Genomic DNA, 118,763 nt, shown 5'->3' on the forward strand with positions numbered 1-118,763 from the left:
CACTGCAACCTAGCTGATACAGTCCACAGGGAAGACAATGTTAAGACCATATGACCTTGAGACTTTGCTTGGTTGCCAGCAGAAATTATAGCTGTGCCAAAAGTGCTCTGTTTTGGGCATCCTCCCAAGGAGATCCTTTTCCTTATCAGAAAATATATACCCTGGTCTCCTTGCTGGCCTTTGTCTCCAGTAGGTGAGACAAATGTTCTTCAACTCCTTATGCACAGAAGACAAGTGAAGAGTCTCTATCCGAGACTATGTATCTCCATATACCCTCTAAATTTTTACAGAGGTATCATACATCTCTAGACCCTGATACGTCTTACCTCTTCTGCTCAGAAATTTTCTCCCAGAGGCACAATTTTTAAACTCTTCCCTACAAATCAAGAAGCCACGAGAAAGACATTACTCTTGCTTTTGCCTGGTCTGCCCAAAGGTGTTCCCCCCCGCCCTTACCACCCTCTCTCACTGCTCTGTTCTTACCCTCTCACTCTTACACTGCTGTTAGTGATAGCAATGATTGGGGCTGGTTAGGAAGAGACAAGATGTTACTGTGTAATCCCAAATGCCCTAGAAAAGAGCCTATTTTGCCCTCAGTCATTATGGTGCAAATCCACACCAGTAGCACCAAGTGCTAAAATGAAAAGGCATAGAGCATGCTGCTTTACTCACCTGCTCCACTGCACAACTCTCTGCATACCTTTGGATTTATTTGCATTTTCAAATCCTGCAAAGCTCACAGTGACACAGTTTAAAGGCCATCTCACCATTTTAACAGTTCCTCCTTTCACCTTAAAAATGGAATTCCCTTTACTTATATTTCTTTTGCCTGATCAAAATTTTCAGCCTCGGCCACAGATTTTCTGAACATCAAAATGTTACAGGCTGAAATCTAGTAGCCTGTGCCAGCTAAGGAGCAGAAATGGCTGGTAAGAAACAGATTTTTTCTAAACTGCTGGGCTATTACCTTTTGTTATCCTTCAGTCAGGAGAGCAAGCACTCTCTTAGAAAAATTGCCCTTAATAGTAAGTGATGAGCTTTTGGAAACCATGACAGATTATAAGATTTCCTGTTTCTTGATGAGACTGGAACAAACTTCCAGACCCCAAAAGGTTGCACTTGATACCGCCCATCACCATGACTCAACTTGCCCATACGTTGACTGTGGGCAAGAAAAAAACCAAAATGGTAATGCAGATGACCCTCTGTGCTTAGGAACACAGATACACCATGAATCAACCCATGGGCACTCTGCAGAGAGATTAATTCAGTCATCACATATAGTGGGGCTATCACACCGTATTTACTATGTCTGCTATTAAACAGATTGAGTTCACATTTACAAGGCACACCAGATCTCAAGAAAAGACCTGTCAGTACCACTGAAGTACACACAACAAAGACTTGGTGCAAGTAAATGGTAATTTTAGTTTCAGTTACAGAAGACAAGAGTTAGACAAGTTTAACTAATTCTGTTGTAGGCAAATGAGTCTTCCCGACACCATACCTTTACCAGCTCTTTTACTCCTGATTTTAAGTGTTTCAAGGAGTTATATGTCAGAGTGGTACGTCACAAGGTTCCTTTCTTGAAAAGGAAAGGGAAGGAAAGGAAAAGCAGATATGAGACTGAAGCTACTGATCCCACACAGCCAATTTCCACCCTGCCTGCCCACAGCCACAGAATACAAAGTATTAGGACATTACTGAAAACATATGTTTATTTTACCTTTTTTTCCCAGCTGCTAAGGTCCTGATCATTCCTAATAAGAGACAGGAGCTTTCAAGACCATCACTGACCCTTCTGTGTCACGTGAAGTCCCGTAGATTGTTGCATTCCTAGGGAGATGCCTGCATCCCTTTACACTGGAAAAATACGGCTTTGAGTAGTTCAAAATTTAAATACATACTGGCCTCTTGTGGGCTGTGGTGTTACATCCTTTACACTGGCTTCAGCAGTTTCTCATTCTTGGAATAACAGGATGATAAAACTTCAAGTATGAGGCTAAAAGGAGTAAACCTTCTGTAGGCCAAAAACACCTTTTTATTTAAAAACAAACATTACCTCCCCAATCCCAGGTTTTCTTATAATTGTGACGCCATTTCAAAACTTTGATCAAAGCCAGACTATTAAACAATTTACCAGTCTTGTTTTTCATGTTAAAAACAAAATAATGTGGGTCCAGGTTTCAAACAGTTACAACATTCAACAAATGCTGCTTCGGTGTTTAGGTCAGGCTCCAGTGCTCCTTTCAGACCTCAGTGAAACAGCCAAGCTTTGGCTTTGGTTATTTTTAAGTTATACAGGCAGCACTTCCCACCATTTCCAAGTCCAGCCAGTTCATTACTCAAACAGGGACTAAGCTCATTAGAAAATCAGTTTTTCTAACTTTAGATTACAGAGGTCACTCTTTAACCAGTTTTCTACACCTTAGTAAGTCTGAGATTCTGTCACCCTTCTTCATACTGAGAAGGACTTCATTCCCAACGAGTAAGGTACTTTTCAAGAAGCGAATGAATTACAGATCTCAGCCTGTGTATTTAGCTCTCTTATTTTACTAGTGTTAACAGCATCAGTGCTGAAATAGTGCAGGTACAAGAAGCCATTTTACGTGTATATGGATCTATCCATTCTGAAGGACACAATCTTGCTTGCAACGACGGCTGAACTAGTGGCAATAAACTGCTTAATTGTTTAATGACCGCATTTGATTTCCATTTGGAACAGACCGCTGTTATCTATTCTGTATTTATGTTAAATTCAAATGAAAAGGAAGTCTAGTGCAGGAGGCACCTGGGTTATGCTTTGCAAAACACAGGAACTTAGAAAACCAAGAACATCAAAATCTAGCCAACTTCCAGAGACTGACATGAATAATTCTAGGCGTAAACTCTGGAAAAAGCAACGGCAAAACCTTGCAGGAATATGACACCTTTTCTGATGATTTTAAGATGATTTCTGCTAGTCTAGGAAAGAAAGAGGAAGGTAAAATTTTAACAAAAATCAAGAAAAACATGTGCAGAAGTTGAAACATTGTCAACTTTTCCAGTGAGCAAAAAACACCATATACAGACAGCCAAAATAAACACATGCTGTAGTTCGCAGGCTAAAGGATTCCAGCAAGTCAGAGGCTCTGTGCTCCCTTCTCTTGAAGTTAGTGTTCTTATTAACACAGATGCATTTATCAAATCAGAAGTGCATGGAAATGGGATCAGTCATGCTGTAGATAAAGTATTATTTATTGTTTGTCTAATAAATCTATCAAGGAACTAACCTCCACTTACCTCTTCAATATTCTAATTCAGGTACAAGAGCCCAAGACAGATACAGAGAAACCTAGTATCTGGGCTGGAAGTCACATTTTCCCCAACAAAACCAAAACACTGCCAACCCAATCCAACCCCTCCCACCTATCCAAACTGCCTCAAAAACCAGGCAGTCCCTTTCCATGTTCATTTCACAGTGCTTGTGAATCCTCCCTCATGCTTCTGTTCTTACACCAGCCACTGTGGCCCAAGTGGGCACCTGCGTATGCACACACACTGCTGTGGGGGAAAACCAATGCATGTGAATGAAAAGATCTTTCAGTGTGGATCGTTAAGTCTGGCCACCCTGCCAGGCATAGGCCTCAACAAGGAGGTGAGTGACTGAATGATCTCTTCATTACCCTGACCTTTGTGATGCTTGAGTGTTTGCTTGCCATATTCCTCTCAACAGCCTAAAGACCACAAAGACAGTGGATGTAGTGAAACCGATCACATCTGGTTTTCTTTTGAGACAAAAGAAGTGAAAGCTAATTTACAAGGGGAGGTTTGTGTTGTTCTGTTTATTTTTTATTGTTAGTTTTGACTTAATTCCTGACAGTCTTCCTTGCGTCCACTTCAGAGGCAAACAAGCAAAGGAGAAAGAGCAAAAGGATCTATGCAGGATTTTTTTCCCTGGAGACAAGTGTTGTCTTTGCCTTCTCAGAGGAAAGAAGACACCTTGCAGCTGCTACTGGGACTATGGGAGTTAAGGTCAGACATAATAAGAAGACTTTGACTCAGGCAAACACTACTGTTTCCCAAAGGAGAAATGCCTTTAGTAAGATGCACAGTACTGCAGACTACTCTGTCCCCAAAATTCTGAGATGTATTGAGATCAAAAGGTAGTCAGAAGAGTCTGATCCCTCTGAAGAGTGTTTAGCAAGACAGGCTCTCTCCAAGGGAAGAGATGATCCCTGGAAAACAGTGGCTGTCAACATACTGGGTTCAAACTAGTGCAATACAGTGACTCATTTAACTCTATTTTAAGCCTAAGAAGCAACAGGCAGATAAGAGATAAAGAAGCAATAGGAACACAGAAGTTGAGTAGCACGGTCCAGGGAAGAGAAAGGGCTGGGAATTGCAATACCCGAGTCCTTGGCAGACTTTATCTTCTTAAATGCTCTGAGCCATATTGCCAGCTCCAGTGCCAACATGGCTTTTAATTTTGAGTAAATAATTCAGCCTTTCTCTGCATTCAGCTTTGCTATCAACTGAATAAACCTGACACTGCTGCCCTGCTGGGGATTACATGGTGCACAAGCTTGGGCAGGTCTTCTGCACTGAAGTTAATCATACCCCCTTCTGTGACTTTCACACCATGCCATGAGAATGTGGCATCTGTTTTTATCCGGGTGCTGGAGCCTGATCTGTATCAGTACTCAGAGGAGAGTGGACTCTTCTCTTTCCTTGTGTCTAACAGAAGGAATTCATCTCTTTGTGAGTATGTGAAATTCACTCTGAGACATTAGAAATCAACGCTTGTGTTGAGAGCATGCAGTTCTTTGACTGCCTGTCCCTTATGCACAAAGCTGCAAATGCAGCTTTCATTCACATATTTCTGCTGTTGTTTTGAATGGAGCAGTATTTTTTCTTGCAGAACTTCTGAGCTGCCCTACATTATCATAAGTTGATAGTCACTCTTGCAGACATCGGCAAATAAACATCTACAGACTTAGGAGAAGAAACAAGGTTATCCCCAGTGTATCTCAGAAAAAGTGTTTTGTTTTTCTCTCCCTAGCAAATGTATAAAGCATGTTTCACGTCAAAAATAGAGACACACAGTTATGATTAACAAATCGTAAATTTACCACTTCCCTTTGTTTAAAATGGTTTCCAGGGATAAAGTAATATAAAATAAAATAAACACACCAAAAATAATAGCGCAGGTCCACCTCTAAAACCTGACAACTCACCAATCAACAGATATACACTTTCTAAGAGCACCTGTGTGCACGCTGCGTGGTTTCTCCACTACAGAGACAGCAGGGAAGTGACAGGAACCAAGATCCCCTTTAGTGATCTCTTCAGTCTCAAGCCCTTCTGCAACTGCAAATTCACAGGTTAAGATTTTCCGAAGTAAACTAATTGTAGAGGAAAAACCTTGAACTGTTAACTACTTTTGGAAGTCTTGCAAATAAATGTGACTACTGTACATGACCTGCTAGGTAGTTGATGTTTCAGAATAATTTGATCAAGTCATCTTTATCTCAAACCTTCAGAGAGTCAGACATGTGCTTTACCTGGGGACAGCTCTTGCTGTGAAGTGCAATCTTAGTTTTTGTTTTACGTAACTGTGTATCTGCTGATCTCAGAGTACCTACAAAAGGACAGACTGTGTCATTAATCTGTTACCACATAAACAGGATAACACTGCTTAAGTGTGATAGCCAATAACCAAATGACCAGCAAACAAGCGAGGCATTGAGCTAGGCCCTGCCCTGTTCACAAAGTGTGAAAAAACTTATGAAACAAAAAACATCACAGTTGGTTCTAAATAAAATAATCTCAAGTTTTTTATACACTAACCCACCTGGAGAGAGGGCTTCAGTCCTCTGGGAAACAACTGTGTTGTAGGTATCAATGCTGTAGTCTCCAGTACAGAGGTCTGGATGGTGAGCTGGACAGAGCAGGTAAGTGTGCCAGGAATTTTTTTTTAATAGAGTGCCCATTAAAAACAGAAGTCTAGTAGGTCACATAGCTGAGCTTAGTTCCTATTTTCAGCTCAGTTTCAAACCTACTGATTACAGAAGCAGCAGCCCCACTCATCTCAAGTGCTTCTGCATGGCCAGAGCTCGTTTCTGCTAATCCTAAATATTTCTTAAGATTACCTCTGCCATCAGAAGAGATCAGAACAGCTGATATAAGGTCCTTCAGACCTCAAATTCTATTTTTTAAAGAGAGAGAAAAAAAAAGTTAATTACAGTAAGGCCAAAGAGTAAATAGGAGGATTAGCTCCAAATCTCTTAGACAAAATAATGCTTCAAGAGGCATTTGAATATTTTGATCCTGACCAAGTGGTATGCTCTTGCCTGGTGTGAGATGGCAGCAGTGCAGCCCTCATAACCAGACTCTGCGACTAGGCTGATGTTTGCTTTGTACTTGTGAACTGATGCAAAGCAGCCTGATTTTATCAATGATCGCTCTCTCAGGATATTCCACAGATGTAGAATGAAAGTGCACAGGCACGCTAGATTTCCTTCATTCACTTCTACTAAAGTCAGTGAAGCATTGACAACTAGTACCTGCTGAGGGTCTGCACAAGGACCTTAAAGTCAGTATTTTAGAGCCCTTTATACCCTGTTTGCTGTAAAGCAAGTCCCCTCTAGAAAGTCTCCTTGTACAGGAAGCAACTTATACATTGAACTTCACTCCTATATGCGCACTCCTATCAATCAACAAATATTCTTTAGCAGATGCACAGAAAGCTGATCACAGAACAAGTAGTTTTATTCACTGAGTCAGTTTTGACACTGAAGGGCACCGAACAGCTGAAAACATTTAAAGGGAGTTCCACTTACAATGTTACTCAGATCAGTGGTGCTTTTGTTATTTCTAAGGAGTGCTTAGATGGAATAGTGTTACCCCTTTGAAAGAACCAGTAGCAGTGGGGAGAATACAGCTAGCAAGTTTACATAAAACTAACAGTCATGTTATGCTCAAAAGCTTAAGTTTATTGCTCTATTTAATGACTACCACCAGTATTTTTAAAAAGAATGCCAGTTCTTCCTGCTAGTTTCTCACTGAAGGAAATATTTTAAATACAGCAATAAAATCAAGTGGTTTAAAGATAACACATTTTGCCACACATTCATGCAAACCCTGCTGACAGGATTTTTTACAGGTTCATGGATACAGAATAAACACAAAGGATGTGTACTGAAATACTGGGAAACTCTCCCCACAGTGATGAAGTTGTAGGCATAACATTTCAGGCCCTACCCTGCACCTACTGACGTCAATGGCAAAACCTCAGTGGGAGCAGGATCAGCCCTTATTGTTCTGAGAGCTGCTTTACCTTCTCCTGATTAAGAAGTGCAGTAAATTCTCAGAATCTCCTGCACTAATAAAAGCAGTGGGTTTTGGTTATTGTTACAAATAAAGAGAAGCAAAAATATTTTTAGTAGATCATTACAGCCTCTATTCACAAAACGCTCATCTTTCAAGTTAAGGGTCCTGTGTACCTCCATTTTTCTCTACTCAATAAAGCACTTAAACATGTGCTTACCTCTAAGCATTAAACACAAACTACAGTCTTCATAGCCTGATTAAGGTCTAAAAAGAATAGCATTGGCAGCAGTCTGTATTATTGGAAAAGAAACACTGCTGCCTGGACTAGTGATTAGAATGGCTAATGATTGTCTAAATTTGATCTGAGGGCAAATTTATCAAAAAGCAGCGAACACATTCAGACTGATTTTTTTTTTTAAAGCTGCCTATAGGCTTTGTGTTAATTTTAACAAGCACTGGGCACCCAGTCCCCCTCAAAGCTTTGAAACAAGTTTAAATTCATAGAATACAAGTGATTTTATTATTACATTTTTAATAAAGATGAACTCAACTCACAGAATTCCTCACCTGGTTTCAAACCTCAAATTTCAGGGGAAATTGTGTCTGGATTGTGGTCTGACTACGTAAAAAGAGAAAAATCAAATCTGGTTGCAGACTGAGATGCCAAAATATTGACAAAGAAAAGGTAAAGCATGAAGAATCTGTGTTCAAATTAACTTCTACTATTTACCTCAGATTGACCCAGCTGTCATGATACTGGGATACATTGCTGGTAAGAACTGGAGGTATGAATTTGACTCACATCATTGAAATATTTTTTCCCCTTAGTTCTGGTAACACTGGTGGTGGACTGCTTTAGAAAAAATAAACAAGCAAACATGATGTGTGAAACATCATTTCAATGTGAATCTACTTGAATCTTTCAATGCAGAGGCTCAGAAGGTTTACGATATACACAGTATTCGGTAATTTTATATGTAAAAACAATCAGAAAGAGGCAAAAAGTTACTTTCAAGCTTAGTCAACATACGGCACATTTCAGCATGACAATTCAAAAAGTTTCACACTGTATTTGGATATATTAGCAATGATCTTTTAAAAATAGCAAACTGAAGACAGTGGATTTTTTTCTGATTTTTTTCTTGCTTTTGTAACAAATGAAGCTACTATTCTTATTTACAGTATAAATAAGCCTTTTTTGGTGAATATTATGTCCTGTCACGTATGTTTAAGACAAGGCGTACCTCAGCTCTTAAATGTCAATGCAAACAAGAGCATAAAAGCAATATCAAAGTAAAATAATATATCTTTCTTTCCAGCTAAGACAGCCAGGTTACCATGTGTGTCTTATCAGATCTGAAATATATCTGAATGCAGTCAGAAGTTCTCTTGGTTTTAGCCTTTAGGAATGTCATGAACACTTATTCTTCTGCTGCTCTAGAAAGCTGTTTTCCGTACAAGCTCATGACATGATGGACAAATTGATACTGTTCACAAGTCTGGATCATTCCTCCCCTGAAAAGGAAAGAAAAAGAGGGGAGGGAAACAGCAGCCTTATTACATGCAAACACATGAGGAAACGGCACAGCTAACATAAAGCTCGTGTTACACACAAAAGGTCTACTCAAAAGCTTCCTGAAATGAGTGAAAAGTGCTCAATGATTGCAACCAGCTCGCAGTCTGACCTCGAGCTCCATTCTGAAAGTCTCTACTAACTAAGGAACAGAGGTAGTCAGGACAGGCATGGGTCTTACCTTCATTTTTCTTGGCAGAGACCCTCATTCAGTAAGGCAACACCATCATCTACATTGATATTACTGGAGTACCTCTACTCCAAGCAGCATTTTAATCATCAATGAAAAGCAATCCCCACCCCAAAGCTCTAGACGGAGAGATGGGAACAGGGGGAATAAAAAGGGGAAGCAGATTATCCAAGATGTCAGAGCTCTCCTAGGGACTGCATTCAGGGCTACAGAGCGCCCGGCCAGCCCAGCCCAGACACCTGATGCAGCACACAACTTTCTCATCCTGGAACGCAGGTTCGTTCCTCTGTGCCATCCCATGCTGTGCTTTGGCAAGTTCACCATGGAACTAGGGGATGGCCAGTAGGATTTTGGAACAGACAATGGAACTTTAACAAAGACAACCCAGATTTGTAACTGCCATGCACACCTTGATCACTAAAAGACTCCCAGCACAGAAATCTGTTTTGATTCAGCTTTTATTTCAGCTTTTGCTGTTCTCTAAAACTGCAAACCTGAAAGGAAACGCAAGCAGGAGCAGAAACAGTTTGCTTTTCCATGTATCATTAGCTTGAGTATTTCTGCACGTAGCATATTAATCAACATGAGTACTACAACTGGAGACAGAAATTAACAAAAAGAACAAGGATGAAGTTGTCCATTTTAAGCACTTACTAACATTTAAAAGTCTGCTAAGAGTACTTCATCAACAGTGATTCTCTTGATAATCCATTACGAAAATAATTAAACCCCATGGCTCAAATTCACAGAAGGTGTATGCAGAATTGTGCCAGCACTGGTGCTGGTGCACAGATCCTGGGAACGCAGTGCCAAAAGGAGGCCAAAAGGAAATGACAAGGGGGGCTGAGGAACATGGGAACCTGCAGGTGGCCAGAGCCAACCACACTGTGTCAGTCTGAGGAAATGTGGTGCATTCCCTCAGAAACCTTCACCAGAGGAAACTAATGAGAAGTTGCTTTCTCTTAGATAAACTGGTAGCAGACTGCTAGCACCCTCTTTGGGGATTGCCCTCTTCTATGGGGTCCAGCTTAACAACTGTGGGTCACACAGTAACCATACCAGTAAGGGGTAGATGAGTGGGCAAGACTGCACTTGATTTCCATTTGGAACAGACCAGTGTTATCTATTCTGTATTTATGTTAAATTCAAATTAAAGGGGAGTCTAGTGCAGGAGGCACCAGGGCAAGACAACCTCCCCCTTCAGTCTCTTGCAGTTACTCTGTTAAGTGACTGCTAGAAATAACACTTAACAATGAGCAGAGAAGGGCAGGGACCCATGCTCCAACCTCTCATCAATAAGAAAAGGTGGGAAACACACTGTGTTTCTAAAGAACCTACTTCCTAGCTGAGCATCTCCTCCCCATCTGGTATACTTAATGCAGGCTCACAGTTGACCTGTTTCTGAGTCCTTCTGTGCTGCACATAGCATTGAAATGTATTTATGTCAGTCCATGACACACAAGGAACGTTAGTCATATCTGGCAATTACTCTCTGTGCAATTCCATTAACAGTGAGGTTGTTCCCTGAAGTTGTAGCAACAGAAGCACTAAGGTGGCCATCAAGTTTCTGACCACAGGAAATTATTTTCCTTTTTATCTGGTTCCCTGCTATGTGGTGGCTTCCTCCTCTTCCCACACACATGCACACCATGACATGTGCTTGCTGTCCAGGCTTTGGCATAGAATAGAGACATTATGTTTTCACCCCTATTTGCCACAGAAACCTTTCAAATCTGAGTTGCATTGTGGGAAAGGACAGCAAATGTCTCTCAGCACTGTGGGAAGGATGCAGGAATGATCACTTCCTCTCCTTAGTCATATGAGGTTATTTTAGGAACAACTTTTGGCCACTGGTGCAAAGCCCAGTGCATAGGTTTTTCCAAGGGAAAATGTTTCTTCCCAATGAAGGGGAAGAAACATTTGTTCCCTTCACCTCCACAGCAACCTCAAATGTGGTTCTCAGGGATAATGTCAACCTCTCTATGGCTGTGAAGCAGTGAGGTGCATTCATTTAAATGTCTGCTCTGGCTTGCACCCAACCCTCTTTCTCTAAGTGCCTGGTGACTCCTTCCTACCCGCCCTATTTTCTCTAGTCAGTAACCACCAGACAGAGAGGGTCTTCCTTCCTATAGCTGCTTGGACACTGTCTCATCCTCTCATGCTGCTTTTGAAGTCACTAAGAGCTCTTGTGGCAGTGTAGTGAAAATGACAGTGGATGGCAGCATGACTTCCAAGAGACTACAAGCCCCATTTTTCAGTCCTTGAAGAAACCATGCTCTTCTGTAGCAAGGATGTTGATTTGACTGCTTTCCATCTTGAGTATTTTCTCCCATGACATTTAAATGGCTTTTTCCTATCCCATCCCACTCCTAAGAGGTACATGGCAGCTACAGAAGTCCCTGCAGTCTTTCTTTCCCTCCATGACATCCTTGAAGTGTGATCTCCCTTCTTCAGCCTCTGCAAATGACTGCCAGTTCCCCCCTCCCTGCAAAGCTAGTATTTTTAATTGGCCTTCTGTACCACACACATTTGTAAGCAGGTGTCTTCAACCTTCTATTGGCTATCTTCCTGTGTAACATTAGTCACAGAGACAAGATATTTCTGATCCAGCCAGATATTTCATTGGGCCATGGATAATCAGCACTCACTATTCATATTCTGGTTCTCTTTTTCTCAACAAGCCTTTCCTTGTCTGGCCTGAAATCCACTGAAATAGCAAAACCTCCAAGCCCCTGCAGGTCCCTGTCTATCAGAGCCTCAGCAGGGCAGCAAGTATTTCATTTTCTGCCTCCCACTGAGCATAATTTCTCCTCTGAAATAAAGTTCAGCGTGGGGTTGAGGTTCTTTTTTTTTTCCTCAGAAAAATCTTTGGTATGTTTTTCGTGACATCTCTTCCCCCGACTACATTTATCATTATCATTAGAGAGAGCACTGAGACATGTTTTGATGGCACTTGAAACCAGTGGGAGAGGAAAAATAACATCTCTGGTGCAAAATTCAAGTCTGTTTACTTCATAATCAAACTCAAGGTGATGTGTTAAGAAATGCTTAACTGGAAACCATCGAATTTCTGGAGATTTTCACAGCTCCTTTTGTATGTCTGCAAACACTCCAGAGTGTGCATAGTCTCCCTCTCCCCTCAATGTCCCAAGCAGCCATGCCCTCCCAACAGTGCTCCCAGCTCCAAGTATGCAAGGCCAGTTTTCCTTACTCCTCCTGGAAGCAAAGTGCTGATCTGTGGCTCTGAATTTAAGTACAGCAGACCTTTAAGCCTTTGCTTCTGTATGAACATGGGGCCAACTCCTCCAGTGAAAGATCATCCCTGTGCAGCTATGCAGATTTTGATGCCAGACGTGAATCTAGCTCAGTTCTAGGGCTGTTCATTAAGGTTTACTGCTCATAAAATAGGCAAAGATTACAAGTCAGAACGACTTAGAACATGACAACTTCCTTCAAGGAATGTTCTCTCTTGGCCTTTGCCTTTGTTCATCCTCTCTTCCCATTTGTTTCTCCTTAAATAAAGGAAAATGTTATGATTTTTCTTTTTATTTTTCTGGAAAGGAAACAGGGTTTCTTACCTGTCTAACCGTAACTGGCAGGCTGTTCGCAATATGTCAACTATGCCCTCGCTCTTCAGCTGTTTACAGCAGACACTAGTTGCAATAAAGCAGCCAGTCCTCCCGATGCCTGCACTAAGGGAGGGAAAAGCAGAGAGAGGCAGTGGAGATGTTAGAATGGCTTTGGAACGTTCTTGTTAAACGAGCACCATTAAACCAGTAATCAAACCCCATTATCCCTTTCCTCCCTCCAACCCTTGCCAGGTGGGTGCTTCTGAATATAAAGCCATAACTAGGAAAAGATACTAACTTCAATGGGACAACACAATTAAGTGTGAGCTACTCACAGCAAAAGTGTGAACATTGCACATACAGTGCTAAAAATGGTACCGTTTGGCCCAATATGTCATTGAACCTGTCACTGAACCATCGAAAATAACCAGTTAAACAGTATTTCTTAGTTAGACTTGGTTTGAGGGCAACCCTTGCTTTGAAGGCAACCTTTGCTTTGAGATTCTTAGTCCTAATAGCTTCTTTGAATATTTTCATTCACAGGTACAGCAGAAATACACCCTTGCTTAAATAATTAAAGCTAACAGCAGTATGGTAAGTGTGATGCCATTTGCTGATCAGATCTACAATCTACTAATTCTCTGAATTAGTGTTGGATACAACAAATTCACTATTAAAGAAATTTCTTTGTCTTTCCTGAACACGTTTCTATCTGATTCAATCTTTGCTTCATGACCAGAATTGATTTTATTCTCAAAGGTACAGTGCAATCGAAGCTGTGAATTCATCTTATCACCTAATAAAAAACTAGTAGCAAAAGCTGACAGCCCTTCTTATGCGTTAAATAATTAAGTGAGCATACTCAGGAATAATTACTTGACAACTGCAAGAAATCCTGCTTCCATTTAGATTGCACCAAAGTCGTAATACAAAACCACTGGCAACAAACGTACAAGCAAGAATGGAGTTTGCAGTTAGCTGCTGCTTGCAAAGTCCAAATACTGTTTCTTTGACTAAACAGACAGGTTTTTTACTCTGAGTTTATGCTTGTTGAGGAAACAGCTACATTTGAATCATTTTAACTTCTATTATGGAATAATCAAGGCAATTCAGTAATTTGGGGGATGGTCTTACTCACTAAGAACTCATCTCAGTCTTCAAATAATTGTGATGGAGGTACCTACCTGACCTAAATTTTTTGTCCCTGAAGCTCTGTGTACCTCATTGTCCTGACTTCTCTTTTCTTGACTGTATCTAGTTTGTTCATCAAGACTTCAAATATTTCATGGTTTCAGAGGACTCTTTGCTGCATATGGATGGACATCAATGGTTAAAAAAAAGGCCCTTCGCCTTCCAACTGATGCCATAACCAAACAGGCCACAGTATACAGCTCTTGTATACTGTTTCCTATCCACAGACCTCAGTGTTTTACAAAGGGAGGGAACACCCATTTTTAGATAAAGCAAACAGCACCACTGAGACAGCACTCGTCCCAGGACAAGCTGCAAGTCTCTCAGTGGTTGAGAAAAAGTCATAATCCCTCCAAGACTGCCCAAGAGCGGCACATTATCCATAGGACCTTAACAGGACTGCTAGCCTGCCTCTAATACAAAGCTGCTTTTAAGAATAGCTTCATGATTAGCTTTGTATCTATTTTTTTCTTAAAGGAGCATTATTTTACGTCACTAGAGGCCAAAACCACAGTGATTATGTTCTACAGAGAATCTCCCATAAAGGTCAAAGGAGCTACAGTACTCAGAGTAACACAGGCCTTGGCTAATGGGTTGCTACATGTAACACTCTCAAATAGAGGCAAGGTATTAAATTCCTTCTTCAGATGAGGTGACTGCAACTGGGAATAATCTGAAAGGGCTCTGGTCCACAGTTATCACATAAAATACTTTATAATCCTATCACCATGTCTCTTAGTAGATATTTCAAATAAAAACGCCCCATTTCCCCCCCAGTTATTACCGTGTCATGGGGATGACACCATACAAGAGGACAAAACAAGTATGCAAAGCAAGAGTGACATGGTGACCAGAATCTTTACCTGCAGTAAATACCATAATACTTCAAGAAGCTCTTAGAGAGTCACAGATTTCCAAGGACAAAGGGGACCTTCTTACAAACCATTTCTTATTTTTCTCTGAACTCTCCCCAATTTGTCAAAATCTGTTTTAAAACACAGGCAGAAAAACTGGACATGTGGCATCACACGAACATTTCACTAGTGATTACTCCATATTAGCTTATAGGTGGATCTTTGATGACACCAGGCTACCAACCATTCATGCCAAGAGTCTCTTTAAAAAGATTCCCATTGTATGATAATAACCCATTTACTTCGACTTCTGGATAGCAACCATCTGCCATTTCCTAGAAAATGTTATGCAAAACTAAGTAAAATCCCTCAAAAAAACCCCAAAGATCAATTTGGCAAAATGTATTTTATTGAAATTATGGAAGATTAACCTGGCAAGATTACTGCATCACTTATCAGGCTTTCTGCTATTTACCTAGAATAATTGTTCTGAGAACTGACTTGTAATTTTCAGGTAACCACATTTAACCTTTCTAAATACTGGAAAAACAGGACTTGCTTTTAGACTTCTAGAATTTCTCCAAGTTTCCAAGAACTAGAATCCAGCTATACTAAACTTTAATGCTTTAGAGCCTATGGACCAATTTTTTTAAACACTCGTGGGTAAAAATTATCCAGTATAGCTGATTTAATAATGGTTAGTAGTTGTTGCTTGACATGCTCCCTAGTTAGCAGTGCAAAGGAATGTACTTCATCATGTCTACAAGTGATAAGTACATCATCCCACTTCTTTCTGAAGACAGAAGAGAAGTATCTACCTTTCACCTATTTATTCTGTTCTGTGATTGATAATTACAATTTTCTCATCAGGCTTCAAACCACTGTCAAGATTCTGATTCTTCCATATAAGAGTTTTCATCTTTGCCAGGGGCTTTTCACAGATACTTCAGGTTTATTATCAATTGTATACATTTCCTGTCTGTTAATTAGTACTTGCTGCAATCAGCTTTGCCACTGTTTCATTTGTTTTATGTATTAAACTTAAATTATTGTCTTTGGCCTAATGAGGATTTTTTAAAATCAAAGAAGGAATCTACAAAATGGGGGCTTTTGAGGCTTGAAGTTGAATGTTCTTGTTTTTCTGCTTGCATGTGCCTTCCTCCTCAATTTCATTCACAGTATGTTAATCTTTGGTAAACTGGACCTTTTAAGATCATTAAAGGCATATATTACTGGTAAGGCAAATGAAATGACTGTTCTTACAAGTAACTGAGCCACCACCAGCTTCTGTGTTCATCTCTGTATCTGAATGTAACACTTGGTAACAGAAAATTGTCATTAAAGTTCAGAAGTTCAAGCACATTTCAGAATCAGTTGGGCAAGATTTCCCACGTCTGACTGATAGCCAATACAACAGTACCTGCACTATGCCACTGTATGTGAAGAAGCCCTTAGAAGTCAGATATAACATTTATTTACCTGCAGTGAACAATCACTGGTGCATTCTTCTCTTCTGCACTCTGCATGGCCTCTTCCACTTCCAGTACAAGCTGTAACAGAGGTGGGGCTTGATCTGGTGTCTTCTGGTCTGGCCAAGACGTGTACCAGTAATGTTTCAGGTTTCTGACCTCTTCTCCTTTCTGCAATCCAGTTAAGACAAACACCACAGTTTTTAAAAGAACTTCTGGTTATAAACTGGTATTGAAACCTGGTCTTCCCTTTAAAAATGAGATGAGTAAATCAATGCTAAATGGAACAGGAGATCCAAATGGCAAGCCACACAACACAGAAGTCTGGATTTCAAATATCACATCTGCACTTCAGTAAACTGCCTTAAAAAAAAATATCCCCCCCAAGTATTCTGCTCTTTTAGTGCCAAGAGCTGTGTGCAAAACACTCCAGGCAGTCTGTTCCCTCTTGACAGATTCATTCAGCAAAGCCAGAACTGTGCTTGTGACATAATAGCTTTCATAATGTATTTGACAGACAGAGAGCCAGGAGCCATATCTCTGTCTCAGATAGATAGATAGATAGATGAGGGAGAGAGATAGAAGCTTATTTTTCTATCTCCTCTGACAGACAGACTGATATCAGTTTCCTGTCAATTCTACTTTTCTCTTAGACATGGTGAGAAATTCAGAGACACTGCGGAAGGTGGGAATTGTATCTAGACTCAGTCCAGGGCTTTTTAAGAGACACAAATTCCAATTCTCTGTCTCAGCATGGCTATGAATATAGCAAGTGTGCCGTTACCTTTTCTGAGTGCCAAGTAGCACTGTGTGCTTCTGATTTTGTGTGTTCAAAGTGACATCCTTCTGCTTGATTTCTAAAGGTGCCAAAGAGTAACATGGAGCTCAGGGAACTGGCCTTACCCTTTCAGCCATTACATAAGCCAGCTGGCAAGGGGCTAAGCAAACGTCTTCAAAAGGTCTGGGAACAGAAGTGTTAGCTTCCACAACCTTCCCTTAAACACATGCCTGTCTGAGTTTAAGAGGGGAGGAAAAAAAGAACAAATTTCTCTCCTTCCAAAGAACCAGGCACAAAAATCTGGAAATGGTTTCTAAACTCCTAAGTACCTATGACTGTCAGTCACTGGATGTTAAAAGTGCTCTGTGGTTGTGCCACTTTTCAACCTTCTCTTTGGTTGACAAAGCTTTTGCATAGCTTTACAGTGAACTAGACTGGGGAAGTGATCTAGTTAAATCTTTTTTCCTTCTCATGCTGGATTAACTTTCAGATGGGTTGATCAGTTTCCCCCTTTGGCTTACCACACAGTCACATAAACGCTTGTGTGGGCACATGGGAGATGGCACAAGGGTAGGAACAAGAGAGCTGGACAAAGGGAGGCTGGGCTTCACTGAGTTGCTTGTTCTAGCTTATACTGGGTTTAAAGTGCTCATTGAAGCACAGCCATAGGAACCTTAAGGGCATATGTCTAGCTCAGTTGAGGAAAAAAGTGTTGTCTTATACTAGCACAGAGCCTGGCCATAGTTATTTACCCTAGTGAGAAGATATTGTGGTTAAGAGAGCATAACTAGTTGTCATGAATAGTACTTGAGCTCACTACAGTAAATCTGATCACCACTGCTCTGAAACATGAACATACACAGTTGCTTTTGAATGTATGACTATGTGTGAGCCATAGAAGTTATGAACACGGGATTCTTAAGTGGGTTGTGAAAAATTAAAATAAAAATGTCAATAATACTGAGAGAAAAGCAAAAGATAAAGAGTCATCTGAAGAAAAACATGAATCACTCCATAAAGTCACTCATTTGACAGAAACAGAAAACAGCCAAAGTTCTAATTATGAACTTGGGTTGTCTTTAGTTTTGTCTATGCTGTTATCAGTTTTATGCTTCTGCTTAGAGAACGCTGACTTCTGCGGTTCTGTACACTTCTGCTTTGACTTTAACAAAATATTCTCTATTGGTGCTTCCTTGAGAGTGAGAAGACTTGGGAACACCTAGGAGGAAGCAAGATTTAACTGACGGTTTGAAGTCTACCATCAGGTATGCTGTAGCTGAGGCTGAGATCATGAATCAGTGGCTAGACACTGGCAAGTTCCTTTGAGAAAGGAAAACAAGCCTTGTCCTATTGCCTGAGTATCTTCTAAATTCCTAAAGCTTGCCAGATCCCCTGTTCTGAGAGAAGTATGACATGCAGTAATACTGCTGGTGGTGGTATCATATATTTCTGACCATTCCTGTTTAAGGGAAAATAGGAGTCAATTCACTGCTTCTCTACTTTTCACTACTGAGTCATTTAACATACATAAGGTCTGGAGCTGCTACTCCACTACTGCTATTAAATGACAAATGTACAGCTCTAGGCAATGGTAACTTAACAAATGGAATCTTTATTTCAGCTCTAGAACTCAGCAGTTCACCTCCTGACTTTGGGGGTGGGGGAAAGAGACACTGTCGCACTAGTACAGAAAACAAAGACATTGTTTAACTGAGAAACAAACTGGGATGAGCGTAAAGAAAATAACCAAAATGATAAGTCATTTGAGTAGCGAAGGAACTGCATCCTTGGAGATGTTTATATCCAATAAAGGCTTTTGCATCATTTGTGATAGGAAAGCACTTGTCTTTCTTGGCTATGATTGGGAAAAATGTGTGGTATCTATACTTCTTTACTTATAACTTTGCTGTACTCTGCTACCCTAGCTATTCTTTTTTCCTTTCTGTGAGTGCCTGAATATACAGGATACACCAGCCCTGACAAATAACTTTGCTTTCAGTTTGCTGCTGGTTGGGTTTTTTTTCCCTTGTGGGATCCACAGTTATATATACAGAAAAGATATATTCAAATCTGGCTCTGAATTCTGAAGCCCCTTCTCTAACACTCAGAGCTTCACCTAGGGAATACCTGAGCAGGGACAAGAGAACTTGGGAAAATACTGAGAGGGTGCTGTTGGAAGAAAACATTCTGCAGGGATGAGTATTAGCATGAAAGGTATTTGTGAGATAAGAGTATGGCCTATTATGCTTGAATTGTTGTATATAAGCTCTTCGGGACTGTTTCTTTGTTTTGTGCAACACCTGTTAGTGCAATGGGTTTTTGGATATGTGTAAGGAACTGAAGGAATGCCTCAAACATTCATCGACACAGAAAACCCCAAGGAGAAGCTGTAGCCTCTGTAGTTAGTCTAAGGAATGTCACCTAAGGAAGCACGGAGTGTATCAAAGGATGCACTCCCCACTCCCCTGCAGTTGCATTGACTAACTTCTTAGATAAACCTCAAAGGGGGGAAACATGGACTGAGTGAAACCAAATGTTTCTCATCAAACACAAGGACCACTAATCACTGGCTCCACTGCGTAAGTCCAATACTCTGTGGCTGTATTGTATAAGCCTAACACCATGCAGGCCTTGCTAACGACTTCGCCATTGAAGAGGTGATAAGGCCTGATAAGAGGTAAGCACTTCTGCCCCAGAAGCCGGATGACTGCTCAAGAAACAGGAAGTCAGCAAAAATCTGTGGGAACTGGGGTAGAAGTAAAGGTGGCAGGGCAAGCACAACCACTGACTCAATTGGACAAGGGCACTGGTGCACCCCATTCCCCCTCAATGCATGCACAGAACCCATGCTCCATGTTTTTTCTCGTCTCTTATGGAATCAAATTTGTGGAATACTTGCCTCTCCTCATCTAGCACGCTAATCAGCTGATAAAATGAATTTAAAAGGTGACAGAAAACTTTGCTGTGTGTTCACCCACCACCCGAGATTACTGGACCTCAGACAATGCTGGATCCAGGGGTGGTGACTGGATTTCTTTGACTCTCTCTCCTTTCTTTTTCTTTCCTTTTTTTTCTTTCTTATAGATGTATAAGAGACCACAGTGCTTATTATCCTTTCCGAAGTTTAAGTTGTTTCTACCACAAGTAAAACATTTTAACTGGTCGTTTGGTGTCGTTTCACCTTAATTTAATCCAAGGGGATCACAGAATCTTTATGACTCTCTGGGCTCCCAGTCCAGGTCGTGATAATATGCTACTCCAATATTGCTATTAAAAGCCACTCCCTTGTAATTCCCATCTGAAAATGGAACTGGCTATTACCTTCCGGAGAAGAATTTGAATAATCCTTCCCCAGGGAGAGAATCAAATTTCTTTCCATAAATACAGAGGGAAAGTGGTTTTTTATTGGGGGGTGGGCGAAAGAAAAAAAAGAACATTTCAACCTAAATGTCTAACGTTTATGTCAAGCCTAAAAAAAATGCAATATTCACTAATACTAAAATGCTGTATTTAACGATTTAAAACAATTATGAAAAACTCTTCTGGCAGACAGTATAGTTTTTTATTGAGAAAATTTTGTTTTGTCACCATAATAAAAAAAATGACTGGTTCTGTTAGATACCAGCATTCCAGCAGAATTAATCTGTGTATTATTCTTGCTGCTGCACTGTACTGTTTGGGATAAGTTGTACTTAAGACGTCTGCAAGTCTGCAACATACTTGTAAATATTCTTTACTTCCCACTTGTCAGGGAGTGTGATTTTCTCCTTGCTGCCTTTGCCAAAAGCATGAGTGACAGACTTTCCACACTCTCAATCCAGACATGGGATTTCATATGCTGGCTTTCTGCCTATTAGCATATGGCTGAAGAGACTTGAAACTGGTTGGATAAAAGGAGAGTTTTTTCAGCTTGGAAAGAAACTGTGGTGTTACACTGAGGTCAGGGGTAGATCTGGTAGATGAAAGATGTATGAAGTTTATGTAAATAGACTGTTCTTATTAAAACGTAGCTTGAGATTCTAGAGCCTAGCAATGAAAACAGTTGTAAAGTAGGACTCTGGTACTTTAGACTAAGTACTTAAAAAATTAAACCTGTGTTTAAGCTCTCTATCCACAAGATGATAGAATGGCTACTGGTATGTAAAACTACATATACAGTTAGTCAGAAAGATACCAATGTTTAGAAATGTAAGCATGGAGAACGCTGTGGTGAAAGTGTTTTTAAAGGTCATCCACAGTTTTAGTGTCTTGGAGTGGAATGATCCCTTAAAGCATCTCCAAAGTCAAGTCAGCCAAGTAGCTCAAAGAATAAATTAGCATGCTGCCTATTAAAAGGGGTTCAGCCATGGTGAACAGAAGTGGTGCTACCACACCACTGACAAGTGCCAAGCAGACCAGTATTCCCACTGCTGAGAGAAACTGAAAACAGGTTAAGAAGAATTAAAACGCCTTTTGTTCAGTTCTCAACTCCCCAACTTCTTGTTAGTAGCAAGCAGCTGGTGGGTATCCAGCAGTCTGACAGAATTCTAATAATGATCATAAAAAGACAAGAAGCACAATCTAAATATTTCCTAGAGGTCTCTGCATACTACAAAATTTGTAAGACGCCATGCAGGTAGAAGTGCCCTGTTAGTAATCAGTAACCCTTTGCCTAAGCCCATGGCCCAAAGAATAAAAAAGCCTTTGAATTTTACAGAATCACAGAGTCTAGTGGGTTATTCCACAAGTGCTGTCTGTAGTATGACTTACAAAGGCTGGTAAGAAGCTATCTGTGAGCTAACATGTCACTAAATGACCAGTGAACGCAGAGGACACAGGCACAGAATGAGTCACTGGTTTCTTCCACTGAGTGAACCCCGTACCACTACAACTGGCCTGGTAGCTTTCAGACTGTACATATGCAGTCTAAATCTCTGACTGCTTGTTTTACTGTAGGCTTTGTATGTTGATGAACTGGGCAAAGCTATAATGACTTCAGTAATGAAAAGTGATATTTGTACAGCAGTACAATGTGCAGAAGATTTTTTTTACACAGCTCTCCATGAACATCTCCATTTAAGGGTTTAGACAGCTGAACTACTGTAAGTACATTGGAATGATTTACCTTTAGGGTGATGAGCCTTAAACGGTAATCGTCTGCTTGTATGACTCGGTTAACTGTGATTTCTATTCCTTCGTAGGTGACCTGTTCCTCTGGCCAATATTCTGTGCATTTCTGTATGCAATATAAAATAAATCTAGTTAAGCAGGTATCAAGGGAGGTTCATTTTTACTCCTCTGAAACTGGATATAGCACATGCATAGATGAATATGAATAAACTTCGTTTCTATAATAAGTACAAGTTTTCACTTTCTAAACAGGGACCACATTTCAGGTGATTTTTGCTGCATTCGTAATAGCCTGATTGCGTGATTAAAAACGCACAAATCAAGTAATGACTAACCAATGCTTTTAAATACACACGTCCTTATTTATCTTTATGCAACTAATGCGCATTTTGAAGGTTCACTGGAAAGGCCAGTGGCAACGTGCTTGTGTTTTTAGATTAAGCCTTTTCTTAAGATAATAATGACTAGTATAATATACACTAGTAACCAATATCTCTGTGGTGTGTATACACTGATATGAAAACACAAAATATATCTTTATTTTTTTATAAAAGGTCAAGACTCTCCGAATGCAAGATAATAATTTGCATAGGCTTTTGTACAAAAGAACACGACTGGGGATGTTTTAGGAATTAGATTATGTACCAAAATCCACTTTAAATGGACACTGGGAATCTTTCAAAGCTAAGGAACCTAAAGGAAGCAATAGCTGTGAGAGCTATTAGACTACTACATTTGATTTTGCCAAAAAAACAGAAATGCAGCCAGCACAACCTGACAATTAGAGAAGCAGTAACTACAGTCCATTTGCAAATCTACATTGTGGTACTAATACACTAGAGATGAGTAGGCGAGATGAGAATTTGTAAGCGCTCCTATCTTGGAAGGAGGACTGAAAGAGACTGTTTTTTTGTATGTGGTGTCTCTTTAAACTAATCAATATGCAAAGGAAGACAGGCACTTCAACATGGTGCATGAACTAGTTCACGGACAAGGAATGACATGAACAAGGCAGGGTCTGAGAAGAAGGCTCCCTTGTGATCATGGAAGAAGCAATCTCATCACTGGAGAATAAGAATCTGCTATTGGACAAACCCAGTTAAAGATGATGCTTGTAAGCTTCCTCTTTTACATAGCTGTACACAATCTTGAAGGAAGCAAGTTAAATCATTTTGCTCTCCCCCACAAAAAGAACTCCACTTCAGGAGAAAGGCTAACAACAGAAAAGTATCTTGCAAAGTTTCCGAGTCAAAATTTTTGTGTGGGAGAATCAGTGTTGTTCCATCTGCGTAGTGCATCAGTTAATAACCCACTGGGAGTGTGGCCCACTGTGTCTCTAAAACTATTTACGCAGATTGCGTTTTTTCTTCCTCTACCCTTAAACTGCAGAATCCATTGTAAAAATTGTCAAGAGCGCTAGCAGCTATCAATAGCACAGACGTTGCTCTGCTTAAAGGAGTGGAGTAAGATTGCCCACTCATTTCTGTGGGCTGTCTGTCAGTTCAGATTAGATGTGACAGAGGGCTGAGATACAGAGCTTTTAATACTCACATTAGCAAAATCACTGCACTGAGGAGGAACACAAAGCCTCTGTTACTAGCATCATTGCTGAACAAAGGTTTTGGTTTTGAATCTATGTACTTCTGAGTCCTGTTATTCATATATTAATATATGTGTTATGGAAGAAAGGGAATGAATGTAGAAGACATTTACATGAAAGGACTTACCCTATATTTACGGCTGAGATTCCTGACACCGTTTAATTTTTGACACAAAAGGTATAGGAAAAGACTCAGCAGCTCTGTTATGATATATAGCCTGTGGCAAGCTCCAGTTATATAGTGTATCAGCACTGCAGTGCACTGCTTCCCAAGACTGGTATGATGGGTGAAATACTTGGTCAGCCAGGATAAGAGGAAGTTCAGATGTAATGGTTATTTTACATTCCTGTTATACAATCTTGCTAGGAAAATAACAGTGGAAGAACTTATCACCAGATATGTCATTCAGGACCAATATTTCCTCTGCATCTTCTTTAAACCTCAAAGTCCTTAAATGATTCTGGTACACTACGTCATGACATTTTAACATCTTATTTGCCATACACTGGCAACTCTGATCAACAAGCAAGTTATTACTTCAGTGGTGCCTCTCAGAGGCAGATGTGAGTTTAAAATGTTAGTGCAAATAAAGCATTTAGACCAGCAACATACTGTATTTTGCATCAGCAATGCCCTGACAGTATGTGTCCAATCAGTAGACTGACTATTTTTAACTTGCAAAGCATGATAATTATGTGTCTGTCTTGTTCATGCCTTTTTTCACTAAAGTTCAAGGTTAAATATATTTACTTCACAACTGGGGAAAGGTAAAGGTTTGTGCACATGCATAGTTATGGGCACAAAGCTTCCACAGCTAGCAGTTAGGCCATTATAACTCTGTGTGTATGATGGAGGTATGCCTATACTCTTGGGCTTCTAAGTGTCTAAAGCCTCTTCTCCAAAGGAAACTCACCTAAATTACTAATAAGTTCTCAGGGACAAGCTTTGACAAATACTGCTGCTGCAGCTTATGAAACACCAGTCGGATCTCTCCACTACATCTTGCTGCTAGTGGTGAGGGGGGAACGCAGAGCTCAACACATGCCCAGACAACTTTCTTACATCTTATACTGCCAATAAAGGCAGATGTAAGCTCAGCTACCTGTCTCTGAATTGAAGCCCAGGCACATGGTTCTTGCAACTCTGCTATGGGGCAAATATTTCAGCAGATAAGTAATGAACAGCTGGAGGGCAGCAGTATTTTAAACTGTAAACAAAAATCACATTAGGTGGATTAGCAGAAACACAGTGACAGTTTAATTTCTGAAAGTAGGTGGTGGGTAGTAAACTTCAGCATTTTGATTTCAGTATTTCAAAAGCATTTCCTAGATGCATTCAGGAAAAGGTACTCCATATCCAAGTCAGCTCTAGTTGTTGATTATTTTAACTACCATCTTTCATAAGCCAGGGACAGCCTCAATGAAATGTGGATATAGACACCGAATCATAATAAATGCAAAATGAAGCAGCACCAGTTCTGTTGACTAAAGATATTCAACCTTAGCAGTTATGGAATTGTTTTTGATTCTTTTAGAGAGAACTTGAAAAGAGAGAACTGCAAATGGAACTGGGTTTGGAGAGGTTTCAGGTCAGCTGGCAGAGGAAAAATGGCAAAACCAGCAGTAGGCTGTCAGACAGCAAAACAAGACTTTCAGTAAACTGAACTGAAAGAGAAGCCCACATCTTCTCCAAGCCTGAAGAATTTAATGCTGGCTCTGACTGCTCAGGCCACCAAGCTAACTTCTGTTCGCTGGCTTAGCATCTATGCTGAAAATATCTGCTAGAGTACAGATAAAAATACAGACTATATGTATCACCATTACCTCATTCATCTCTTCTATGTTGGTAATCATGACAATGATGGGAGAACGCTCCTGCCACACCATTCTCCAGAAATCACTGACAGTATTAACTATCGGTCCCTGAGTAGCAATATATACCTTTTCCTCTCCTCCATAGCCCTGCCAACAAAACAACAAGAGATCAATTTTAACAGGGATGTCCACCACAACCTTGAAGGTTCAGTCCTTAAAACAGAGAGCTACCACTGGTTGAAATGGTCATTCCATAGCATCACTTCTTCCCCGCTCTCTCCTGCACATATGTACATGGAGCAAAGGCACAGTATGGACTCATGTAATTCCAGCAATCAGTGTCCAACAACCTTGAGGTGACTCTGGCTACGTCAAGAGCCTTACTCAGGCTTACTATCCAGTGCCTGGGTCAGGCCAGCTGACAAGCAATTTGCATCAAGAAGTGCAGAAGTGTGGTTAAGGTCTGAACCTGTACAGTTGCTCTCAGATTTGGTTTTCAGTTAATGTAAGCAGGAGAGAAGAGCAATCAGTTCAGCTAGGATGCCTTTAAAAGCCAGTGGATGCTGCAATTCTGTTTACATTGACAGTGGCTGATAAAGGCTAGGCAGACACATTGGACTATTGAGCTCTTACCCTGATGTAATTAGCATTGATGTAAGAGCTGAGGGGGTCGTCCTGATCAGCTGAGGTAAGGCACACTCTGCTGTGAGGATCTGAAAGGTGTAAAGGGATAAGTAATAGTTTATGAGTTGCTCAGAGGAGAGAGACACAAGATTACTTTGTACAGCAAGACATTTACATGCATTCATGGCCATCACAACAGATGTGAGTGGCCTTGGAGAGCTCCCATGTTAAAATGTTATCATAAAAATGGGGCACAGATAGTTGGGGTAATTTGGCTTCTTCTGATAGTTTTACCCACTCTCTGAAGCCTGCTTAATTGTTCTTGTTGCAGTCAGTGTCCCAGAGTGATTCTGGAAAAGCAGTTTTCTGCTCTAGGAAATTATTTCTCAATTTGTTAGGTCAACAGACTCATTCTGGCTTGTAAGACATTAGAATATTGTTTGTGAAAGGACAACAAACAGCTTTTCTCCCAAACCATAAACACACATTTCTTCTACAAAGGCAAGCCAGATGACAATAACTCTTTCCCTGTTTTATCTTGCAGTGAACTAAACTCCAAGATGTGCTATTAACAAATATAATGGTTAAAAATAAATTAAAGAATATTAACAGTCTCTTGTACTTCGCATGAGTCTCTTCAGTACTTGAGTCTCCTTCATTGGGGCTGTTTATGAAGCATGATTCTTGTTTTAATAAGACGACAAATGAAAACATTATTCCACCTGAGAAGTTCAGTCCAATTCCCACTGAAGTCAATGGGAGCTGTTCCACTGATTTTGATGCGAGCTGACACAGGCCCGTGTTCATCCACTTTCACCAGTACTACACAGTTTGTTATCACTGACAAGAAACATTCTCCTGACAGAGGCCTCAGCAAACAGCAACAGCATGTATCACCAGGAGAGTATTAAAAACAAACCACAGATGACTTCTTCATAAAAAAATCCAGCCTGCTTAGAAACCAGAACAAAATAAAAAATATGCAAAAATAGTGTGATATTGGGTAAAGGACTAAGCACACAGTAATTTTTACAGTACTACAAACACAGACTTCGCATGAAACTCTGTCTGCAGACAGAACGGATTCATGTTATCTATTATGTGATAATATAATCAAAGCAAAGATATTAACAAAGGTACTGTTTTATAGCACAGAAGTACAGAAACCAGCGAGTTCCTCTCTAACAGTTCCCTCCTGCTCAACTTTGCTCATGTCTCTAGTACTGGGGAGATGGTGAGACAAGAGATAAAATCTGCATTTTAATCAGTAATTTTGACAGCCTGCAACATGTCACACCATTATAAAGGTGACATCGGTTGCCAGATATTTATTCAAAAGTCACTGGACTGGGTAGTTAGACCCCTTGCATGAAGTCCCTTTGCCTGGGTTTTATGCAGTCATCCATGGAGTCTACTGAAGTTTGAGTAATGATTACATGGCTTTTCCCTACTAATAACAGCGATAATACTACATTGTATGTCCAGCTCATGGTGGGCCTTTAGGGAGAAATAAAATGGATCTGAAGAACTCTATCAACGGGTGCCACAGACTTTTAAGCACAGGCTTCTTTTAGTATTCTTCAACTGCAGTAGAATTCGAGTTACTATTCACTGTGGACTTTTTTAGTGCTGTATCCACAAATATTAAAACATTACTCAAAATGTGCTTTTACTTTATAATACTTGTCCTGTGATTTTTCTGTTAATGTAGTATTTACATTTGTCAAGGTAGTACGTTAGTGAACAGTTTCAATCTTATTTCATATAAGGGAGGCCTATTAATGCATTGCTGATACAGAAACATGCACTGTTTTGCAGAATGCATAGCCGAAGCTGAATCGCATCTCTTAAAAATATACAAAACAGGAATAACTCCTCCTTAAAAAAAAAAAAATCCTAAAAAGACTGTATTTAATATAAGAGTTTGCCATGTGAATTTCAAATTTTCAATAGAGAGGCATTCAAGCAAACCCAAATCCTACTCTTAATGAAAACATTTCTCCCAGGACAAAACAAGTGCACAGGCCAGGTTCAAGACAACACCACGCCTTTAAAAAAGCAGCAGTAGTCTGTACCTCTAAGAAATCAAATGATATGTCAGCTATTTTTTCCACAGTCTCTTTGATGGCCATTTTCTGTTGACACTATGTCTGACATTTTACAGAAACTTGCTAAACTGAAGTGTTCTGCATAACTTAAAATGGTGTAAAGGCAATAGAGTATGTAGAAATTTAAAAAGTCTGTTGTCTAGACATTACTCTTGAGAAAAGGATTCTAAGAGATTGATATACAACATGCTTCAGTAAGTTCTTGCCACCTCTGGAATTCTATAACAAGAACATCCTTTTCTACGTATTCAAAAAGTGCCTCCAAACATCTTATAGAAAAGTTATCATTTTCCAGGAAATGCCATAGGAATCATCCCCAGAAGAGGACTGTCTGCAAACAAACAAATTCATAGTTAGGAAATATCCAAATCAACCTCCTTAGCTTGGCATTTTCCCAAAAACACCCTTCTGCCATCAAAAAGCCACCTTCTAAGCCATTTTACTACCAACAGCACAACTGGGAGAATCTGCAAGAAAAATTATTACAAAAGAAATATAAATGAAATTAATTACAGACTATTATCATGTCTCTCACTTACTACAATCAACTCTAGGGTTACAAGTAACTGATCATTATATTAAGTGCTTACCTTTTAATGATAACTGCCTAGACTGCTTCTGGCGATAGAGCTGGTAAGGGAATTTTAGTTACTTTTTTAAATTCAGATTTTGGGTTTGACTCTAGTTTGGTAATCAAGCATTTGATGTTCCCTATGATAATCAGTCATTTGAGTCTGCAGCACTGCAGCCTGTTCAGCGGTTCCTGCCATTACTGCTTTCTGCAGCTAGAACTTGGAGGAATGCTAGGGAGATACTCAAGGTAGCATAGACACCATTTGGTCAACTGAGAAACAAAAGTCAGTGGATGGTCATAGCCTGAAAAGCACTGGAATCTCCCTCATCTTGCCTCTGGTTCCCCCTCCTGTTTTGTGCATGAATAGTTTACTGGGATCCTCGGCTTTGGAGCACGAAGAGGATGTCTAGCTCTCCTTGCTAGCCTCTTTACTGTCAGCACCAAGCCCTTCAAAATGGAGGTAGTTGGATAAAAGTGAACAGTCAGCCCTCTTCTTTCCTCAGCACATCAAGCCATCCTTTGGTCACATCCAGGGACAAAGCTGCACAGAAGTTACTAGTTTTGGAATTCATTCAGAAAAAATATCCACATCACAATGAGCTTGGAATAAGCTTGGTAACCCTTGTAGGCATGGAAGGGTAGAACCTAGTTATCTTATCTGGAGAGGTCAAAGTGACAACAATGGCTGCCAGCAGATATCCATATGGCTGAAATGAAGTTTCCAGCAAATAATTAACCCACTGAGTGATCATTCTTAAAAATATAGGATAGTGGGCCAATTGGCATTTGTTAGAGTGTTCAAAATGGCAGCAACACTGATGTTTCAGTTTAAACATCCAATGTGAGATATTTAAAATTGATCCAGTTCTCAAAGTACACATTAGGTACCAAATTCAGAATATACAGATCACTTCAAAATCTAGCAGTTCGGGTATCTGAAATCACTAGCAACTTTTGCAATCTTCCCTTTCCAGCAAAAACAGTGAATTAAATTTTCCAGCAAAAACTTGAACGATTCACCTAGTCATTAGCACAGCAATAGTGAAACGTGGCTGAACATTTTTACACTTCTAGTCTAAGGTGGAATACAAAGTCATTAGAAGGGCAGTGCACATTGGATCATTGGCTGCAGCTGCCAGAGTTGTAAGCCTAGATAAAATAATCTCTTCTGGAACCATTTCCAACCCAGGTTCATTGACTAAAATGACAGGTATAACTGAGGACATTTCTGCACTTATCTTTGCTAACCTGACACTGAACCTTCTGGGCTTTGCAAACAGAGCTACTGTGGCTAGTGGTGGCATCTTCCAGCAATGGCTTAGAGCTAAAAAAAGAGGCATGACATCTAATCGTATCACTTTGCAAAGTAACTTTAGGTATGACAGAGGGGAAAATGATGACACGTGTAAAAATTTGTGCCAAAATGTTTCTCAAAACTCCTACTCCTGGCTACAAATAAAGTAGTGTAATAGAAAAGGATTTTGATTTTCTGTACCATCTTAATGCCATCAGGCCAGTTCCCAGTATTCTCAGTTTGCATCTAAGGCATGACTCTGAGAAAAACATTGCTCAGGAAAATAACATTGCTAGAATTTAGTCCTTCTAAAGGAGTTTAATCAAAGAAACCACTAAGTATTATCTGAATAAACACAACAAGTTCTTCAGTAGAATTTTTAAGCAGCACCAAATGATGCAAATTCTAATGACTTAAAAACCTAAGTGCTGCTGATGTTCAGTGAATCTCAGGTTCTTCATACTCTGTACCTCTTTTGAAATTTAATCTATGCTTTGAAGCCATGTTGGTGCTTCATCATATGGGCTTTGGACAATACACTGTAGTGACAGCACACTTCATGCATTCTGGAAAGGAAAGTGCAAAGCCCTTCAGCATGTGCAATAAACCACCCTGCCTCAGTGACTTAAAAAGCAGAAACTTACTTGGGAGAATTGTTTTGTAGCGATTCTTACGCACTAAGCCTGGAATATCATATTCCTTTGGGTCAACAAAGTTCATTGGAATTTCCTGTTAAAAAAACACAACCAAACACAAAACACAGTAGGTAGTATTATTAGATTCACGAAAGGAATAAAAATCCCAAGCCCATTACGTCCTGCCTGTGAGTGAGGCAAAGTGATGAAGTCACCTGAGACATATGGCACAGTACTTCTAGCAATTTACCACCAAAATATGATTGATGTTTCCTTTTACTGTCACTGGCTTTCTTTTCTGAAATTCTTAATATGAAAATGCTCGTAGTGACTAATTCGTTGAGTAATACACACGACGGTGTTGTGTTAGCTCCTAATATTATTAGAACTGAATTGCAAGTGTAGGCTCAGAACTAAGCAAAAGGTGGTACGTAAGATACTCTGCTCCAAAAGCAGTGGACCTCAGACACCATCCTTTCTGACTCACACTCTCTCTTCCTCTCTGAAGGCAGAAGGAAATAATTTGCTACTGACTCTCACCAAGCAACAAATTATGACACATGTTGTGACAGGCTGGCATGCTGACCTGCCTCTATGGAGCTGGGGAGTGTCACTCTCTTTGCTCACCACACTTCAAAGCTCCATGGGCAAGGATAGCAAAGAGGTGTTCAGGGATTACCTGCTCTCTACACTGCTGAGCCAAAGAACACAGAAAGATGGAGGGGCTTCTTCTCCACTACTCATCTCCTGCAAGTTAAGTGGCCAGGCAGGAACAAACAGGAACCTTTCACCAACTGGAGTCAGTGGGCATGCGATGAGATGGGATGTGTTCACCAGGCTCAGCAGAGAAAGGGCTCACAGCAGCTTGGGAGCATAGCTGGTCATCCCAGCAGCTGCACACTGGATTTGAGAGGCCAACACTGGACATACTGGTAACAGGAGTCAGGGTTGAGTAAGACAAGCCTCACTCGAGGAAGAAATTAAGATAAGCAGAGCTATGGACTATGTTAAATTCTGGAACTTTAGAAGACTGACTACCTGCGTTCTGTCTCTTACACAGCACTGTTGGGCTTAACCAGAGGCAATTAATAATAAAAACATTTTGTTGAAGTAGTTTCCTATCAGTCTGGGGAACGGCATGGGAACAAAACCTTCATGTTCTCCTCAACTGTTACTTGGTATTTAGTCAGCCAAAACTCCTTCTTGAGCCAAGCTCCCAGGTCTGTTTTTGGGACTTAGTCATTCACTGGTCAAGCAAATTCTTGGTGAAGTCAACAGGACTTCTGCCTGAGTGAAACCTCTGAATCTTGTAAGAATTTCAGGACTTAGCCCTGCAAGTGACATCCCCTCTGACTTTCCTTCCAAAATGAAACACATCATAGATCTGGACTTTGAAAACCAAGTAGGTTAGACAGACTGAAAAGACATGATGCAGAGCTAGTTGGTGATAACTGTTTCATAAAAAAAACAAACTAGTTTACAATTTTTAATTATGGAAATGACATTTTGATTACACAGCATTTTTATCTATGCTTTTTCAGTTTTCATTAAAGAATGAAAATGGCTTGGGATAGTTTGGCTGTAGAATGATCTTCTGAACACCAGGAAAACTAATTCAAAATCTCTCAGAGAAATGAAGTGTATTTTTTTCTTACTTCTAACATTATTTTCTTTGCTTGAAAGCTACAGTGCACCTCAGAGACTGATGAAACTGTATGTGGACTTGTTCATCAGTCAATTCAGACACTCAGTAAGTGAACATTTCCTCCCTAGAATGGCAACTGATGCTTTACTTTAAAAGAATCAGGGCTTGCCTACACAAAAGCTGCTTTTCTTCAACTTGCATAGCATTAAGTGAATTAAGGACCACAGATACCTAGCAGTCTGTTTTAAAACAGAAGTCCAGACTATCTCATCTCCCCCTGTGCTTGTAAACTGAAAAAACCCCTGAAATTGCACAAGGAGGGAGGACAGCAAGGGATAATCAAAGTGTTACTCCTGTCCTTTCAGACCCTTACAGGTCATAAAGAGGAGAGGCTGAAAGGCCTGTTATGTTGCAAAACATCATCATCTTCTTCCTCTGCTGAGATTCCATGCTTAAGAGAATATTTGACTTGGCAGCATTAACTTCATTATTAACTCTTGATCATGTGCTCTGAAATACCCCAGCATGCAAAGACTGTGTCCTGGTTACCTTCTGTCTCGTGCAGGAATTTACAACCCTGCCTAGCAGACGTAATACTCCTAGCCACTGCAGCATTTTGCATGTTTTTTTGTTAGGTATAATAAACATGACAATGCTTATCACATGGACACTCAAGCAATAAGGGAAGAGACTCATAAAATGCAAAGATCTAAAAAGTCAGTGTACTCAATACACTGAAACGCATCTGGCCTTTATCCTACTACTTAGAAATCCAATTTTCAACTGCTTGCTTCATCTGTGTATGTATATTTTTTCCCAAAATGAGGGAAAGAATTCTTTCTCCCAAAGCAACAGTGGATACAGTGAGCCAAGGAAACATACTTCAAATTCTTAAAAGCAACTGACAGAGCAGCTTACAACTAGTAAATAATTTTTCTGCAGAAAAAAACCCCAGTAAGACATACTTTCTATGGCTCCTGCTGAGTGACATCGCCATCCTGTGCTTCAGTTAACTGGAGAACATTCAGGCTTGGAAAGCAGCTCCATGCCAAGCATTCAACAGCAAAGAGCATGCACTTGGAATAATTTCATCCCTAGGGCAACTCCAGACACATTTCAGGAAGTTATACCTACAGCACACTTGGCTTTTTTTTCTGTACTCTAGTGAAAAAGTGGGGGTTTTTTTTGTTAAAAAGTAGCATGCGAAGGAAAAAAAAAAAAAAAAGACTTGTGAAAACAAAGCTTTTTTTTCGTTGCCAGAACCAATTCTCTAGTTTTTAAGTGACAATATCACTGAAAGCTTTCAGACATTGTCATTTCAAGGGATGACAAATTTAGGAATTGCATTAAACGTTTCACTGATGGAAGTGGAGTTTGTACTAATTTTAGACTTGCAGAAAATAATAGCAAGGTTCATAGAAGACAGACAACATTCCATTTTTCTGATGCTCCTAAAAGAGAGATCAGATACTCACAAAGAACTCTGCCTGGAGTATGAAAGGATCCAGTGCTTTCTTGTGCAATTCCTCTTCAGTAAGGATGTTTGATGCCGTCTGGAGGTATTCTCGGGCTGACTGTTCCCGTGGTGACATGACATAGCCAAAACCTTGCTCAGAACAGCCTGGGGTACACATATCCAGAGTGAGTGAAACATTTGAACCTCTCCTGTAAAACACAGCAATCGAAGTTTGCTTACAACAGAACAGACTGACCCATCATGGTCAGCAATGGACACGGTCCCAATGACAGATAAACAGCAACTTCAGAAAACACACAGCTGGTTCTGCTGTGTACATTTTGGTCACTAACTGTGACAACGGGTGATGCTTCTTGCGTCAACAAGACCAGAAAATGACTTTGCACAATGGAATATGAAGGCCAACACTTTCAAAGTGTTGTCTGTAGTGAGGTAACTGTATACTTCATCACCTAAACAGAAGACAACTTGCTTGTCAAAGGTGCTGAGCAGGCAACTGCAGGAAAGTTTTCATACTTGTGTAAATCACAACATATTTTTGGATGCTTAAATATGGACTGACACTTTAGACGTGATAGGTGAAAATCCTGGTCTTAGTTTTAGTCAGGCCAGATCCTACTGAATAATCCTTTATTAGTAGCACAGACTACATCAGTGGGGTAAGATCTTAGGATAAACATCACCAGTTCAACACTAATAAAGACATGAGAAGCCAACCATTACAGTGAATAATTTTTCTGTCTGAAGAACTTTCTTTCCACAACAGTACATCATGAGAAGGGTAAAATGAAGGTCCAAACATTTTAACAGTTACATTAAAAACACAGATGCTGTTGAGTGTAGAATTTTTAGTGGCTTTACTGTAAGTCAGCCACACAACAAAATGAAAGTCAAAATGCCTGCATTGTTTATTGAATGCAGTTTTAAAGCATTTCCGAGCTTCTGTCAATCTCACAGATCACAGACAAAAGTAAGATTCAAATGCCATCAGTGAATCTATATTTAAATATCTTTAACATAATAATAGAATCACACAATACGATGATGACTAGGTGTAATGTTCTATACATCCACACAGTAAACTTATTTTTGATGACTCTCAACTGGCAAAATCTAGTTAGGAGGTGTTTGCAGGAGCTGTTGAAAAACCATGTAAACATGCTGGCATGGCCAGCTCACAGAGAAGACAGTAGAAGTTGTTACTTGGATCACAGCCCTTTTCTGGATTCAGGAGTTTTTCCAAAAGAATGTGCAGCCAGCCTCCTGCTATGATTCAGAGTCATGGGGAAATGATTTTGGATGAAACATGACCACTAGTGGTAGACACTGAACCTTTAGTGACACCTTTCAAAAGATTTTGACCTCATGCTCCTGTGTGGTATTAAATAGCTACTACATTCCTCCTTAGAAACAGCTGCATTTGATAACGAATGCTTTTGGTTCTTTTAAGGTAGAAGAGGCTACATACATTAATATATTGATAGTTCTTCAGCATGAGGAAATGAGATTGTTTCTTCTTAAGACTAACATTCAGTGCTGTTTGAATTTAACTAGTGACTACCCTTCTAATGGCGTAGGTGGTTAAAGAATGAGAGGGAAGTAAGATGGAGAAGCTGAATGGATGCAAAAGAGGGATAAGTAGATAATTCAACACACCACCAAACAAAGGAAGACCAATGCCTGATGTAAATGAAATCTATCAGAGCACAGCTCAAACCTGAAATGATGGCTTCTCAAGCACACACGTATGTTGAAAGTTTATTTTACATCTTAAGCGTACACGTTCTACCTACTGCGAGAACTTCAAGCAATTGCTTTCTTTTTCTCTTCTGTACCCCTTTGACAGCTTTTTTCATTGTAATTCATTGTGTGAACCAATTGATATTCCCCAACTGATACTCCCCAATTCTCTTGAAACAGTGAATATCTTTCCTGCAGGCTAGCAGTCACCTAAGAAATGTCAGCATCTTTAAAATGAGAGAGATGGAACGAAATCAGGGGTAGTGAAAAGCACAAATAACTGATGCATTTCAAGCCCAATTTTATCCATAATGAAAAGCAACAGCAAAACTCACCAATAGCAGCAGGTTCAGGGACAAGCCCCAGAGATTACTGCAATCTCATATTTAAAGTAGAATATAACAATAAATGGTAGGACATTTTAGGACAAATGTTGTAGCCAAGAATAAAGTGACAAAAAACATTCTAAGCTCACAGAGTGCAAATTAAAAGCCTCTTCTGTAACATTTCCTTTTACTGTGTCATGTGGAGCTTCGGAAACTCAGCATCATACTTCTAAAAATCTAAGTTCTGCCCTTTGTTTTAAGTTTTAGATATGAGAATTAACTATGGTTACCACTCCATTTAAGCTTGCAAACCTAGAAATAAAGAAAGATGATACTTTGCTGTGTTGAGCCCTTCAGTAACCTCATTCTTATTCATAACATGATCACCTTTGCAGAATTTCTTCACAGGATTTCTATCATCAATTTCTTTGTGCTATTTCGCTAAGACAACTGAAAGAACACAAACCAGAGAAAGATCTTCCTTTTATCATAAAACTGCCTTTTCCCAGCTGCCAATCTCTCTGAGAACCTCCACTGCCCTGATGGTTCAAGCAGTGAACACCAGTTCACCTCAAAGTTTCATTACTGCGTTAATTTAAAAAGGAATTAATTTACTTTTGGACTAACCCATTTATATGACAATTATTGTAGGTTACCACTTGTCCTATGGTTTTCTGTTGGAAAAAGGACTCCAGCATGAGCGACAGAAAAAAATTAACAAGATCCATCTCTTTCAGAGGTAAAAGCTTTCACCACCTGTAGTGGATTACATGCTATGCAGGTGCTATCTTGGGGAATGGCAAGAAGGTGATCAAACACAAAGGGATATTTCAAAGGAAAGAAACTATGTTTTTGAATAACACTTGTTGACAGCTGTCTAGAAACTGTATGTTTTTTGGCTAATATGTTTATATTTATGACTGGACTAAAAAGAAGACAGGAAATAAAGCAGGTGCTTGGCTTTGAAAACACATTTTAAAGTGACATTCATGAAGGCAATAAAGCTTCCTACTAGGCACAGAACTCCTAATCCACAAAATCTTGGACCAGACTTTGCCCTATTAGTCACATCTACCCTACCTTTCTTGCAAGCCCACGGATTTAACCGTTAGAGTAGCTGGATCTGTCTCCGCTTTAATGTCCATTACGCAGTCAAAGACCGGAGTCTCTGGTACAGGATCCAAATCTAGGAAGTCATCCTCATTTTTATCCTCTGTCCACTCTGAGTACGTGAACGAAGGCTGACGGCTCACAGATTGGCGTCTGTCCTCTTGTAGCGGAAAGGGGGGGTCTGGACGGGCTCTGAGTAGATGCCAACACTGGAGGAAACAAACATTTAAAAAAAGCTTTCTGCTTGTTGTCAGCCCTTCCACACAGCCTAGAGGACGGGTCTTTAGGGCAGCATCCCAGCTCACTATAACGTACTAGAATTGGAGAGTACTGAAGAGGACAGGAATATTCCATGCAGGAGTAGCTTTGTGGTGCATGTTACAAGGATTCATGTCTACCCATTCAAACCTGCTTTCAGCCACAGAGGTTTCCACAGAGCTGGCCAGGCTTAACTCAGGGATACAGTGGAAGCGGAATGTGCTTGTGACCATCATATGCAAGCCAACGTGATATCACTGTCCTTTTGTTCAGTTCCTTACCCTTCCTAGGCTTGTTTACAAAATAGATATCTACTGTACTACTGTACAAATCATACCTCTCCTGACTTAATGGTTTTCCATCTAAAATTTAGATATAGTTGGGTTAAGAAAAGTAAATATGATTTTCCTGAACTGCACACCTTTGATAATCTGGCACTGTACCCCAAATTCATAGATAAATCAATTATTTTTTATAGAGGCCTTGATTTTAGTGTACTTGGTTTGAGGTCCAGAATGCTCATATCAGTTTTTGGCCAGTGGTAAAGACTGTTTTGTAATCTAATTATCTAATTTAAACATGGTATAGACATTAAATAATAAATCTTGTGAAGTTATAGCACATAAATGTATTATCAAAGTTTATAATATAAATTAATGAAAGGTTTGAAATAGCATGAACCTAAAAGATTACTGTATTGTATTGGTTTGCACAGATGCTGTGGCAGACTAGAAGATTTGGAGATTTTATCAGTAGACTCTTTAATCCTCCACACAGGCCTCAGTTAAAAATTTCAAGCCCACCTCTGAACTCCAGGATCCGGAACCTTACAGCTTCAACCAACCTTGTGAACTTCATCCCTCTAGCATTGAAGTTGGAGCAGTATCACTCAGGCTAAATGTTACACAAATGATATTGTACTGTCATACATTCTTTTGAGACTAAGAAGAACAGGTCATATTTTTCAAAGTAAAGCCTCTTCTGTCCTTTCCTTATATGGCTTTTAAAGGGACAGTTGAATTTAGAAAATGTACCATTAAAAAAGGTCAAATTTATCTTCCTAGGCTACTAAATCACATTAGCTTTAGGATTTTAAACAACATAGGATTTTAAGCAACAATTTTCTTGTGCCTGTGTGTCTTCACGTACTCTCATTTCTCTGAGCGTAAAGAATGAAGTGAAGCAAGTTTTAATTTCTGTCCACAGTCAGCTTTAGCAAATGTTAGACTCTCACAAACTTCAAACAAAATTTTCTTTTTTTTCCAGTTAATCAGAGTACACAGAAATTACAAAAGCAAACATAAGAACATGATTACTAGACTTATTTTACACACATTTTGGGCCAAGTCTGAACTAAGCCTGTCCTAGATACTTGGACTGCTGGATGACAAGCAAGAAGCTTGAAGATCTGATTCTATTTTCATTCCCCAAGATGACTTCTAGAGCTTGGCAGTCCCACAGTACTATAGCCATGGTTCTTTCACATACTGCAAGACTAACAGCTGAGCAGTTCACAGCATAAAGCATCCGCTCAACAACTTTGAACTGCTGGAGAGTGCTGTTGTTACTAAAAACCAACACTGAGGGCCAAGTGTCAGGTCTAGGTACCAATTATATGTTACAGATTCTAGAGCTGGTATGATGACACAGGACTGATTTTACTGGTGATTTAACGCAGTGTAAATCCAAAGGAACAAAAATTTCACCATAGAAACTAAGCAGCTTTTCTCTATGTTGAAAGAAGTGTATGGAAAATAAGGAGCTGCCCAAGACACTGGAAGAAATCAAGTTATACTTAAAAGTGATGGGATTAAACTAAATAATAGAAAAATAGCTCTGAAAACCTGTTCAGGAGGACTAGACAGCTCAATGCTGGTTCTCTGCAGCTGCCTGGGTCTTAACACACCATTGTATGAGACAGAAAACAGACAGCATCACTAATACAAGCCTCAAGCACTCTATCCAGCCCTTAATTTTCACTGTGATTGCTAACCTCCCAATGCATTCTGGTACCTGGGTATTCTCAGAAAAGTGCTTCAAACGTCAGCTGAGGTCTGCTCTCCTGAAAAACTCGCTCTGTGTGTAGAGTGACAAATTCCCTGATATAGGAATGAGCTGCACTTTAGCATGTGCACAGACCAGACAGGGCCTTTGTTCTCTTGGTATCACTTCTGAGAATCTGCCTGACCACCATTTCTCAGCCTTGTTACGTGGCCCAACAGTTATTGCTCTACATTGAAGCAACAAAGTACCTGTATAAACAAGCACGTTTTCTCCCTTCCCCAGGAAACTACTAAATGATTATTGTAAGTTACCACAGTTGCTGAATAAAAAAACCACATAATCTGCTTTTCACTGGTATGTCATCTAGTATATACATCATTGTGGGACTGATGTATCAGGTCCATCTATAAAGAGAGAAGGGTACATTTGGGAAAGAAAGATTTCATCATAAAGGCACTCCTCAACGTAAAAGACCCCTTCAAGGTCCCTTCTAGGCAGCACATCACTTAAAACCCATTAAGAGAAAGAAAGAGAGAGGTCACTCAGCTGAGACACAGCGAAAATGAAGTTGCATGAAGACAGTCTTCTATCTGTTGTCCACCAGGCTGGGATTCTAGAAACCCTGCTTAGCTCCATCACTACATTATTTTCAGTGTTCTGCTAATGACTATTGTATACCTTATTCCCTAAATACTGGTAGAAGCAGATGTTTTCAAATTGCAAAGCAGCATGACCTGAGATATCAGAGTAAGGTAACTGGTAGGTAGGAAGGAACAAGGCTCATATGCTCTCTCTAAACAGCCTCTCTCCTATATTCTGATACTCTGCAAATCATCTAGAGAACAGTGACACACAGTGATATATGTACCTCCACTCTAGCTAGAAGACTGTTAGCACAGACCACTGGAATACAAAACAGAGCAAGCTTGACTACACAGAAATGGTTATAAAACCATTTTCTGTACAAAAGTTTTAAGCAACACTTAAAAATGGGCCAAGTCTGCTCTCATCTACACTGGTATAAGTGTTCACTTGCAAGGAGTTACTACATATGCAAAGCAGTTCAAACTGAGATCAGAATTTTTGTGCACAGAAAGCTTTCATTTAAAGTTACTTTGTGTGCTAAGAATGGGTCAGCAATGTTTCTATCCACAAAGAAATAGGCTAGATATGCAGAAAAATCACAACCCGCTATTCTGATTTCCAGCTAATCACCCCCTGCTATTCTGATTTCCCTGCTATTCAATCCAGAATTTTTGGGCACAGAGAGCTTTCATTTAAAGTTACTTTCTGTGCTAAGAACAGGTCAGCAATAAAATGTTTCCATCCACCAAGAAATAGGTTGGATATGCAGGGGACAAAAAAAAAAAAAAAAAAAAAAAAAAAATCAAACCTCTACTATTCTGATTTCCAGCTCAGAATGTTTTGCTGCAAAATTACCTGGAATTCACACAGTTCATCACAATTCTCAGATATATTAATTTTGTTCTTTAATGTTTGCAATTACAAAATCACCAGAAGTTTATTTTTTGAGGACAAAATTCATCTGGATAAGGAACAGCTGCAGAATATAGCATAAATCCAGCTAACTTCCAGGCCTACATCAGTGATCACAATAATGGAGGCATTAACACTAATTACTATGCCTCGTGAATAGTTTTAAGAAGTACATTCACCCAACACATTAAACAGAAGATTTTGCCACTGTGCTGCCTCTGAGTGAGCTTAACCATGGTATGTAATACAACGAACTTCCTACCGGGGAGTGTGGCCAGCAAATCAAAGGAGGTATTGCCTTCTCCTTGGCACTGATGCAGCTGCACTTTCAATACTGTGTCCAGTTTTAGGCCCTCCAAATTAAGACAGATATGGACAAACTGGAGTGGGCCCAGTGGAAGGTTACAGAGGAGATCAGGGGTCTGGAGCACATGACCTCTGAAAAACGTGGAGGGAATTGGACTTGTTCATTCTGGCAAAGGGGAGGCTGGGGTGATCTAACAGCCACCTCCAACTACGTGAAGGGCAGCTCCAGAGATGACGCAGCCAGACTCTTCTTGGTAGTGGCAGCTGATACCACAAGGGACAATGGCCACAAGCTGCAGAAATTCAGCTCGGACATTAAGCTTTGGGAATTTCAGATCAGGCATTAGGAAAAAAATTGTTCCCCAAAAGCACCATGCAGCCATGGCACAGGTACCCAGAGAGATGATACATCTCCTTCCCTGGAGGTTTTCAAAACCTGTGTAGAAAAATGCAAGGCTGACCTTATCGAGTGTTGGCAACAGCCCTCCTTCAAGCAGGATGTTAGACTAGCAATCCCTAGAGGTCCCTTCCCACGAACAGTCCTGTGATTCTATGATGTACTTCACTATACTGTGCATCACTCAAATGGCATGGACGCAGAACAGCTTCATCTTCCTGAGCTACCTGATGGTGCACTGCTGTAAGAACAGGAGATGATGTTCCACCTGCATGTTCAGCAACTGTATTCCCATTCTAACAGAACAGTACAGAGGGGCATGGAAAGCCATGTTCAATTAGAGCTCCCTAAAAAGAAAGAATTCTCCATAGCCTTCCTATCTACCACACAACTTTGTGCCAGTTACACAATCAATGGAGAAACACAATACACTGCCCCTGTTCCCAAACAGCTGACAGCTAACTAGATTAATTGTAGTCATGCCTCTAATCTTGTTCTGCAGCTGGGGCCTTGGCCTACATCTACAAGGGCATTACGTTCACAAGTACACTGGTGCTCTGGAACAGCTCTTTCTGCCACTTAAGTCAACGGATGTTCTGCAGGCAATTCATAAGGCAGCAATATTAGATGGTCCCATTACTGAACCATATCCCTTCTATTTACGTGAAAATAGTTTGTCCATCTGTGGATGCAAAGAATAAAAACCATCAGCGTAATCCCCCGTTCATCAAGAAATTGAATAAGGGTAAGTGTAGTCGTGACTCCTCTACATAAAGCAAGCAGATAATGATATAGAAATAGCCCCAAGGATGCTGCTTTACAATCAACTTAGCCATAACATCAACAACTTTGGGTAAATTGGACATCTTATAAAACCTCACTGAAAAAGGGCATGAATATGGTTTGCACAGTATCATAACTTACCAGAGATCCTACAAATAACAGTCCTAGAGAAGCTAAAGACAGCAGGATGTATGATACCACAATGCTCCCAATTCTAGTCAGGTCCTGTGAAACAACAGAATTGACAATGATTCATGAAGTATTTAGGGGCACAGTATAGCATCTGCATGCATGCTCTTGGCAAACCGTGTATTCATTCTTGGATTTCCCATGCAGATTTAGTCATACCATACTCTAGTCTGTGGAAAAGCCACCACCACCAACAGAAAAAATGCCAGGCTTCAGAGAAGACTGAAATTGAAACCCTCTTTAAGCCCCAGCATCTCAGAAGGTCTAAAAACCAGATTTCACTGTGAAGGCACACAGGAACTCTGCTCCCTACCCTCTTGCATTGCCAAAATTGAGATCTGGATCCACAATTCAATTTTGCAGCCTGGAGCAATGTTTCATTGCCACAGTCAGTGTAATTTTATACTGTGGCAAAGGGCTTTGACGAAAATTTAGTACTGTTCCCATGTGTGTGGGTCCTTACATAAAACCCAGTCACAAGAGGACTTTTCTATGCTTTCTACACGTTCTGTGAAATACCATCAGGTTCATTCACACACTGGCAGTGAAATTCACTCCAATGTCTTAGTCATGTTTAAGTAGTTTAGAGTTCAGCCTATTCTCAGTAGTAGGTGCAAAACTCAATTCTAATGGACTTCAGTGGGCAAGGAAATTTATTTTGTTTCTGACCCATTAGTACAGCTCAAGAGAAATTCAGAGTTAAGAACTTACATTTGCTTATTTTCACGTCAGAAGATTTCTTTGCCTTTACTGTTTTCAAGTCTAAATTTGCATGGTAAATAGTGCTATAATAAACAGTCCCCAAATATATGCATGAACATCTGCACAGTTATACTTGGGGTGTTCTTGTGGTGCATTCTAGGAATTGGTTTCCTCCACACCGAACACTTATTTTAAGTCAAAATCATATAAATCAGGGATTTTCTGTAAGGAACAATTTGTTAACGATTGACCCACTGCAAATAAGATACAGGCAATACTCTATGAAGAGCTCTGATTGTGCATAATAAATCCAGTGGAGAAAGGTCAAAGAAAAGGTGCTTCTTTCAAATAACAAAAGAGCAGGTGACATGCAGCTCAAAGACTGCTATGAAAACACAGAAAACAGTCTCCACTGTACTTCAGCCACAAGAGGCACTGAGTCAGATTTCCTTTTTGTACTGCATAGCCTATGCTACGAAGATTACGTACAATTAATCTAAGCATTCTGATAGCAAATATATTTCACCTGATTTTTGAAAGTAACTGCTCAACATTTAATTAAGGTTCTGTCCACACTACAGAAATCTGCACTGGGTATAATTACCCCAGTAATTTATCAGATGAATCATACCGGTATATGTGTCATTACGTCATGGTGAGAAGCTAAGCAATTTTACTGGGGTAGCTTTGTAGATATAATTGAATCTGTAAACCTAGTACACCTGAAATACTTTTACTGCACATAGATATCCTCTAAACACTCCACAAAAATAGACTTTTGTGACTGAGTATCTTGTGATTTGCACCCTTTATGTGGGTTGATCCATTCTTCCATAATTTAAGCTTCAATCCATCCTAATAAATTAAGTTCCAGCTCTCCCTTTACAGTGGGCTAAACCTTAGTGGGCTGATTTCTTATTGCTTTGTTTCATTTGCAATCATTTGCACATTATGAAAAATCTGCTGTGCTGATCTAACACCATAGCCAAAAATTCATCCCTGTACCCTGAAGATAAAATATGGATCTTTTTTCAGAAAATGTTTTTCACTGTTTCAGGACACACACACAATGGCAGCAGTCACTGTATTATATGAAAAATATGTATATTATATTTTTAATCAGAAGAGATATTAGAAGCACCACCCAAGGCTACTGACATCAACTATATGAGAGGAGTATAGGGACTTACCTCCCCTTGATCTGACAAAAACTGTTTAAATGGGGTAAGCAAGTAAGACAGCAGGTCAAAGGTATTCTGAGCTGCTGGGATGGTCCCGTAAGTGCTGTACCACAGCATCATGCAGAGAAGCTGTGCAATCAATCAGAAAATACATAATAAGCATCTCTCATTATACAAACATTCATTTTCATTTCAAGACTGCATAATTAACTAATTTAGTTCTCATTGATTTCATGTTGATCATCATTTTTGCTTTATGAAGTCAGGTATTTTCTAGGCTGTAGCTTGACAAGAATAAAAAGACTGAAGGCTAAATGCTCAGCTACCATTAACTAGATGCATATCACTGAGTTAAGCAAGCTTACTCTGCTCTACGCTAGCGAAAGAACTGCCCACGGTAGCCTGTACATCGAAAAAGCAACAGATTCTTCCGACTTCTGAACTTTCAGCATTATTATGTTTAGCTCAAAACTGGTAATTCAATGAACTCTGTATGTTATTAAAAGCCTATTAAGGCCTATCTCATACTATGCAAAGCTCTCACAAACAGCCATATTCACAAACACACACATGTTGAAACGTTTCATTTAAACCACTTAAGGTTGCTGCACACACCACAATGAACATAAAACTACAAAAGCAACAATGCTCTATTTAACACCCTCACAGAGAGGTATATCCTCATCCCCAACCACCAAGGGCACACTGCAACTTTAAAGGATACACCTCCCAGTCCACTTCTTAATGAGATGGTTAGTTACCCCCATACGTATCAGTTACAGAAAACAGATTTGTTGGGAGATGGGTCATTTGGCAAAGAAGGCTTTTGCAGAGGGGCAGGGAATGGGATGGGAGTCAGGGACATCAAAAGGCTGTTTGCAAAGCCAGGCTGGGAGAGGTGGCTGCAGAAATGAAAGGACTGCAGCTATGTCCATCGCTACATCTACAATGAATGAGGAGGTCACCACCCAAGCCAGCAAAGTTAAAAGAACGGTCCCAGCATTTCAAAGTGATGACAAGATACCTTACCAGTATCTGTGAGAGGACAAACAGATACATGTTGCCTCCAGGCATTAATCCATTCCACTGGCCAGCCCAACCACACAGTGCCGTTTTCTGAGAGGTTTTCAGGGACTGCTCCTTCCTGTTCAGCTGTCCTTGTTGCGTTTCGGCTTCATCCATTGACTCCATAACAGCTGGATTGGAAAGACCTTCACGTGAAAATGACATGTGCAGGGAATGAATAGTATGTAACCCTGCAGCCCCCGCAGAGGCTGCAAGGGCTATTGTTTTCCTAGAGACGATGGTTACCTCTCAGTTCTGCATCAGTAAGCGCGGCTCAGGATTGTGAGCGTCACACTCTATTAGTGCAGCTGTATTCACCTGCCTTCGTCAGAAAAAAGTGAGTGTGGGCGGATAAATTATTTTCCCTTTCTTTCCGGAGGTACAGATTCTGGGCTTTGTTGTTAATAAATTCTCATTTACATTGCTGCACCTTTTCGTTTCTACTTTTTAAAAGAAACCATCTGGGCTATTTCCTAGCTCCACACTTCCCAGCTACATGGTGGCAGAGAACCCATTTTGTCCCTCCCCTGCCTCAATTTGTCTATTTCCCCTTACTTGTCTGCTTTGTCTAATTTGATTATAAATTTCTGGGTAGAGACTGTTTCAAGTTATGTGTCTGAAAAGCGCTCAAGGGCTCTGGGTTTTGGCTGAGTGTCCTAAAGGCACTAATAAAATAGACTTTATTCTAATAACCTACTTCTTGGATGAATTCATACTCAAGAGCTATTTAATAATGTTGTAATGCTATTCTATTCAGTGGAAATATGCACTGGAGTGGCTAATCCCTCAGTAACACTATTTTGAACACAGTCTGTGTAGATATAAATTAATTTACAAGCTAAAAGGAGGGAAAGATCAGACCCATTTGATGTAAGTACTATTGATTTACTTCTTTCTGCATGAGGAAAGCCCCAAGGCTGCCCTATGTACAACACAGTAGCCTTAAGCCTAAGCCAGCCACCTGTGCCCCAAGGAAAGGCCACATCGCTGGCCCTTCCATGGTTTGTTGAGGCGAGGTTTCTACAAAATGTTCCTCTCATCAGACATTTCTCGAAACGTCTCACAATAGCAACTCTAAGTCACATGTGCATCTATAAACTAGCCACAGCTCTAATTACACAAGTGAAACATAGGATCCATGTATCAGTTGAGGGTCTGGCCATTGGTACAGCAAAGATTTATGAAAATATCCCGTTCTGATTTCAAAAACACAAAAATGTGTGAGTGGACAGGAACACAAGATGCTTATTCCCACTCTGTGACTGTTCTCCCTCCTCTCACTGAAAAAGACCTTAGGACATCCATCCCTGCACAAGAGAACAAGGTCTTTGGGAAATACTGATGGCTTCCTCTACAAGGTTCTCCATTCCCACAGCTGCCCAGGAACAAAAGGGTCATGTGTAATGACTGGGGAGACCCAGAGATGTAAGGAGGAGCACCTGCAAGGTACTACCAGCTACCTTCTCAGGAGCTCAGGTTACTGGTTTCTCATTTTCAAAGTATCTCCAGTCAGTTTATGATGGGTAGTGGTCTCAACAGCGTATGTGGGGTATAACCGATTATGTAGCTATTTTCATTGCCTTTACACAGGTATTTCTCAGGAACTATAGAGAATGTGCATCTAGATAGACATACACCCATGTATGTCACACCATAGGTATATACTGAAATTAACTATTTGCCAGGAAGGACTCAGTACAGGTCAGTAAACATGGAAAAATACAGAACTGAAGAGGTAAAGTCAGAAGTGTCAACAAAACCAACCTGTATTTCTCACAATGGTAAAACTTCCTTCAGTTTCACCTATATCTCTTTAATGCTAGAAGACAACTGCTTGAAAACAGCACTTTTCAAAGAAAAGCAGACAATTTCTGGAATATAGCTCAAGAGGTCATGGGAGCTCTATCTCTCTGTCCTTCAGGCTCCAGCTGGTAATCTACAGCTTGTGACAAACCCCCCAAAGAAACACCGAGAGCCCAGATGCAGTCCTTGGTGTCCAGGGACACTGACCATATGCTTAACACCTGACTTCTAATACCATGCTCCAGAGAGCTGGACTCAAAGTTCTCCAGGAGCACACCACAGTGGCCACATTAAGCAGCCACAGTTAAGGCTGCCTAAGTACTTTCAATGCTGACCTCTGTTTTCCTTTTCTATAATGTGCTAAAACTTAAAGTGAAAAATTTTCAAGCTTCCAAACTGCTTTATGTCTCACTGGATTTCGACAAGAATCGAGGGGAAAACCCTTGTTAATGATTGCCAATTTTTTCCTGCTATTTTTGTGGGATGTTTATGCTCTGTGATTTGGAACAGGAATTTGAAATTTAGCAGGGACGGAATCTTGATGTCAGAAATTATTTTTGCCATCCATGCAAAAAGACATGCACCTGTGGCTGAGATACAAACCTTAAAAAAAATATCTATTTACATACAGTCTATTATGGCTTGTTCCTAAACTCTCTAACCTTCTGTTTTCACTAAGCATGTTTTAAGTTCTACTTTTCCTTTATCTGCATTAAATAATGTGCCTCTGTCCCTAGGAATGGCTAATGAACCTACTGTTTTTCCAAATTCTAGTGATTTCATTTCTTGGATACTCCTCCCCAAAGCTCAAGATAAAATACACACAGAGCAGAACTAGAACATCTTTGGAAAGACAACCAGAACAATGAATCAGGGAATGCAGATTTCAAGCTCAGCTTTCAACTGTTTTTTTATAATTCATAATATTTCATATTTCAGAAGACTTTTTAACTGACCAAAAGCTCATTCACCTGCCTTATGCAGCAGGTAAACAGAATTTGTTTGATATCTGTACAGCCTGAGATTTTACAAGGTCACTTCTGTCTAGGTTGGAAACAGCCCTGACTCCAGTATGATGATGTGAAGGTCCCTTAACCACATGCCTTCTGGAACAAAGATGTCAAAGTTAGGGGACCACTCTGTGTCTGTAACCATGGGGATCTATGCCTCTCCACAGCCCAGAAGCCCAATTCCTGCTATTTCAGTGTTGTCTAGCAACAGCTGTACAATTGTAGGAGTCACATTCTCCATCTTATGACTGCCCTATATGAAGGACAATAGACTACTTCTACTTTCAATTATTTTCACTGCGTAAGGTAGAGATCTGGTCTATGGACCTAGGAACCCATGATTCCAGCTCTGCTGAATTGATACTGTTATCAACAGGTATTTCATTAATACAGTAAATAACAATGGGGGTAAGAACTAAAATAATGAAGAACTGTCTGAATTCACAGATATAGTTGTATAGATTAAGATTCATGTCTTGGGTATACAAAGAAATGCCTTGGATTAATTAAAGTCCACTCAAAAATTTGCTACTCCAAATCACAAACGATTAGATTTTAACAAACATAATGATGCCCATCTATGGTTCTGTATTGATTTAACTATGTCAGCTTTAAACAATACTTCAATTACCATTCACACTTCATCTTGCAACCCTATATTCCTGTATTATTTGTCCTAATAGGCCCTGGGTTCTTTCAGTGCACAGATTAGGTAATAAGTGAGTGAGACATCAGTAAAGTTTTCTTGTGTCAAGGTCAGTGTGAAGGTCTTGAGAGAGCTGACAAGGATGACTACACCCAGGAAGAGTAAATTAAGCTACTCCTCTGCTAGCAATATGACTGACAGTGAAATCTAACATCCATGTAATATCCTCCTGAATTTCTGCACCATGGAGATTGAGATTCAAGTTCCACTAGTACTAATGCTTTAACACAGGACTATGCCTGCTAGAAAAAACCTTTTGGCATAAGAATTAAAAGGTCTTTGACATCTGCAGCAGCCATATGGCTTGTTAAAGCAACTTGAAACTTTGAAACAGTACCATAAACTTAACCTCAACTTTGCTGTTCAGGGAAAGGAACTTTCTGGATCAAGCCAGTGATCCACTCATCCTGTATTTTTTTCCTTAAATGTAGCCACCAGTACAAGCTGCCAAAAAATAAATGGCACAACACTTTGCTACAGAATAGTCTATACAGGAAAACATCTTTGTCCACTCACAAGGTAACAGCTGACTTCCGTAACTCAGACAATGCCCATTTTAAATCCCCCGTTCCTCCATCTCTTTCTTTTTCTGACTTCATATGTGGATACATAAAAGGCAGAAGAATGAAACAATACCTATATACTCTCTCAGAAAAACATGTGCTTAGAGTACAAGACTTAACTGAAACACTAAAAGGCACTGTAGTAATGATAAGTAAGTCAACAACACCTTGCAGTAACAAACATGTCATGATCCAATGAAACGCTACTGTGGGAGAGGCATCAGCAGCTCTGTAACTCAACTGATTCATACTTAGAGCCTTCAGAGAAAAACAAACCAAAACAAAACACAAGCTCCCAGGACCACGTATCCTGACTGTATTTCCTAATGAAGTTATCACTTTAAAAGCAACTTGTGTCCTCTTGCACATGGGAGTTAACTGACACAGCTCCATTGGCACACTTAATTTAACAATGTATTTTTGAGATGAAAAAAAGACTTGTTCCTTACCAAAAAGATTTTTATAATAGAAATAAAATGTATCCCAGCAATGAAAATATAGTGCTCATACAGTTATTTGACTTTTACTTACATCCATCACACTGCGCCTGTGGGAATTATGCTTCTGGGGGATTGGGTGTTACTGCCTTTTCACTGGGAAATAGAAATTTTGTTAATGGTCGCTGCTTCTTCACTCGTGGTGGAATCCCCAAGCTCTGTGGAACTACCTGCCAGACACACAAGACAGGAGGGAAACATGGGCCTCACCTGTTCTGCCAACTCTCAAGCTGCAGCAGTCATCACACCACAGCAGCTCAGCTGCACTGTCCCATATTTGCTTTACATGTGTGGAGATCCATATCCCTCTGGACCTGTCTGTATCTTCATGATGGCTGTGCATGGCAAGAATTTACTTTATAGAAAGGGACCACAGTGTAGAAGCATTGCAAAGTATGAACATGCCAGCTGTACTTCACATCCATCAAGATTACCAACACCCGAGTCTTACAGCCTCTACACCTTCAGACATCAAAATACAACTGCCTGCTGAAATCACTGTCTCCTGATTTCCAGCTAACTGCTAGAGAGACCTGCTATTGATTAGAGAACAGTAGATGAATGTATACTACTGATAGGGGTCTGCAAATCAATTGATTATTTTCACATGCACCTAAATTGCATATGCAGGACATAGCCCTGGGATTGTACTTCATGTATCTGGTCAAGACCTTGTTAAATTTGCAGGTCATAAGACATACAGATTGCAGGCAAGTCCAGACGCTGGCAAGACACATCAAAGCTGAATGAGCTGCCTCAGAGTGCACATGAATGAGACATAGCTTGTGCTGGAGGGTGAAAAGACAGCTCATCTAATCAAAGAATGGAGCTTTAGGAGAAAGGTATTGGCTAAGAAGACACATTATCTTTTTTGCTTGCCACTGCAGTATGAGAAGGATGGTAACAGAATAATTAGCTTTTGGACCAAAAGTCAATTTTTCTTTTGTACTGCAGTGGCATGGGAGGAAGTGGGTAAGAGGAAGGGGACCTTTCATACTTGCCTGGCAAACACAACTATTACATTCCTCTCTCCACAGGAAACCAACTGGTGGGTCACTATTCTACAACTCAGAAACTTTTACTGAACTTTATAACCAGCCAGTCTCAGATATTAAAGAGCTAAGTATAATGACAGAAGCTGCATCATTACTGTTTACAGATGGATACAACTCACCACCTATAAAAGCCTTTTTTTTCTTGATGCTCTCTGCACTCCTAACTCATCTGACAAATTATGTTAAAATTACACCCAAGATCTAATGAGCTGTATTGAAAGCTGGAAATGTTATTTCCAACATTTGCTGTAATCCTCAGAATGCATGTCTTTCTCTGGCTCCTCCATTATCCTTTTTTTTAACCTTCCCAGTCATGATATGGTACTGTCTACTTCTACTCTACTTGATCCCTGACCCACTCTGTTTACAACAGTTCGATACACTTTCCTTTTCCAAATGGATGAATAAAACACTGACTAGGAGGAGAGCATCTAGTCCCCCAAAGTATCCAGATTAAGAGTTGCAAAGAAAAACATTCCCAGATGCACCCTACAGCTACCTACTACTGCCTGACTGGAGATAGAAGGGATTTACAACAATGTAATTGTCTCAATACTTCTAATTCCACTCTGGAAAAAGTTGAAGTTTTAGCTGCCAAGAACTTGTGGTTGGAAGATCTTACATTTGTATTGCAAAACCACATAGAGAACTACTTCAGAAGATACCAGACAGCTTAATTCAAACACTAGCAACAATCCAGACAGATAACATATCCCACTAGGTTTATCACCAAACACTGCAAGCCACCAAAGCAATTCTAAAATTACTTTGGGATCTAACTGGAAGCCTGTTAGATTCATCCAGTGGTCCTTTGTAGGACTGCAAACTGTAACTGCAGATTTCATTCTCCTCTGTGCACCAGAGCTTAAAGTAGAAACAAGCCTGACATACCATTAATCCAAGTAAGAGGTCCAAGAAATTTTAACCACCATCTCTGACACATTACAGAGCAATGAAAAACTCTTCACCAAGACTCAGTCTACATACGAGCAACCTGGTTGTCAGTCTCCTATGTTACTTATTCTGAGATGAAATTCAGCTTATGATTTCTAATGCTTTCAGTTTGCACTAAGGATATCTACTCCAGACCATAAGAATTAGATGGGCCAAGCTACAGGTATTCATAGCTGTGTGGAGAAAAACTGAAATGTGTAACATTCATGGCTTGTATTTGGGATGTTTTTGCTAAAATGATCACACTGGAAGTAGCCAAGAATATTGGTATGTAATTCACCCCGATTCCTGGGTTGATATGCCCATCAAGAGGAATTCAGCAGCTCAAGAGCTCTCAAATGACAATTTCAGACTCTCTGCAGATTGAAGAAAACACCACCCCATGCATTTTATTTTTGGGGTGGGGTGGGGGGGGAATGGGGGGTGTATGTTGGCGGGTTTTCTATATCTACATCAGCTGAAAGGTAAAAAGTTCATCTGAGAGATCAAACTCTGGAACACAAGTCTGGAAAATTCTGCAAGAAAGATGCACGCTACAGCTTTAAAACAGCTTTTAGTAGTGCAACTACTGATATAAAATGTCTACCTGCTGTTGCTTAGTCTATAGAAAAAAAATATCTGCTTCAGTCCTCCCTTCTGAAAAACACAGAAACTGATAATAAAATACCACAACTTTTATCATCATTACAAAACTGCTTAGAAAGACACCTCCCTAATACTGAGTGAGAAAACGGTTAATTTACACTTGTGTGACAGAGGGCAACCCACAAATATAATCAATTTTCCTTTGCACTCACTTGTCCGTGAGTGGCAGCTAGCATGCTTAAAGTCAGCAGCCTCATTCTGAGAAAGTCAAACCTCTGTGCGGAGTTCTTGAAACAACAGCTCAGAGAGAAATGGGTACCATCTACTAGCCACAAAAGGCACTGGAGTCTTGCACTTTTCGAGCTCAGCTGGTAGAGTTTGGCTGCTGCTTAAGCCAAACTCTGATTTCCAAAATGGAAAGACGCATCAAGAGAAAAAGAAAGAAAAGAAGATGAAAACTCACGCAGAAAATCTGTGGGCAAGCAAGACAGCAAACTGAGGCCTACATATTTCTGGTCCAATGTTTCTCCCCTTTCCCTGGCAACATTTTTAATGAACTTTGAGAAGAAACTTTGCTCTCAAGTAAATTCTGCTGAAAAGAATATGCAGCCCCTTCTCCCTGCTGGTGGGCTGCACAGCTCCATCCATAAATGGCCTATTCTCATCTCTGAGGGAACAGGAACCCAATGCCAGAGTGTGCGAGGAGAATAGTTGCCTTTCCACTCAGCAGCTCCCCGCTGAACTGCTGAGTCACACATTTTCTCTGCATTCATTTTCACACTGCTCCCACTCAGTCCACCTGCCACTTCATCTGGGATGGGTGGGAGGAGAGAAAAAGAGGTGAAGGCAGAAAAAAATGTTCATGTTCACCCAGGACCATTATTATGATACTGCAGGGTCGCATATAAAAGCAAGCCTGCAAGCTGCTAGAGAGGAACAGAGAAGAGAAATATCAGATTGCAAGACAAACTGCCTCCCCTTCTTCTTTAACAAGAGTGGACTGGCTAGCAAACAAGTTGCAAACCTCATCTGATTCCCAATCAGTCACTGATGTTATGTGCTTGCTGATATGTTCTGCAAATTTCAGGCTTCAGACTAGTCCTTGAGGTTTTCCCTCTTTTCAGTCATTTAGAAGAGCTTTCAAGCTGCTGTGATTTTTTTTTCAACAGTCCAACAGGTACTGCGTAGCAACTGACTGGCTGCCACAAGGAAGTGCCACAAGGCTAAGTGCCAATGCCATCTGGATAGATTCCAGTTCCTAAGGGCATCTTCAGCTGAGTTGCTGCAGTGGAAAAGTCCACCAGCCCCAACTTTCATTGTTCAAGAAGACGAAGAGAAAATTTTAGCCATTTTCTTGCAGTTTCCATAAAACCCAAGCATAACAGGAGCCAACATCTCCTACTACCTATCAAATTCTTATGTAGAAAAGGGACTCTGCTATCAGTCGTGGGATACATGTTTATCATGGTTATAGAGGGTCCAGATTGCTCTTAGGTTGGGCTGTACATACGGAAATATACATTTAATTAAATTATCAAGGTAGCAATTTTTTCTTTAATTAGATTTCTGGACAGTACAGTTTATAGGTCATGGAAAAAGAAAATGCTGCTAAGCCTCCTAGTTTATTAAATCAATGATCTGAAAAAGTGCTTCTGGAACTGACTTTCAGACTAAACCAGGACAACTGTGATTAATTTTCAGACTAATTCTTAAATCTACTGCTACTGTTAGTATTCAGTAGAAAAACTGAGGGCTTGTTAGGAACTAAATAAGGATTTTGTTTCATTAAGCAGAATTAGCAATTCAAAAAGTAAGCCTGTTTCTCCCTGTAAGAGTCTGTTCTTAGGTAATGTTCAGCCTTGCTTCTCAGTAATTTTTCTGGTGCAAGTTTGTTCCCTTGAAAATGTGCTTGTGCTCTACAGGCCTGAAATGCATACAAACCCCAGCCTCAGAAGTGTTTAATGATATGTCTTTCTATATCAACTTCCACTCCCCACTCCCTTGAGTGGCTCATCTTCGTGTTGCTCAAGAAATAGTTAATGAAAAAATATGATAACTGCAGCAAAAAAAATGGGGAAAAGAAAAGCAAAACTCAAAACCCTCTCCAATTTCCCTGCCTCCATACAGTTTTTTTGTTCCAAGTAACAAAAAGAATTTGGAAACCACACTTTTACAAGACAGGACTCTGGTCTATGAAGTCATCCCTGAAGAGGGAAGGATGCAGCCTGCTACCAGAGACTGTTTCATTGAAAGGTGAGACTGGGAAACTTCATTTGAGCTGCCATCAAACTCTTGTTCCTGGAAGAAACCAGATGCTCAAGACAACACTCCTCACAGACCTGGACTCCTACACAGTGCTATTGGCTGCTTAATATACCTAGCCCATCTAGTGTCAGAGAAAGTAACTTATTTGATCATCTCACCAAATCTCTAGTCCATAATAATTCATATGAAACAGCATTCTCGGCTGACACTAGTCTAAATCAGGTGTAAGCCTCACTTAACGGGAACAAGAAGAAAACAAAATCATCAGGCTCGCTGCTCTAGAAAGACAGCCCTCCAGGTTCAGCAAAGATGAACCACCAGGAGCCATCAGAAGGATTAAGGGACTGTCAGATAAAGCAACCATATGGGAAGTATATGAGAGCGACTGTACCATCTGTTGGGGTCCGATTCTCCTCCAATACTTGTTATAAACCGCTATGTCTCTACTAATAATGGGGGAGTTGCTCTTAATTTCCAATGCAAGATTAGTTATGCCTTTGTCCACATATAAATCGTACTCCCACTACTAAATCAAATACAGAAGAGGTTTATTCTTAATGGCTCTACTAATGCTTACAGGTCTTAAACACAAGATGTGTTGTTAAGCATTGTCCTTTTTCCTTTTCTCCTGTGAAATGTGTCAAGTTAAAGGATATGCTATTTCTTATGGCAGCTAGGGCCCCTAGAGCAGTGTTTGCTTCGAAACAATTAAAATATTAAATATGGTGTCAAATTACAGCTCTTAAGTGAATGTAGACCCTCGGCAGGCAGAGACAGTGAATATTAACTTCTATCACACCCACACATAATTAGCATTTGCCATCTTTCAATCAGGGCTCTGTTCAAAGCTTCTTTTGTTTTCTGCATAAGGCTCTTTTCTCCTTTCCTATTAGACCCCTTACAGAAGGTCCATCCGATTACTGCTTAACAATTAGATGCAATTTTTTTTCTTTTTTTTTTAATTAAGAATACATTTCTTTGTTATGCTGTTTTCTTCAGTGAAAGTTCTCAAGTGCCTGGTGATAATTTTGGAGGTGCCTTCAGCTTTTGTAAACAAGTTGACTTTCAGTGGAGTTGGTTGTCCCAAATTATTCTCAAGCCTGCAAACTGCCTCTAACACTGAAAATGGAAACCCACAAAGCAGCTCTGTAATTCCACAGTTAAAGAGCTATGGCTCATGAATCAGCTTTGCACAGACAACATAGCCAGGGAGAACTGTCAACAGCACAACAACGATGCAGATTGAGATGTACAGGGTTGAATTCTCTTTCTGAAACAGGATAACCAACTCTCCCCTCCCAAACCCAAATTATAATTTTTGTGCCTTTAGCCTTTAACTACAGGATATACTTAAATGTGCCCGAATGCGTAATCAAAAAATAGCAGCAATAATTTAAAACCAGTCAAATGGTCTCTGCGATACAAGAGTGAATCTGACAATTAAAAGAAACAAGCACATTCTGGTTTCACACACTGTTGAAAGTATTTACTATTCATACCACTATTATCTGAATTAGTGTTAGCACACTTGTATTGCTTGAAAAAAGCATATTTCTTCTCATAAATTAATAACTTCCACAGTTCTAATGCTAATACCATTGTGTATTTCCGATTTCTCTTCAGTGACTCACTAGCCTGGTGTCCTGTAGGTATTAAATCTGCCTGGTGAATGAGAGGGTTTGCACCTTGAAGCAGACGGGTGATATGCTGGCTTCCTGCCAGGTTCAAATGGGAACACTTTGATGACATTCATTTGGGGATAGCCAGCTTTACTGAGTGACTAAAATCTTATGCCCCGAAGCCTTCAGCAAAAACATTCAGGAAAGCCACTATCACATTCCACATTTATTTCAAAGACATTGTCTTTCCTGAGCAAAGTAAATTATATCAAGACTGGTCTCAACAATCATCTTCAGCCACAAACCTGATACATGCCTCAAGGGTACTATCCCAAGTATCAGCATTTCACTTTCTTTCATGCATTTAAAAAGGCTATGTTTGCACTGCTTGGCTTCCTCAGAAAGCAATGGTATCATTCAGATACTGTAATTTCGGCTCCAGAAAAAGCACTTGTATAGGTAAGGGTGTGGACATAGAGAAACAGGATGTCCACACTCAATTTTACCTCTGTACTAGAGTGTTATTTCCACCCAGGGCTACTCCATTATGGGCCCAAATACAAAGCCTGCACAATTAAGTATCACTGCTTCCAGTTCAGTGCTCTGCTACCTCTAACCGCAGTGCCTTCATGTCAGGGGCATGCTTAGGTTATTAAAACCAGGATACGTATAACAGTCTCATTAATCTCTTCTTCTCCCTAGCTAACCACATAGCAACAGAAAAAGTGAATAGTACACATAGAAGGAGGTAACAGTCCACTTTGTTTACTTGTGTCTCGTCTATACGGGTTCCTATACTGTGCTTATCAACATGGATACACAGCCTTAAGTAGCGAACTAAAAAAATACAACAGCTTGTCTTCTCATCCTCTTCCCAGTGAGGGAACATGCACAGAGCAATGTTTTGTCTAGATAGATAAGCAGACATGCACAAGTTGTTACAGATCTATGTCAGAGAAGGTGAGACGAAAAAAGCACACGCTGATGATGAGCTTTGCAATTATTCTGGGAGGATTTTGCACCACTTGCCTGTAGTCATGAGCTTCACTCTACAAAACAATCCACAGAAACAAACCTCTCACAGACACATGCATCCCAAGGCTCCATTTCGTCTGAGGTGACTGTACCTCACGCCACACAGCCTCACGCTGAGTTATCTTAGCAAGAGCTGACATTAATCAGCAGGTCTGCAAGGGGGTAAGCAAAATTCTGTGGAGACACCATTTTGGATCCTGCATCAGCACAGCATTTCTACTTCTAGCTCCAGGGCCAGCTTGGTGTCAGCTAGCCTAGGGATTTTTGTTCTGTACTCCAGTAAAAAGTGCAGAAATGCTCTTCGATACCTTAGACAAGACCATTCTGGAGAGGATGTGAATATGATCTGATGTTACATGGAAGCAGGTGGCAGGTATGCTGAATTTGGGGGAGGCATGGCTGCCAAGGAGGTACACTGAAAACCTCCCATTGCTACAGGTATAAAAAAAAGGTCTCACAGTATCTCCTATTCCGAGGATGAAAAACCAACAAGTTATTTCACCACTTCATCTATGCAACAAAAATTGGGGCTATTCAAAAATGCTGTTTCCTCAGGCCTTGATTAAAGCATTTCTTCCTTTTCAGGAGCTCCTGATTTCATAACATTTAGAATTCAGGTTACCACAAAGGCACCAAACATATCCTTATGGACTCCCAGTTGCCCCACTGTTCTGTCTCCGTGTTGAAACACTGCTGTGTATAGAATATATTTTGAAATACAGATAGTCGCCTTCCATAGCTTGTTCTTATGAAGTGTGGGTGACAGTACATGTCAATGGGAAGCAAGATCTCATCCACACAGCTATATTCCTGCTATGCTATCCAGAACACTTCATCTGCATTAACAGGAGATGCCAAACGCCTCATACCAAGTCTCTTCCCACACTGAGGTATACACTTGATTTCAATATGAAGAAGTTAAACCTGCACTGAGTAATCCTGTAAATCTCATTCTTAGCTTCTAAGGACCAATGCAGTGCTTTCAAACCCACACCACCTCTGTCTTCCTCCGCCTGGGCCAGATTCTACTAGAAGATTTTTTTCTTTGTACCCCTCAACTCCTAGTGACAACTATGTGCAACACACTCTCTTGGTCCTTTCTCCTGAAAATAGCATTAATTATTCTGGGAAGATCACAAGCAGAACGGACAAGAGCAAGCTACGTTTTATGCACTGCCCAGGTAAAAGCACTATGATCTATTTCAGATATGCTGAGCAGAGACACAAAAGATGAATCAAGGAAATATCAAGTCCTACTTTTGGGGGATAATTATAACATTATAGTCCATCCTTTCATGTCTACAGATCTTGAAATGGTCTTACCAACTGAAAAGACATCGCATCACTGAACCCATACGTGCACCCAATAGGAATAGCACTTTAGTAGCACACAGAAAACCCTCAAGAACAAAGGAAGCTTCACCTAAGAGCTGTTGCACAAGCATCTTCCTCTATAGAAAATAGCATAGGCTCTTCAATGTCCTGGCAAAATACATTCAGAACCTGCCAGTACCAGTGAGCACACAGGGTGGTAAACGGGGCCATTTTGAGAGCCCCTGCATGAACATGACAGAAAGAAAAATGACCTATTCTGAAAAAGCTTTCTGTATTTATCTTTGTCTCCCACAGAAGGCATACAAAATGGAAGGCATTTAGAGTCTTTCAGGAGTGCTATCCCTCTTCCTGAAAGCTTGCAAAATTGGTCAGATGAAACTTTTACCTATTTCAGCAGGAATGTTGCCTGTGCAAGGAAGCTGGGACCAAGCCTTGCGGCCTAACCACCTCCTCTCCTATTTCTGGGCTCAGAAGAGATCTTTTTAACATACATGTAGGGAAGACAAAGGCATTCAAACTGCTAAAGACTTTGCAAAGCAGCAGCTTTGGACTGTCATTTGAAGGTCAGTCTCCAACATACAGTATTTATCTGCCTATTGTCAAACAACTGCTGGAGCAGAAAGGCGTTTTAATAGAATATGTTAGTTAATTAAATCTGGAACGTTAATGGGTTTTTCATAACACTGTGGCATTCTATCTATGAAAAGCAATGAAAAAATGGTTCTATTTAAAAGTCATAATAGCTGTAGTCTTTGAACATATGCTTAATGAATAAATCTGTTAAGAAAAAAGGCCTGTGTGTATTGGAGGGGGGTAGTATGTTTGTTCTCACTTAAAGCGTGCCATGATGGCAATCATCAACAGCAAATGGCCTCCATTGTTGGGACTAAATAAAATTCCATTTGGCCATTTACTTTCAGGTGAAATTGCTTTTTTCTTTTAAATGACACATTCTTTCAGCTAAAAGGCTGAGTTGAAAATCAAGCAATGCCAGATTCATGTTATTAAGGACACCTGATAAGCATTCATGCTCTTTGGTTGGTGCAAAGAGCCACAATATAGTAATATCCAGGCAGCTTGCTACCACAGCATGGGGTGCAGCACGCAAGAAGCCAAATAGACTACAGTGAAGAGGCATTCAGATCCCATGGTGAGAACAGTCTAACAACCCAGTGTTAGCACATATCGTAGTGGTGGGCGCAATTTCAGGGATGAAATTATATAGTATACAGCGCAACACAAAACCTGAAGAGAATAGGCTATGTAAAGGTTACATGACAGCTATGATGGCAAAGCACATGAGAGCAAACTCAATCTACTGGGTTTCCATTTCCCTGAGCAGGTGGATGAATCTAGTAAACTGGTAGATTAGTTTGTGATATTAGAATGCCAGTTCCTTACGCTGGGAAGCAAGTATGAAAAATATCCAGTTACGTCATAGCTGACTGAGTATTTTTAAAGGAAGCTTGACAGACACTGCTAAAACGCACCCCAAAAAAGTCAAACATGTCAATATTTACTCAACTCCTCTTCTGTTCTCCCAAAAACTCTTCTCACAAGTGCCAGAATCTCTCCTTTCTCCACTAAATCTGAGAGCTTAAGGTCCTCAGTTCCACTCTGAATGCTCCTAAGGAAGGTTCACCAAGACAGACTCCCCTTCCTGTTCTTTCCTTCAGTAACATGCTTGAGTATGACTCTTTTTTCGCAACATAGCCAGATCTCAATTGGAAGGCGTGTTTTGTGGTCAAAGGGCCATGCGGAACTCCCAGGTTGCATTCAACCACATTTCCTAGTGCAACACACTGCAGCTGGAAATCTAACAACCAGGTGAGACCATGCCACTATCACCTCTGCTTTGACAGCTCTTCTCAGGCAGCAGGGTTGGGAGACTGCTCTTCACAGCTTTCAGACAGTTGAGCGTGACTCAACGCCTGCTCTCCATCAGCTTTTCTAACTTCTCAGTCCTTACAGTCCCTCCTCTTTAAGAACTTTTCCTTGTGAACATGCAGAGCAGATCCAGATTAACAAATATCAGAGATCATGAGTAGGTGGAAAGAGATACAAAGATGCACAAAGATAAAGCAAGCCTCAGGTTCCCAAGACTTCTTTTCTGAGAGAGAACTGTGATACAATGAAGAAAACATTCCAGCATTAAAACCTGTAATTCTTGGGGATGGTATTCCCCTCCCACTCTCTTCTTAATGCTATCCTTATTGAAATACTTTTCTCATTGAGGTTCCTTGCATTTTTCCATGGTGACAGAGATGTCACCAAAAGGCATAAGGAAAGCATGAAACCTCAATCTGCAAACTGGTAAGGCAGAGGTCTAGAAAGCATGATTTCCAAAAGCAGTAGAGGTTTGAGATACTGTGACAACAGACATTAGACTTCCAAAGAGTGGTTTGCTTCAGCTAAAATAACATTTATAATACTGTTGCAGGCACACACGTCAGCAAGGTTCTGTTCTCAGAAATTACTAGCATTTTTACCAGGCTGATTTTCAGCTTATTTCAGCATGTAGTTATGTGATTAGTTTGTCCGTTAATCAATCAATCCACCAACCAAACACTGACCATGAGGCATGCATAAATTTGGTTTGTAACAATGTGCCCAACTCACTGGTTTGGATCCCTGAAACAGGCCCTTTTGTATTTATGACCTCTGAAATGTCTGTTCTGTGACATTAAACCAGGTCCTACAAAACCCACTCTCCTCAGGTAACATGAAAGATGAAAGTTAAGCTAGACAACGGAGTAGCAGCAACAAGCAGAGAAAGGAGAAGATAAAATAAAGATGACAAAAGTGACAAAAGATGTGAGTCTGAGAATAATGGAAATGAGAATATCTGATGAGGTGAAAGAAGGAAGATAAATACAAGGCCACAGAGAAGCCCACAGGAGGAGGAGGAGTGTGAAAGCCTGGCAGAAGGACTGAGCAGAGACTAAAAACAGCATCTGGCAGTAGCTCAAATCAAACAAGGCAGCATATGCAAGAAGTGCAGTACACTGAAAACTTCCTTCCTCTTGGGGATTAAGTAACCTCTGAGTTAGGGTAGAGAGTCTTCTCTCCCTCTCCTCTGGAATACCTTGCTCTAAACTCTGAAGTAGGAAAAAACTCTAGTTAAACTTTTCTGTGATTGTCATGTCCCAATTGCCACTGTGAGTCCTTCATGAAAATTTTCAAAAGCAAAGCTGCAGAAATCAGACATTGATTTTGATTAATTTTTCTAATGGGAAACATGATGGTGGGTACCTCCTCCCTGAGCGATTTAGCATCAAGAGGCCAGATTTTCAAAAGGTCTAGGGAAATTTTCAAAATCCCCAATCCAGCCAGATAGGACCTAGTTCTGCTGAAACAACTGTAATCTGCTGAAAAAACTTTTTTCAAAAGATGGGCCTAAATTCCATTTTCAAAAGCGGATTAAAAATATGGAGTCCATTTCACCGCGAAAGACGATGAGACAATACTGCACAGTTGCTTTCTAAACTGAGACTGGCATGCTTTTCAAACTGCTGCCTACCATATGCTTTTGCTTCCTTTAATTGTGTGTCTGCGAATACAGCAGACAAATGCTGTCCATTTGTCACTCACAAGTAAGAAAACACAGGTGCAGTTGTGAGAATATCAAATACTACAGACTGGGCAGCCTGAGGACAGGCCAGCATTCCAGATCTTCAACTGCAGCAGTGTTTATGATATTTGCACCTGCCCAAAAACTTTGAGAAAGTTCCATGTGGGGAAGTACTACAGCACTAGCAAGGGCCTAATATAACCTCAGTTCTCTCAACAAACACAGGGGTGGAACACGGCCTTACAGGTAGACAGGCCAAGCCAAGCCAAGCAATGCCATTTCAGGGAATATCCCACCGTGCCCAACCTGTTTTGTGTCATTGTGCGTGTCCATAGGCTGCTACATCTAACTGCACAGCAGGAACAAAATACAACTGTGGTTATTCCCTGCCATGACTACCCAGAGCAGGGTTGTAACTGGAGTTTGCTGTTGCTCTCCTCAGGTCCATGTGCCCACATTTCCTTCATCAGAAACCAGGAAAAAAGACAAAGATGATGCCACCCACATCTCACTCTAACACAGATAAAGCACATAGTCAGATTTATCTTCTGTAACAGTCCCTATTGTTGAAGATCAAGCTTAAAAGGTGGGAACTACATACAGAGAGGCAAGAGCATACAAGGGGAAGGCTGTGCTAAGATGAATGGTGAAAGAAGGACTGACAGAACAGTCCTGAATAATCCTTGGAGGAGAGTGATAGCCCAGAGATACTATCTTCCTGCCTGTGTAGTAGTGGAGACACAGTAAAATTTACTTTTACCTTAGACTTAGGATCCCAATCTCCTAAGGACTGCCAGAAATTGTTTTAAAAAACAAACTCTGTGATCCAAATACAACTGCCTACTTCTGTTAGCACTCCTGGGTGCCATATTAAGTGGCACTCCATATACCATATTAAGTATATCTCAGTGTCCTGTCAAGATATGCTCATGATTCTTGATAAATCTTTAAAGTTTTCAAGTGACATTCTTGTATTAAGGTCCAAAGACAGAAACCAAAAAATTGGTGCGGTCAAATGGATATATGTGAACCCAAACTCAGATGCATTCCGCTTCATTCGGTTATTTTTTCATTGCAAGCACAGTACAGCATTATCAAACAAACAAGAGGCAGCTTCATCTCATCAATTTGGAAAAAAACCCCAAACCATTCTGTCACTGCAACTGGAAATGGAGTGTTTATCTGGGAAAGACAGAAGCAGGGTGGAATGCACCTGGAGGAACACAGGTATACATCCTTCAGGAAACCAAGGAAAAACTCACACCTGCTGGGGAAGCGGCAGCATAGTGGTTAGAATACCTTGCTGTGGAAACCCCAAATCACGAACTGGAGCTTTGCACCAAAACACTGTGCTAGATTAGCCTGTGTATATCTTTTACTTGAGCCTGCTAGGTTGAAAATGACAACACACACCACTACAAACTGCTGTCTGCAGAAACCTGTATGCTCTAACCCAGCTGATTGGCCTGCTAGGCCTTTTGAAGTTCAAGATGAACCTTTGTAGTGGTTCATACTTTGAAAATGCATACTCCACCAATACCAAACTGCCAGCATTGTCAGAGACCAGCCTGCGTCACAGTTTTCTAGTTACAGTGACATGATGACTGGCAATCTCTCTACAGTGACCTAGAAGGTCACTTAGCAATAGAGACCAAGGTATGCATCAGGAAATGGATTCTATTGTGTTTTCATGTAGGATCCCAGAAAGGTGACCAAAGGATTCCAACTTCCACTGGAACTTCAGTGGAAGACAAATTATCAGTTTCCTTAAATGCCTCATAAAATTCCAGTCTGAATAACAAGAGTATTATCTTTGGTATTAAACAAAAAGATATCCTTGATACTGTAACTGCTATGCTGGGCTAGTGGAGCTGGCGGAGGAATAAGCATACATCTGGGGACAGTGTCAACAGGTTCAAGTCTCTGTAAGTTACAAATGCCAGTTTACCAGAGTTCTAACCCTTACTTGGTATGAGGCAAGAATTTTATGCACAGGATAGAAGGAGAAGGAAGAGCATCAAGTCAACTCACTTGCCAACTGTCCAGCTTGAGAAAGGATCAAGTACAAGAAGAATTAAAAAAATAAATACCTATGAATTTGTCCAGCTCTTCATAAAGGTATGCCACACAAAAAACATATTCCAAACATTACCTTCCAAGTCACTGATTACCCTTTAAGATCTTGACAAAGACGGAATTTTGCTGTATTTACCCAAGTTATCCATATAGCATATAACACATTGTAAATACAGGTTAACCACATGTTGTTGCATATTGTTGCTGCAAATTGACATTTTCACCACTTTTACCTAGAGTGCTGTGAATGCCACTTCATGATTTGTAATGGAACAGGAAGAAAAACAACCTTACAAGAAAACGGGTGTGATTTTTCAAGCCAAAGTCAGAGTGGCTTTTTTCATGGTTCTATTTGCATTCCACATGCAAGCATATGGTTAGCCAAACTCTGTTCATGTTACTATACAAACATTTCATAAGCACAAATCTCTTTTCTGAATCAAGCATTCGTTAGAAATGCTGACTACTGTTTATAAATACTACAGTGAAATCATGGAATGTCCATGTAATGAAAGCTCAGTGTTAAATGAACGGTCTCTCAACTATTATTTGTCAAACCATTAAGTAAAGAAAACAATCTCTTCTTCCTTCCACTATGTTCCCAGAGAAGCGTTCTTTCCACTGAGAGTATATTTCTGTATTTTATTTCTCAAACAGAAGCAGTATAAACCACAGAGCCAGACTAAGGCTTCCTTATTCACTTCTTTGCTCTTCTTTTTGTGAGAAATGAAACGGGGATTACAGTCTGGCCCACAAGAAACACCAATTACTCTCTCACGTATTGCAGATCGCCAATACCTTTCTTTAAGTAAAGTTCCTTGAAGGCAAACTGTATGATATAATCCTGAAAGAAACTGTACTAAAGCAGTAAGGACCACAGAACTAAAACTGGCACATGATAATCTACCAAACAGATGCATGTCAAAAAGAACAGGCTGATTTTTAATTTAACTCTTTGTTGAAATCAGGGTCCCTGCAGATGCAGTGTACTTTGGCACTGCATACTGCCTCATTTTTATCATCTGTGATTCTTAGATGCTCTTCAGAGATGGACTGACATTTTCATGAGTTTAATTTTCTGCAGTGTTTTGTGTACAACTGCAGAAGAAACTTGCTTTAGCAAAGATTTAACTGAAAGACTTCAAACTGTCAACCCAAGCGCACACTCCTTTAAAAATAGCATGTTAATTTTGCTCATCCCCACAGACTCATGTGACCTCTTTTATCTGTATCCTGTTTTCCACCCGCACCACAGCAGCTCACGGCTATGTGACACAGCTACAGCAAAACTTTTCACGCCTCCAGGAACACCATCCAGTTTTATTTCACTCTGCACACTTTTTCCTTCATGCGCTATGCTGGATGCAAGCGTATGCAAAATCTAACATGAGGCAGTTCTGTGAAATAAATAGCCTTCTGGTTACTTAAAATGACCATTTTTCAATCTAATCCATCATTTTAGGGTTTCACCATCCCTTTTCACTGGGTGACACAAACACATCCTAAGTTTCTCAAGGTATTTTTGAAAATTTGAAAGTGAACACTGGTTTAACATTTGCCCTCCAATCTACCCTAACCAAGCAATACATCAGAAGTTTCTCATTAGCTCACATGCCCTGCAATGAAAACAACAGTATTTTCTTTGTATGTGTTTTATTGATTGCTCAACTTAGGCACTAAAAACCTCTGGCCACATCCTACATAGCATTTTCTGCAATACTGAAGTTTATTAGTGTGTTTGTGACAGCTGAACAGAATGACACCCAAATTTGAAACAAGGGCCAGTCTACAGTCCTATGACAATGCCTGGACAATGACTTTTACTTCACATGTTTATTGGAGCATCTTCCATCAACTTTAAAGACATGGATTTGCACTTAATGCACCATTTCCTGAGCCTTCACTCAAATTAGTATCATCGATACTTTCCAATTGTCTTTGCCTCTTGTGCCAAAACCAGTCTGTTCAGACACCTCAGACTGAGGCCTTTTCAGGGTACCTTTTCAGCAAGCATGCTTGCCAGAGGCAGCCTATACAAACAGACCTTCTTCCATAGTACTTTACCAATGCTTCCATGCTGACACTGTTATGTTAACACGAAGGCAAGTGCATGACCTTCAGCTCACATTCAACTGGAAAGCTTTACCACAAGTTTTTTTGTTGGAACTATTCCACTTTGATGTCACATGATAAATGACTGTCGATCTTTTCTTTCTCCCCTCCCACATCAGGTTTTCCCAGGCTAAGCTTTTCTGCAAGGCAGATCTACCCACGCCTTATTCTTCAATAAAAACAAAACTGTTTGAAAAACTTCCCTTTGTATTGCCCACATATAAAGAGTAAGCCAGTACCACTGCTGAATTAAAGATCTTTTTGACGAACAATCTGCAGGCTATGTGCATGAACACATGATTATTTTGGCCAAGCAGAATTCAGTGGTGGAGAAGTGAATAGAGGGGAACACTTCTCTTACAGCAGTGTCAAAGCCTAGGTGAAAATACAAGGGGAAGAAGTGAAATCCCATATAAACCAAGAGAGAAAAAAAAAAAGTAAAAAAAAAAAAACCATTACTCTACCAGAACCATTCTCACATTTCCCTGCAAAGCAGTCATATTGGTGGACAGGAAATAGGAAATGAAATGTCAAAGACTCCTGAACATACTCAGTATCCATAAGAATCATATACGGCATTTGTAGCACAGAGATACAATTTTTTTAAACTACCCAGTTAAAAATAGGATGTGTGTGTGTGGTTTCTATGTTGGTGGATTGATCAAATTCACTCATGGTTTAACTCCATACTTTTAACTGCATTTTACAACTGATCTCAGTGCAGGGTTTAAATTTGATAAACTTTGCAAAGTGATTTCTGAATTCATTATTTTGTATAACCAGCAGAATTGCATTTACATCTTGCTCTGAAATGAATAGAGTCTATGATTATAAAGATCAGGTAACATACAATATCATGTTTTTACTCATGCTAAACTATCAAGAGTGCTTTGAGGCAAAAAGTGCATGTTTGCCGTTTACTGCATGTTTGTACATGTCCTAACATAATGAGGCTTCCAATTATTTGGCACACCTACATGTCACCTCAATACAAAAGTAAGTAATACTGGTGTTTTCTGGCCCAGGTTTAACACTGTCCTAAAAGGATCTGGAAAAGACCATACAACACAAAGGCTGTAAAGAACACTAGTATGATGCTCTGACCTTACAGAAAGGAAAGCGCACCCCTTCTGACATCAAATGAGTGGCAAGCATTGACTAGTAGCTGGCCAAAGCTGACCACTTACACCTGATCTGTAAAGAGAATGTGAACACGCAAGAGAAATATCTGTAGGTTACCTGAAGTTTCTATGGATTCTTATTTAAGTAATAAAAGGTCACAGCTCATAAAGGGCTTTTCAGAAGTGAAGCATAAAATGTGGAATGAACCCACTCCCCTTACAGCTCATTTGCATACAGAACATGTTTTGCCTTCCAAACGCTCCCTAATAAAGGCTTGCAGCATCCTCTTTCCATGAGCTGGGCCTCCTTCACAGTGTGGAGTTGACTCCAAAGGCACACCTGCATCAGCTGAAATGGCTTCTGTACCTTAAGAACAACCACAGACTGCAATAGTCTGCAAGACATCTCTACCTGCAAGATGGAATGAAAGGCTGGTGCAGTGCAGCATTAAGGCATACTCAGGCTGTAACCAGAAAGTAAACAGATCAGCTAACCAATAAGAACTAAAAAAGGTTTATCTATATTAGATGCATGATTGAAAGTCCGAAGTCCAGTAGCCTTAAGAGCTCTCATCACACAGATAGCAAACACTTTCTGGTAAGAGCCAGAATATGCTTAGAACCAAGTCCAGAATGACTTGAAAACACCCACTTCTTTGATGATTAAACAAAACTGATTTACTTACTGCTTACCACAAACAAATAAAAACATGTTTGAGACAGATATGGACTGGATTTAGAAAGACCTTCTAAGGAGCTTTTAGAAGACAAAGGCTCAATCCTTTAGGCTTCCTTAGAAATCATAGTTAAAACGAACTTCATAGACATCTAGTAAGTAAAGGAGGTTAAATGGACTCTTTGCATGATGTAAGAACCACAACTACATTAAAAGGTATACTCCACTACAAAAAGATCTAGCAAAAAGTACCTTCCATGCTAACTGGGCTTTGCAAAACATTTACAACCTGCTATGAATTTTTCTTTTTTTTTTTTTTTTTGTTTGTTTGTTTTTGTTTTTGTTCCTTGTTCCTTTCATTCTCCAAGAAGATTAGGACAAGTTCTGAAAGAGTGTATGACTATTTTTCATCTGTACTGAAGTGACAGTATGATATATCTGATCTTCCTTTTCTTACTTACCATCTGACATGCACTCAGTCCTTTCAGTCACATAGTAGCTCACTTCCAATGTCTGCTCCAGGACAGATGGTCCTCTGGGATTATCATTTATGTCCTTTATGCACTAGAATCCTAAAAAAATAAGTGAAAAATCTAAGTTTTAACACTATCAGATGTCCAAGAATCATTCAGGGCTTTTATACATAATTTTTCTTGAAAAGAAATTCTAAAAGACCATGATGTGATGCTCATTCATAAAGGAGTATCAAGCAACTGACCTGTGGGGTGAGGGGTGAAGCAGAAAGGAGATGGAAGCATATTCCTGTGTTGTTATTGATCCACTTGCTTTTGCTTATTGCCTGCATGCAGGAACTAGGATCTACCTAAAGCCTTCCAGGTATCCAAAGGGTATGTACCATAAAGTCTTTTAGTATTTAAGGAAGATGGGGCAATCCATAAGCTAAGCTCCCCTAGGAGCCATCTGCTCCACACAGAAAAAGCCTTCTGCTGAAATCATAATGGCCAACTTCATTAAAATCACAGAGACGGCTTAAAGGTCTGTGAGTACAACACAGAAACCCTTACTACTTATTTGTGAAGGACTGCTGAATGTGTCATACATACCACGCAGTAGGGCTACAGGAATACATAATTAAGAAACACACAGTCCATCATAGCCTCAGAGACTGTGGGTCCGACATGCCACAAAAGAGGGTAAAAAGGGTCATGCAGGCATGTAGAAAGAAATTCACCTCTAACAAACTGCAAGGACTTTTTCCTTCTTTACAAATTCTGCTAAGGGAGGGGCCACAGATGTATTCTTTGCCCAGATTACAAAGTGCTCTGCCTTCAAGCCTTTTATGATTTGTCATCCTCTTCTAAAGCACCTCGCACTGTGCACATCAGGCCAGTTCATTGACAGTCTCATTCAAAGCCCACCGAGACCAATACACTCTTTCTATTGATGCCAACACACTTTGCATCACAAAACCAATCAAGAAGTCTTCTGAAGAGTAAGAGTATAAAGGGATAAATCCTGAAAGTGCCCTCTCCTATAGAGGTCATATTGAAATCACAGAGAGTTCATTTCATTAGAAACTGATCTTTCCTGTTTTGAACAGGCTAATAAATTGAAGACCACCTAGATACCCAGACTTCACCCCTGACACTAGGACATGAGGTGACCATTGCATACAGATAAGCACATCTGCATGTTAAACATATTTAAAAGCAAGTCACATTCTTAGAAGACACCAGGACACAACAAGACAGCACCCAGGTAAAAGCAAGTCAGGAGAGTCATGTGTGAGGCACTCCTCAAAAAAATCACCTCAATCATTATTGTATATCTTTGCATTAAGCAGTCCTCTGATATCCAGGACAAGGGACTACTAAATCACAGGAGGAAACGATGTAAAGGCCTGGATACATGCTGTGTCTTTCACTTGTAATACAAACATAGTATGGAGGAACTATGCAGGTCCAAGAATAAGAAATACTGTCTGTCTATACTGTGCGTCAAAACATAATCCAAAAGTTATTCTTAAAACCAGAAAAATCAGACATAAAGCATACAGATGGTATTTATACTTTTATAGCCGCTTAGAAACACCTCTCCCTCCCTCGCAGGAAAAGATGACAACCAATTACCTTCAGCTAGATGTTTTTATTAAGTTTGTTTCCTGATGTGTTTTCTCAAGTCAAAGCTCAAACACAGAAAAGATGTCTTGCAGGCAAGTCCCAAGGGGAGTCAACCTTCTTTTACAGGGCAGGTGCCATTCAAAACAACTAACAAGCACCATAAAAAGATGGTGTGGATAGTTCTGAGTCCACCACCAGCACCCCCATTGCTCCTCTGAAACTTCTGTTGATGACATCATTGCCAGCTCAGAGCACTCATTCCACTCCAGCACCACGTTCATGAGGTGCAGAACCAAGAAATAACTGAATTTTGTGATCGCCACTAGAAAAAAGGAATTGGTGCCTCTTGACTCACTACTGAAGGCCAAATTATATCCCTAAACTAGATCAAGTGGTCTAAGTGCCTCTCTATACAGCTCTCCTTATGCTGCCTTGTCTTTACATGAAGGGCTCAGGTATATGAACAGCTTGCCCCAGTATATGAAGTTATTACTTCTGTTAAGTGGAAGTGTAATTGACTCCGCATGCTTTCAGTCCAATGCAAACAGAAGACAAGATTGCTAAAATTCAAGCAAGAAGTGCTTAGTGCTTTTACAAAATCAGCCCAAGAACCTGTACACATAGTTACTGTGGTTCAGCTGACACAAGGTAACTTGATCTTAGTTTTTAGCACAAAGTTGTTTGGAATGACAGTAGCCCCAAATGCTGTTCTTTAACCTTCAGTGCCTGCAGTCCACCACAATATTCAGATGCCGGTATAAAAGTGTTTTCTTTACACACACTGCTGTGCAAGGAACTTGGTATCATGACAGTTCCAGAGAGGCCAAATGAACAAGAATTAATACTGAAGCTGTAGACACAAGGCCTATATCTCTAGGTCTTTAAACTTCTAGAAAGAAAGAGTTACCTCCTCTTAAGCTATGTGCAACTGCTGTAGTCTGCCTTCAGTACAAGTGCCTTGCCAGACTCCACGCTTAAGCCCTTTCTCTACACTGCCTCTAAATTCAAGCGTTCCTCCTCTGCCTCCTCTTTCCCCCACCACATAACTTCAGACAAGTGTAGTTTTAAACTGCCGGAGGAAATAAGCCCATCTATTGCCTAACATGCCCCATCTTTCTGTCTCTCCAACAGCACGTGAATGATCAGAAGAGAATACCATTAGAGCAAGGACAGTTAGGAATCATTCCTCTCTCTGAAAACACATACAGCCTTATTCTCAATTACCTTACATCTTGCAGTTATTATCAATGCAAAACTGATGTGAAAACAACATTTAGATTTGGTAGCATTTTACACCTACTTTACACTGATGTAGAATATGCTGCCATGTGCCCATGACTATGAGGAAAACCTTGAAGGCAGAGTAGTTTTACAGAAAGCCAGTCACCTTAAACAATAAAGGCAATACAGCTGCATGACCTTGCTTTTAAAACTCATGTGTCCTTCATTATACTGACATGAGCAGCTAAAACTAGTCACAGGAGCACTTACTCATGTGCATAAGTGCCAGCAAAATCAGGCTCCAAGTTAAGAGAAGATCTCAGCACTTCACTTTGCTCTGTGTGAAACCTCTAGAGGATGCGTCACAGAGGACTGATAAGCAACTGCAAAACTTCTGGTAGCAAGTACTCAACAGCACAGTCAGACTACTTTATGGAAGCAAGAGTGACTTAATCTTGTGCTCTGTATGAGCAAAACACCATGTTTTTAAGCTACCAGGTTAATTTTTGCTGAAAACACTGGCATAGTCTGCCCAGATGCAAGCAAAAATTGTGCACACTATTACACGGATATACACCCTGGCACTGACAGAGCAGCAAAGCAGGTTAATGTGCAGGAGCATCATCAGAGAACAGTAACACAAATCCAGAGGGTGGAACACAAAACAATAAAATGCTTTATTGCTACTGTTCACTTTTTTCCTGTTCTGGGAAGGACGTAGAATGTATTCTAAAGAACACATGATTCAGGCAATCTGTAGCAATGTTGTAAAATGTTCCCTCACTTCATCTACAACCGAAATCAGACAAGAGTATTTGCCTGAAAAGGGACTACACAGAGCCACACATTCTCCTTTTCTCCTTATATTCCCTTTTCTCCATCTTAAGAATGGACAAACCTGAAGACAAGGCCAAGTCTCCTGGGGCAAAGGAACAGAAACATGTTATTAAAATAAAGTGTGCACATAAGTGGTTTCTGTCTTGGGATCTGAAAACCAAGTTTAATTAACCAGCTGAGTGGAAAGCACAGTTTATATAACGCAGACTATCTGTGGACTCTCACCCCAGTCATTCCACACAACCCCCTTTAACTGCTAGTCTACATAATAGCAATTTTTGCCGGTAAAAATAAAAGTAACTGGGATGAGGGATCTAGATGCCAACTTTCACAAGAAAGAAGAAACAGGTGTTTAAAATCGAGGAAGTTGAGACTGATCCATATTACACAGGCTACTAAATAGTTCTGTAAGGGAAACGTAGCTTCGTTGCTTCTTGAACTCCTAGAAATTAGTTTCTCATCACATAGAAAGTTATTCAGTGCTAAAAGGATATTGACAGATTCTGCCACTGCCAGTGAAAGAGATTCCTGGAAAGCGTTTGAAGACTTCTGCCTTTCTCTACCTGTACTCTGGAAGTCTGATTTCTGAAATACTGTATGCTTATGAGATAAGCCAGTGAACAGTGTGATAAACCTGGAAAAATTTTAGCTCTGGGAACAACTGAGGTCTGTCTATTGATTACTTGATCATCCAGTTGTCAGGCCACAGAACTGTAATTTGGTGGTTTGTGATTCTGTCTTTGGTTTCCAGTGTCTCCATTTTTTTTTAAGATTCAGCTCAAGAGACTGTCTCCCATTCTGTGTTTGCACAGTTCTTAGCTCAGTGGGTCCTTAATATTTCTTGGGGAATTTAAATGAGGCTACCATCCAACCAACCAACACTTAAGGTTAGCTTCATGTTGCATTTAAGATGATCTAACCTTACACTGCTGCAGAAAGAGGGGGGTTTGTTTCATCCTGTTCACTCTCATCTATTGCATCATACCCATCTATTTTACCTATCTATTCAGCAACAAGGCTGCTGCTTCAGCTTGCAGAATTGATGGAGAACTAATTAATTTGGGCGGGGTGGATTAGTCATCATTGGAGGAGTGAAAAGGGGACCATCTTCAGTGGAAACTCACTGCTAGACTGAATGCAAAGGTGAACTGCACTCTGCTTGCAGGGATTTACAGAACTTCCCTGGGTGTTTGGCTCAGTTCTATCTGCATGTGTACTTTAAAACTATGGCTAAGCAGGTATCAAATGGAATTCAACTCCTTTGTTACAGCATACAAATTTCTGTGAAAACCTCACACCAATTTTATCAAAGAGAACAAACCTCAACCAGGGCAGTTAAATACCAAACTATTCAATAACATTCCCACTGGAAAAAAACAAAAAGGGTTTTTCCAGGCATTAAAAAAAAAGGTAAACTCAGATAATTACATATGATATGCGCAGATATCCTAGTGAACATTTATAGCAATTACTTGAAATTCTGATGTCACTCGCAATAGATGTATCAGCTGGTAGTTTTAAAAACTTGATCGTATATCAAAAACTATGACCAATATTGTTTTCTGTGCATAGAGATAAACATCCTGCTCAAGGATCTGAACTCCTATTTAAAAACAAAACCAAACATTAAGAATAAAAAGCACTCAGTATGGTTCTGAGACACATATGTGGCTGCATTGCATATTCCCTGCCTACACTGACAGTGTGGGAGCTCTGTTAGTCATCTAATGCGCATATTTGCTTGGCACAATGCCTTTACTTTCTTATGCAGGCAAGAAAGATGATCACCAGTTTATTGTATTCTTACATCTTCATTGCATGTTCATCAGACAGTATGACCAGGCCTTCCCAATTCAAACTACAAGCTGTTAGGAGACAGACCAGTTCAAAGTGAAGCCCAGGGACAGGGAGGTTGTTAAGCACATCTGTAAAGACAAGGGTGACTTTCAGATTCATGCTGCTTAGACACATTTTTTGGTGGGAACTAACAGAATGTTTATTTTAAGAATAAGGACCTTTTATTCAATAGAAGCCTAATTTAGTTTTGCTTCCAACCCTGAACCAGATCCTTTTACTATCTTCAACAGCATTAGAGGCTCTCAGTCGGCTTGCTTTAACCGTCCTTCTCTGCCTCTGTTCTGAAGGAAGCTGGAGCAGAACCTGAATTTAGTTTTCACGTAAGGCTGTCGTAAGACTTCCTTGCCCAGACTACAGCAGGATCACATAGATCCCGTCTTTCTGGCATCCCAATTTCATTTAAACCATACAAAACACATACAAGAAAGGTGTGCCTTTTTAGTGTAATGTTGATAATGAGACCTGAAGAGGAAGGGAGGAAGGCAGAATTTCCAGGTGCCTCAGTGCTGTGAGACCTTGAAGGAGCAACTGGCTATTTCCCCTCCCAATGGCCCAGGACACTGCAAATTAGTATTTTACCATGAGATACTCCATGTTACAACCTGCTTTGTATAGAATTAACAAAGCACCAGTTCAATTGCTGACACACAATGGAAGAAGTGCTTCAAGGGGACGTGGCTCAGCTGTTACTTAGGTATCTCAGTGGTGTACCCACTTAACACTGACTACTGTATTTATATCAAGAAGTCTCATGCTGCCCCGCTCCACTGTGGAAACTGGCAAGGCCAGCCTTCAAAGGCAATCTGGGTCTGCCTTGCAGGACCTCTTCTAACCATTTCTTATTTTAAGTGCCTTTGGCAATATGGGCTGCCATGTCTCTGCAGTTTTTGCCCCAGATGTGCACAAATTTGCACTCCTGAGGACTGCAGTGCTTTGGTGTAATGTCTGCTGACTACACCCAGTGTGTTAGTATCTAGCTGAAGGGAACAGCTTTTGACAAGCAGGAGTTCAGAACAGGTAAGATCTGGTCTGATCTAGTGGAACTCTGTCTTTAAATTCTATGATGGTAAGACAGAAGAAATACGTGGGAAGCATCCACAATAATCAACCATCTCAAGTTAATTAGCAATTAATTTAGTGAGCTACTAAAGTCTAGCAAAGATGAATCCTGAGAGATTCTGGTCACAGTTACCCTGATGTAAATCTAGATTAACTCCTAGAGAGAACATCAATCTCCATGACAGTTACTTCAGATTTACACCCAGCTACTCTGAATTTGTGCACTTGTTTTCACAGCCGTGTGGGAGATCTGTCTCAACACAAATCAGCTCTGCTCTCCTGCAGATTCTGCAAGGTACACAGAGTTACATTTCTGTAAAAATCCAACCTCAGTGAAATGGGGAAATTAAATTCTCCACTCCGATGAAACCTAAGCCTCCCACATAACAGACAAAAACCCTGCTACACAGCCAGCCACTACAAGTGGTCACAATACCCTCCTCAGCTCTCAGTCTTTGGGCAGTAAGGATAATTCCCTCTCACTGGATTTCACAAAGCACAACAGGAAGCATCAAAATTACTACATTCTTCTGCCTAGGACTCTTATGAGTATTAAGAATACCAGATCCACAGAGTGCATAGTTTTGACCCCAGTCTCACAACCTTACCAAAATCCACATAAGCCTTTCAAGGTCATCTTTCTGAGAGGGTAAGGAGGAGGTAGATACCTCCTGGCCATTAGCACTGCCCCACATGACATACACTGCAGCTGTGTCAAAGAAATTTGATAGGAAAAAGGAGTTACTGTCCTGCCACACAGCCCTTCGCCCTTCTACCAACTCTATCCAGCTCTGCATCCCCATGCCTGCACAGCCATCACTTCCCCCATCCTTTACCCCTTAAACTAAACTCTGAACTAAAATGATATAATGCCCTTCCCACCCACATGAATCTCAATCCAAGTAAAGCAGCACTGCTCATGAAATTCTAAGTTGCTTCAGGTAAGGAAATGTTTGTATGCTTCTGGGTGAGCCAGAGTACAGGCCATAAGTAACAAAGAGCAGAAACAGATCACAGGCAACATACAAATGCAAGTGCTGTAATTCTGAATTCAACATATGTCCAGAGAGCTTGTCAAATGGTTTGTGGAAACATTATGGAGTCATTTTTGCTAGATGGTTCACATTAAGAACTTGCATCAAACTCATTCGTGTGCAGATTTTTATAAGCGAACTATAAATCTCCCCATACCAGCCTAACTTTGAAAGAACTGAACACATTCCTATCCCCATTCCACTGACAATTATGCTTGCACTGCAGATCCTAACTGCCTCACCTAGTTTTATCCTTCGCAGGAACTGGCTATCTGAAGGAGTCCAGAATCTGCTTGCTATTCTTTTGTTTCATGCTGTAAGTGGGGTTGACAGGGTTACTCAAGATAACCCAGCAAGCTCAGAGCATAGTCTTCATGCATTCATAAGGATGTTTCAGAGCTGTAGTTCATTTTGGAGTATTTTTTTCTGCTCTCACGTGCACTATAATTATGAAGACTGTTTTGCCATTAAATATTAGTGTGGATTCATGATCTCTCAGCATCGAATCTCCATCAAAACAGCCTGATCAGCTTATGAGCAAGCATCATACTAGCAAAGCATATGGCATAAGTAAAGGTAGCCAAAATTTTCATGGTCCCCAGCGCTTGCAGAGTTCAAACAGCGTAAGTCAAATGCATCCACAAATCAGTCAACTCACAGTAGAATACACAGAAGAACACATGTCATCACTAAATAAGCTTTTGTCTTCAGTAATATTCTAAAATTTTTTAAAAATTAAGCTATTTTCATGGTTAATGCTAGATTGGAGGGTGCATATTTTGAATCTATAAAATTGCTGGAAAAGGGACAGTCGTTTTAGAGTGAAGCATTTTAAAGGACCCACTAATTCATTTACTTTCTTTAAAAAAAAAAAAAAAGCCATTTTTTTACAAGAAAGATTAGTTCTCACTTAAGTATTTAAATGAAGTGGCTGGAAACTATTTGGCAATCAACAACTTGAAAACAAAATGGTAATTTTTAAGGTAGCACACTTTGAAAGGCAGTATATAATAGCTAAATAAATGCTGAGCTTTATAAAAGATGATATTTTAGCTAAGCAACTCTGCACAAAAGAATTTCTTCTACATAGGCCAGTTTGGTTCTTATAATTAGACCTCCCCAAAACTATTAAACTTTTAAAAACTTGTCTACAGATACAAGTTATGTCACAGTACAGGGTAAGTATTTTAAGAATAGCTATTCCAGAATGACTATGGCTGTACATGAAGTTGTGCAGAAAGTTACTGCACAGTGATGTTACATGGATAACCTGTAAGTAGTACAGAATATTGTAGCAACCCACAAAATAAAACAATTCAACGTTTTTCCGAGATGAAGCAAAATCATCTAGTCTTCAGATATACCAAGAACTAAGTAAATACCGCAGCACCCTATAATGCTTATCTCAACCTCCATAAAATTACTGTTCAGAAATAAAGTTAGAATTACACATAAATCTCAGGTGCCTTTTCTGAATTTAACTGAGCTTAACAGGTGAGAGAGGAATTCAACTGCTTACTGAAGGCTGGGCATGAATATCCTGCTTAATTTCTAGAAGACTAACTGGACACAAAGCAATTTGTCTTTGTACTGTTTCTCCAGGATCTCTCCAGCTGACTCATCCTCCTGCCTAAAGTACAGCATGAAAGTAAAACAAAGGAAAACAGAATCTCTCACATTATCAGAATCAAAATTGCTTTGTATAGTAGCAAGAGATAGACTAAAAACAAAGTGGATGCCAATTTGCAAACTGCCATTAAATTTCCAGGAAGCTAATCCACCAAGGAGTATACTGCACCCTAGAGAGTCCTTAATGAATAGTGTCACATTTGCAATAGGCTAGTTAAGGTTGTGTCAGCATTTACATTATAAATCCCTAATTATATGTCAGCAAAACAATCCTGAAACTTAGTGAAAGATGATATACAGGGTTCCAGTCCAGGAAGACAGACTCTGGGAGAGAGGTGGGGAGAAAGTGTTAGTGTCAGGGTAGATTGGATTTCATGTTTTAATTTGAAAATACAAAAAAAAAAAAAAAAAAAAAAAGCAGCTTGGAACCATTTCAAGTTCCAAAAGCAGAGAACATTTTGGCAGGCATTTAAGGCCAAATCTTGGAGGTGGTAAATGCCCTTGACTCTAATCTTAGTGGGACATATGGGTGGTTAGCATCCCCCCAAAGAATGGGGGATTAACAGTGTCTAAGTACTGATTTATATCAATGAACGTTAAAGCACGGAGCTGTTTCTGTGGTCTAGATCACAGTCCATCTATACTTGCTCCGTTATTCTTGGTTTAGAGAGCTTGATCCTGCTTCCATCACAGTGCTGATGATGTCTACAGTTCACGGTCCGGAGGATAAGCACTATAAACTTCCAAACATGATGAAATATATAGGATATACAAGAGCTTTATGCACAGAATACACTTTGCATTAGATGGAGCATTTCTGTCCCCTTGTTGTTTTTATGTGGTGTATTTCACACTACCTTGGCATTGTTTCTTTAATTAGAAAATATATAGTACCAAATTTGGAGCTCCTACAGCTTCCAACCCCATCAGCTGGAGCAGAGTGCATGTCTCTGACTTCTAATTCTTGGAAATGGATTGCACTAGTGGGGAGGGGAAGCAGCATTAGACAGTGTTTATAGAATGGATGGAGCAGACAGAGGCACTTCATGACCATCCAAGTCTGCAGTAAGCGGTCTCAGTACTAAAGTAAGGCCAGTAAGGTTAAAAGTGAGGATGGTAAGGTCAAAGTAAAGCCAGGAAGTAGTTTCAGTACCAAATGGAGGCCCATCTACTGACAGCTTTCATCCTTCATTGTCCTGAGGTCCTGGCACTGGTGCCCCTAAATGTCCTGTTATACCTCACTCTGTATCCTTCAATACTTCTGTTACCTTCACAGAGGTGCACATGTGCCCCAGAACAGCCTTCAGAGTGCCTCAGGCCTTGGCTGCAGCCAGGTCTGTCCCACTTGCAAACTCCAGCCAACTGGCAGTGGGGCACAGGAGGATCCCCCTTTTATCCTGCCCCATGCATTGTGGCTGTGTGTCCAGGTGACAACAAAACGGTATCTGGGCCACAGAGCTATGCCACAGCCTCCCCTGCTTCGGCTTTGCCAGCTCAGCATTGATGACTGCCCCTTCAAAGCACCCACCCATGGAAAAAATAGTACATTTCTTCTAGAGTCCTGGGCTGTAGCTCAAAAGGCAGTGGCAGTCTGTTGTGACTTTTAAGAGAGGAAGGTGGGTAAAACAACTCGGGTCCTAGGTCTGGACTCAGGATCTCTCCGCCCTGTCTGATATGAGACTTCTCTCATTAAGACAGTATTGTCTTAATTTCACTTATTGTATTACGCATGGACACTACAAACGGGCCATATATTCATGTACATGAAAGACAACCACTCTTAATGTACCCAGGTTTGAAAAGCTTATCCATTCACAACATTAAGACCCTGTAAGTCAACAATCAAGACACTCATCCTGACTAGCAATTACTGGTTAGAAATCATACTGTAACTCAGAACCTTGCCCTTCACATGCTGTTGTCTCCCCAGCATAAATGGTGGCGAGCCTGACCGTCTTGCATAATTCCCTTCTACAAACAGGTTGAGTCTATTAGCACGGTAAGTCAATCTTAAGAAGCATTCAGAGAGCAATGTTCTAGAAAAGAGAAGAGTCTTCTTGTTTCCACCATTGTACCAAATGGCATCTTCCTGTCTGCTAAATAGCCACCTTCTCAGGTTAAATTGCCCCATTGATCCTGGGGTGCCACACACATCATTGAAGGGAGCAGAAGTGGTTATCCCAAAAGGATGCAGCACCTCAAACCATCAGTGTATCACTTCTGTATCCATTTAGCCTACTGCTGCCACAGCCTTAAAAATTAATGAGTTCTCTAGGGAGTATACAGACATAATGCTTAAAGCAAAAGAACCTGCTGCCAATACTGTTTTCTTCTCCCTAGACACCACTTCAAGTCAAAACAGAATAGCAGCTTTTGCCCCCCAGCAGAGTATCAGGATCCTTTCAGACAGAAAAAATATGTATGCTTGTGTGGACAGGCCTTGAAATTTCACAACCTGCAAGCCATTACCACATAGTCTGATCTTGTTCCCTCCACCATCTGGGGTATTTCTGCCAACAAGTTCAAGATTAAGAGAAATTAAGCCTCATTTTGGGGTAAGTTCTGAAGTTATCTTGGTTCAAGTTTTGTGAAGATGCTAAACCTTGCTTAGAAATAATGACCTGCATACAACTAATGGGGGTGTTGAGTTTCTCCAGCTCTAGCACTGACTTCATTTCTCACTTTTCCTTTTCTGTGCAGCAGTTAACACCACACCCACAGCTATGAAATGGCATATACACAGAAACACAGGTCAGCGAAGCCATTTATGTAAGACCCCTTCTTTAAGGGACTATCTCATGCCAAGGGGAACATCAGCAGATGGGGCTCTGCTTCTGCATCATATTCTTCAAATGTGAATGCCTGGTGGGTGCAGAGGAGGATAGGAACAATCATTCTCTCACCCTTTCCAGCCCTTGCTTTTCATGGCATCACTGCACACAAAAGACGCAAAAGAGAAACAGCTTCTTTTGCCTTCCAATCCCTTTGCTTCCCCCAAAACACTCCCCACATCAACCAGTGTCACTGAGAAATAGTCTGCCAGAAAAAGGTTTAGACATCCTCCAAATGGGCTAAGCATTCGGAATTATCACCAATTACCAGCTCCAAAATGACGCAATAAGAAATTAGCACAGCAGAGGAGCTTTAAAATTTACACTGATCGAAGATCTGAGATCAGTTCTTGAACAGGAAAAAAAAAATGCTTCTCTATGACGAAGGACCAGTGTCATGTAAATCACTACAACTAGCAAGCAAGCAAGGCCTGACATGTTAGTGGGATCTCAGATTTCTGCTCATCTCTAGCTCTGGTATCTTATGAAGCATCAGCTCCTAAAAGCATGAAGCAACCAAAGAAGAAAGTTTGCAATCACAAGCAGGTAGATGCAATGCTTAAGTTCAGTATTTCAAGAAATGGCCTAGAAAAGGCTGGCTGTATTAACGTGGCATTTTCCAGGACCAATACTGGTTTCAAGATGATTATTTCCAAATACCCGTGTTCTCAGAATCAGAGAGCATGATGTCCACTGCAATCAGTTGCAAAAGAGGAATAAAACCCAGAAGCAAATGATTCTTTCATGTATCCTGTAGGGGTGACCATCAGCTCACTTCAGTCCATGATAAAGTCCCTTACAAACAAGGGATTCTACAGCTTCCGCAGAAAAGCTGCTTCTTTCATACTTGGACAACATCAAACAGAAGCTGCTAATCTGAGAGGATGTAAGGGACAAAGAGGGCAGTTTGCACTTCCTTGGTTTGAAGCCTTTGTGGCAGAAGGTTACTCAGCTCTTTGTGAGAGAAACAGAGGAAAATACATAGCTAGGGGAGATGACACTTGGGCTGGAGAGGTGACAGACACAGATGGAAAGGATGAAAGCCATGCACAGAGCAGGAGAGATTGGTATCGGCTGAAAAAATGAAGGAAGAAAAGCTCATAGAAACAGATAGGAACTGGAATAAACATCCGGTTTCAAGGACAGTAAATTGGCTTAGAGATCTGCTCTCAATTTCTACTTCTGTTCAGTATCAACAACCAAGGGAGTAAGTGGGATGCCTTAATAAAGCAAATTCCCAAATGACAGCAGACAGTACTCCAGCTAGCTTTGGACTGCCTTCTCTTCCCACTGTAATCAGCAATCTCATAGGCAGAGCTTTACAAATCCCAGGCCACCAGATAAATGCCAGTAGGCTGTGACAGAACACAGTAAAGCCAGAGACAGTGTTAGCAGGACTTAGTGTTAGCAAGCTTGCCAAGTAGAAGAGAATCTTTTTCTAAATCCTGGGTACACAGGTAATGGTCTCCTCTGTCCAAACACAGGAACCAGCACCATGCCTGAATCAGTATCTTACCATTTTAATGGTAAAAGTCATGCCCAGGACTAACACAAAGCAACAGTTCTCAATTTAATCTAATGCAAGCTAATATAATGTAATCTAATCCACTCAAGGATAACAGACTGAAAACTGATGTTCTGAGCTGCATAGAATACACTGCAGATAAAACATATTGTTGCTTAATTGATGGTTCTCTCATTATCTAGCATCACTACAAAACTTTAGAGCACTGAATCTCCTTTTGTGATCTGCTGCTCACTGGCAACATGCAGAACTGTGGCAAATGGCCAAAACTATATTCAGGAGCGAGATCTACAGTGTTTCCAATCAAGTGTTTGAGGGGTTAGGTTGCCAGAGAGCGCATACGAAATTCAAAGGGACACAATTTTTTTTTTCTAAAAAATTTAGGACATTGTACATGATGCTTAAAGCTCAGAAGAGGTAAAAGTTAAGAACAAATGGCAGCGCCTACTTCAGTGAAAAAAATACGTGATTAGAAAACTAGAGATGTTATAAAATGTACATAGCACAGAGAATGTTACACATGCTTGCAGTAATTTATCAAAGAATAGAGCACTTAAGGGCCTGAAAACATGGTTTAAGACAATAAATAACAGGCTAACACACACAGAGCATTTGGGCACTTAACTCCTTATGTCTGTCAGCGCAAGTTCAGCATCACACAGGTATGTGAGAAGTCACCCTCTAATTTAAAAGAAAATGTTAACTATTTTAATTACATGGCCATTCTAAATGGGCTCTGAAGTGCAGAAGCAATCACCAGCAGAATAAAATAGCCATTACATGCTTTTTAGTCACAGTGTTTGTTACAATAATTCATGAAGCTCCCAGCAGTTTCATAACACAGTAGTCACATCTACAGTTTCACAGAAATGATCATGTCTGTGCCAATGTTTCATCTTACCAATGTTTGCAGGCTCTGATTCCCATGTTTAGAAGAGGACTGAAACAAGCCAACTACTTAAATTATTCCACCTCTCTGGCTTGCTATTCTCAAACTTAAGGAGCAAATGGTCAGCGTAATGGAATGGTGGCAGTGATCTGTACTGGCAAGGGAGGTTCTGCTCCTAAAGGAGATGGCTACAGCCAAGCCCCAGGCTGGTAATATGCACTGTTACTGAGACTGAAAATGAAGGAACAGCTGCTGTTGGGAGTACCAAACGGGAGATGTTCTGTAAAAGAAAATAAACAAATCTAGCCATACTCAACAAGTCAAGGTACAGGAAGGAAGCAGCAAGTCTCTGCTCCTAAAAGTAAGAAGAACTCTGCAGAACTATCATAAAAAAAAATCTAATGCCTGATGAATAAAATGGATTCCCTTTTCCAGAATCTCTGGATGATGCTACAAAAAATATTAAGCATATTTTATTTACCTGTATTAAAAAAAAAAAAAAAAAGGGCAAAAAAATCCGAACCCCAAAAAACCAAACAGGCAAGTGGAATTCAGTAAATTCAAAAGTTGTATCATATATCCAAGGGAATGCTTTAAATACCATCTCTAGCAAAATAAGCACTCTCTTAAGAGAAGCTGAATCAAGATGCCTAGCTTGCTTCTAAGTGTCCTGACCTAAACAGTATGACCTAAATCTTGCAAGAGAGGAGAAAAATGAAACCTCAAGTCCATAAGGATTCTTACTGCCATTAGCAGGCCTGCAACAGTCTGCCTTCCTTATTATTGTATAGGAGTATATGCCTGTATTTTAAATAGCCCAAATTTTGGTCAAGTCCAAGACACCACTATGAGATCCAAAATTTCATTATTGATTGAGAAACACATGGAATGCATCCAGGGAGATCCAGCTGCCTGCCTTTTGAGTAGGTAGCTACTCAGTAGCTGAACTATAAGAATAGGTCTCCAGAGTCGCTGTGTGGAAAAGCTTCTAGTGTTTGTGTGTTGTCACCACAGCTGCACATGACAGCTGTCAACCTACAACCCATGGACTGCTTGTGACAACCCGATTTTCAAAGACCAACTGGGATCAGTGAGCAGATTCAATGGACTGTTCTGCTCCCCTGTACTTTTCTCTCAACCAAAGAAGTAATTTCTCAACTCCCCCTTTCCCTATCCCCTTACTGTTCACTTCCAACTGTCATTCTACACATGTGAAGCAGAGCTGTGGTCCTGGCAAGCTGGTTGGAGACAGGAATGGGATATCAAAAAAGAACCCTTCTTTAAGACTGAAGTATCTGCCTGCAAAAAAAAAAAATAAAAGACCAGTTACTGTTTTAGCCCACCTCAGCTTTTGGAATCCTGCCTTCCAAAAGGATCCACAGCTTGATATACTCCAGTGCAGCCTTCCCCTTATCTCACATCCATAAACTAGCCATCTCCACCTATAAAAGTCTGCAATGCTGTTGGTTGCTAGAAGCCTCCTGTCACTGAAGCAGCAGGAAGAGAAAGAAGGTAGTAACTGGAATGACCTGCTTTTATAGACTGCAAGTCATCTATTATGAAAATAGTTATTATTTATAGGACCTGAGAGATACAGTTCAGAATAAATACCCTCACCGTGCAAAATACTGAGCTTTTTTCAGTAGTTTTGGTTATTCCATGATACCTGAAAAAGCTCTCTGCATCTTTACAAAACGCCAGCATTTGTATTTCCTAACAAACTCTAAGATACCATTAGAGGCTCATGATATTGCTGGTGTTACAAAACAGAGTATGCTCTCCCATTGAAGGGGAGCAGCAACTAGCTGCAGGGAAAAAGGGAATGTTTGTGTCTCAGAGTAGAAACCACAAGGATTGCTACTTTCTGGGGTGTGGAACTAGGGAAAAAAATGAGATACAACCTCATTTTGAAAGCAACATATACATTCATCCAAATGAATTCATCATCTAAATTTATCTAAGCTGCCCCTGCTAAGAAGTGAAGTCAGTAAAGAATTAAACTATACATTAAACGATATCATAAGTATTATTCTGTAGTTTCAGTGATGAAAGAAGGTATGCACAAATGTAATATGAGTAAATACAAATGGTCTTGTAAGCTTTGATTGAGTCTTTAAGCATGTGAAAGTTTCAAGTTTCTGCTTATAATAATGTCAGAAACAATATAGGTAGGTTATGAAAAATGACCTGAAAGGAAGTATAGATGAAATAAGTGAAGGTAATCAAAGCCTTCCTAATTGTATCTCCTCAATAAAAATATTTTTTTCTAAAAGATTTTCAATTTAAATTGAAGTTCAAACACAATTTTAGAATACGTTTTAACTCACAGGCCAACAATGAATTTGTTGTAATACTTCTTTGGACTCTCATTTGCAATGATTTCATAGGCTGATGTGGTCCCACACTGCAAATACTCCACTGTCAAATGCTTAACTTGACATGAAAAACGTAACTTACAGCTTGTGTATTATGAAGAAAATCTAAAACACTTACCCCAAACAACACTTTACCAAAATTCCTGAAAATAATTTACTTTTTTTTTTTAAAGGACAATTTCCTTCAAGCATCTTGTTTGCTGCTTTGCATGCATCAACAGCCCCTGCTGTTCCATGTCTGCTCCTCTGCCATTTATTTCAAACAATTGTATACCTTACTGACTGAAGCTTACAGACTACTGCCATTCTTACACCAATTTTCAACATCTAATTCTTAATGACACATAACACAAGTTACCTTTACCTGTACTCCTTGCATTTGAGTAAAGGGTATGCATCTCCAGACACACAGAATGCAGAGGATCTAGGGAGACTGTGATTTCTAGGTGTAATTGATTTCAGTAAACATGCACTTGAAAAAGTAACAAATGTCAGAGTCACTTCTCTGCTGCACTAGTAATACAAGATGCATCATTACCTGAATAAACAGCTACAACTGTAAATAGAAAGTATTGTCTAAATAGAAAGTATTCTGTTCACTATACAGATACAGAACAAAGGAGTGGATATGTAAGACAACATTTAACCTTAACTTCTCATACTGAATTTACAGATGAAAATATGTATCTTTACCAAAGCATACGTACTTTGAAGATCTCTGTGCTTTTGTTACACTTCAACTTGCACTATTATTGGGCTCCTTTTGTTGTTTTATTCTCCTTTAAGTTTACTTCTGCAATAGTAACTTAGATCTAAGAGTCTGTCTACAAAGGGCTACCTACCAGAATAGCCATTCTGAATATTTAGGCATATACATTTCCATGTTCACAGTCTGCTTCAGAAAGAGGTGTGCACGTGTGGAAAATAAGCTTTGTATGCTACTGTTAGCAAACTTCCATATGTAAATTAACCCTCATCTTCCCCATGAAATACATCCATCTCCTACATCTCTCAGGGTCACACAGGAGTGAAAGATAGGATTTGATCACTGCCTACTTACAAATAGAAACACACTTTGCAAGATTGCTTTCTCCATTTAGTGTTTCTTACAAGAACTGTGTAATGAAGGTGAAAGGAAATGGAAACCAGAGATAAGATTCTCCTACTTCCTGAAATGGAAAAATAGAAATCCACTAGACTTGTCCACTAAAATATTCACTGACATTGATTTTTTTCCCCAGGAGCAGTTATCAATCTTACATCTGCCAAGTACAGTGTTATTTTTGTATTTAATATTGGAGTTACAACGGTGCAATGTATTTCAAGGCATAACATGCAGTGTTAGTGTCCTAACCTCCTGACTTGTAACCTGTTCCCTACTGACAGGGCCCTATACTGCAAAAAGCCTCAGTGAGAAAAAAGACTTTGCAAGGGAATGGATATCGTTCAGATGAAATATTCTGCATATTTCACGATGTCAAGGATTTAATGACCTTTGTGAACTGCAGGTTTCAAACAGCCTTGGAACACTTCAAACATCTTTGGAACACACAGCTTTCAAAATGGAGATTCCTCTGGAACCAGCAGTTTCAGTCATGCTGTAAAGCTTACACCATCCATTTCCTATACTTCCTAGCAGTTTTAGAAACAGGGTAGTTCAGATATGATGGGGGCAGATCTCAGGTTCACCAGGGTAAATAAAATTACTTCCTCTAGTGCAAAGCAATTCAATTCACACTCGCATGTAGAGAAAACCTAGTTGCTCCATAGTCATATTAGTATAACTGAACAAATACATCTACAGAGGGCCTGAAAGCAGACCCTAGCCCACTATTAAGTTTCTTCAGTTCAATAACTTCTTGTAAAGTCAAGGACATCTAGTCCTCCTTAAGACTTACAATTTCAGGCTAGACTACGGTGCCATCTTATGCTGTCAGTGTCTGCCAGGAACCCTGGAGCTCTATCCTCCATCAGCTTCTTTAAGGAACATTCTTATCTTGCACAAAACTGCTGTCTTCAGAGTCCTGGGTGCTCATCAGCACTTTTAATGAAACATGATCTGTGGACAAATGAGTGGTAGAACAATTCTAGTGATATATGAATTACAACATTTGAATGATTTAAAAAAGCAGCGTAATTAAGACTAGCTGTGTCATAGCTTATGCAGTTTGACAAAGTGGTGTATGCACACAGACATCAGTTTGGATAGTGACATGTTAGCTGTGTGCTAACATGTCACATTTTAACCACTCTGTGACAGTGGGTAAAACTAGCGAGCAGGCTCTGCACACTGCAGCTATTAGTAACTTTTCACTGAAGCTTTCAAAATTTGTCTGAACCTCTGGCACATCAAGTACCAACTTTGCACACACGGGATTATGAAGATAGGTATCATCCTAAACAAATTCATGCACATAAAAGATATTGCATGCAGTTGTCACTCTTTCTAGCACTCATTGCTATTTGAGCCCAGCATCACATATTCAATTATTTTCTAAAAGATGGCTAAATGGTTTTATTATACTGCAGTGATTGACAAGGCTAGTCTGAAGGTGTTTATCTGATGATAGGTAAGGGAGATCACAGTCTCCCTGTAACTTAAGCAAGTTTGTGTCACGAACAAGAGTTCCCATTAACACATGTAGTTGTGTCCACAGGTCATCACTGCTATAAAAATGCAGTAGGTCATGCTATCTAGCTGTTATACCTATACCCATAAGCACAGCAGCAAAACACAGAATGAAACCAGTCACAATAAGGAATGACAAAGAAAAGAAAACAAGGAACTTTTTTTTTTTTTTAATGTTAGAGGTCCACCTCTTCAAAATACTAAATATTTTGGAGAGCTACCCTTGACCTTAAACCAGGGTCAGACTGTTACTTTCTATTACACCAGTCCCTTAGAGCTGCAAACAGGGATTTGAGCCTAACTGAAACAAGTTATGAAAGGCTGCTCCTGCCCCAAACAGCTTAGGAGTCAGGTTCCATGTAGCAGATCACGAAGCAAGGAAGGGCTGAGAGGGAAAAAAAAAACACAAACCAAGAACATAATCACTTACTGTAATTCTAGCTGGTCACAAATCGGGAGTCTTACAACGCAGGAGCTCGAATCTGACTTCTAACATGCAAATTATTACCATACTAGTTCTTTAAAATGTTGCCCAAAATCACAGGTCAAGTTGGTTCCGTACCATTAAGGGAGGAGTCTGAAAAGAGCCAAAAAAGAATTACTGTGCCTGAACTCCATAGTGAGATAAAAAAAAATCCTGCCACCTTCCAGAGGCATTCAAGACCCTTGCCTTTCTTCAGTATCACGGCTTGCTCACCATGTGGTAGCACACATACATATAGCATAGCATACACGTACTCTGCATCTCTTCTGGCCTTATTCTGCTAAAGATGCTTTAGTACAAATCAACTCTTCGGTTCTTAACTTTTACTTGCATGTTTTCTTTGCAGGGAGTCTCAAATACCCTCTGAAAACTAAAACTTTAACACATCAGCTTAAACCAAAACCCCATGCCCTATCATAGGTTGAATCTTGGGTCCCACCAGTCACACTTTGCTGTGGTCTACACAGCGTAAGAAGCAAACCGAAAGAGCTGCGACAGCACAATTCGCAGTGATTTGAGCGAAGATGGATTCTGTCATGCACTTTCAAAAAAGCTGCAACTCAGAAAGCCTCTTCTACAGAAGCCTACAGGGCTCTACTCTCCACTGCCTCTTTTGCCTTTTGACTCGACATCCCACAGGACAGAGTGATCTGGTTAAGCAACTAACAACCAAAAAACCTAGGAAAACTCTCTGACTTTTGGCGAGGGTTTGTTTGTGGACAATTGTGGGGTAAAGTGAAGCAAGTTGGATTCTTGAACTTACTCTGTTAGGCAAATTTACTAATTTTATTCTGGAAACAGAGATTTTCCAATTTGTACATTAACTTCACTCCCTTTGTTGAACAAACTTAACTTCCCTATCTCATCTCTTCTGTTGACAAGCCCAAAACAGAGCTAAATGGCTGATCTTTTCAGGCAGAGGCAGAAAGTCAGAAATTTTTTTTTTTTTTCTCCTGTGCTGCAAATCAGTGTAATTGCTCCTGCTGCAGCAACATCTGCCTTTCCAGATACTGAGAAAGCAGATACTGGAAAGCATCCTGCTATGTAATGGAATTTTGAGATCCAGAAAACAAAATAAATGCTCGTAAATAACTTTACTGCCCTCCCCCCCCCCTTTTTTAATCATAAATTGCGTACAGAAAACAGCTCTTCCATTTCAAACCAGTGTAGGTACTTAAAAGCTGAATGTGTGTATCTGCTTTTCTGCTTTGTACTTTATCAATATTAATATCAAAGGATGCATGCTATAATCACTCAGATATGCATTCTTGTGTATTCTACCATTTATCACACTAAATTGCTACTAAATTGATGGTCTTGCTATTTAAAGGCTCTTGTTCTAGTTTTACACGCATGACATCCAGTTGGCAACTCTCTCTGCAGTGAAGTGAGAAACATTTTAGAGCTTAGCCCTTAAACCACAATGATAATGCTAAATGAGAAATTAAAAAAAAAAAAACACAACAAAACCACAACAAAATACTACCTTCCAGAATAATGCCTATTCAATTATAACAAAATGAATTAAACAAACATGATGTGCTTACCTTCCTGCACATAACTACTGAAAATGTTGGGACTCATTATATTCTAATGTAAAATAAAGAGTTCTGGTGTCCATTTTATTCACGTTCAAGTCAACGGGCTAAATTTTCTCTCTCTCAGTGGGTGCCTATTGAGCCCCTGAACTATCCTTGGCTTCAGATACACAACCCTAATTCAAATATATCAATGAAAGCACTGGCAAAAGCACTACATTCTGCTACTCCAAAGGAACAAATTGGAAAACAAGTGTAGGGCAAGCAGAGAAAATTTTTTGCTTCAGTTATTTCACACAGTAAAATCCAGCACTCTGTCGTGTACCACACAACTTCCGCTGGAAACAGCATGAGCTCTGGGTCTATCCAAGATTTGAACTTAATCCGTTAACTTCTTGTTTGTGTAAGTTATACAGTCATCTCAAACTGCCGAACAAAACGCTGTGATCAAACCAAAAAAACTGCTTCTTCAGTATATATGACGCTCATGAAATAAAAAGAGGGTAATGCAGCCGCATTTCTTTTGAATCAGTAATGTACTGCTCTATCACAAGCACAGAATCTGATCCTCAGCTGCAAATCTTTGCCAGCCAGTGGAGCTGGATCCAAACCTCAGAAACTTTGTAAATAACGCTGTAATACAAAGGCTTAACCTACTAAATTTGTTTTTCCTTTCCAGATTTAATGTCAGAATCACAGTCTCGCTAAAACGTAACTGCATAACCAGATAACCATATCCAAAGTTTGAAAAAATCCTCTTAATAGCAAATAATCTCACAGGGCACATGTGAAGCCTCTTCTGTTCCACCCCTAACTCCACCAAAATCCAGCTGCACGTAAGTCTCCAGCTTCCCAACACTTTATTGCCTACAACGCCAACTGTCCTGCTCTCAGCACTGCCATCTAGTAGAAAGCGGCAGCGTACACGGGCTGCCTGTCACACCAGCTCAAAGGCAGCGGTATTCCCGGAAAGCATCGCAAAGCTGTTGCTGCTGCTGCTGAAATTTTAACTGCAGCCAGTAGTTAACTACCGACCGTGCCGCTCTGAAAGCGGCCTCCCCCAAATCCCCCCGTCCTTCCCAAGCGAGATCCGCTATGCGCATCTACCGGCGCCTGCTTCGCGTATCCTGGCGGGGGAAAACAGGGAAAATTCACGTTGCGCGCACCCAGCGCTGTGCGCGCCGCCACCGCGCCCGGGCCCCGCGCCCGGCTCCGGGGGGCAGGGAGGGGAGCGGGCGCCTCGGGCCGTACGCGGCGCCGGCGGAACCGGGCTGGCGGCCGCCCCCGGCGCCCCTCGCCGCTTCCCGGAGCACGGCGGGAGCGGGGCAGGCACCGCCGGCTGCCGCCCCCCCACCCCCCCCCGCCCCAGCCCCTCGCCCGGCAGCCCCTCCGCGCATCGGCCGGGCTGATGCGGCTCGCCCACCTCCGAGCACCGTCCGTCCCCGGGGCACCGGGCGGCTGCTGTTGCATCTCTCTCTGTGCAGCAGGACGAGACGGGAAGCGGCTGCAGGAAGAGCCAGGCGAGGGACCGGACCTGCCCTGCCCTGCCCTGCCCGCCGCCCCCGCCGCCGGCCGAAGGCGCAGCCGCCCCCCGCAGCCCCGGGAGCGGCCGCCGCAGCGCGGCAGAGCCTTACCTCCCCTCCCAGGCTCCGGGGATCCGCCGCCGCTGCCCACCGTGCCCGCCCCCACCTGCGCCGTCCCTCCCAGCCCCGCACTCAGGTGCGGAGGGAGCACAAAGGCAGCGCCGTCCGCTGCGGTGCGGGGAGGCGCGGCGCGGCGGGGGGCAGCGCGCCCTCACACGCCGCGCCTCTCCCCCGCCGAGCCCCCGGCCCTGCTGCGCGCTGCACCGCCACCGGCGCCCCCGCTCCCGCCGCCGGCAGCCGCCCGCACCCTCCCCGCTGCCGAGCGCCCAGCCCGCCTCAGCCCGCTGCGGGGCGCGCGCGCCGGCCTCCCCCCCCCCCGCAACGACCGTTAAAACCGTTACAATTCACCCCGCGCCTCTCCTCACCCCCCCACCCCCCCAGGCGACGAAGCGCCCCTCAGCCTCAGGAAGTTCCCCAGCCCCGGGGAGAGCTGAGGGGGACCCGCCACCCCACGTACCCCCCGCCACTGACACAGAGCCGCGGGGCCAGGCAGTCCGGTCCCGTTCCGTGTCCCCCCCCCCCCGCCGGCGCGCCGCCCCCGCAGCCCCCGGCAGACACGTACTCGCCTCCCCGCCGCCGGGGGCGCGGACCCCCCGCTCCGCGCTGCCGCCAGACAGAGCGGCCGCCGCGCCCCCCCTCCCCCCCCTGCGGAGCGGGTGCGTGTGGAGGGGGCACAGGTGATGAGCGGGCAGTGGAGGAGCCGCTCCCCCCCCCCCTCCCCTCCCTGAGGCGGGAAGGTCTGTGGTGCAAAACCGCTCCCGCCTTCCCCGCACCCCGTCTCTGCAGATGCCCCCGGGAAGGGCTGCGAGGCTGGCAGCGACAACAGCCGCCCCCTCCCCCGGGAAAGCTGTTCTCCCTCCTTCTCACTCGCTCGCCTTCTTTGCAGCTCGGCCGCCTGACTGACAGGGAGCCTTCCAGCGGCCGCCCACGCGCGCTCCCGTTTCCCCTCAGTCGGAGAGGGAGATGGCGAAGGAGAAAGCATGAATGAAACAGCCAGGCAGCGAGCGGGAGCGGCCCCGGGGGGGGTCGGCTGGGCACCCCCCGCCTCTTCTAGGGCTGCTGCTTCCTGAGGGGGGGACCCGGCGGCCGCAGCCTGCCAGCGGCACCCCCAGCCCCCCCCCCCCCCCATCCGTCTGCTCCGAGGGGGCCGAGAGGCCATTTTAAGACGCAGCTGCCCCTCCTCAGGGGTTCGTTCTGCCACTCGGCCCCCAGATTCCCGCGTCTGAAGGGTGCCCGGAGCACGTGGCGTGGTGCAAACGTGTAGCTGCTGCGGTTGACTTTGTGCTGAATGAATGGAGACCGTGACTCTCGTCAGCTCCAGTTTGGGTGAAAAAGCTCGGGGCTGAAGGTGGAGGGCTGATGCCTTCTCAAACCAGAGCCGTGGCTTTATATGTAGGCAACGTGGATGATTCCTCATCTCCTATAACCCTGCTTTGCTCCACCAAAGGCAACCTGTTTTATACTGATGAAAACCCAGCACCTACTACCTGAACCAGGACTCTTATCCAGGAGTAACAGGAGGGAGGAGAGGATCTCGAAGGTTGCTTTAAGCCCACTCGGTTTCTCCAGTGATCACTTGGTACGGTGGGCTAGCCTGGTAACCCTTCTGTTCCTCAGATCAGTTGTCCCTAAAAAGGTTGTAACTTGTTGAACACATACTTCACAACCTCTGGCTGGAGACCAGAGGTTTTCCCAGTGCTTTGGCATGAATAACGTTGAGTTTGATTTGTGATGTTAGTTTTACTAGCCTAACTTACTGGAGAGTCAAAGGATTAAATGTTCAGGTAATGGGGGCCTACTGAGTCAGTGACATTGCCTCAGTATCCATTCACTGAAGGTCAGCAATTCCTCTAAGTTACTTATTATTTTATATATTTTCTAAATTTTATTTATTGGAATCCTTGATTGGAAAACCCAATACTGTTTATCTATCTAAATCTCTCCTATAATTTAAATTGAACAGGGCATTTTCCACTTCTGCATATGCATGGAATATTCTGTTATATGCTGTTAGATACATTGCATGCTGCACTTAAGACATATCTGCATTTGCAGTTACATAATCAATAAACATGGGTTTTCATCCCATGAATCTAGAATCAGATTCTGAGCTGTTTTAAATCAGTATGCCTCCACAAATTTAATGCCTGCCAGAAAATTTATATCAGCTAAAATTTTAGCCTCTGAATTTATAAAGCTGCTTGGGATTCATATGATGAAAAGTGTCTTAGTAACTTTATTTTTTAAATTTTGCATTCCTGAAAACTGAGTGCACAATAAAAAAATTGTCAAGTCCTTTGCTGTAGAATAACAAATGCAAGATTGTAATTTGGATGGGTCAGTGCAATTCTTTATGTATTTGTTTTATAAGGTTCTTATGTTTGCACTAATAGTTCAACATGACTCACCTACAGTACATATCACTGCCACAGCTGTTGTAAACCTTCTTCTGAGTCAGAGAATGACTTTATGACCCAGAATTCTGGCAGTGAGTACTATCCTAGTGATTTTCCCAATTAAGAGAGAATTGCAAGTTGGTATCAGTGCAGGGTGAGTCAGAGTTGGATGTTAGAGGCAAAACTGGACTCATCAGTTACTACGGGACTAGCTCAGTATTCTCTTCCCTTCCAAAATCAGTGACATGTAAACCTGGAATGAGCCTGTGACGGGAACTCCTCTTAAGAGTTCAGAAGGTCTGCAGCGGACCAGGGAATTAGCTCTCCTAGGTCTCAGATGCTCCTAGCTGCTGTAGCAGCCATCTGCCGCTCCTTGTTGTGGAAGTAGCTTTGCAGGGGGACAGGTCCAGCAGCAGTAAATAGTTGAGAGGCAGCAGGGCTTCTCTGCTTTACTGTGAGAAACCATTCTGCTTCTTGGGCTTACCAAAGTGCAGGACGTATGACAGTAAAACCACATGTGCTGCTGCATGTGATTCTCTGCATTTTTTTTTCGTGAAAACAGCCCAAATCTGCCCCAACTGATTTTGAACAGCAAAATTTGGGTACCCTGTACTCTACCAACTGCTCACAGCAGAGAACATGTTGGAATCAGTCAACTAGCTACTTTCTGTTAAAATTATGTCAGAAGAAAAGGGGCCAACATTTAAGGTTGGGTGTATGCCTGAGCCATGAGGACAGGATGAGCTTGAATTTAGGCTGGTTGCAATCTGGCATTAGGGTTTGTTCTGGTGTTTGTCACCCTGCCAGTCAGGGTCTAGCAGGGTTAGGGCCTGGCTTGAGTCTGTGAAGAGCAGTGAGAGGGAATCTGCTGGGGAAGCTGGAAATCACTAGCCTGCCACAATTAGGAAGAGTTTAGGTGTGAGATTAGGGTGAGGTTAACATCAGACATGAGGCTGAGGGTGAAGGCTAGAGATTCAGTGACTGCTCCCTAGGTTTATTTCCAGCTGTGCTGGGGACTTGAGAGTTGACTCTGGCAGCAGCTTTCTGTGAGGTGGGCAGAGGCTGACTTAGGGTGACAGCTGGGACCAGGGTTGAACTTTGGGTGAAGCCTAGCTGATGAGCCAGGTTTGAAGTAGCGTTCAGAAGGTGCTACCCAAATAATTTTGGGCCATCCACTGATATGGTTGTGAAGCAGAAGCTATAGTTGAAATTTGGGTTAAATTTTGATCTTGCTGAGAGTGAAGCATTTATACTAAGCTGGGTCTGAGGCAGCTGTTGGAGCAGGTAAAGGATCCTGGGTAAGGGTTAAGGTGGGAATAGCTTGGAGTTTGTAACATTTGAAGTTGGTACGCTGCCATATTTGTGTCCTTGTTAATGCTATACGTCCATTTGATTTCGTGGCTCAGGAAGTCATTAAAAAATCTAGTCCATCTGGTTTCTAAATGACTTTGTTCTTTATTTCCCTTTTGACCGTCCAACTGCTTGCAGCAAGGAGCAGTCAGGCCTGTACAACATGCTTCTTTCGGTGAAATTCCTGTTAGTGTCTGAGGGATGTGGGTTGAGACTGCTCTTTGGGGCTGTATTTGATACAGAGATACATATATTTTTAAACCTCAGGTTCATAAATGCAAATCAGCCTTCTGGAGGCAGAAAGTCAGTGAAGGTTTTCATTTTATGACAAGATAGACACACTGAGGTCAAAATGTTACCTGGGGTGCACTGGTGAGGTTGCTTCCATTCCCTGCGTTTCATCTGCAGCAAAACAGCTGACCTGCACTAGTAACCATGACTTAACACCAGCCCACTTCTCCTTAGACGTAAGAGCAAGCCTTGTGGAATCACAGGCACCATTGCGAATAATCTTTGTGGGGTTTTTTTGAGGATTTGTGGATCTGTGGCTGAGAGAGTAGGAGCAGGTTTTTGCAGTGAAAGCCCACTCCAAACATCAAGGTGATGCCTTCAGAAGAATGATGAGCTGTTCAGCTGTAGCTCTCACTCTTCTTGTTGCCACTCAGTTGTTCTTTTTAAAAAGAGAAGGAGGGTCCCATTGACGACATAGCAGATGAAACAACACACTCCCTAGTGGACTTGTGTTGTCTTGGGGGAAAGTAGCAAAGGAGCAGTTAATAAATAATGCAACAGCTCTGGACCTCACACCCGAATGGCTCAGTTCTTTCAAATTAGCCAAACCTGCTGCATTTATCTGGCCATGTTGATACATAGGGGCTACATCCTTCCCCCCCACTTTGCATTGTAAGGAAAGGATTGATCCTACTTCTGATGGGAAGTGTCCAGTGGAACCTGGCAGGCTTTTATATTTATTTTCCTTCTCTTGGTTACTTCAGCCTATGTCTTCTTTTAAACAGAACAGATCTCACGCAGAGATGGTGGAATAAAAGAGCCAGAAGGCTAACCAGAGACAGCAGAGAGGGCTGATGAAGTCCATGTACACTGATGTGAGAAACGTTTCCAGCCCAACTCAGTAGTTCTGCATCAGGTATGTGAGGTCATACAAAATGAACATATCCACATTTCCTTAAGGGTTCTCCAAACAATATTAGGGCCAGCTTACATTTGGCCTCAAAGTCAGGTCATATCTCCCCATCTCTTTCCTGTCTTGAGGTAAGGCAAGGAAGAAGTGATGGAGAGGAACTTACTCTGTCCAAATATCCTCAAACTAACAAGAGCAGGTCCTTCAGTAATGAAGGGTTAGTTACTGTTTTTCTTCTACAAAAGGTTATTCCAAAAATTGTGAACTATTGCATATATAGTTATGTTTATTTTGACTTTGAGCTATGCCCTACTGTGTCTATTGTACTTTTTCCAAGTTCACCTTTGATATAAAAAATATCTATAAATAAATGTCCATGGGACCGCACAAGATGCATCTAAGGGTGCTAAGGGAGTGGTTTCTGTCAGTACAAAGCTGCTTTCTCCTGTCTTTGAATGGTTGTGGCAACTGGAGGAGGTCCCTGATGACTGGAGAAAGGCAAATGCAATGCCCATCTTCAAAAAGGGCAAGGAGGAAGATTTGTGTTACTGCAGGCTGGTTGTCCCACCTCAGTCCCTGGGGAGGTTATGAAGGAGCTTTGCCTGGAAGCAATTTCGAGGCACATGAAGGAGAAGATGGTGATTGAGAACATCAAGAATGGGCTTACCAAAGACAAACCATACCTGACCAGTCTGATTGTCTTGTATGATGAAAAGTTTAGTTCGGGGAACAAGATGAAAGCAGTTGCTGTTGTTCACCTTGACATTAGCAAGGCTTTTGACTTAGTCTCCTATAGCATCCTTGTAGACAGCTGGGGAGGTATGGAATGATGGGTGAGCTGCAAGGTCAATGAAAAATTGGCTGAGCCCCAGGGCTTGAAGGGTAGTGGTCAACAATTCACAATTTATCTGGTGACTGGTTATTAAGGATGTTCCTCTGGGGCTGTTGCTATCTATCAATGTATTATCCGTGACCTACCGGAGGGGACAGACTATACCCTCATTTCAAACCAAATTGGGGCTGCTGTTCAGAGGGATGTCAAGAAGCCGAGGAATGGGCTGACAGAAACTTCATGATGTTCTGAGGCAAATGTAAAGTTTTGTGCTTTTGTGCAAAGTCTTGTATTTTTGTCCTGTATTGTTTTTATTGATGGAGTAATCCCATGTGACGGTGCAAGCTGGGGACCATCTGGCCAGAGAGCAGCTTTGCAGGAAAGGATGTTGGAGTCCCAGTGTATGACAAGTTGAACCTGAATCAGCAGTGTGCCCTTGCAGCAATGAAGGCCAACTGCATACCAGGTTATATTAGCAAAAGCATAGGGAGCAGTTGAGGGAAATTATTTCTCCCTCTGTGAGGTACTTGTGAGGCTGCACCTGGAGTTCTGAGTCTCCCTATACAAGAGAGAGATTAACAAACTGGAGTCTAGTGGAGTGATTCCTAAGATAGTTAGGAGCTGAAACACGCTGCTGCAAAGAGAGGTTGAGAGAGCTGAGGGTTTTTTTTTTTAACCTGGATAAGAGGAGGCAGAGGGAGGATCATAGTGCTGTCTTCACCTACCTAACAGTGAGTAATAAAGACAGAATCAGACTCTGCATAGCAAAAGAGCAGGAGGCCACCGCTCTTAAGTTGTAGCAAGAGCTACATTCTGACCAGATATAAGGAAATTGTGACTCCTTTTGCTTTCACAGTGAGCATGATTAAAAACTGGCACAGGCTGCCCAGAGAGACTGTGGTATCTCCGCACTTGGTGGTACTCAGAACTCAGCTGGACAATGCCATGAGCAACCTCTAGCTTCCAAGTTGGTCCTGCTTTTAGTAGGAGTCAGATGACCTCCAGAGGTCCTTTCCAACCTGAATTCTTCTATGGTTTTAGAGGGAATCTTTGCAGCTAGCCTTTGACAATGACTCTGTATCCTGATTTTCCAAGGAGGGAGTGTAAGGTTAAGGCAAGGAAACAGGCAGAGCTGTGTGAAACAGTGGGGTAAAAAAGTCAGGTAGCAAGTACAAAAAAAGGGGCTACAATAGAAACTTTATGTCCAAAAGCTTTAGGAAGAGTCTACGCAGTGGATTCTGGTTGGAGGAGAAAGGAACTGTATTGTGAACCATCTGCAGGAACTGACTTGGATTGGTGTGGAAGCATTTTGTTAGGCAGAATGCAGGGAGCTTTGTATGAAATGCTGCCTGCTTAGCTGGCCCCTTTTGTTTTGTAGTACCCTCCATGTCTTCCCCTCTGACCACTTTTCTGATATCTGTATGCATGATATAAATCAAGATAGCTTTATTGAAGTGAACAGAGCCACGCCACATTTGTTTTGGTTAAATATGAAATTAAAATTAGAGGGTTGTTTTCGTGCAGTAAACTTGGTAGAAGCGTAAGGGAGAAATGCGACTTAAAATAGCATTTGGGAAATATATATAGCAAAATGAACAAACAATATGCAGTGAGTCATGTCCAGCGGTTCTTGCAATAAAAGAAAGAGGAGCTTCTCTGAGGAAACTAACAGGGAATAGCTTCTGCTTATCTGAAGCTACCCTCTGGGTACAGTGTTTTGGCAGTGCCCGTTTGCCCTGTAGCATTGCTATGTTGGGGTGTGCTGGCCCCAGGGGAGGGGAGCACTTGGTGTTCACAGCAGTCAGACTGATGGTAACAGAGAATCTGTACTAATTTTTGAATTGCCAGCACTCAGGAGCACTCATGAAGACAAATCGTGTGCAAGTTGAGTCACAGTGTGGTCTTGAGTCTTGGTGCCTGCTTCAGCACTCTTGTCCTGTATCAGGCTGGGTGTGATGCATCTCTGCACTCAGCTGGTAGCCCCTGAAGCCAGTGGATCCTTTTGTGGGTACAAAGCACTCTCTGGGCAGAGGTTGTTGCAGGACTGGACCACAGACAGTCATGCATTGAGACACCCTGCATGGGTTAGCAAAGAAATCTTCTAGCACAGTTAAGTAAACGTGATTTAAAATCTGGTTTGTCTGGCAAGTGAAGACCAAGAACTGCCATTTTACACATGGCCGAAGGCTATACCGGAGTATGTCCTAGGGACATGACAAATGCCACTGTCTTAGGGGAATCTGCTACAACACAGTTATCCTCTTACCTGTCTGCTATGCAGATTTATAAGCTAGTGGCACTGCTGCCCTGAAGCAAAACTAACTGTGCTAAGGTGGAAGGGAGCAGCGCAGGGCAGCTTTGCTTTTACAAGCTTTGAAACCCAGGATAGAATTGGCCAGGCTGGGTGGCAGCAGTTTGGCCATCTCTATTAAATATAAAACTCAACACACAGCAGAGAGAAGGGGCTCTGATGACACTATTTCAGCTTTGTTCTCATGGTAACCATTATGTCATCAGGATACCATGGTTACTATAATACTCCTTGTATTTCAAATGTTAAAAAAGGCAGAAGGAGAAAAAAAAAACTTTTCCTGAAGTTGAGAAAGAGAGTGTTTATTCAGAATTAAGTAGTCATAAGGAAGGATTAACCAGCAATTGTTAATACTTCATGGAAAAGCCATTTTGAAACCATGAAGAACTGTTTAAATTAGTAATTGCTGTTTCTGCTACTGTACCTGTCACCATATGGTGCATGTCCTGGGGTTTCCCCTCTCTCAGCTTGTGTCACCAGCAGCTATTTTGATAAATGCACACTGCAGAAAGGCTAACGTGGTCATATATTACAAAACTTTGGAAGCATAATTTCTGCTTGAGGTAAAAACCTCAATTTCTACAAAAGTCAGAAATAAAAGATCCAAAAGTTTAAGATTGGGATTGTGAGGTTATCTCCCTTTAGAGGTTCAAGAAAAGCAAAAGAAGTCTTGGCTTGGATGCTTTCAAGATGCCGAAGCATATGGCTCAGAGGAAATCAGAATGGCAGCTTGCTATTCCTTGTTTGAGGACAGAGAGTATGCTGATGGCAGTGTGCTTTCAGGGGATCATGCCTGCACACCTCTACAGCTACTGCATGAAAGATACCTTTACTGAAGGAGAGAACACGTGCTCCGATACCGTGAGAATGTACAGTTTTGAAAATGGCCTGATAATGAGAAGTAAAAGAGCTTCAGACCATTTTATGTATGAATGTGGGAAGGAACAAAAATAAAATAGACAATGCATATGTTTTCAAAAGCAGCTCATGTTTGTGGGACCTTTAGTATTAGTAACTGCTCAACTTAAGACTGCTTAAGGAAATTGGTGGGCATTCTGCGCATTGTCAGTATCAGGTCCTGGGAGATAGTTCAAGACAGAATCCACAAATGCAGCACATTTAAAATTTCAAATTCACTTTTGGAACTCCTGTGAGTTCCAGATTGCTCAGCTCGTTCAGGGCTGATTCTGAAACAGTAAAAAAGAAGATTAACGAAATATTAGATATTAAGATTTGATGGGGAAATTCTAAAATCAAAAGAATTTTGCAATTGCTTGATCTTATCATCTGTATTGTTCTTCCTCCATTTTCCCCTGATAACTTGTGATCACTGATTAAAGTATCTTTTTCTAAATTGGATAGTAAATTCCTGAGGCCAGGATTGTAGTTTCTTACACCAGCTCAACAGGGCTCAATCATTACAAAGCAGGCAAGGCTCTTACAAAAGCGTGAAACTACATGGGCTGGATTTTAGGTGCTAAAAGACATCTTTTTTTTCAAACAGAAATGCAGTCCATTGAGAAGTACAGTATGTCACGTATAGATATACTCACGGACCAGGAAAATTTGTTGTATTAGCCAACAAGAAAAAGGACTAATGGCTTCTGTGGAAACCTAACCATAACAGAATCAATGAGATGTATACAGTTGACTCTAAAATGTTGCCTTTTAATATATGTCAAATTAAAGTATCCCAGTTATTCCTAGATTCATCTGACCTCTGCAGGATCCCTTCTGTCCACATCTAGCATTCAAAACATTGGCTCTGCATGCTTTTTGCATTCTTGGTGTTGCATATTTTACATAGAAATAGTCAAATCACAAAAGTTTTGGCAAAACCCACAGCAATCACCAGCCAGATCTCCCTGTACGTAAAAATCCAAAGTCTAGCTTCAGCTGCTATGATTTCAGGGGGAATGAAGGGGGGCAAAAGCACAAAATCTGAAAGGAAAGGCTGTCACTATAGAGAATATTGCCTCTTGACTATAAAAATTTCCATGCCAGCCAACAGCTAGCGGTGTTTCTAACAAACTCTCTCTCTCTAGATTAAGCAATCAGCTGCCCTTTCTTAATGTTCACTGTAGCCTAGCTGATTTTGTACATCTGTTGTAGTCTTGCAAATATTAGTAAACAAGCATTTCACAGCAAGCGCTGCTGCTAAGCAGAATTGATAGACACTTGAGGTAGCTGAAGTCTATATAGCTGGGTATGGCTAAAGGCCTGTTTATTTCTCTGATTTAATAGTTCTCTTGCTCCAGATTGAAGAAAATTAATGTCAGAAATCATCCTTGGGAACAGAAATACAAGCTCTGGTAGAAAGTGACTGCATGTACATTTGGTCCAAGAGTCCCATAGAAAAATGTTCCACAAAAATGTTGAAATAGTCGTACCAAGGTCAGAAATATTTTAAAACATGGGATTTCAGATAACGCATTCAGAAAAGAATCATTTCAGTGATACTTTCTAAGCTTTCCATGTGTCTGGGATAAATAAATACCTTTTGCTACTGAAGTTCATTCACTGCCAGTATATACCAGCAGTATGGCTGTGCAGAGACATGTGTATGAATATGTATATGATGTATGTGACTAATGGTGTCCCCAAGGGATCACCATGTGGCAAGCCAAAATACTAAACTGATTAGGGCCTTATGATCAATACCTTGAGCAGAGCTAAGTTCAGTATCATATTTCTAAGAGATCGCCACCATAGAAAATAACTTTTTTAATGGTACCTTGATGTCTTAAAAAATACCTTCAGTATATTGGAAAAAGACAAGGTTTGTCTCTGGTTTAATTAGGTTTCAGGGCATATAATCAGCTAAGAATTTTGCTTTAGATGTCATGGCAGGTAACATAAAGACAAGATATATATTCCTTTGCTGAAAATAACTTGATTAAGAAACCAAGGACCTGCATATTGTATGTAGTCATCAGAAGTTGGCATATGCTCTGCAAGACTGCTTTGTCTGGCACCTGAAGCTGTTTTCAAGCTTTTTCTTTGAATTCTTCTAGTTGGTATTCGTTCCCAGTCTTGTCACTTAGCATTACTGAACTGCCAGCAGCAGCAGCACCCTTTCTTTCTTCCTGTTGTGACAAAGCCTAGTTCATCAGGCAGTGCTCAAAAGTTACTCCAAATTCTGGCATATGGGAGCTTATGAATTAAGTTTTCCCCATTTGAAAATATTAGTAATGAAGAATGACAATAAAAAAACCTGAAGAGCAATAGCCTATGTCAGGTGAAAATTTTCTAGTGCAACTTTGGCAGTTTTCTTGTGTGGGTATTCCTTTTATGGTAGATGAAACCAATTGTTTTTCTAGAATGCTATTTACAGATTATATGCAGGAACCCATTGTTAATGACATCAGTCTTCTTACTGCATACATGTATCTTTAATTCTTAGCCCGTTTTTGTTGTTACACAGTTTCTGCACAAATCACCATAACATGGTCTGACTTACTTTTGGTTGGAAAAAAAAATATAGAGAGTATAAATACACAATTTTAAGAATACTTGATTAGAATACTAAAACTAACCAGTTGGGAATAACTGTCTTTGAAAAACCTTATTGCTGTTGCTTAACAGTACTGTCTGCCATGTAATTTAGTACCTCTCTACATGCAAAATATGAATGCTGTTAATACACTGCAAGGAACATAGAACTTTAATTTTCTGTAATAACCATTTGAGAAAGTAATAAGCAATTTCCATTATTTAGTGCTTGGGTAATGCACACCAGTTGATGTGTATGATACTCACAGTAGGAGTAACCGACATAGGACCCATATGGCACTCGAGCATAGAGTTCAGCAAGAGAAACTGAAAGGTCATCTAAACTTAAACTGGAGGATGAGCTTAATCTTGAGAAGAAAAAATTACTTACCTGTGGCCAACTGTTATATCACTATATGTAGTGATATAACATCTGTATCCGTACCTTGAATCTATATCCTTACCCTGTTGCTATATCTTCTTAAAATGAAACAGGGGGTGGACTGTCACAGGCCTTCTGAGGACATAAGAAGTAAACAGGTATTATTAAAGAAAGCAAGTGCACTCACTCCAAGCTATACAGCTCTGACAGTTACTGGTTGCACTGGTTTTGGCTCAGATAGAGTTAATTTTCTTCACAGTATCTTGTATGGTGTTGTGGTTTGGATCTGTGCTGAACACAGTGTTGATAACAGAGGGATGTTTTTGTTACCGCTGAGCAGGGCTTACACAGAGCCAAGGCCTTTTCTGCCTCTCCCCCCACCCCCCAGCGAGCAGGCTGGGGGTGCACAAGGACTCGGGAGGGGACACAGCCGGGACAGCTGACCCCAGCTGACCCCAGGGGTATCCCCCACCGCATGGCTCATGCTCAGCACATACAGCTGGGGGAGGAGGAGGAAGGGGGGACGTTCGCAGTGATGGCGTTTGTCTTCCCAAGTCACCGTCACGCGTGATGGAGCCCGGCTGTGCTGGAGATGGCTGAGCACCCGCCTGCCCATGGGGAGTGGGCAAGGAATCCCTTGTTTTGCTTTGCTTGTGCACCCGGCTTTTGCTTTACCCATTAAAGTGGTTTTATCTCAAGCCATGAGTTTTCTCACTTTTACCCTTCCAATGGTTTCCCCCATCCCACCAGGGGGGAGCGAGCAAGTGGCTGTGTGGGGCTGAGTTGCCAGCTGGGGATAAACCATGACACTGGTCTTCACGTTTCATGATACCAGCTCATGACCAGGTGGGATCAGGTAAAGAGTTTTCTAAGAAAAGTGGCTAAGGCTATGGCACTCAAGAGAGTAAGAAGGTGGGTTTTTTTCCCCCTCCTTTCTTTCATGTTCTCCTTTTAAGCATTCTGTGTAAGCCAGATACAGAGGCAGGATTCAGACCAAACTGGACTATTACTCTGTTCCTGAACGGCAACAGTTACATTTCATCTTTCCATCTACTTCCTATATAAAATAATGTCATCAGAATAAAGCAATAAACAAGCTTGAGAACTGTGAGTAGTGGTCATTAGGGCCTATTGCAAAGTGCTACTTTGTGAAGGAAATGGAGCCCAGTTAATTGAAAGTGGGCTGTTGAAAACTGTTTTGGTGTTACCTGGCTTGTTAATGCCCACTGATAGCTTGGTACTGCAGGAGAAAAGGGAGGGATTCATTTCAGCAGTGTACCTCTTAGCTATTACTTGTTGAGAAAAGTCTCCCTCTGACTGGAGTTCTCAAAGGGACAAGCTACAGATCTAGCAGACTGTCTATGGAGATGTAGCTTGATTTACCTGTAGTGCCACCAAATCCCTATGAAGACTTAGACAAATAGCAAAGGGTGCTTAATGACTCAGTGTACTCTCAGGCTTTACCAGAGAGGGTCCCAGACAGGGGACCTGACTGGAAACCCCTCTGTCATTCTTCAGGCTTGACTACCTATTTTTTTCCTCCACATAAATCCTGTTGTCAGGTAAGATAGTGGGAAAATAGCACCTGCCCAGATAACAACTCAGCCTGGAGCTGGGAGATTGCCGACGTTTGCATCTGGAGCATGGAGAGAGGGAATGATCTTGAATCTTAATCTCTCAGCATATCATTCTTTTATCTATGGAATACTGATGAAGTTTTACCCCAGAAAAGTGTTGCATTGATTAGCTGTTGATGTGAGAGGAGTCTTTGTGCGGCGGTTGTTGCCCTGCAGGAACTGACTGGGAGAGAGGCATTTCCATGAGTCGATACTTGTGATGTGACAGCGTCAAAAGCAGTGTCAAGAAGCTGCAACATTTCACTGCAGGTCTGGCAGCATTTGATGCTGTTATGGCTAAACCGTAGCTACATTATAAGAATCTTAACTTTTAAAGTAAAAATAAATTTTTCTCCTGGTCTGAGTCTTCAGGGACCACAAACCAGAAGGAGAAAAAAAAGAAACACAGTTCAATGATTTTAAATGTTTAGTGTTTTTTTTTCTGCCGTTATCATGGGTTTGGATTTCTTGGCTGCAGGGAAACATGAGACCAAAACTGAAGTAGAACAGAAAACTATAGTATCAGATGTGATTCTCATCATTTTAGCGTAAGTTGTGCTGACTCTTCTTTTAATTGAATGCTTTCAATCCTGCTAACTTCAGTAAGGTTCTACAGCTGTAACAAACAGCAGCATTTACCCATGAATCCTCTAGTCTGAGGAAGGTGTAACAGCAGAAGCAAGAGGAGGTAGTTGGTTAACAGTAAATGGTGGGAATTCAGTATCCTGAATCTAAATGTGTGTGATTTTAAACAGTACCACAATGACAAAGCGACAGCACTTCTTAAGTACTGCAGTATTCTTGTATTGTGTTCTTCATGACCCAGATTGATCCTACTCTGACTGAACCTTTACAGACTCTCTTGCTTTTACCTCCTCATAATTCCTTCTCTCCAGACCTTAGGTCATGCTCTGGAGCATCCAAGAGAGCCATTTGGCCTCTCAGCTCTAGCAACAAGGTGGTGAAGGAACTGGAAATGGCTCTTTTTCTTGGAATGCATCTTCATCTTTGAGTGAAGTTTCAGAGCTTCCATACTTATTGGGGCAGTGTCTACCTGTGGATGGCAGGGTGTCACAAATGAAGGAAAGGTGGAGGGTTGTGGTGAAGCACAATGTCTAAGGAAGCAGAAGCTCCGATGCAGTCATTGTGCTGAAGTCCTGGATGAGGAGATTTCAGCTTCCATCCAGCAAGATCGATTCTCTGTGGAGTGGATGGTATATGAGGGAAGAAATAGTCCTCATGGCCTGGAGACTCTGTCTCATTCCTGGTCTGGAGGGTCAAGATAGGGCATTGTGTGATGAGTCTGCAGTACTATTTTGTGTATTAGTGTCATTGAAGATTGAAATATATCAGCAATCTTAGCTGAAGTAATAGGAAAATCTCTTCTAAACTGAAATGATGTGTCAAAACTATTAAGTACTGGAGTTTCTTTCTTGAATTCTTCAGAGCTTTCTTTACTTTGAACTTTTGTAATTTATTAAGATGGTATGGCTGTGGACAAAGCCTGCCTTACAGCCTCCTTAACCTCTTGCCCCCAGGCCCTAACTTCAAAGGTGCTATTTTGAGCTCATACCTGGATATATTTGACTTAGTATATAAAATAAATATGCTCTAAGGTCACACTCATCCATGGCATAAACCAGGGCAGTTCTTTTTGAAGCTGATGCAAGTTTTGTCTGCTTATATCCAGAGTGGACTAAGTCTTAAAAGGCCTAAAGCTTGATTTTTCTCTTTCCATGTTCTTTGTGTGACTGGCTAGAGCTGTTTGAATATAAGTAGCTATTGGAACAGTTCAACAACTGGGAAACAAAAGAGTTAAGAATAAGTTTTTGTTTATTTGCTAAAGTATCAACTGAAAGCTCCCTTCACAGTTTTCATGGCAGTGTGATGGTGAGACTCGCCTAAAACAGTACTGAGACATGTCTAGATCCATGTTTCAAAGTAAATTCTATCAGAGATCCATTTTGCTTGTTACATTTACAGCATTTTAATCCATTCATTTAAATGTCAATTCTCTGGATATTAACTCTTCTACAACATGGAAGTCCTGTTTATATTTATTGATGCAATGTCCCTGAGAGCAGGAGAGCAACAAAAGGGTGACCTTCAGTTTCAATTTAATGCCACCCAGGAATGAAGCAATCTAGTATCTCTCTTGTTGGTTCAGAGTAGTGACACATATCACTAATATATTGCATGCACACACACAAGTAACTTGCTTGCGTTATTACTCACTTCCTATTTCTAACTTAAGAACGTGTTAGTAAGAGTGTTACACAAACTGTTGATACAGTTTTAACAAGAAGAAATATAGTACAATGCATCGTAGGAGTATGAAGTGATACAGTTTTCCTGTGTGGGTTGGAGAAAGTATTTTTTTAAGTGTTCGTATTACACAGACTATATATGATTAGCCTAGCTGTTGCCAATTACAGGTGTCCTAACGCCCACCTTCTCCTGTTAGATGGTTTTTATCATGACTGGCATCATCATTTAATCATTACAGCAGTGGACAAAGAGTCAGGATTCCTGGCTCCTGAGAGTAATTTGGGTGATTTACTGGGGTTTTGCCCTTGGATCAGTCATAGTTCAGTCTCTTTATGCCTCCATCTTTCCATCTGAAAGCAGAAATAATCTGGAGGTTGATATATTTATGCTTCGGATTCTTTCCCACTCTCTGCAGTAGAAGAGCAAATAAATATAAACATTTTGTCCCACATGAAATTCTGGTATTTGAAAATTTGTGTTTATCAGGAATTGGGCCAAACATGATAATATTGATATGTTTTCCTTTCTGTGGGTTGAAAAGTTCCAATAAATGCTGGTTAGGAAATGGAGGCCTCAGATATTTCTGTAGACCCAAAGTGAATTGGTTGTATTATGTTTCCTGAACAGAAAATGAACATTTTGATTTGAATTCAGTTTGACTTGTCTCTGTGTCACCTAAATAATTTGGTATTGTCATGCCAACCTACTGGGTTTCTCTAAATTGCCTAGGGTGAGGTGAGTCCCAGGGCATACTGCATTAGATGCCCTACCTTGGGCCCGTTCAGTATCAGTGGGAGAGCTCAGCTGGGACCGGAGGGAAAAGCAGCACAAGGCAGCTGTACTGCAGTTCACATGAGGCACCACAGCAGCAGACACACGTGCAAATTAACATTGGTGTGACTTGGAGCCAGTCCAGTTTGGCTCAACAACCTGAAATTTATTGGTGAGAGGGAGCAAAGGCCGGGGCTTGTGGCATCAGAAGACTGAAGCAATCCCTTTGTCTACCATGTTAAACACTAGCGATATCAAGGTGGAATCCAAGAGAACACATGGCAGAACAAATGTCAGAATGCAAAATATGAAAGAACAGTGCTAATATGAGTTTGGAAACCTGGATGGGGTGAAATAGTTGTGCCTTGTGAGGGAAAGAATGGTTAACATAAAATTCCAGAAGGCTGCAATTCTGTCACAGGCTCTGGTACAGACCTGTGGCATAAGTGATTCATGATGCCTGAAGCTAGTCTATATTCTTACCAGGAATTTGCCTTTCAAAACCTAAATCTGTGACTTTAGCAAACCGTCCCCTTCCTCCTAAGGGGGAGTTGGTCATCAGCTGAGAGATGTTTATATAGGTCTAATAAGAGTAAATTCAGTGAACCTTTATGCTGTCCTGATATTTTCCAACATGTCAAATGCAGAGACATTTCAAAAAACTTGTATTCTGATACACTGAACCTACAGAATCCAATCTGGGCCTCTTAGAAAATGAACATCTAAGGAGAATATGAACTAGGACATGATTCTTGAAGAAAATAATAGCGTATTTTTTTGCAGTACAAGGTTTAGTATTTGGCTGCCAACTTGGCTGCAGGAAGGAAAAGAATTGCAACTGGAGTGGCTGGGATCTCACTGGGATGTATTTGAAAATGGGTTCTCAATTCCTGCCTCCTATCCGAGGAGGGCTGTAATTCTACATTCTGAGGCACTCTGTGTGTGCCCAGCGCTCAGCTACCTGCCAGTGGGGTGTTCTCAACCTCCTGGTTTGTTCTGCCTGCATCTAAATGTCACAGCTTCCTCTGAAAGCCATTTAAGGTACTTCAGGAATACTCCCTCAAGGCAGCTGTCACCTCCTAGGAGAAAACAACAGCCTCCAGTGAATGACACTGAATGATTAGAAAAGCCTCAGACATTTGTCAATGTTTTTTTGTGTTTTGTTTTGTTTTTTTTCCCCAGAGTGACATTAAAGGAAATGGTTGCATCCTGTGTTCGAATGCTGTTGTACTGGATCAGAACAGAGACTCTGAAGTTGCTATATTTTATCCCTGGTACCTTCAGGAGCATGAGCAAGAGAGGAGCCACAGAGGGATTTTATACCGAGTTGTTGATACTTGTGACCAATCATGTGCAAATTTCTTGAGCTTTCCAGGTCAGAATTTCTGAGAAGCTCTTCAGTGGTCAAGAAGAACTACTGTTAATTTTTTCTTATTTGCATAGATGAACCACATTCTAGATGTTCCAGGGACATGTTCTGTGGTGGTCATACTGCTACATACCTGTACATACCTGGGTACTTCTACCCCATTTCGGTGCAAAATTCCCCGATCTGTTGTGATTCAGTCCCAAACTAGGAGTTGGCAGATTCTAGGGCTTTTGGAAACATGGCTGTTTCTTAGTGTGTGGTGTGGGCTTTTTCATGCTAGAGGTCTGGATATTCTTCCTCTTTCATATTACTCTCTCACTTTTGATGTAGGCTCTAAGCAAAGGTTTCTTCTGTGTGCGTCTACTGGTTTTGTCTTCCTGTTATGCTGCGCTTTTAAATAATCATCAAGAGCGCCTAGGGCACAGGATGGGCACCTTTCCTATCTGGTTTTATAAGCATAAATAAATACTTATAGAAAAGACAGCTGTGGCAGTTCCCCCTCTTCTCTGATAGATGTCTCTTCAAAGCTGTGGATCAAAAGAGCATTGCAAATATTCAGCAGCAGGGACCATGACTCTGAGGACTGGCACAGAAGAGTCACACATGAACTTCTAAGCCTGCATAAGTAACCTTCCAAAATGCAGGTTGAGAAAATAATAAACACACTTATCTTGCCAGCAGGGAAAGAAAGTGCCTCCTGTCACTCAGAGCAACTCTCTGAGGCACATTGCAGTCATGTATGGAAGCTGAAGGAGGCCTGTTTGAGGCCCGCTGCCTCAGAAATGTGACAGAAATTCAAGTCTGCTTTCACTGAGACATTAGAAATGGCACTGCAGAGACTCAAGAGATCTAAATTAAAATTCCAGCTCTGACACAGACTTCTGGAGTGTATGAGCAAATTACCATGTGCCTCAGTTCCTACTGGTAAAAAAAAGGATGATAATATTTCTCCTCTCCAACTTTGTCTCCTATCAGAGCATCAGACCAAGGCCTTTCCTCACTAAATAGATGTATTTGAACCCCAGTCCTCCTGGGGCAGTTAAGCAATAAAAACAGAAGTAAAAATAGTGGTAAATAAGTGACTTTTAGTATCTTGGAATTAATGTGGGATGTCCTGGTATTGATTTTATATACTAAATAAGTAAGATTTATCTGTTTATGAAGACAAGTGAGCTTTTATTGAACAGTGTAAAACTTACCTGAGAGACATGCAAGTAAATAGATTTGACTGTAGACAACTATTTTCTTCATATAAAACCAATGAGGCAAGAGATAATTTTACAACTGCATACGCTCTCAAAAGAGCTCATCCACTCTCCTGTCTTTAAGCCTAGTGGAAGATCGGTAAGGGGAATGATCCCAAACTCGCAGATTTTACTAATGTGCTCCAAATTTTGTTCTTTTTCTTTCCATAGCTCATTCCAGCATGACTTGGGATGTCAAAGGTTGATGACAACAAGACATCTACTGCTGTCTGAAAATCTCTGATTGCTAATATTAACTTTGTTTCTTTAAATGTGGTATTTTACAGTAGAGAATGTATCTCCTTCCCAACTAATACCACCGATTTGGACTAAACAAGCCTGGTTCTTCACTGTCTGGCTATCCACCTGCAAAGAGCATTTCTTAAAAAACAGGAATCTGCTTAGGCAGGATTTTGCGGTGACATAAATAAATGTGTGAGGCAGTACAGAACAACAAATAACCAGACTGGTGTTCTAAGTGTGGAATCCCACACTGAGTTGTTTCTCAGTCTGAATGGCTGAGGAAAGTGAAGGGCAAAGGAAACTGCAGTAACTCCACAGCTCTATAGATGTCACCAGCCCTTCGCTCCAGCCTTCCCCAGCCGTTCTCTGGTTGGTACCTATCTCCCTCCAGCCATTTATTTTGAGGCCCCAGAGGGACTGTTGTTTGGATGATGAAATACTGCATAGTACAAATTAAGAGCTGCCAGCAGTGAGCTGTGCCTGGACAGGAGATGATACAAAATGGAAAATGTAAATGGTAACACAGTACTTTTTCAATTACATCTTAAGCAAACATACTTACTTACCAGGAGTCAGAGAACAGTGTGAACTTCTTTTTAGATATTGCCAGCTAAATCATTATGGCATTTCCTGAGCTTTGTTTAAAATTATTTATGGAGGTTATTTGCAACATTTCGCCTTCTCCTGGAATTCTCACGTAAAAATCCAAACCACATAATTTCCGTTCACATAACACCCACAGCAGGCATGCACTGTTCTCTTGGAGCTGGAAACTTGTCTGCAAAATGGCAAGAACAGTTCCAAAAAGAAAAAAACAAAAAATAGTACAGAAGGAAAATGACCCCCTTAGATCGTCGCAGAGGATGACTTAGGTGCTAACTTCACATAAGGAGCCAAAGGTGTGAAGACAGGGCAAGGTGGGAGGGGAACAGAGAAGAAGGAGATGGGTTTGCTTGTTGAGGTGGGATTTTGGAGCATAACGCAGCGTCTTTGATTAACAACTCAATTTGAATATTCTACAGCAACACTGCAGAGATTTCAGGTTTGAGTCCCAAGTGGAGCAGCTGCAGCTGCACTGGAGAGCATGGCTGTGCATTGGCTGTGCTGCTGTCCCACCACACATCCCTCTACTTGATGGTACTGGTGGGTCTATTGCCTCCTGTAATCAGCCCCCTGCTTAGGGCTCTGAGCAAAACTGATTTCTGTTACATCAGTGGGGAAAAGCTGGAACTGACTGCTGTGTGTTCATGGGAAGAAGCAGATAGATTGAGGTCAGGTTTGTACTACAGTATTTGGCTAGTGTAGTTGCTAGCTGGAGGTGTGGGGGGGAGGGGAGGAAGGCACCCCGATGTAGCAATGCTTTCAGAGAAACTCCTTTAGTTGTTGTATGACAAGTATCTGCAGGGGGCTTTGCCAGCACAGCTAGAGCTTGGCCATGACTCCTGGAGTCAAGCTCTGGCCAAAGAGACTGTAACATACACTCATCAGTCCCAGGAAAGTGTTTCGACACAGGCTTCGTTCAATCCCTACTTGAGACTTATTTTTGAGGCTGCCCCAAACAGTGGTACTTTCCCAGCTTGAAGTTTAAATAAGTCACAGGGAGTAGAATGGAGAGATCAGAGACTGAGGTTAGGAGAAGGGCAGGTCATGGCAGGGGGGGCAGTAGGGTCTGGCTGCTGGGATCCTCAGGTCAGTGGTTTGTCCATGAGATCACACAGTTGGCTAGCCCATAGTAGTGCATCTGTGGGGATACAGAGCAGGGCAGTGTTTTCTCTTGGATTTTGAGCAAATTTCTCAGAGTAGTGAGGAGAAATATTAAAAAACAGGATTTTGTCAGGATTTCCATTTTTTAAAGTCACATCTTAAAATATATTTAAAAGCTTTGTTAATAAAGGATCCTCAAAAATTTAAAAGTACATATTATGTCAGCTGCAGGCACTCCGCTATTGATAAGTAATCGACATTTCGCATACTGTGTCTTTCAGCTTTGGGTGGAGGGCCATACCCTAATTTGATATACAAGGGTATGTTTCAATGCAAGACCACCAACATCAGCGCTATTGCTATGAATTTACATTGGTGTAATATGAAGTAGAATTTGTCCCTAAAAGAGAGGCAGTGAAAAATGAACATATACTATAATTCCATGAGTGGTAGATTTTCCTATTATCTATGTTCATTCGGGATTTGAATCTTGGAGATTGAATTAATTTCAGATCTTCTACCACCTGACCCAAAACAAAAACCAGACAGCTGTGTTTGTTACTGCTTGGTAATATATTTTTCCAGAAAAAACACAGCTTAAGCTTGACTCTACTAAAATAGCTGGCTGTTGTTTGGGCTTTACAAAGTGCACCACTAGCTGAAGAGAGAACAAGTATCTGCCTACCCCAGGGAACATACTATTTAACTTTTGTGCATTGCAAGAGTGTGTCAAAAATGGGTTTAAAACAATGTTTCAAAATCGTGTTCAATGAAAAGGAGATAAAAATTAGAAGACTACTGTGAGGAAGTGCTTAGTTTGGTTTATTGTTTGATGCAGAACAAAACACACTGTTCAAGAAAAGGGGCAACGACTCAAGAGACTGCAAATGTGCTGGCAGGATTAGAAATCATGAGAACAGAAGAAGAGTCCATTTTCTGCAGCACTATGTAAAATAGGGACCAAAAAAATAGGCTCATTCACCATATTGACCATGACTCATGACTTAATCCCTGGAAGACATCTATTACATAGATTATGTCTGATCTCGAAATTTGAAAAAGGACTAATACCTTGGGACCCAAAGCTGAGGTTTTAGAAGGAGTCAGCTTTACCTGAACACCTGTACTGACAGGCTGGGCCCTGTGGCAGAAGGGGGAAGCTTTTTGGTCTGCTCCACTGCAGTCAGACCTTTTGGGATTCATGCTTTTCTGCCTGGGAGCAGCAAAGAAGTTGTTTTTTATGCTGAACTCTGAAGTTGGAGGGCAGCAGAGATCCCAAATAGTTTCAGTGGTTTTACACAGAGGGCAGAATGGCACAGTGACTGAAAATGGAGCTTGTTGATGGACAGCCAGCCACAAAAGGCTAGTTTGCTGTGTTCTCTTGCATACATTCCAGTGAGGTGTCTTGGGACTATTCTGGACCACTGTTTTCTGAACAGGATAGTTCCCTTTTTTATGTGCAGTGATGCTTGGAGATGGACACGGGCACATGTGTGTACAGGTAATTCACACATTATTCATAGCCATCTACATGTTTAAATGGCAGAAGAAAATAAGCTTTTCATCTCCTTTATCTCAAGAAACAGAGTTCTGATCTATTCTTTTTGTGCACTTTACTAATGAGCAGACAAAAAGACTGTTATATACTTTTGTAATGTGTAGATTAAGTGATTGAAAAGAAAGCAATTTCAATTAGTTATGCCAGTCGTGAATTATAACAGTTTTAATTGAAGCAAAGAGAGATCCACATGAATATCCACTCTATTAATCAAGATGCATGGCAATGAGTACTGAATGAATAATAATGAAACACCAAGAATAAAATGTCACCATTTAGAGATACTATATATCTTTGCTCTTCCATGTACTAGACTATCAGAATTAACGGAACTAGTACAAAACTTTATGGCTGATGTCATGTTCATTGTTGCTTAAAAGGAATGAAAGCATAGGCACAATCTGGCCCATTTATCAAAAGCTGGCTCAGCTAGAACTTGTTAAAAACTCAGCTGATTATGTTTTCCTAATCAGTTTTGCTCATTGCTAGTTACAGTAGCATGGATCCATCTTCATTAGATACTCTTGTACCACAGTTCATTAGAGGTAAATGTATGTGTCTGAGGACACATGGACAAACATTTGCGAACTATATTAATTGATTGGAGAGAAATATATGTCTTTTTGGTGAGAAATCATTTTAAACTAGCTCACAGGCTTTGCTATCTGGAAGAGATTAAGGGCAAATGAATCTTTGATATGACTATTATTTATGTTGAACTTCCAAGGTCGCATTTTATTGCTGAGAGAGGCAGATTCTAGCTGAATGATTTGTGTCCATCTCTGGCAAGTTGGCTGGAATCTTAAGTGAGATTAACCAGCAGAGATGCAATAGTAAAACCAAAATGTTGGGGTCACAAATTTTGCCTGTAAATTAGGCTTGATCTTGGTTATCTAAAATCATAATGCAGAGCAAAGGTACTAATTCCAAAAAGGAAGTTAATTCACTTGTATCATAACCAGTTTAGATGAGCTAATGTGAATTTCAAATGATGTAATTATACCAGCAGATGAGTTATGAAAAAAAAGAACTTTGAATCCTGCATTGCAAGTATTTACACCAGAAGCTTGGTTCATGCACCCACTTGGGAAACAATAATGCAGGGCCCAATTCTCTCTTCATTTGCTCTGGCTGTTACAGATCAATAAAACTAAGAGCCAGGTTGAATAGTATGTTCTCTGATCACAGACCATAGGCTGCTATCCTTGCAGTGAGCTTTGTGTGTCTCACTAAAACACAGCCCGCACAAAGCAGGCATCCAGTTTAGGCCCAGAAAATGGAGAATATGCTGCATCCCCTGCTAGTCTGTTCCAATGGTTAGTCACTCTCACTCTTAAAAATGTGTTACTTATTTCCCATCTGGCATCCAGATATGGGAATGTATGTCAGAATAGCTCTGCTGACTTTAATGTGCTACTCCTGATGAGAGGAGAAACAGGCCTAAGGTCTGTTTGCTCCTGATGCTGAATTGGAGAGCCTGATAGTGCTACAGGTCTGAGCACTTGGTGCCAGCTATTGCAGTCAGCAAGCTGGGATGTTCGTTATTGTCTCTTCTGTTTGTTCCACTAAGTGAACATTTGTTCACTGAGTCAGCCCTTACATGCCTGTTCTACCCGCTCCTTTTTTCCTTTCTCCCCCAGTGGAGAATTGTTGCAAAGTAGTGATGCACAGTGTCTGCCATTTCCACGAGCAGGGCAGGAGTTCATTCTGCCCATTCACAAGTTATTCCTACTCTTTAAAACACAGGCACATGCGCACACTAAAACATGAGCAAACCCACTCAGAATCTGTCTCAAAAACTGCTGAAAGCTGTCAGTTATCCCACACTGAGGTAACCTTCCTTTTAGTCTTTTAAAGGTCAAATCTATCCTGTTACAGAGGATCAGAAAGTTAGTGCATGTCAGATCATGCAGTTGCTAGAGTGTGATAAAATTTTCATTTTGGATCAGTAATGATATATGAAAGTGTCTAGATAATAATTTTAACACTTCTACTACATGATTTTGTGATATGACTGCTAATCTTGTAATTACATCGCCACCTGGTGCCTGCTAGCATCATATACCAAGTTGCAGAAAATGCAGTTTCTATGACAATATCTGTAGCAAATGCTGTAAAATATTGGGCTTGAAAGGTGTCTTATGAGAGGGGCAGGATGGGCACAGTTGATACCAAAATTCTGGAGCCCAGGTGTCTGATGATTTTGGAATGTGCTGGGTGCCGGAGTCCTCACTGCCATTTGTAAACCTAGTATAACCCCATAGTTCCCTGCCGTGGTGGGTCTCCTGGGGGACACTGAGGTGGTGGCTGCATCCCTTCTTAGCACTGTGCAGTACAACATGTGCTGCAGGTCAGCGCATAGGCAGTACCTCTTGACCCTCTTCATCCCAGTGTCCAAGAAAACTCCTGATTTTTGAATACTCTTCAAATGCAGAAGAGTTCCTTTTTCTTTATTTTGCTTTGGTGTTGGAGGGAAAGTGAATCAGTAGTTAAGAGCCAGTTTCTGCTTCCCTTAAAGTGAATTTGTTCTTGGTCGTGGGAGAAGTCCCACAAGGTTCCAGAGCTAGGATTTACCTTTTGCTACACTGCACACATAATGAAGGAAGCAGGAGACAGACTTTCAGGATAGGAAGTAGTTGTCACTCGCTAGATATACTGGACAGACCACACCTACAGATCTGATTTTATTCTATAATTTAATTTCATAGTTTAGGATCACCTCCTTGTAGGCTGAGTACACAGAACACTCCATTTCCATGCCCTAATACGCTGTGAAACCTGCATCCACACCAACTTGACTGAAGGAGTCTGTCTGCTGTGACAAGCAGCTCCGTTTCCTCTGAGTCAAGAGAGTCCTGGAACAGCCTCTTCCTAACATCCTCTTTGCACACTGTCTTGTAGGGAATACTTTTGGACACCACCCGGACACCATCCCATGCTGTGCTGTGCTACAGAGAGTTTCACAATTGCCTTACTGTGCAGAAGGGAACCGGGAACTTGGCCACAACCATTTCCTAAGCTCCTTACACTGCTGTGGTTTCAAGAGCTTTTGTGTCCTGGGCCAAGCGGAGGTGCTAGCTCACCCTTCTACCCTAAAATACGTGCTCAGGCAAGAGAAGTGTTCCGCTGTGTCTTGCTTCCTGCTGCCGCTACCAAAAGCATGGGTAGCATGAGGCCACATGATATCATGAGAGGGATGAGCAGGGCAATGGTGGGGGTTGGTTGTTAGCAGCAGGGAAAGGTAGGGCAGCTAGGAAGCCTGGAAGAGCAAGAAGTCCTAGAGCCCTATGACTTTTTCTAGTGGGCCTTCTCCTGCCAGAGAAGAATGAATCAAGTTAAAATGTAGAAGAACGCTGATCAGAGCAGCGGAGGCTGGAGTGGAGGGATTAAGTTAGGGCAGATGGGAAGTTCAGTGCTCAGAAGAAGCACTTCAGAAGAAGTCACCTCAGAGAGAATCTGCTCCTGAAAATAGTGCTTGGTTCTTCACATCCCACATTCCCCTTTCCCTCCCAGAGTATGCCATGGGAAAGGGAGTAGCACCATCTACCCCCACCAAGACCTTTTCAGAATCTCTGTTGCTTGCCATACCAGTGATGGTTTGTCCACAGATGCAGGCAGACCTTATTTTCAGATGCTGATTGCCATGTTCATAGTGATTTCTCTTCCCGTTCCCCAGCATCTTCAAGGTGAAGGAAATGCACTCCTGGGTCTTCTTATGCTGGGTCCTGCAGGCATACTCTTATCTGCATAGGTGGCCCACTCCAAATACTAAGCTCAGACTCACCTCTGATCATTTCTTTATGCTGTGTCCTGGGTAGAGGTCAGTACCCAGCACTTCCTCATTTCCTGTAGCCTTCGTTCCTCCGCACTCCACAAGCAACTCTGTCCCACCTCACAGGGCCTGTGTTTAACCTGGAGTACATCTTTAGACAGTTAGGGCACTAAACAAGAATAAGTGTCACTATCTGGTCCCCAGACCTGAATTTCAGAGGTACTAAGTACTTGCAGCTTTGATTGACTTTGTTTGGAGCTGCTACGGTTCAGGAGGTTGGCCAGCAGTCTTCCAATGAATAAACCAATACATCCAGCCAAACCTG

At 41.1% G+C, this 118,763-nt stretch overlaps 1 protein-coding gene across 7 annotated transcripts; it reads right to left on the bottom strand.

Annotated features, from left to right (window-relative positions):
- Nucleotides 1-6,953: 6,953 nt before the first annotated feature.
- PTPN5 (protein tyrosine phosphatase non-receptor type 5) lies at nt 6,954-92,918 on the bottom strand. 7 transcript variants are annotated; one of them, XM_074841910.1, is made up of 16 exons: nt 92,857-92,918; nt 88,755-88,901; nt 87,594-87,754; nt 68,819-68,929; nt 45,339-45,520; nt 44,319-44,438; nt 42,379-42,462; nt 36,963-37,201; nt 33,815-34,004; nt 30,704-30,788; nt 26,093-26,172; nt 25,469-25,606; nt 22,040-22,150; nt 16,168-16,328; nt 12,653-12,766; nt 6,954-8,826 (listed from the first exon to the last, which is right to left on the bottom strand). In XM_074841910.1, exons 4-16 carry the CDS (start codon nt 68,826-68,828, stop codon nt 8,733-8,735), a joined length of 1,608 nt encoding a protein of 535 aa, XP_074698011.1. In that variant the 5' UTR covers nt 68,829-68,929; nt 87,594-87,754; nt 88,755-88,901; nt 92,857-92,918; the 3' UTR covers nt 6,954-8,732. The 7 variants fall into 7 exon arrangements, with proteins under 7 accessions (XP_074698011.1, XP_074698014.1, XP_074698010.1 ...); XM_074841913.1 differs by lacking the exon at nt 92,857-92,918 and adding an exon at nt 91,770-91,891 and having other exon boundaries at nt 45,339-45,505; XM_074841909.1 differs by lacking the exon at nt 92,857-92,918 and adding an exon at nt 91,770-91,891.
- Between the last annotated feature and the right edge of the window lie 25,845 nt (nt 92,919-118,763).

The sequence above is a fragment of the Strix aluco genome, chromosome 16 (assembly GCF_031877795.1).
Source record: "Strix aluco isolate bStrAlu1 chromosome 16, bStrAlu1.hap1, whole genome shotgun sequence".
In the NCBI taxonomy this organism is placed as follows: domain Eukaryota; kingdom Metazoa; phylum Chordata; class Aves; order Strigiformes; family Strigidae; genus Strix; species Strix aluco.

Excerpts from the sequence above, each read along its gene's own strand:
- PTPN5 (XM_074841910.1), bottom strand. Across the intron at positions 42,463-44,318 it reads TTTTGTCAGATCAAGGGGAG|GACCTGACTAGAATTGGGAG; the intron begins GTAAGTCCCTAT and ends GTTGTTTCACAG. Across the intron at positions 12,767-16,167 it reads CCAGTGATTGTTCACTGCAG|TGCAGGCATCGGGAGGACTG; the intron begins GTAAATAAATGT and ends TCCCTCCCTTAG.